Below are 121,384 nucleotides of genomic sequence, written 5' to 3'. Positions count from 1 at the left end.
GCTCTGGATGAGCTTTAAGGTCACTTCCACCCAAACCCTTTTAGGATTCTGTGTGGGAAGTGCTCCCTGCAAACCCCAGCTCTCGCTGGGAGCTGATGCTGGAATTTGCTGGGAATTTTTCCTGTGGGGCTGGGGGAAAAAAAAAAAAAAAGAAAAAAAAAAAAGACTTTTTAACACCTCAGGAGCCATTTCAGCAACACCAAACCCGAGAGAGGGGATGGCTTTTTCAGGTGGGGAGCAGCCCCACAGCTGCCTTGGCTCCCGGAAACCAGAGCAAGGAAATCTTTGCAATAAAGAGGGAGAGGCTGCAAAACCTCTGATGCCTGTCCAGAAACTGATTCCAAAGAGAAGGGGCTCCGTGGGTGAGCCTCTGGCTGGGGAGGGCCTGTTTGGCCCTGCTGCTTTTCCATCAGCAGCTTTTGAGGGACTGGGGAGCCCTTGGGATATTTTGGGCAGCCCTGAATCCCAGTTCTGGGATTTTCCTCCCAGTTCAGAAGGTGGGATTTTCCTCCCAGTGAGTGGAATTCCTCACCCTAAACCCCTTTAGGCTGTGCCCCAAATCCTGGCTATCAGCTTCCTCTGTCTGAATCCCAGTCCTGGGATTTTCCTCCCACCTGGGAATGTGGGATTCCTCATCCCAAATCCTGGCAATCTGCTCCCGCTGACTGGGGGCCACCCTGAATCTCCATCCTGGGATTTTCCTCCCAGCTGGATGACGCTGGAAATGTGGAATTCCTCATCCCACTGCACCCCAAATCTCGGTAATCAGCTCCCACTGCCTTGGAGCCAGCCTGAATCCCAATCCAGGATTTTCCTCTCACCTGGAAATGTGGAATTCCTCACCCTAAACCCTTTTAGGCTGCACGCCAAATCCTGGCTATCAGCTCCCTCTGTGTGAATCCCAATCCTGGGACTTTCCTCCCAGTTCAGAATGTGGAATTCCTCACCCTAAACCCCTTCAGGCTGCACCCCAAATCCTGGCAATCTGCTCCTGCTCCTGATGGCCCTGCATCCCCATCCTGGGATTTTCCTGCTATTTGGGAATGTGGGATTCCTCATCCCACTGCACCCCAAAGCCTGGAAATCTGCTCCCACTGCGTTGGAGCCACCCTGAATCCCAATCCAGGATTTTCCTGCCATTTGGGAATGTGGGATTCCTCATCCCACTGCACCCCAAAGCCTGGCAATCAGCTCCCACTGCCTTGGAGCCACCCTGAATTCCAGGTCTGGGATTTTCCTCCCCCCTGGAAATGTGGGATTCCTCACCCTAAACCCCTTCAGGCTGCACCCCAAATCCTGGCAATCTCCTCCCTCTGTCTGAACGCCCATCCTGGGATTTTCCTGCCATTTGGGAATGTGGAATTCCCACCCCAGCCCCTCCAGGGCCCTGCTGTGTTTGTCCATCTCCCACACCACCCTGGAGCTCTTTTCCCCTCTTCCCCCCAACGCTCTGGAGCTGCTTTAATCAGCTCCCAGTTTTCATTTCGTGCCTTTCTCTCTCTCCTTTTTTTTTTTTTTTTTTTTTTGAGGGGGCAGTGAAATTTATACAATATTTAAGCAGCATAGTGGAGTCCTGGAAGATATTATTAATGTAAAAGGGACAGGCTGGAAATGCACTTGAACCTGGTTACAATTAGAGGGTGATTTTTCTAAAGGTCAATGAATTCAGATAATATCCACAGGGGGGAAAAGAAATTTAATACCTTTTTAGTGAATTAATTAATTATAATATTATATCAGCTTGGGGTTCTTTTCCAGAATGATTAAGGGAACGATCTGTCTTAGGAGAGGCTGGGGGGAAGTCAGAGAGAGAAGGAGAGACTGACAGAGGGAAGGGGAGAAGGGGGGCAGACTTTAATGGGAGAATAATGGAGCCTTTTCTTCCCTTTCAAAACTTCCTGGATTTCCAGGCCACATGATCCCACATGCTGGGTGCACACCCCTCCTTTCCAGCCTCTCCAAAGGCTCCTGGAGGGATTGTTCTGAGTTTTCCTCTCCCTTCTGGAGGGATTGTTCTGAGTTTTCCCCTTCCCAAAGCTCCCCTGGGTGCTTCAGCACCTCCAAGGCTGGACGTGGTGCCAACCTCCAGAGCAATTCCACCCCTGGTGCCACCAGCATGGGGTTGTGCCGGCTGGGAGGGCACAGAGCTTTGGAGGGATTGTTCTGAGTTTTCCTCTCCCTTCTGGAGGGATTATTCTGAATTTTTTCTCTCCCTTCTGGAGGGATTATTCTGAATTTTTCTCTCCCTTGTGGAGGGATTATTCTGAGTTTTCCTCTCCCTCCTGGAGGGATTATTGTGAGTTTTCCTCTCCCTTCTGGAGGGATTATTCTGAGCATTATTCTGAGTTTTCCTCTCCCTTCTGGAGGGATTATTCTGAATTTTTCTCTCCCTTGTGGAGGGATTATTCTGAGTTTTCCTCTCCCTCCTGGAGGGATAATTCTGAGTTTTCCTCTCCCTCCTGGAGGGATTATTCTGAGCATTATTCTGAGTTTTCACCTCCCTTCTGGAGGGATTATTCTGAGTTTTCATCTCCCTTCTGGAGGGATTATTGTGAGTTTTCCTTCTGGAGGGATTATTCTGAGTTTTCCTCTCCCTCCTGGAGGGATTATTCTGAGCATTATTCTGAGTTTTCCTCTCCCTTCTGGAGAGATTATTCTGAGTTTTCCCCTTCCCAAAGCTCCCCTGGGTGCTTCAGCACCTCCAAGGCTGGACGTGGTGCCAACCTCCAGAGCAATTCCACCCCTGGTGCCACCAGCCCCATGCCCAGAGGGGGTTGTGGCCGGCTGGGAGGGCACAGAGTCCCCAGGAGCCACCAGAATCCGTGGCTTGGCTTTGCTCCAGCCCGGGGAGCCCTGAGGCCCCAGCCCTCAGCAGTGTTGGTTTATCTGCAGCCCAAGCTGGAGCTGGAATTTACACTCCCTGCTAATCCAGCCAGCCTCAGAAATTAATTACAGCCTTGTACATTAAAAATTAACATAACCTTTCTGGATATATGTTCTTATGGCACAGGAGTGGGCCAGGGTCCCTGGGCTGCCTGCAGTTGGAGCTGCTTTGCTTCTCATGCTTTCCCTGCCCTGTTTTTTTGGGATGTGGACGTTTGAACTCATTTATCACCAGCCCGGTGGCTGGGAAAGTTCAAGGGGTTTGTGGTTGCCTCTGCTGCTGGCAGAGTTTGCAGGGAAGGGGGAGATTGGGGGGGGTCTCCTCTCGCCTCCCTTGGGGGGTTACAGCAGCACCCAAGGGCTGGGATGGGCTGGGCCCCCCAAAAATCACCAGGGCTTGGCTGGAGGAGAGAGGGGCTGGAAAAACCTCTTGCAGGAGCTGTTCTGCCGTTGCAGCAGACACTTTTACACAAAAATAAAAGCAACTTTATTTTATTTTATTTTATTTTATTTTATTTTATTTTATTTTATTTTATTTTATTTTATTTTATTATTTTATTGTATTTTATTGTATTTTAAAATTTATTTTATTTGACTTTTATTTTATTTTATTTTACTTTATTTTATTTTACTTTACTTTACTTTATTATATTTTATTTTTAAATTTTTTAAATTTTATTTTACTTTATTTTATTATTTTATTGTATTTTATTGTATTTTAGAATTTATTTTATTTTACTTTATTTTATTTCACTTTATTTCACTTTATTTTATTGTATTTTATTTTATTTTTATTTTATTTTACTTTATTTTACTTTACTGCCCAGCCTGGGTGATGCTGCTGGGTTGTGGAATTACTGGATTATTTGGATTTTAAGGGATCCCACCCCCCTTCCACAACCCCAGGGTGGGTTTGGACACTCCCAGGGACGGAGCAGCCTCCAGGAAGGGATTTAGAAGGGCCAGGTTGTGGTGCTGTGCTGGTGGCTCAAAACCCTGCTCTGCTCCTCCAGGGAACGTTCCTTCATCCCTGAGCCCTCATCCTTGAGCCTTCATCCCTGAGCCCTCATCCCTCACTCTTCATCCCTGAGCCCTCATCCTTGAGCCTTCATCCCTGAGCCTTCATCCCTGAGCCCTCATCCTTCAGCCTTCCTCCCTCACTCTTCATCCCTGAGCCTTCACCTCTGAGCCTTCATCCCTGAGCCTTCATCCCTCAGTCTTTCTCCCTCAGCCTTCATCCCTGAGCCCTCATCCTTCAGCCTTCATCCCTCACTCTTCATCCCTCACTCTTCATCCCTCCTCCTCCTCCAAGAGGATTAGAGAACTTCCCAGGCCTTTGGGCTCATCTCCTCTCCCCTCCTTCCCCATTTCTCCTCAAATCCCCCCCATTTTTCATAAAACCAAGCCTTTCATCCCCTTTCCCTCCCCCTCCAGCCCCTCCACCTCCCTCCCACCACCTCCACCTCCCTCACTCTTCATCCCTGAGCCTTCATCCCTGAACCTTCATCCCTGAACCTTCATCCTTCATCCCTCAGTCTTCCTCCCTTACTCTTCATCCCTCAGCCTTCATCCCTCACTCTTCATCCCTCCTCCTCCTCCAAGAGGACAGAGAACTTCCCAGGCCTTTGGGAAGGCATCTCCTCTCCCCTCCTTCCCCATCTCTCCTCAAACCACCCCTTTCATCCCCTTTCTCTCCCCCTCCAACCCTCAGCCTTCATCCCTGAGCCTTCATCCCTCGGCCTTCATCCCTCCTCCTCCTCCTCCAGGAGGATTAGAGAACTTCCCTCTGAATCTCTCCTCAAACCCCCCCATTTTTCACCAAACCAACCCTTTCATCCCCCTTCCCTCCCCCTCCAGCCCCTCCACCTCCCTCAGACTGCCGGCAGAGCGCCAGCCCCGCTCCCATTGTGCTATCTTTGGGTCCTAAATTAAAATTTATGACATCTTGAAATGAGCAGTGAGGGTAATTTTGCTTCTGAGCGAAGATGCTAATGAGTCCCCTTAATGGCGTGAATAAGGAGTTGACGGGTCGTGTGTCACTCGTGCTGGTGGTGTAATGGCCGCGGTAAGTGGCTGTAATTACACCCTGTCTCGCTCTATTTTGGCAGCCGTGGTGGGAGAGCAGCGCCTCAGCCGCGGCCAAGGCAGGGGGGAGGGAAAAAGGCAAAACGGGGAATAAAAAAAATCCCGGTTCCTCCTGGGCATCCTCTGTGCTCCTCATCCCAGGCTCCTCATCCCCTCCTGTGAGACTTTGGAGCAGTGGCTTTGCTTGGCTCCTGTAGGATGGGTGATGGTTGAGGATGAGCTGCCACATCCAGAGCAGGAGGGAAAAGGGAAAACGAGGAAAAAAAATCCTGGTTCCTCCTGGGCACCCTCTGTGCTCCTCATCCCAGGCTCCTCATCCCCTCCTGTGAGACTTTGGAGCAGTGCCTTGGCCAGGTTTGGCAGGTGATGGTTGAGGATGAGCTGCCACATCCAGAGCAGGAGGAAAAAGAGAAAATGAGGAAAAAAAATCCTGGTTCCTCCTGGGCACCCTCTGTGCTCCTCATCCCAGGCTCCTCATCCCCTCCTGTGAGACTTTGGAGCAGTGGCTTGGCCAGGTTTGGCAGGTGATGGTTGAGGATGAGCTGCCACATCCAGGGTAGGAGGGAAAAGGGAAAATGAGGAAAATGAGGGGAAAAAAATCCCTCCTGGGTGTCTTCTGTGCTCCTCTGACTCCTCATCCCCTCCTGTGTGACTTTGGAGCAGTGGCTCTGCCAGATTCCAGGTGGGATGGCCCTGACTCTTTGATGCTGAGCTGCTCCATTCCCCAGGGCAGTGGGGAAAAAGGGAAATGGGAACAAAAAACCCCAGCCTCTCCTGTGCACCCTCTGTGCTCCTCATCCCCTCCCGTGTGACTTTGGAGCAGTGGCTTGGCCAGGTTCGCTCCAGTAGGATGCTGGATGTATTGCCTACGTTACAAGGCAATGTATAAATTAACTTTCCAACCCCACAGGCTGATGCCACAGAGTTTATTTTGCTTTTCTTACCTCTCACCTTCACTTCTTCCTACTGCAACATGGATCCTTTTGTCCAATAAAGTCTGGTCACACGCACACACATCTGTCTCTATTATAACATCTAAACTCAGCTTATTCCTCACAATCACATTACTGCACTATAAATGCCTTTAGCATCTTAACTAATGCAGTTTCTTACTCACTTCGGGCATCTTCTTACTTTCAACTATAGAAAGAAAAGTTTATGATTTCTCTGTCATGTCTGTGTGATTTCAATGAAATAATTTCAATGATTTCTCTGTCATGTCTGTGTGATTTCAATGAAATAATTTCAATGATTTCTCTGTCACGTCTGTGTGATTTCAATGAAATAATTTCAGTGATTTCTCTGTCATGTCTGTGTGATTTCAATCCTCACTTACAACTATAGAAACACAAGTTTATGATTTCTCTGTCGTGTCTGTATGGTTTCAATGTCTGTGCACCTTGCTTTCACACCAATCTAAACTTCTTCCAAAGCTGCAAGTCAAACCTTCTCAAGCCTGTGAAGATTTCTGCCTCTCCCATTCCCACAGGATGCTCCACACCCTCCTGGCACATCCCTTGATTTCCCCTTGATTTGCCTTTGATGTTCCCCTTGATTTCCCACTCGGATTTCCCCTTGAATTTCCCCTCAATTTTTCCTTGATTTCCCCTCGATTCTTCCTCGATTTCCCCTTGATATTCCTTTGATTTTCCCTTGATTTTTTCTTTGATTTCCCCCTCGATATCCCTTCAATTTTCCCTCGATTTTCCCTCGGTTTTCCCCTCGATTTTTTTCCCCTCGATTTTCCCGAGGACCCTTCCGTCACCTGGGGACACTGAGATCCCCATCCCAGCTCTGCCACGTCCCCAGGTGCCTGCCCAGGTGTGTGACAGGACACACGTGGCAGCTTTGAAGGGACAATATCAATAAAGTCAGGATTTCTGTTCCCAGGCCCGCCGGGATCGTGACCATTGAAATATTGAAGTACTCGCACATAAACGGCGCTTTCAAGTATTTTTGACAAGGGTACTAATTAAATCTTAATTGACACTGCACTAATTAGCTTCTTAATTACATGGAACCACATAATTAGCAGCACCCTCTGTGCTAATTGTTAATTAGGAAAACCAGGCTTCCCCCCCATCCCTCCCCTCCTGTTGTCGTTTTTAACTAAAGAGGCTCTGGTGGGAGGAGGAGGAGGAAGATGAGGGGGGTTTGTGCTGCCAGCACGTGGCACGGGGGTGGTTTTGGGCTCCAGGTGGGGTTTGGGTTTGGGATGGGGATGGGGTGCAGGCACACCTGTGATGGGGACGGGAGCTCTCCTTGGTGGTGACAAATCCTCCTCTGGAGTCATCCCCGTTCCAGCTCCTTCAGGATGAGCCCAAACCCCCTCAGGCTTTCATTTGGCCGCTTCTCTGCAGGGCTGAGGGTGGATCCCATCACCCCAAAACGGGCACGCTGGGGTGGCTGGGTGCTCTCCCCTGCCTGGCCACGCTGGCTTCGCTCCCGGGGTGGTTTCACCCCTCCATGTGGATCAGCTCTGTGCTGGCCCCGTGTTTGACCTCAAAACCTGGATTTTGGAACAGGAATTACCCAGCTCCAGCTGTGCCACTGCCATGAGGGACTGGGGGTGCTCCATCCCAGTCCCTGCTTCCCCAAAAATCCCACTGGGAATGGCAGCTGTGGGGTGATGCTCTCTTTGTCCACCTTATCCATGTCCCCCATCCCAAAATCTGCTCCACATCTCCCTCCCCACCCCAGCCAGCCCACAGTGCCCATCCTCACAGGGAAACAAGCCTGGACTTTCCCAGCTCTCTCCCTCTCTGTTTCTTTTTAATGTATTTTTTTAATCATTTTTTAATTTGTGCAGCTTTCCAGGGAATTCAAAAAAATAAAAGTGGCCCAACACCTGCTGCAGAGCCTGACTCTCCCAAGAGCCTGGAGGAACGGGATGTGCAGCTGGGATTGCAGCCCCGTGTTTATGGGGAAAGAGGTGGAGGGGGAAAGAAAATATCTGTATTTTCATCGGGGGAAGAGAGGAGGAAAAGAAAAGGGGAGAGGGAAAAAAAAAAAAAAAAGAAGAGGTGAGAAAATTGTGCTCATTTGACAAATCTTTCTAATTAGGGGCCAATTATGTCCTCAGATTCCTAATTGGGATTCCGGCAGGTTTTCAGGCTTGTAGGGTAATTACAGGCTCGTAATTCTATTAAGATGGAAATTTGGGAGAAATACCTTATCATAACATTTAGATTTTGCCATCTGTGTTGATGGGGCTGCAGCTCGGGTGGGAAGGGGCTGCTTCACTCCCAGGGTGAGCCTGATCCTGATCTTTGTCCTGATCCTCATTGTGATCTTCATCCTGATCCTGATCCTTGTCCTGGTCCTGATCCTCGTCTTGATCCTTGTTCTGATCCTCATCCTGATCCTGGTCCTGATCCTCATTGTGATCTTCATCCTGATCCTGATCCTTGTCCTGGTCCTGATCCTCATCGAGATCCTCGTCTTGATCCTTGTTCTGATCCTTATCCCAATCCTCATCCTGGTCTTGATCCTCATCTTGATCCTCATCCTGATCCTGGTCCTGATCCTGGTCCTGATCCTCATCCTGATCCTGATTCTTGTCCTGATGCTCATCATGATCTTCATTCTGATCCTTATCCTGGTCCAGATCCTCATCCTGGTCCCAGTCCTCATCCCAATCTTCATCCTGATCCTAATCCTCATCCTGGTCCTGATTCTCATCCAGATCCTCATCCTGGTCTTGATCCTCATTCTTATCCTCGTCCTGATCCTCATCCTCATCCCAATCCTGATCCTGATCCTTGTCCTCATCCTGACCCTCATCCTCATCCCAATCCTGATCCTGATCCCAGTCCTGATCCTGATCCTCCTCCCAGTCCTCAGCCAGGACAGGAGGGGCATCACCACGGGCAGGAGGGGAAAATGGGGACGTGGGACCTGAGCCTGGTCCCAGATCTGCTGTGTCCTCAGCGTGCTGGGACCCTGCATCCAGGTGGAGATTCCCAGGATTCTGAAGGGTTGGACGTCCCCAGGTCCATCCCTGCCCCATCAATCCCAACTCCAATCCCAATCCCTGTGGTGTTTTCTGCCTGGAATATCCATCAGGGACCTGGAGGAAGAAAAAAATAATAAAAGACAAAAGCTCCCTCATCCTCCTCAGGTTTCCCTTGTCACCTGTGCTTGTCCCATCCCTGGGATGGGTTGGGACACTCCCGTCCCTGTTCCCCCCATGAGCATCTCTACAATTTGGGGTTCCCCAAATCCCTAATGCGAATTTTTATTTTTATTCCTTCACTCTTGGCTAATGAAACCAGCTGTGGGTAATTATTTTAATCTGCATTCCTGGGCGGGAATGCAGCTTCTCCTTCTGGATCTGCAAATTCAGAATTAAAGAAAAAGGGGGGGAAAAGAATTAAAATTAAAAAAAATTAAAAAAAAAAAGGAGCAAACCCTTCTCTCCATGAGAGTCTGGCTGCCTTTGATCTTTTGTGTGAGGCCTCTTATCAGGACCAGAGTGGGTTTACACTGGAAGATACAGGGATAATACTCCACGGAGATAAGCTGCAGCCCCAGCTCTCCTTTGTGTGCCAAACTCGATTGGACTGGCAAAATGTTTACTGGGAGAACCTGGCAGAGAAGGAGTCCCCAGTGCAGCTGAGAGGAAAAGAATAATTTTAAATTTAATATTAAAATAATATTTATTATGAATATTTTAATTTAATATTGTTAATAATAATAATAATTGCTTTTTGCAGGGTAATTAAAGAGTGGGGGCTCAGCCCCATGATGGGGTGGGAGCAAAGGGTTGGTTTGCTGGGATACCCCTTGGATTTTTGGGGTTGGATGGGACTGCCAGGACCCCTCCTGGGGAGATTCCATGATCCAGATGTGTCAGATGTTCAACCACTGGATTATTTTATTGGGATGAGAGTGGAAATGGCAGCATTGAGGTTAAAGGAGTGATCCTGGGGTGCTTTTGTCACAAATTTCAGCTCTTGGAGTGTCACAAATTCCAGCTTTGGGGTGGATCAGGAGCCAGAGCATCCCAGAGACTCAAGAGCATCACTTGGGTGGGAGGGAGAAGATCTGGATGGGGAAAACTGCTGGGAAACCCCTTGGATTTTTGGGGCTGGATGGGGTTGGTCACTGCCACATCCACACAGGAAATTCCGTGACCCAGAGGTGTCAGATGTTCAACCACTGGATTATTTCATTGGGATGAGCCTGGAAATGGCAGCACCGGGGTTAAAGAAGTGACTGTGGGGCACTTCTGGGGTCACAGATCCCAGCTTTGGGGTGGAGCAGGAGCCAGAGCATCCCAGAGGCTCAAGAGCATCGTTTAGAGGGGAGGAAGGAGACCAGGACGGGGAAAACCACTGGGAAAACCCTGCTGGATTTCTCCTTCTGAAGGAGTTCCCCAACTCTTACAGGTGCCAGGAGGAATTTCCCAACTTTTCCAGCATCCCAGACACCCCTTGGCTGCTGGGCAAGGACATTTCTCCCTCGCAGGGCCCATCCCTGGGGTCGCCCCAGGAGCAGCCCCCACCTCTTGCCTCTCTGTAATCTCTTTCCTATTAATCCAGCTTTTTTTATTATTATTATTATTGTTATTATTATTAAACATCTCTCTTCTCCCGAATCATCTCGGAGCCGCGGCGAGGTCCCCAGTAATAGCTCCATAAATTTCAGCCATAAAAAGTAATGGAGGGAGACAAATGAGATAATTAGGAATAAATCTTGGCGAGGTCTCTATTCATCAACATCCCCCAGAACTGGCCAATATTCCAAATCATTAGCAAAGCCCGTAATTAACAAAGAGCCGAGGCTTCCAGCGTTAATAAAGCTCGCTCAAGTCGAGATTATCAGGTAGCAGCTGACGAATCAGCCCTGGTAATATTATGGCCTTTGTTAAGGATCTTCTTGCTTTTTTTTAAAGCTAAAAACCCCGTGTCTTTTTTTATTTTTCTCCCCCTATCTTCTGCTAAATTTTAATTAGATTTTTTTTTTTTTTTGCATCTGTAGAGGGCAAGGGAGGGGACAAAAGGACAAGGGATTTTTTTTTTTCTTTTATACTTTTTATGATGGCAAAAGAAGAACCTGATTTTTTTTTTTTTTAAATTTTCTTTTTCTTTCCCCCATTTCTCACTACTTTTATTCATTCCTCCACATTCCACTGCAGGGAGTTCTCCAGGCTGGTACCAATTAACAGCCAACTTTTATTGATTCTTTCCCCTAAAAACCTCAGGGTTTCTGGAATATTTGAGGTGCCAGCTCAGCTCTGGTGAACCTGCCACCCCCAGCACCTCGTTTGGGCTAAAAGCAGAAGGAATCAGCCAAAATTCAAGTGCAAGGATTATTTTCCTGCTGTGGATTAGGAATTTTGGGGGGGTTTTGGGGGCTTCTGAGGAGTTTTTCTGCCCCCTGCCCACCTGGACAATGTGGGCACCACAAACTCAGCCCCTCATGTCCTCCATCCTCCCCAGCTGGCACAGAGTGTCCAGATAATTAAAATTTAACTCATTTAATTAAAAATTAAGCACTTCAAAATAACTTTTAAATTGTTTTAGAGCTGCAAGGCTGCTCAACCCACTTCAAACCCCAGGGAACCTCATTCTGGGGGTCGCACTGCCCCAATTTCAGCCTCTTTAAACTCTCTTAAAATAATTTATTTGGCTTTTTTTTTTTTTTAAACTAAAATCTGCTTTAAATGAAGCTGGGTGAAATCTTTGCTCATGCCAGGGGTGTCTCCAGAGGAGGTGCAGCCACTTGGCACTTCTGGAATGAAAATGTGACCCTCGTGTCTTCATTTTCCTTGATGATCCCCCTTGATTTCCCCTCGATTTTCCCTCGATTTTCCCTTGATTTTCCCCTCAATTTTCCTCTCAATTTTCCTCTCGGTTTTCCCCTCGAATTTTCCCTCAAATTTTCCCTCAATTTCCCCCAGATTTTTCCTCAATTTCCCCTTGATTTCCCCTTGGGTTTCCCCTCAATTTTCCCTCGATTTCCCCTTGATTTTCCCCTTGATATTCCCTTGATTTGCCTTGACGTTCCCCATGATTTTCCCTTGATTTTTCCTCGATTTTCCCTCGATTTCCCCCTCTATTTCCCCTTGATCTTCCCTTGATTTTCCCCTGATTTTTTTCCTTGATTTTTCCCTCCATTTCCCTCAATTTTCCCTCAATTTCCCCCCGATTTCCCCTCAATTTTCCCCTTGACATTCCCTTCGATTTTCCCTCAATTTTCCCTCGATTTTCCCTCGATTATGCCGTGATTTTCCCCTCGATTTTCCCTCGAGTTCCCCTCGATTTTTCCTTGACTTTTCCTCGATTTTTCCTTGATTTCCCCTTGATTTTCCCCTTGACGTTCCCCTCGATTTTCCCCTCGATTTTTCCTCTATTTCCCCTCGACATTCCCCTCGATTTTTCCTCTATTTCCCCTCGACATTCCCCTTGATTTTTCCTTTGATCTTCCCCTGATTTTCCCCTGATTTTTCTCTTCATTTTCCCTCGATTTTTTTTCCCCCCTTGATTTTCCCCTGATTTTTCCCTCGATTTTTCTTTTCCCCTTGATTTTCCCGAGGACCCTTCCATCACCTGCTCCCAGTCCGCGCGCTCCGGTGGCACTGGTGGGACTGGTCCCGCCTTCACTAGAGGGCAGCATCCAGCCTGGAATGAACCTGGAATAAACCTGGAATTCGGGAATTATTCGGGAATTCGGCCCCGGGAGCATCCCCAGGACTCCGCACCCCCAGGGCTGAGACCCGCGGATGCACCGAGAGCATCGGGTTTGGGATTTGGGGCAGATTTGGGGAGATTTGGGTTCCTGCAGGAGCCGCTTGTTCCCAAAATCTGGGTGGGATTTGGGGAATTTGGGCTCCTGCAGGAATTTGGGTTCCAAAAGTCTGGGTGGGTTTTGGGAGAGATTTGGGGATTTTGGGTTCTTGCAGGAATTTGGGTTCCTGCAGGAATCACTTGTTCCCAAAAATCTGTGTGGGACTGGGGAGAGATTTGGGGATTTTGGGTTCCTGCAGGAATCACTCGTTCCCAAAATCTGGGTGGGATTTGGGGATTTTGGGTTCCTGCAGGAATTTGGGTTCCCAAAATCTGGGTGGGATTTGGGAGCAGCTCCTATTCCCACCTGGCACAGGGCACCACCAGGGAGGTTTGGGAAGCTCTAAGAGGGATAAAAGTGGTTGGGAAGAGCACAAATATAGAATTTTCTATACTCACCTAGTGGTATCTCAAATATAAATATAAATATAAATATAAATATAAATATAAATATAAATATAAATATAAATATAAATATAAATATAAATATATTACATATAATATATACAATATCCATCTAATATATACATATATTAGATGTATCATACATATAATATATATAATATGTATAACATATATAAATATATATGTATATAAATATATAAAAATATGTATATACAGGTATGTGTATATATAAAATATATTTAAAAGATATATAAAATATGTATATATGTGTATAATGTGTGTATATATAATACCACTGGGTGAACATAGAAAAATCTATGTTTGTGCAAAATATATATATATATATGAGCCTATCTATATATAAATGTAAATACATATTTAATTTTTAATATATTATATATGTAAATATTTAATAATGATAATATATTTATAGATCTTCATATTATATTACAATACAATTCTATAATGTATTTTGATATATTTATTTTTATATCTTTTCATATCATATATTTTAGAGAATATATTTCAAGATAATGTTTTATAGAATCTACTTTACCTTACTATTTTTATTATAATTAAATTATAATATAGATATAAATTATTAAAATATTAAATATAAATACATTAAAATATATTTTGCTTTGAAATTGGTGATATTTCAATATCATATTCTGGTATAATGTTTTAATATGATATTTAAATATAATATTTAAATATTACATTTTTAAAAAATAGAATATATATTTTTACCATATCATTTTTCACCCCATAACTCAGTTTAACCCATGTAGGGCTAAATTCAGCACCGAATTTTCCTCTCCCCAAAAAATTCCCCTGAATCCCTCTCAAACATTGGCACCTCCAGCTCTCAGATATTCCTGAATTCCAGCCCCTCTCCGGTTTCCAAAAGAAAACAACCAGGCAGGAAATAATTATTTGGGTTTGGGAGGCTCCTCTTCCTGAGGGGCTGCCTGGAAAAAACCTCTGGAAAAGATGGAAAAGCCTCTGGAAAAGATGGAAAATGTGGAAAAGGCTTTGGGAAAGGTGGAAAGGCTCTGGAAAAGGTGAAAAATGGTTTGGAAAAGCTGGAAAAGGTGGGAAGCCTGTGGAAAAGGTGGAAAATCCTCTGGAATAGGTGGGAAAACCTCTGGAAAAGATGGACAAGGCTCTGGAAAAGGTTGAAAGGCCTTGGAGAAGGTGGGAAACCTCTGGAAAATGTGGAAAGGTTTTGGAAAAGGTGGAAAAGGCTCTGGAGAATGTTTAAAAGCCTCTGGAAAAGGTGGGAAACCTCTGGAAAAACTGGGAAAACGTCTGGAAAAGCTGGGAAAAAGCTCTGGAAAAAGTGGAAAAGCTGGGAAAGGCTCTGGAAAAGCTGGGAAAGGCTCTGGAAAAGGTAGAAAAGGCTTTGGAAGAGCTGGGAAAAGGCTCTGGAATAGGTGGAAAAGCCTCTGGAAAAGCTGGGGAAAGACTGGAAAAGCTGGAAAAGCTCTGGAGAAGGTGGGGAAACACCTGGAAAAGCTGAGGAAATGCTCTGGAAAAGCTGAGGAAAGACTGGAAAACCTGGAAAGGTTCTGGAAAAGATGGAAAGGCTCTGGAGAAGCTGGACAGGTTCTGGAAAAGATTGAAAGGCTTTGGAGAAGCTGGAAAGGTTCTGGAAAAGCTGGAAAGGTTCTGGAAAAGGTAGAAAAGGCTGTGGAAAAGCTGGGAAAGGGTTTGGAAAAGCTGGGAAAGGGTTTGGAAAAGCTGGAAAAGACTGGAAAAGCTGGAAAAGCTCTGGAGAAGGTGGGAAAACACCTGGAAAAGTTGGGAAAAGGCTGCAGAAAAGCTGACGAAGGACTGGAAAAGCTGGGAAAAGGCTCTGGAGAAGCGGGAATGCGTCTGGAAAAGCTGGAAAAGGCTCTGGAGGAGCGGGAATGCGTCTGGAAAAGCCCAGGGTTTTCCATGCAGAGGCCGCTCACGTTCCTGGCAGGTTGGGGAGGGGCCGTGGGACTCGGGCAGTGGGAAAAGTGACGCTGCTGGGGCTGGGGAGGCCGGGAGCAGCCGAGGAGCGGTGGCCCCGAAACGTTAATTCCTTCCAGCTGCTGTCAGGCTGGCAGGTTCTCAAAGGAAGTTTAATAGACTGCAGTCGTCTCCCCTCGGCCCCGTCCCCCCATCCTGCCAGAATCTGGGATTACATGAGCTGCTCTGCCTTCCAAAAAAACCAGGTTTATTTTATTTTGTTTTATTTTATTTTAATTTTTTCTTCCCCCCCCCCCCCTTTTTGGCTCTGGGAGTGTTTTCTTTTCTGTGTGAGTGTGAGCGCACGCACGTGCGCCGTCTTGCAGCTGAACCTGCCCCTTGGATTGTGGGGGTTTTGGGGAATTTTGGGGTGGCACAGTGCAGGAGTGGGGGTTGGAATGAGGAGGAGGAGGGTGAGGAGGAGGAAGAAGAGGAAAAGGCTCCCTGGGCCTCCTTGCTGGAGCGCTCCCCAGCCCGCCGTGTGAACGGGGAGGAAACAGGATGGAGAAAGTATTTGGAGTGGAAAATAAAAATGCTCTCCTGCTTTATTGATCGTGATTGAGGACAGAAATAGCCCAGGCTGCTGACAGCCCTCCCCACCGAGGGAGCAGCCAAATGTGGGGCTCATCCTGAGCTGCTCCAGCCATGGAAAAACCAGGAGGGGTCTGGGGAGCTCAGGGCAGGGGGATGAGGCAGGGCTGGATCCCTGCAGGATTTCCAAACCTCCCCTTGTCCCTCTTGCTCTGCCCTGGCTGCACCCAGGACAGGCTGAGCAGCCCCTGGAATCCATCAGCAATTAAACAACAAGCTCCCATCATTAATATTCCCATTCCCATTCCCTCCAACGTCCCAGGAATAATCAATCCCCAGCAGGGATTGTAGGAAAAGGAAACCCCTGTGCCCAGCTGGCATCGGGCACTGCCCACCCCATGGAGCACTGGGGGCACCCTAAACCAAAATACTGGCTTAGGTGACTTAAAAATTAGGAATTTTAATGGATTTTAGCCAATTTAATTGAATTGTTTCACTTAAAACACCAAACTCGGGGCCAGCCATGCTGGGGAAGGCAGGCAGGGAAGCCCAGGGTGCCCAGGAAAGCCCAGCAGGATCAACATCAGTGTGGGCATGGTGCTCCAACTCTGAGAAAACCATAAAAACCAAGTGCTGGCAGGAGAGTAATTAGTTAAAACCAAGCACATCTGTTGTTAATTAATTCCCAGGCAGGAGGGTTTAACTCTTGCCCTGCCCAGTGTTTTGCAACCTGCACGGCCAGTGCCAACTTGTATCCAGGGGAAGGGTTTAAATCAGCTTTTCAAGCCCTTTCAGGGACTTGAGTTTGCTCTGGTTCGTCATTCCCTGCTCTGGGTCACCAATCCCTGCCCTGATCCATCATTCCCACATCCCAGAACCACCCCTGGGATTTCCAGGAGCTCCTGGGGTGTGAGCAGAGCAGCCAGCACTGCCCAGGGCAGGGAGTGCACTTCAGATTTGGGGTGGGGGCTGAAATAAATTTGTCTTTGCCCCTTCCAACATCCAGCCCTGAGGAGCTGCTGAGGAAGGTGGGAACAGCTCTCTGAGGGGGCGTTTGCAGAGGGCAGAGAACTGGGCAGCCCAGCGCCGATCATTGCTCTTTTATTTGCATTTTCTCAAAGGCAGCTGTCACAGCAGCGTGGACATCACACCCATGGAGGAAAACACACCAGGATGCCCTCCCTGCTCTGGATGGGGACCTGCTCCTTTGGGAGAAGCATTCAAGGGCTGAGGAGGAGCAGGAGGGGGCTGGGGGTGCGTGTGTGACCCCCACCCCACCCAGCCGGCCCTCAGGGCCCTCCTGCACTGGGGGAATCTGTTCCCCATTAAGCGGCTGCGGCTGGTGGGAGCAGCCCTGGCAGCTCCACGCTCCCTAATTAGCAGCAGAAACGAGGCCAGGCCGGGGAAGGCCAGAACCTCCATGCCAAGGATGCAAAGGGTTTGGAGCAGAGCCTGTGGAGCAGCTCTGAGCGACCCTGCCAGTGCCACATGGGGCCCTGAGCCCGCTTGTGCCAGGGTGGGCAGGGATGTGCATCCCACCCCTCCCTCACTGCTTTCCCGAGGGGCCACCCCCAAACCCAGCACCCCCAGCCCTCCCTGCGGGCCGTGGGGTGGAGGAAGGCTGCCCACACCATCCTCTGTGGCTCCTCTGTGCACTTGCACCACGCTGGGCTCTTGCTCACCACTAAAAATAGGATTCCCGGCCGAGCGGCAGCGCCGGAGGGCAGCGAGCCCAGATCCCCAGGCAGCCCCTGTCACTGTGACCAACTGACCCATTTGGCCTCGCTTTTTAAGTGCTTTTCCCTCCTCGCTCAGCTTCAGCCCAGGCAGCAGCTGAGCTGGGCCAGCTGAGCCTTTCCAAGGGCAGCAAGACCCTGGAGTGGGGTCGTGGTGGCACAGGTGGGGGTCCCAACCAGGGGCAGGAGTGGCCAAAACCACCCCAATTCCAAGGGCAGCAAACTCACCAGCCCCAGCCCTTCCATGGGAATTTGCGTAATTTATTTTTTAATTTGGGGAATTTGTGCCCTGGGGCTGGTGAAGCAGGTGACATCCCAGGGACGGTGGGACAAGGAGCCAGGCTTTGTCCCAGTGGACCCCAGGGTTTGTCCTGAGAGCTGGGGCACTCCAGGACCTCAACCTGTTCCCTGGAGCCTCTTGCATTTTCCTTCCCAGCACAAGGAGCAAACAGGAGCACCCTGGGGCTTTCATTGACCTGTCCCATGTCCCCAAAGCCAGCTGGGAGCAGGATGGGCTGCAGGGACTGGGGACACAGAGCCTCTGTCCCCAGGGGGTGCCCTGCAGAGCACGTGCTGGGCCAGCTGCCAGTCAGAAATGAAGAAAGACTTTTATTTACAGTAAAAAGGAACAAAAAAAAAAATTATAAAATACCGTGACACTTCCCTTCCCGTCTGCCCAGCCCGTCAGGGGGTGTCTGCCACCCTCACCCAGCCACCACCTCTGTCCCTGGGGTGGTGGCATGGGGACAGCAATGCTGGGGTCACTTGGCACCAACCCAGCCACCGTGCCCCACATGCCTGGGGACACACGGGGGACACACGGGGGACACAAGGGGGACACAGAGCTTGGTGACAGCTCAACACAGCTGCAGGAAAAGCTCCCTCCAGAAGGGGCTCAGGCTGTGGGTACTGCACTTGGCAGCCAGGCTGGGCACAGAGGACAGGGCCCTGGCAGGACGTGTCCCCCACTTTGGGACACATCAAACCTGGGCACTGGGGACACTGGCAGGACGTGTCCCCCACTTTGGGACCCCACAGTGGTCCCAGTGCCCAGGGGGCACCCAGCCTTGGTGATGTTCCTGCTCTGTGCCAACCCCTGTAACTCCCCTGGAATGCTGTCCTGGCCTGGTGGCAGCAGGATGGGCTGTCCCCAGTGCCAGGCTGTCCCCAAGGCCAGGCCCCAGGGTGGCTCTACAGGACGGGTGTCCCCAGTCCAGGGGTGGCTCTACGGGATGGGCTGTCCCCAAGGCTGGGCCCCAGGGTGGCTCTCTGGGACTGGATGTCCCCAAGGCCAAGCCCTGGGATGGCTGTGTGGGACAGGCTGTCCCCAATGCTGTGATGGCTCTGCGTGACGGGCTGTCCCCAATGCTGGGGTGGCTCTGCAGGACGAGCTGTCCCCAGTGCTGGGCCCCAGGGTGGCTCTAAAGGACAGATGTCCCCAATGCTGGGATGGCTCTGTGTGACAGGCTGTCCCCAGTGCAGGGTTGGCTCTGCAGGGTGGCTGTCCCCAGGGTGGCTCTGCAGGATGGGCTGTCCCCAGTGCTGGGGTGGCTCTGTGTGACAGGCTGTCCCCAGTGCAGGGGTGGCTCTGCAGGGTGGCTGTCCCCAGGGTGGCTCTGCAGGATGGGCTGTCCCCAGTGCTGGGATGGCTCTGTGTGACAGGCTGTCCCCAGTGCAGGGGTGGCTCTGCAGGGTGGCTGTCCCCAGGGTGGCTCTGCAGGGTGGGCTGTCCCCAGTGCTGGGGTGGCTCTGTGTGACGGGCACTCCTGCTCTCGGCTCAGGTGGCAGGAAGCTCCCACTGTCCCCCAGTGCTGGCAGAGGTAGAGCAGGCCAGGACACCACCAGAGCCCCCGTGGCCCCGTGTCACCCTTCCTGGGGCAGGACACGCTCCAAGGACAAGGATTCCAGCGGGGGATTCACTCTCCTCCTCCTCCTCCTCTTCCTCCGCGAGGTCTCCCAGGGGATCAGCCAGAGCCTCCCCGCTGTGGGAGAGCTGGGGGCTCCTGGTGCAGCTCCCCCTGGCCAGAGGGGCCCTCAGGAGGAGAAGCAGAGCCCGCAGCACTCCATGCAGATCTCCAGGCAGTCGGCAGACTCGCAGCAGGCGTCGATGATGCCGCAGTCCATGTCGCAGGGCAGGTCGCAGTCCGCGCACTCGCCCGAGTTGCAGCAGCAGCAGCAGATGCAGGAATCCTCCGAGGTGCAGGAGCCACAGGTGGCACAGTCCAGCACGATGTTGCACAGGGTCAGGAACTCGCAGAAGAGGCAGGAGAGGATGCAGTGGACGCAGCAATCTGGGGAGGGACACGGGGTGAGGCGAGGTCAGGCTAGGGGAGCATCCGAGGGTGGAAATTCTCCCTCGGGAATTCATGGAAGGGAGGGGAAAAGGGGTCAGGAGAGGGTCCCCATCAACACCCAGCCCTCAAGAGAAACCGAAATTGGAGGACAGGAGATGGCCCCACTCAGCATCCACCCTGCAGAGGCTGCCAGGAGGGTCCAGGGGTCCCACTGGGCCTGGAGGGTGTCAACCAAGAGATCCCAAGGGATGAGGGGCCCAGGGCTTGGAGGGTGACACCCAAGAGATCCATAGGGATGATGAGCCCAGGGTTTGGAGAATGCCACCAAGAGATCCCAAGGGATGAGGGGCCCAGGGCTCAGAGGATGCCACCCAAGAGATCCCAAGGGATGATGAGCCCAGGGTTTGGAGAATGCCACCCAAGAGATCCCAAGGGATGAGGGGCCCAGGGCTTGGAGAATGCCACCAAGAGATCCCAAGGGATGACAGGCTTGGAGGGCTCAGAGGATGCCACCCAAGAGATCCCAAGGGACGAGGGGCCCAAGGAGAACAGCTGGAAAGAGACCCCCAGGGTTCAGCAGTACCTTCCTGCGCCTCAATGGGGATGTGGGAAGAGGGTGACTTGGAGCTGCCCTTGCTCTTCTTGCTGCCCTGGCTGTTGATGGAGTGGTGTGGCTGCAGCTTGCGGGGTGGTTTTGGCACAGCCCGGCAGATCCCGTTCCCCGCCTCCCCGTTGGGCAGCAGCTGCGTGCAGGGACCTGGGGACTGCAGGGGTGACCCCACCTGGGGCTGGCCTGGAAGGGAAAAGCAGAGTGTTACCACCCCTGTCCTCTCCACAGGGAGAAATGTGTGCCCAGATCCTGGGGGAAAATGGGAATCGAGTCCCCAGCTGGACACGGGGTGAGCTGGAGGATGGATGGTCCAAGGGGATGGTTGGCACAGATCTATTTTATGAAAAATCCTTTTGCTAGGGTTTTTTCTCCTGAGAAGCTGAGAGGCCTCAGAAACGAGATGTAAACAATGATTATCTGCTGCTGTGGAATGCAACAGGTGGATCTTTGATTAATCTCATGTGGTTGTTTTTAATTAATGGCCAATCACAATCCGGCTGTCTTGGACTCTGGTCAGTCACAAGATGTTATTATCATTCATTCCTTTCTATTCCTTGCTAGCCTTCTGATGAAATCCTCTCTTCTATTCTTTTAGTATAGTTTTAGTATATCATTTTCTTTTGATAGAATATATATCATAAAATCATAAAATAATAAATCAGCCTTCTGAAACATGGAGTCAACATTCTCATCTCTTCCCTCGTCCTGGGACCCCTGTGAGCACCACCACAGATGGTCTCAAGCTACGTCAGGGAAGGTACAGGTTGGATATTAGGAAGAAATTTTTCACCAAAAGAATAATAAAGTACTGGAATGCTCTTCCCAGGGAGGTGGTAGAATCACCACCTCTGGATGTGTTTAAATAAAGACTGGACATGGCAATTGCTGGAGTCTGGTTGAGGCGTGAGGGCACAGGTTGGACTCGATGATCTGAGAGGTCTCTCCCAACCTCATCATTCTGTGATTCTGTGATTCTGTGATTCTGTGATTCTGTGATTCTGTGAGGGAGATGGAACAGGAGGTGTGGAAAAGGCGGCTGGAGGGAAGGAGGCAAAGGCTGCAGAGAGAGAAAGGGATGGAAAACCACCAAAAAATGAAGATTTGTCAGGAAGGATGGGCTGAAACTCATCGGAAGACCTGAAGGAGGAGATGTTCCTGCAGGGCCAGGAGGGATGAAGCCACCAAGGCTGCTGGACAGAGCTGGACAGGGCTCCTGAGTGTCCCCACTGCCCTCTGCAGAGCCACAGGAGATGAGGCATCGCTGCAGAGCAGCCGCTCCTCTCCCCAGCCTGCAGGAACCGGCCACTTCCTTGAGGTCTCTGCAACCTCTGGCTGAACTTCTCTGCAGGAGGAGGAAAATAACTCAGTTCTGTGGCTGTGCCTCCCTCCAGCCTCTCCTGCTGCAGCCCCGTGTCCTGCCAGAGCCCTCGCTCCTGCCTGCTGTCCCCACGCTGCCTCCTCATCCTCACCTGGGAGAGCACTGGGAACCAGCACAAGGTTCCAGCAGCCATCATCCTCCTCAGTAAGGCCACAAATAAAATAAAATAAAATAAAATAAAATAAAATAAAATAAAATAAAAATAATAAAATAATAAAAATAAAATAAAATAAAAATTAAAAAATAAAATAATAAAAATAAAAGAAAATAATAAAAGAAAATAATAAAATAAAGTAAAAAATAAAAATAAAATAAAATAAAAATAAAAAATAACATTAAAAAATAAAATAAAATAAATAAAAATTAAAATAAAATTAAAATAAAATAAAACAAAATAAAATATAATAAAATAAAAAATAAATAAAATAAAATAAAATAAAATAAAATAAAATAAAATAAAATAAAATAAAATAAAATAAAATAAAATAAATAAAACCCTGTCTGGTGGTGCTTCAGCCAAACTTTGCTTTTCCTCTCCCATGGCAGTAAACAAGGGATGATTCAGGGCAGAGGCTCGAGGGCAAAGGCACCTCTTGGCACCAGGGAACAGGAGCTGCTTTCTGTGCAGGGCACAGGCGGCCCCTGTCCTGCATCCACCAAAATAAAACAGACGGAAGGTGAAAATAAAGAGGGTGGAAGGTGAAAATAAAGCAGATTGAAGGTGAAAGACACAAGTGGATGGTGCCAGTGGCTGGTTTGACCAGGCTGAGCTGGGCTTGGGCTGCAGAGGGAGGTTAAAGTGGGAGCTTGGTCTTTGACACCCGCTGGGAACTTAAAATAACCAGAGCTGAGCGGGAAGAGTGGGCTGGGAGCAGGAGAGTGGGGGACTGGGGAGACACAAAACAGGTCTTGGATAAAACTGGGATTGTCTCCCCTTCCTAAAAATCTCATGTGTGACCGTGTTCACAGGGGTCTTATGTTGAGGGAAGAGACGAGGATCTGACTCCATGTTTCAGACGCTTTGATTTATTATTTTATTATATATATTATATTAAAACTACACTAAAAGAACAGAAGAAAAAGTTTCATCAGAAGGCTGGCTAAGAATAGAAAAGAATGATCACAAAGGTTTGTAGCTCGGGCTCTGTGTCCAAGCCAGCCGGGCTGTGATTGGCCATTAATTACAAACAACCCCATGAGCCCAATCCCAGATGCACCTGTTGCATTCCACAGCAGCAGACAATCAATGTTTACATTTTGTTCTTGAAGCCTCTCAGCTTCTCAGGAGGAAAAATCCTAAGGAAAGGATTTTTCACGAAAAGATGCCTGCGACACTCACGGCGTGTTCATTCATTATGTGCCCTCATGCAGTGCCCTCTCCTGCCTTGTGTGTGCCCTGAGGTGCCCAGAGCTGTGCCAGGAAGGGGCTGAGCCTGCAGGGAGCTGGGCAGGGGCTGAGCCAAGAGCAGCAGCAGCAGCAGCCTGGGGCAGCAGCTGGATTGCCTGGGACTGCAGCAGGATGCACTTGGCGCTCCCCATTTCGCTGCATTCCTCAGATTAAACTGTTTGTAAATCAAAATCACGCTCTGGCTCCGGCCAGGGGCAGCCAAAGGCAGCCAGGAATGCCCCCCTCAAAGTTAGGGAAAATAGCTTCCAATTTTTTTAGGACGGCCTTTAAGACACGAGGACAAAGCTTTGCTAAAAGAGGCACCTTCAGCTCCCCAGTAATGCAGGAGTGGGGGGACCAGGCCTGGAAAGGAGGATTTTGGGGAAAACTGCCTGTCTACAGCTCTTTAATAACCAAAAACCTCCTGTATGTCTGTAACCTGTAACCTGAAACCCAAAACTTTGGGTTTCCCATGGAGGTGATGCTCCTGGATCCCCTCAGGCTGTCCCAGGGCAGCATCACCGGGGTCCCCCTGCTCGGACCCTCCCCGAGCCACTGCCAGGGCTTGGAATGTTGTGGCCACCTGGGTCTGCTGCTCCTGCCTGAGGCTCAACACACAGAATGCCAAACCTGCAACGCCAGTGCTCCAAAATGCTGCAAAACTGGATCTGAGCACAGAGCTGAGCTCAGAGGGGCCAATCCTGGCATTGGTGGGCACAGACCTCACCCTGCACCCTCCAGCCTTTTCTGCCTGGTTCCTCCAGAGCCAGGCTGGCACAGCAATGCCCCCATCCCATGGGAGAGCCTAAATGTGTTCCCCAGGGCTTGCCAAAATGGGAATAACCCCCAAAAACCAATGGTGACCCCCCCCCCCAAGAGCAGCGCGGTGAGGAGCGGGGACAGCAGAGGTGAGGCTGCTCACCAGGAGGAGGGTGCCCCAATCCCTCCCAGCCCCGGGGCCCGTGAGGGGCTGGGCTGGGCTGGGGAGGGGGCCGTGCAGGGCTGTGCTGTGACTCAGGCGTGCAGAATGTCTGTGGGCAGCCGGCCCAGCTCGCAGATGCTGCTCGAGGGCTCAGCCGCGGGAATCGAGAGCTCTGCTCTCCCCTCTGAGCTCTGCTCTCCCCTCTGAGCTCTGCTCTCCCTATGAGCTCTGCTCTCCTCACTGAGCTCTGCTCTCCTCGCTGAGCTCTGCTCTCCCTGTGAGCTCTGCTCTCCTCACTGAGCTCTGCTCTCCCCTCTGAGCTCTGCTCTCCTCGCTGAGCTCTGCTCTCCCTGTGAGCTCTGCTCTCCCCTCTGAGCTCTGCTCTCCCTCTGAGCTCTGCTCTCCCTATGAGCTCTGCTCTCCTCACTGAGCTCTGCTCTCCCCTCTGAGCTCTGCTCTCCTCGCTGAGCTCTGCTCTCCTCACTGAGCTCTGCTCTCCTCACTGAGCTCTGCTCTCCCTGTGAGCTCTGCTCTCCTCACTGAGCTCTGCTCTCCTCACTGAGCTCTGCTCTCCTCGCTGAGCTCTGCTCTCCTCACTGAGCTCTGCTCTCCTCGCTGAGCTCTGCTCTCCTCACTGAGCTCTGCTCTCCTCACTGAGCTCTGCTCTCCCCTCACTGAGCTCTGCTCTCCTCGCTGAGCTCTGCTCCCCTCACTGAGCTCTGCTCTCCCCTCTGAGCTCTGCTCTCCCCTCACTGAGCTCTGCTCTCCCCTCACTGAGCTCTGCTCTCCTCACTGAGCTCTGCTCTCCCTGTGAGCTCTGCTCTCCCCTCTGAGCTCTGCTCTCCTCGCTGAGCTCTGCTCTCCTCACTGAGCTCTGCTCTCCTCACTGTGCTCTGCTCTCCCCTCACTGAGCTCTGCTCCCCTCACTGAGCTCTGCTCTCCCCTCTGAGCTCTGCTCTCCCTGTGAGCTCTGCTCTCCTCACTGTGCTCTGCTCTCCTCACTGAGCTCTGCTCTCCTCACTGAGCTCTGCTCCCCTCACTGAGCTCTGCTCTCCTCACTGTGCTCTGCTCTCCCCTCTGAGCTCTGCTCTCCTCACTGAGCTCTGCTCTCCCCTCACTGAGCTCTGCTCTCCCCTCACTGAGCTCTGCTCTCCCCTCTGAGCTCTGCTCTCCCCTCACTGAGCTCTGCTCTCCTCGCTGAGCTCTGCTCTCCCCTCACTGAGCTCTGCTCTCCCTGTGAGCTCTGCTCCCCTCACTGAGCCCTGCTCTCCTCACTGAGCCCTGCTCTCCTCACTGAGCTCTGCTCTCCTCACTGAGCTCTGCTCTCCTCACTGAGCTCTGCTCTCCCTGTGAGCTCTGCTCCCCTCACTGAGCCCTGCTCCCCTCACTGAGCTCTCCTCTTCTCACTGTGCTCTGCTCTCCTCACTGCAGCGCCTGCATTTCCCGTACTCTCCCCTTCCCTGCCTGCTCCCTGGAGGGGCAGCCCCGTTCCCAGCCACCCTCATCCCACTGGGGAGCCTCCATCCACTTTCCCCCCCTTGGACGGGGACTGGGGAGCTTCCATCCACCTTGCAACCCTTGGACGGAAGCTCCCCAGTCCCCTTCCATCCACTTTACACCCCTTGGAAGGGGATTGGGGAGCTTCCATCCACCTAACACCCCTTGTAAAGGGACTGGGGAGCTTCCACCCATTTGGGGTTTTGGGGGATGCTCCTTTCCCAGGCAGGCTCATCCCCCTTCCCACCACACCCCCCCAGAGAACCCCAACCCTTCCCAAGCAGCTCCAGCTGCTCCGGGAGCCACCCCGGGAGCCGCCCTTCCCTTTCACCTCTCCAGGTGACTCAGGCTCGGTTCAGGCTTTGATGTGGGGAGGAACAAAGCGAGGAGGAGCCGCGCTCCCACCTCTGCCCTGCTTTGTGATGAGTCCCGAGGGCAACACTCACATGTCACAGCTTCAGGAGCACCGCAGAGCTCGGCCCGGGGGCTTTTTGTCAGCACTGCCGGGGGTTTGTCACCTTCCAGAGCTTTCTCCTTCTTTGGGGGTTTGTCACCTTCCAGGGCTTTCGGGGATTTGTCACCTTCCAGGGCTTTCGAGGGTTTGTCACCTTCCAGGCGTTTTGGGGATTTGTCACCTTCCAGGCGTTTTGGGGATTTGTCACCTTCCAGGCGTTTCGGGGATTTGTCACCTTCCAGGGGTTTCTCCTTCTTTGGCACCATGGGGCGGGCGAGGGACCGGGGACCCCTCGGGGCAGGGAGGGAGGGCTCAGGCACCTCTGCAAGAGAAAAGGGGTTGGAGCTGAAAATGGGGTTAGAGCTGAGCCCTGGGTCAGCCAAGCTCCCAGCCCTGCCCCAGACACTGCCCATGGCTCGGGGCAGGAGGTTTGGGCTCCCCTGTGTCACACAGCACACAAGGATGTCACCCAAGGGATGTCACCAAGGGATGCACACAAGGGATGAACCCAATGGATGCCACCAAAGGATGAACCTGAGGGATGCCACCAAGGGATGAACCTAAGGGATGAACCTGAGGGATGAACCTGAGGGATGAACCCAAGGGATGCAGCCAAGGGATGAACCTGAGGAATGAACCCAAGGGATGCCACACAAGGGATGAACCCAAGGATGAACCCAAAGATGAACCCAGGGATGAACCCAAGGGATGAACCCAAGGGATGAACCCAAGGGACAAATCCAAGGGACGAATCCAAGGGACGAATCCAAGGGACGAATCCAAGGGACGAACCCAAGGGACGAATCCAAGGGACGAATCCAAGGGGTGAACCCAAGGGATGAACCCAAGGGATGAACCCAAGAGATGCCACCCCAGGGAAGCACCACGTGGCGTTTGGGCAGCCCAGGACGGGCACTGGGGCTGCACCACCCCACAGCTGCTCCCCCCGCTGCAGCACCATCCCAAACAGCCTCCCTGAGCTCTCACATTCCTTCTCCAAAAAGCCAAGGGATCTGGTTACACTCAGCGGCCAGAGCTGGATTTTTCATCCCCCTTCCATGAAAGGGCCACTGTGTGCCCTGCCAGAGCTGGCTGCCACCTCCCTCATCCTCCTGCACTCTGGGGCAGCACCAACCCCTGCAGGAGCCCCCCGTGGGGCAGGAAAATCCTGCAAGGAGCTGAGTTATGCCCCATGGGAGAAATCCTGGTGCCAAACACCCCCTTGCAGAAAGGCAGGAGGAGGCAGGATCACCTTCAAAGCTACTGAATTCCCATGGGGAATTTGGGGTGCCAGGGGTGCCCGGGGGGGGGCTCAGGGCCGTGCCACGCTGCCCCAGCCCTCTGCCCATCCCCCAGAATAGCGAGGTCTTGCACAACAGGGGCTGGAACACGCTTTATATAAAACTAAATTATAGGCTGGGCAGAGGGAGGGAGAGCACAGAGCCATAATTGCCCTGGCTGGAACAGGAGCCCTGCAAGCAGCCAGGGAGGGCAGGGGAGGGGGGGAAAAAGGCCTGGGATGCTTCATTATCCTCCCTAAAACCAGGGTCCCACACAGCAGAGCTGTGGGGAGGTAAGGAGGAGCAATTATGGATAATTAAATATCAATATTATTGAAAGGAGAAAACGAGGGAAGCTGGGGGGTTCCAGCTGCACCCCAGGATCAGCAGGAGCCTGGAAATGCTGCAACCAGCCTGGGGTGATGCTGCTCTGCTCCACAACACCCTCCAAAGTCACCCACGTGCCTTAGTTTCCCCTCTCTGCCCTCCCCAGCATGCAGATCCAGCCTGGGGTGCTGGAGCTCCTGAGACAGGGGGGGTTTTTTTGGGAAGGAAAACTCATCCCAGCACAGAGCCCTGCTCACATAGAGCTCTCACAGCTGAGGAGATTCTGGGGCTCAACCAAGGGAAACCCAGCAGCTCCTGCTGAATTCTGCACAACAGCATTGGCTCCAAATCCCAATGGAGTGTGAGCACCAGATGGGAGAAAAGCCATTCCCATGGCTCTGGAAAGCCCAGAGCAAAATGAGAGGTGAGGAGAGCAGGGGGTGAGTTAAATCCACAGCCTCCGGCATGGCCCAGCCCTGATCCAAAGGCAGAGGTGAAATCCTGATGGATGTGTGTGGGAAATGGATCATGAGGGAAATGGATCAATGGATCATGAGTGTGGGAAATGGATCAATGGATCATGAGTGTGGGAAATGGATCACGAGGAAATGGATCATGAGGGAAATGGATCAATGGATGATGAGGGAAATGGATCAATGGATCAGAGTGGAGGAAATGGATCATGAGGGAAATGGATGATGAGGGAAATGGATGATGAGGGAAATGGATCAATGGATCATGAGTGTGGGAAATGGATCAGGAGGAAATGGATCATGAGGAAATGGATCAGGAGGAAATGGATCAATGGATCAGAGTGTAGGAAATGGATCATGAGGGAAATGGATGATGAGGGAAATGGATCAAGGGATCATGAGGAAATGGATCATGAGGAAATGGATCAATGGATCAAGAGGAAATGGATCAATGGATCATGAGGGAAATGGATCATGAGTGTGGGAAATGGATCAGGAGGAAATGGATCAATGGATCATGAGGAAATGGATCAATGGATCATGAGGGAAATGGATCAATGGATCATGAGTGTGGGAAATGGATCATGAGGATGATTGCCCTGGCCATGAAGGGGCTGGGGGTGCAGGAGTTTTGGGGAAAAGCAAGAGATCTCTCATCCCAAGGATGCCAGAGATGAAGAGCTGTGAGTGGAGGCAGAGGTGAACCCTGAGCTCTGGTTTCTGCTGTGAGATGTCCTGAGTGTGTTCAAGGCTTAAAACCCCTCAGAAAATCACCCCCAGATCCCCTTCCCTGTAGGAAAAAGGGCTGGAAAATCAGGTGCAGTGTCAGGACCCAGGACATCCCTCTGGCTGTCCTGAGCAGCCCAGACCCCTGCCAGGGGGCTCAGAGACCCTGGCACAGAGCCCAAAATGCCCCTGTGGGTTTGATTATGATCCATGGAGCAAATTACCAACCTTAGATGAAGATCAGCAGGCCACAACAGTTTAGGTAGAATATTAGTGAAGTTATCACAGGGTGGAAAAGTAGATTTTGGGGTTTTGGTGTGGGGGTTCAGGGGGCAAGATGGAGGGAACTGGGCATGTCCAGCCTTTCTCCTTCTTCTTCTTGGCCTCCATCTCCTGCTGTGATGGTGGCACTTTTGGATTGGTTTAGAGTAGAAGCTCACTGTCTAACACAGGTGATGGGTATTGTAAAGGAATTGTAAACATTGTACAGGTAGTTTTTAGTATAAAGACATAACCCTGCCCTGGGGGCAGGCAGAGTGCCTGGAACTGTCCTGCTGGATGGACCTGGGCAGGGCAGGAGAAAAATTTTTATAGATAAGGAACAATAAACAACTTTGAGACAGAGAAATGAAGAGCCCTGACTCCTTCTTCAAGCACTGGGCTGGGAAAAGAGACTCAGGAACTTTCCTTGGGGTCACTGTGAGCAGCAAGAGACCCCAACACGTCCCTGCCCCTCTGTGCCCATTCCTGGGGACAGGGACAGGCTGGAGCCCTGGCTGGGTGGATCCACAGGGATACCCAGGCTGTTCTCCAACTGGGATGGAGCCCAGGCTCATCCCTGCTGTGCCCACTTCACACTTGTAATTACCCTGCACAAGGGCTCACACACAACCACAGGCAGGCAGGGAGGAAGGTGGCAATTAAATTAACTCCCCCGGGAACAAGCTGGCCAGGAGAGGGACAGAAATAGCCAGGAATGAAGTTTGGGTGAGCTGATCCTTCCCTGCCTCACACAGCCTCACATCCCACGGGCTGAATGCGGGGATGGGGTGGGGAAGGACCCAGGGAGGGGCTGGGAGAAGCTGGGCAAGTGTGGGGTCAGGACAGACCCCACAGCTCCCTGCCCATCAGGATCCAGGGGGAAATGCAGGGGGAATGTTCAGGGAAATGAAGAGGGAATGCTCTGGGAAGGGCACAGGGAATGGGAAATGCAGGGGGAATGTTCAGGGAAATGAAGAGGGAATGTTCAGGGAAATGAAGAGGGAATGATCAGGGAAATGAAGAGGGAATGCTCTGGGAAATGCAGGGGGAATGTTCAGGGAAATGAAGAGGGAATGTTCAGGGAAAGGCACAGGGAATGGGAAATGCAGGGGGAATGCCCTGAGCAATGCAGAGAGAATGCCCAGGGAAAGGCAGAGGAAATGCCCAGGGAAGGGCACTGGGAAGAGCACAAGGAAAAGGAGGGGGAATATTCAGGAAAATGAGGAGGGAATGCTCTGGGAAGGGCACAGGGAATACCCAGGGAAATGCAGAGGGAATGCCCTGGGACAGGCACAGGGAATGCTTTGGGAAATGCACAGGGAATGCCCTGGGAAAGGCACAGGGAATGCTCTGGGAAAGGCACAGGCAATGCTCTGGGAAAGGCACAGGGAATGCTCTGGGAAATGCACAGGCAATGCTTTGGGAAATGCACAGGGAATGCCCTGGGACAGGCACAGGGAATGCTTTGGGAAAGGCACAGGGAATGCTTTGGGAAAGGCACAGGGAAATGCACAGGCAATGCTTTGGGAAAGGCAGTGGGAATGCTTTGGGAAAGGCAGTGGGAATGCTTTGGGAAAGGCACAGGGAATGCTTTGGGAAAGGCACAGGCAATGCTTTGGGAAATGCACAGGGAAATGCACAGGCAACGCTCTGGGAAATGCACAGGCAACGCTCTGGGAAATGCACAGGCAATGCTTTGGGAAAGGCACAGGGAATGCTTTGGGAAATGCTGGAGCAGCAGCTCCCAAACGCCCCCAGGCAGAGGCAGCAGCTCTGCTGGCACAGGAGGAGCTGAACAGACCCTTCCATCACCAGGCTCATCCCACAGCTCCCTCTCCTTTAAATTCCCCAATCCCTGCCAAGCTGAGCCTCCCCTGGACGCCTCCTCCCTGCTGCCCCCAGAACAGGACCAGGCTTGACCTGAATCCATCAGGTTTAAAACCAACTGGGAGCCTGGGCCGAACCCTGAGGCCAGGCAGCCCTTGGGATGGGACATCTCTGACTTTTCCCCAAAACTCCTGCACTTCAGACCCTTTCTGGCCAGGGCAAATCCTCCTCAGAGCCCGGGATGAGTCCTGCAGGAGCAAAAGGGAGATGTGGGAGAGCAGCTGAGAGCTCTGGATTTTGGGAACAGAGGTAACGAGGCATTCCAAAACCAATAACCTCAATAAATCACAGCACTGCCCCAAGGTACCAGAGATCAGCAAAGTGATAAATGTGGGGCTGCTTTCTCTGGCCAAGCCCAGGACACGCACATGGAGCCGATTTTCTGATTATTGTCCCCAATCCCAGAGTCCAAATCCATCAGTCATGGAAGTCCTGAGACACCAGGGAGCTCCAAAATCCATCAGGGGGGTGAGAGAACAGGACAGGAGAGAGGAGAGATGGAAAGAAACTGGAAGTTCATGGCTGGAACTGCAGAATTCCTGCAAATTCCAAAGTTTCTACATCCCTCTGGGGGATGCAGGAGCTCCTGTGGAAAAGATCTTTGTGCTCCCAGTGGGAATTCCTGAGCTCAGCGTTCCCAAAGAGCTGGACAAACAAAAGGCAGGAGCAGCATCCTGGAGGGAGCACAAACAGGAGCCACAGCACAGCAAAATCTGGGGGTTCCCTTCTCCCTTCCTGCGCTGCCCAGAACCCCAGAGGCAAAGCTGGAGCTGTGGTTTGGGGTCCAAACTCGAATTCAATCCTGGTCTGGGCTTTTTTCCCTGTTGCTTTCCCATTGTTTTCCCCCATTCCCTTTGTGTTTGGGATGGTTTATGTTGGTTTTGGGATGAGGATTGGTGCTGAGGATGAGGATGAGGAAAGGAACCTGCTCTTTCCCAGCTTTGTGTCCTGGGAAGTTTTGTTGTCCCTTTTTTCCACTCCAGGCTTAAAAATTCCCCCTTCCCTTGCAGCTCCACACTGCAATGGTGCCTTAATAGCTATAAAATGTAAATATATTTACATTAAATCAGTTTTTGCTGCGTAAGGAATAATTCCTCCCAAATTGCTGCAGTGCCAGAGGTGCTTCTTGCAGGGAATTCCTGTTTTGTCTTTCCTGAAGCCCCTTGTAGGAGCAATTCTCTCATTAATTTGCTTTGGCAGGAGCTGGTTGGAGCCACGAGCACCTTGCAGGGATGGGATTTGTGGGGACACCCACCTGGAACTGGGGTTTTGTCACCCAGGTCCAACTCCCAGCAGGGATGGACTGGATGGACCCGGCTGGTCCTGGCCTGTCTGGCCCCAAAATCCCTCCCTCCCTTCCCACCCAAACTCTATAAATAACAAATAACAACAACTCCCAGCCTGCTGAGCTGTTTGGGGTTTTTGTGGGTATTTTTTTTTTGTGCTTTGTTTTGCTTTTTGTGCATTTAGGAAGTCACTTTTCATGGAAACCACTTTGTTTTTTGACTGCATTCCTCGCTGTTCCTGTTTATCCAAAGCTTTGCCCAGGTGAGGCCAAAGGTTTTCCAGGTGGGAAGCGAAGCTGGGCTGGATCTTGGGCATCTCCCCTGCAGCAATTTGGGAGAAATTATTCCTTTTGCAGCAAAACCTGATTTAATGTAAATATATTTACATTTTATAGGTATTAAGGCACCATTGCAGTGTGGAGCTGCAGGGGAAGGGGGAATTTTTAAGCCTGGAGTGGAAAAAAGGGACAACAAAACTTCCCAGGACACAAAGCTGGGAAGGAGCAGGTTCCTTTCCTCATCCTCATCTCCCAGCACCAATCCTCATCCCAAATCCAACATAAACCATCCCAAATCCAACATAAACCATCCCAAATCCAACATAAACCATCCCAAACACACTGTGGGGACAGAGAATGGGGGAAAACAATGGGAAAACAACAGGAAAAAGACCCAGACTGGGATTGAATTCGAGTTTGAGGAGCAGCTGGGGCAGGAGAACTCCCCCAAAAAAATGGAAAATCTGGGAAATCATGGGAGGAAGGGCACAGGAGGAAATCCTAGGTGTCCTCAAGGAAAAGCAATTATCCCTGGAGCCTGGAAAGCAGCAGAGGTGAGGCCTATCAGATCCAGGGAGATTCTGGGAATTACAGAGCAGGGAGAAATGATGCAGGGAGTAATTAAGGCCCAAGCCAGGCTGGTAATTGGGAAACCTTGGGGGTTAAACCAGCACAGGTCCTGCCAGGGGGAAAAAGAATTGTGTTTTCCCCACCTAAGTCCTTAAAAATAAAAGTTAATTGAGGAGGGGATCAAGGGGAGCTGCTCAAAAATCTGCATTTTTCCAGCCCCTTTCATCCCAGCACAGATTGAAACCCGGGCCCGTCACACCTTCCCTGAGCTCCATGGAGTTTCCTTAAAAAAATGCCTCAGTTAGTGGGGAAACTGAGGCAGGAAAATGGGATTTTCCCCTCAAAAAATATTCTGTGGAGATGGAGCCCAGAACTCTCTGTAGGCCGGGGTTTCTCCCATGCACAGACCCCAAAAATTCCCCATTTTTTGGGGCACGGGAAGGGATTTTGGGGCTCTCCTGGTGCCCATCCCACAGAGGGGGGAACTCCAGGCATGGAAAAATCCGGGACAAAATCACCAGAACTGCAGCAAATGCCCCGAGGAGGGTTTGGGTTTCTGCAGCTCCCAGGCAGGAGCTTTCCAAGGAAATTCAATCAGGATTTGGAGCAGGAGCAGGGGCAGCACAGCCCCAAGGCCCAGCTTTGTTTTGCTCAAACCCAGAAACTTTGAAAAAAGCCAGAAATCTGCTTTTATTTTTTTTTGCCTTTTTTTTTCTCCTCATGTTTCTTTTCTTTTTCTTGGTAAGTTTTGCATTGCTCAAAGAACAAACACCAGCCAAGCGTTTTCGGGAGCTGACAAGAAAAAAAAAACTTGGAAAGAAAAACCAGAAATGTTGCAAAAAAGGTCTTTCTGTGGGGTAAAAAAAATACATTTTTGTTTCTTTCAGGGCTTTTTTTCGGGAGGGGCTCTTTGCACTTTGAGGATGGCTGCGTGCGATCTGCAATCCTGCATTTAAATCAGGACTGAGACAAGGAAAAAAACCCATTTATTTTGATTTTGGATGGGTTTTTTCTTTGTTCCTACCCCTCTCCCAGAACAGGACAGCCTCAGTAAAAGGTTCCAGAGTGAGGTGGCCTCGATTTTTGCTGAGAATTCCCTGTTTGGGCCACCCCAGGGCTACTTTTGGGGATGAATATTTTGTGTTTGGGGCTGAATATTTCATGTTTGGGGCCGAAGATTTCATGTTTGGGGCTGAATATTTTGTGTTTGGGGCTGAATATTTTGTGTTTGGGGCTGATTATTTCATGTTTGGAGCTGAATATTTTGTGTTTGGGGCTGAATATTTTGTGTTTGGGGCTGAATGTTTGGTGTTTGGGGCTGAATGTTTGGTGTTTGGGGCTGAGTATTTCATGTTTGGGGCTGATTATTTCATGTTTGGGGCTGAATATTTTGGGTTTGGTGCTGAATATTTCGTGTTTGGGGCCGAATATTTCATGTTTGGGGTTGAATATTTCATGTTTGGGGCTGAATATTTCATGTTTGGGGCTGAATGTTTCATGTTTGGGGCTGAATGTTTGGTGTTTGGGGCTGATTATTTCATGCTTGGGGCTGAATATTTCATGTTTGGGGCTGAGTATTTCGTGTTTGGGGCTGAATATTTCATGTTTGGGGCTGAGTATTTCGTGTTTGGGGCTGAATATTTCATGCTTGGGGCTGAGTATTTCGTGTTTGGGGCTGAATGTTTCATGTTTGGGGCCGAATATTTCGTGTTTGGGGCTGAATGTTTCGTGTTTGGGGCTGGGCATGCCTCCTCTTACACCTCAGGGCAAAATCCTTGGGAACAGACAGAAAAAATTAAGGGAATTAAAGGAAATGTGTGTGCCAAGCCCTGAGCTGGGACAGCTGGGACACAGGCAGGGATTGGGGACCTGGATGGGGACACGAGGGTGGCAAATGTCCCCTCTGGGAAGGGAAAAGGGAGGTGGGAATGAGCAGCTCTTGCTCATTTCAAACACAGGTTTTGCTTCTGGAGATGGATTTGTGTCCATCTTCACATGGAGGAGGAGGAGGAGGAGGAGGAGGAGGAGAAGAAGGAGAGGAGGAGGGAGAGGAGGAAGAGGAGGAAGAAGAAGAGGAAGAAGAGGAAGAGGAGGAAGAGGAAAGAGCCTCTCCTGCTTCCCCTGCTCCCCCTCTCTGAAGGAAGAATCATCTCACCAAGCCAAAAAAAAAAAATCCTGTTTTTTCCTCCTGTTTTCTGCTAATTCCTCTAAAAAATAATCGCCAGGACAGACAGACAGACAGACAGACAGACAGACAGGCTCTCCTCTCCCAAACTACCTGTGGCTATTTCAGGCCTTGCTTTGCCATGTCCCCGTCCCTGCTGGGTGGGAGGGGCTGTGGTGGCACCCAGCCCATCTCTGGAGATGCCAGGGAATGAAATTTTGGGGAGGAAAAAAAGCAAAAAAAAAGCAAAAAAAAAGCAAAAAAAGCTCCGTGTCCAGCTGGGGACCTGAGCTGGGCCACCCCCCCCACCTCGTGCCTCAGTTTCCCCATTTATTCCCCAGCCTGGGGTGGGGGGGGGAGGATCCAAATGAGCCAGGCTGGCTTGTAAAACTTGGGAAAGGGAATGGAGAGAGAATTCCCAGGCTCTGAGCTGCGTGACAGAGCTGCTGGCTCCAGCCCAAGCCACCAGGGCTCTGCTCCTGAGTGTCACAGGGACGGACAGACAGACTGACAGACTGACAGACAGACACCCTGTGACACACTCGTCCCCAAAACCACACGGGGAAGGGAGGAGGGAGAGCCAGGGCTTGGGATGGGGAGCACAGAGCTGCTCCTGAGGAGGAGCAGGGCGGGATGAAGGCTCTGGAGGAAGCAGGGGTGGGATGAAGGCTCTGGAGGAGGAGGCAGGGGGGGATGAAGGCTCTGGAGGAGGACAGGGTGGGAGGAAGGCTCTGGAGGAGGAGGCGGGGGGGATGAAGGCTCTGGAGGAGGACAGGGTGGGAGGAAGGCTCTGGAGCAGGAGGCAGGGGGGGAGGAAGGCTCTGGAGGAGGAAGCAGGGGGGGGATGAAGGCTCTGGAGGAGGAGGCAGGGGGGGATGAAGGCTCTGGAGCAGGACAGGGTGGGAGGAAGGCTCTGGAGGAGGAGGCGGGGGGGATGAAGGCTCTGGAGGAGGAGGCAGGGGGGGAGGAAGGCTCTGGAGCAGGGCAGGGGGAGTTGGGAGAGCCCCTCACCCTCCCCACACTGTAAAGGGGGAGGGAAGCCTGGGCCAGCTCTGCTCAGCTCACACTCAGCTCTGGGGGAGGTGAGGAAGAGGAGGGGGCTTTGGGATGGTTTGGGATGGAGGTGAGGCCACTTCAGCCTGGGAAAACTGAACTGACCCCTGATGGACGCTCCTCTAACATGGAAACACCAAACGGGGCACTCAGGGATGGCCCTGAAACATGGGAGAATGGAATTGGGCACTGATGGATGGCCCTGAAATTTGGGAACACCAAACGGGGCACTCAGGGATGGCCCTGAAACATGGGAAAATGGAATTGGGCACTGATGGATGGCCCTGAAATTTGGGAACACCAAACGGGGCACTCATAGCTGCCCTTCCAACAGGGGACAGGGACAACAGGGACACATCAAACTGGGCACTCACGGATGCCCCTCTAAGGTGGGAAAACCGAATTGGGCACTGATGGATGTCCATTAAATTTGGGAACACCAAACTGGGCACTCATGGATGCCCCTCCAAGATGGGAAAACCAAATCTGGCACAGATGGATGCCCCTTAAACTTGGGAACAACAAATTGGGCACAGATGGATGTCCCTCCAACAGGGAACACTGACCTGGGCACTCACAGATGCCCCTTAAATTTGGGAACACCAAACTGGGCACTCAGGGATGCCCCTCCAAGATGGGAAAACCAAATTGGGCACAGATGGATGCCCCTTAAACTTGGGAACAACGAACTGGGCACTCACAGATACCTCTTAAATTTTGGAAGCCCAAACTGGGCATTCGTGGCTGCCCCTCCAACAGGGAACAGGGACAAGAGGTCCCCAACAGGGACACATCAAATTGGGCACTCAGGGATGCCCCTCCAAGATGGGAAAACCAAATTGGGCACTGATGGATGCCCCTCCAAGATGGGAAAACCAAACTGGGCACTCATGGATGCCCCTCCAAGATGGGAAAACCGAATTGGGCACCCTCTGATGCCCCTTAAGCTTGGGAAGACCAAACTGGGCCCTCACAGATGTCCCCAGTCAGGTCCCAGCGCTCCTGCTCAGGCCACCAGCTCACCTGGGAGCTGAACCACGCTCTGCCCACCCACAGCTCTGCTGTGGCCAGAGGAAAGGCAGAAAAGCTCCAAAATAATTCCCCCCAGAGCATTTAACCGATTTTGGAGCCACTTTTTGAAATCCTCCCCCGCAGCTGCTTGTACAGGAGCTCAGCAGAGCTGGGCTGGGGACGAGCCCCTTGCAAAAATCTCTCTGCATTCCCAGCTCATCATTTCCCACCTGGAAAAGGAAGGAAATGCAGGGGAATCAACGCCGGGGCCGATCATCCAGGGAGTGCAGCTGCTGCAGGGGCTCTTTGGGGCTGAGTTTGGAGCAGAGCTCGTCCAGCTGCAGGAGCAGGGGGAAGAGAACAGGAGGATGAATTCTCCAGAGCCAGCAGGGGCCGGTCCAGCTGTGCCGATCCCGCTCTGCTCAGCCTGGCCCCTGAATTTTGGGGAATTCGGGGGTTTTGGGAGCTGCTCCCGGCCTGGATTCACCCCCTTTTGTGTCTGGCCTGACAGAGCACGGTGTGCTCCTGCAGCCTCCTGCTCGGGTGGGTTTTAGTCTCTCCCTGGGGTTTTTAATGCAGTTTTTAATGCAGTTTTCAATGCACGTGAAGCTTGGCAGGGCCAGAGAGGCTCTGGGGGGCTCAGCTGTGAGGATTCCCCCAAATTTCCGCCCATTTCTGATCCGTGCAACGCCCCCAGAGCAGCCCCCATGCCTGGGGGGGTTTAACTCCCACCCCCCTCCCCGGCTGCTCCCTGCATTTGGCACCGGGACAGAAACTGCAGCAGAGTTTGGGACCGAAATCCCGGCGGGTCCCGGCAGCTGCTGAGCTCACACACAAACACAGCACGGGAAACACGGCCAGGGACACAAACACACACTCACATGTTCACAATCACACACAAACACGGCCAGGGGCACAAACACACACTCAAATGTTCACAATCACACACAAACACAGCACAGGAAACATGGCCAGGGGCACAAACACACACTCACATGTTCACAATCACACACAGACACACACAAACACGGCCAGGGGCACAAACACACACTCACATGCTCACAATCACACACAAACACGGCCAGGGGCACAAACACACCTCAAATATTCACAATCACACACAGACACAGCCAAACACAGCCAGGGGCACAAATACACACTCACATGTTCACAATCACACACAAACACAGCACAGGAAACATGGCCAGGGGCACAAACACACACTCACGTGTTCACAATCACACACAGACACACACAAACATGGCCAGGGGCACAAATAGACACTCAAATGTTCACAATCACACACAAACACAGCCAAACACAGCCAGGGGCACAAACACACACTCACATGTTCACAATCACACACAAACACGGCCAGGGGCACAAACACACACTCAAATGTTCACAATCACACACAAACACACCCAAACTCACACCCAAACTCAGCCAGGGGCACCAGCACAGCCTCACATGCTCACAGTAATACCCAAACACTGCCAGGGGCACAAACACACACTCAAACGTTCACAATCGTGCATGAACACACACTCAGATGTTCACAATCACCCCCAGCACAAATACAGACTCAGATGTTCACAATCCTGCAAAAACACACCCAAACTCACACCCAAACATGGCCAGGGGCACACACACACACTCAGATATTGAAACCCTGCACAAACACACACTCAGATGTTCAAACCCTGCACAAACACACACTCAGATATTGAAACCCTGCACAAACACACACTCAGATGTTCAAACCCTGCACAAACACACTCTCAAATGCTCACAATCGCCCCAAACACTGCCAGGGACAGAGCACACACGCTCAGTGCTCACACCCCTCGCACAAGCGCTCTGCCGTCCGTTCTCCCCCTCCCCAAAATCCTCCTGACGCCCCCCCCACGCTGCCCCCTGCCCAGCCCAGCCCCAGCCCCGCACTCCCGCCCCTCCTGCCCTGCCCGTGCCCAGCGATGCATCCCCGCGGCCCCAAACTGCAGCCGGTGCCCCAAAAATGCACCCCGGGAGCCCCGCACGCACCCCACTGTGCACACACCTACCCGGGACCCCGGAACCTTCCCTGGCATCCCAAAACCTTGCGTGCCATCCCGAAATCTTCCCTGGCATCTCAAAACCTTTCATGGGATCCCAAAACCTTCTCCACGATCCCAAAACCTTTCCCGGGATCCCACAGCGTTCCCTGGAATCCCAAAACTTTGCACAGGATCCCAAAACATTGCGTGCGATCCCAAAGCATTCCCTGGGATCCCAAAACCTTCCCTGGGATCCCAAAACTTTCCCTAGGATCCCAAAAGTTTGCATGGGATCTCACAGCCTTCCCCAGGATCCCAAAACTTCGCACAGGATCCCGAAACATTGCATGCGATCTCAAAACCTTGCATGCGAACCCAAAACCTTCCCTGTGATCTCAAAAACTTTCCCGGGGTCCCAGAGCCTTTCCAGTGATCCCAAAACCTTCCCGGTGAGCGCACAGCACTCACCCCCTCCAGCCTCGCTCCCCCCCCCATATTCCCCCCATATCCCCCCCATATCCCCCCGTACCTGGCGGCGGCCCCGGTTCGGTTCGGGGCTGCTCCGGGCGGTTCGGCCGGGGGCTGCCGGGCCGGGACATGGGTGCGGGAGGATTCCCGGGGCTCGGAGCGGGGCCCGGTCCCGTCCCGCTCACCTGGGGCCCCGCGGGGCTCCGCGCCCGCCCCCGCGCCCGCCCCGCATCCCCCGGCCCCGCCGCTGGGCTGGGCTCCGCTCCGGGGCTTTGTCTGCGCCAATCCCTTCCAAAAATAAAAATAAAATTAAAAAAAAAATAAAAGAGAGGAAAAAAAAATCGAATTAAATTAAAAAAAAAAAAGAAAAAAAAAAAGAAAAAAAAAAAGAGGTTGGGAGCGCGAACCCGCGGCCAAGCCGCGCTCCCGGAGCTGCTGCTGGAGGCTGGAGCGGCGCCGGGAGAGGGGAGAGGCGCGGGGCAGGCGGAGGTGGCTCCAGGGCCGGCCTCGGAGCTGGGATTGCGCGGCTGGGCCGAGCTCCCGGCGCGGGGCTGCGTCCCCATGAGGGGAACTGCGGGGGGAGAGCGGGGCTGAGCCGGGCCCGGGGCCCCGGCTCGGGGCTTGGACCCCTCGGGTGGGTGGTGGAGACCCCCGGGTGGGTGTTTGGATCCCTTTGGGTGGGGATTTGGACCCCCTCGGGTGGGTGGTGGAGACCCCCGGATGGGTGTTTGGACCCCTCAGATTGGTGTTGGACCCCCTCGGGTGAGCGTTTGGACCCCTTGGGTGGGTGTAGAACCCCCCGGCTGCAGGTTTGGACCCCTCAGATTGGTGTTGGAGCCCTTGAGTGGGTGTTTGGACCCCTCAGATGGGTGTTGGAGCCCTGGGTGGGTGTTTGAACCCCTTGGGTGGGTGTTGAAGCCCTGGGTGGGTGTTGGAGCCCCCCAGGTGGATGTTTGGACCCCTCAGATTGGTGTTGGAGCCCTTGAGTGGGTGTTTGGACCCCTCAGATTGGTGTTGGAGCCCTTGAGTGGGTGTTTGGACCCCTCAGATGGGTGTTGGAGCCCTGGGTGGGTGTTGGACCCCCCCAGGTGGATGTTTGGACCCCTCAGATGGGTGTTAGAGCCCCTTGGGTGAGTGTTTGGACCCCTCAGATGGGTGTTGGAGCCCTGGGTGGGTGTTGGACCCCCCCAGGTGGGTGTTAGAGCCCCCAGATGAGCGTTAGAGCCCCCCAGTCAGGTGTGTGCTCCATCGTCCCCACTTTCCCCCAGGCACGGAACCCAAGCGGGACCTTTATTCCCTCACTCCTTGCCGTGTCCCGTGAGCTCCTCTACCTCCCCCACCCCTCCCTGCCTCAGTTTCCCCAGCTGGAAAAATGAAGTTGGGCTTCCTGGGGCGATGCTGGGATCAGCGGTGACAGTGTCACAGAGTCACAGAGTCACTGGGAGCACCGAGGAGCCCGGGCTGGGGCAGCAGCGGATCCCAAACCAGCCTGGAATTCACTTCTCGCCCCGGGGCCGTGTCCCCGCAGGGCCCCACGAGGATTTGTCCCCGTGCCGAGCGTCACGAGGAGCCGGTGGGATGTTTGTGGGGCTGTTTTCAATCCCACTGCTGCTTTTTCCTGTGTTTCCCTGGAGCACGGGGCTGTGAGGCACCGCAGGGAGAGGCCACAGCCCAGCAGCAGCAGGGCCTGTCACAGTGTCACTCTGTCACTCTGTCACTCTGTCACTCTGTCACTCTGTCACACTCTCACTCCCTGCCCTTGGGCTCCGGCCCCGCTGGATTTTGCCCTCTGGAGTTTCAGCTCCTGTTCCAGCTGGAGCTGGGGGAAAAGCCCTGGGAGCTCCTCACTGGAGGGGGAGCAGGGTTCAGATTGAAATTCTAACAGGAGAGCTGGTATCAGAGCTGTGGTAAATCAGGCTGGGGAGGTGTTGATGGCCAAATGGGTTCTTTAATAAATGGTTTTACACCGTCTGCTAGGGGCTGTCCAAATGGGGCCAGCAATGGCCTCTCCCTTTATTGGAATAAAGCCAGAAAGGCCTCCTCTGTCTCCTTTTTGGACATAAACCTCTGTGGATTGATTTTCCTAACACCCTGAACCAACAGCTCGGCCTGATAACCTAAAAAAAAAAAATAAAAATTAAAGAGTAGTGGGGAAGCTTAATCACGATTTTGGGGGTCCAGGATCTGTGCAGCCCCAGCTTTGGGTGGAACAGGGCTCCCCAGGCTGGCAGCTCCAGCTGTGCCATGCAGGGAAAGGTTTTACAGGGATTTTGGGGCTGGAGAGCAGCAGGGCTTTACCCACAGCAGCCTGGGGTGCCACTGGGACAGCCTGGAAAACTCCGTGCTGCTGCTTGGCACGGGCAGTGATGGACCAGCCACCAGTGCCCCCCTCCCTGGGGGCTGCAGGGCCCTGGGCAGGGTGGTCTGGGGGGAAATCTGGTCCCATCCTGGCCCTGGAAAGCTGCAGGGATGGAGGAGAGCAGCAAAACACTCGCTGTGTTCAGGGGGTCACACTCAGCGCACTCAAGGGAGTGTGGCCCACAAAAACAAAGAGATTTTTTTCCCCCCAAAATAACAGAGGATGATAGAAAGGAGCAGCCTGAGCAGGGCTTGGGGTGGGGAAGGACCCAAAGTGTCCGAGTGAATCCCTCAATGATCACACCCAGCCTCATCCTGCACTCCCAGTGAATCCCTCAGTGATCACACCCAGCCTTATCCTGGGGTCCCAGTGGATCCCTCAGTGATCACACCCAGCCTCATCCTGCACTCCCAGTGGATCCCTCAATGATCACACCCAGCCTCATCCTGGGGTCCCAGTGGATCCCTCAGTGATCACACCCAGCCTCATCCTGCACTCCCAGTGGATCCCTCAGTGATCACACCCAGCCTCATCCTGCACTCCCCCCGGGCCAGCTGTGCTCCGAGGAAGGCTCTGGCTGTGGGATCTGGCTGGGTTTGGGCAAACAAGGCCGTTCCTGTAGGTGTGTGACTGCACTGACCCACATTCACAAACCCTGGCGCCCTGCACTGCTCCCGGCTCCGCCGCCGCCAAAATAAACCCAAAATAAACCCAGCCCAGCTCTCACAGCTCCCGGCTGCTCCTCGGGGGGAGCAGGGGCTGGGCTCCACCTCCCCTGCAGCTGCACCCCAAAACCCCCAGGTCTGCACCCCAAAACCCCCAGATCTGCACTCCATAATGCCAGAATCTACACCCCAAAACCTCTGGATCTGTGCCCCAAAACTCTCAGATTTTTACCCCAGATCCCCCCAGATCTGCACCTCAAAACCCCTGGATCTACATCCCAAAATCTCTGGATCTGCATCCCCAAACCCCTCTAGAGCTGCGCCCCAAAACTCCCAGATCTGCACCCCAAACCTCCCTGGATCTGCACCCCAAAACCCCTGGATCTGCACCCTCAAATCCCCAAATCTACACCCCAAAACTCCCAGATCTGCATCACATCACCCCCAGATCTGCACCCCATAACTCCTGGATCTGTACCCCAAAACGCCCAGGGCTCAAACCCTCCAGATCTGCACCCTAAACCCCTCCAATCTGCACCCCCAAAAGCCCAAGATGTGCACCCCAAACCCTCCAGATCTGCACCCCAGTCCCCTGATCTACACCCCCAAACCCTCCAGATCTACACCCTAAACCCCCCTGACTTACACTCCCAAAACCCCAAGATCTACATCCCAAAATCCTCAAGATCTACACCCCAAGCCCTCCAGATCTACACTACCAAAACCCCAAGATCTTCACCCCCAAAATCCCAAGATCTGTACCCCAAAAACCCCAAGATCTGCACCCCAAACCCTCCAGATCTGCGCCCTAAACCCCCCCCGATCTTCACCCCCAAAACCCCAAGATCTGCATCCCAAAAACCCCAATATCTGCACTCCAGACTCTCCAGATCTGCGCCCTAAACCCCCCCCCGATCTTCACCCCCAAAACCCCAAGATCTGTACCCCAAAAACCCCAAGATCTGCACCACAACCTCTCCAGACCTGCACCCCAAATCCCCCTGATTTACACCCCCAAAACCCCAGATCTGTACCCCAAAAACCCCAAGATCTGCACCCCAAACCCTGCAGATCTGCACCCCAAATCCCCCTGATTTACACCCCCAAAACCCCAGACCTGCACCCCAAACCCTGTGGGTTCCCCGTGGCTCCCCATGCCCCAGACTGGAGGCGTTGGGAGATTTAAACCTCCCTGACCTTCCCGTCTCCGGCGAGGATTTAGCGCTAAAACCTCGACTCTTCAGTTCAAAGAGGGTTTTGCAACATTCCCGGCATCCATCCCTGGGCAGAGGCTTGGAAAATAAAATAAACAAACAAGAAAAAAAACCCGCGTGTGATCCTGGAAAACAAGGAATGAAAGAGTGTGGTGGGATGGGGCTGGGTCCTGGGACAGAGCTGGGCTGTGCAGCCCCAGCCGTGTTTTTTTGGGGTCTGAGCCATCACCCCCTGATCCGTGGAGCAGAATTTCCCTGTCCCTGTGCACACACAAAGTCTCTAAACAAAATAACCTCCTCAAGGCCCTTCTGCTGGGGGAAGGAGGAGGCTCTGCCTGCCTGGCTGGGTCTGCAGTGAATGACCCCACTGTTTTACACGGGCTGCTGAAAAGATTTTGATGAGTCACGAGCTATTTCTGTGAATAATTAAAAAAAAAAAAAAAAGAAAAAAAAAAGAAAAAGGAAATGGACATTCAATATTAAAAAAAAAAAAAGGGGGCCCCGTGAACATTCATCTTTGGAAGATGGAAAAATGAAAAACTTCCCCAAAACTTCGCTCTGTGCTCCTTCCCTGGTTTCTGCACAGATGGGGACGGGCTGAGGTTTTTGGAGAGGTTGGGGTGGCAGAAGTGGGAGCTGACACCCATCCAGGACCTGCTCCCACCTTTCCTGGGCTTTTCCTTCCCACAATTGTTCTTCTCCCCATTCTTTGAGCCCCCAGAGCAGGGGGGTTCACAGTAATCCCACTGGGATGAGTGGGCTCAGTGTTTTGGGGTCCCTTCAGCCCTGATCCCAGGGGATGCAGCCACAGAGACCCCCAAGACACCCAGGGAAGGCCCAAATCTTGGAGCAGGAACCCTTTGGAAATTTCCCTTCCTGACCCTGATATTCCAATGTCTTAATGCTCATTTAGGTAAAAAACAAATCCAAAACCCCCAAGGTTCTTCCTCTTTTTTTTTGTTCTTTGGAGCTCTTTGGAAGCTTTGCTGGCCCTGGGTTATCCAAGGCAGTGACTTCCCCCAGTTGAGCTTCAGGGGTGAGCAAAAAATGCTCAAAGATTTGGGGTAAAGCATCAGGGTGGGCAAAAATCTAAAAGATTTGGGGCAAAGCATCAGGGTGGGCAAAAATGCTCAAAGATTTGGGGCAAAGCATCAGGGTGGGCAAAAATCCCATGGATTTGGGGTAAAGCATCAGGGTGAGCAAAAATCCTAAAGGTTTGGGGTAAAACATCGGGGTGAGCAAAAATCGCATGGATTTGGGGTAAAGCATCGGGGTGGGCAAAAATCCCAAAGGTTTGGGGTAAAGCATCAGGGTGAGCAAAAATCGCATGGATTTGGGGTAAAGCATCAGGGTGAGCAAAAATCCCAAAGGTTTGGGGTAAAACATCGGGGTGGGCAAAAATCCCAAAGGTTTGGGGTAAAGCATCAGGGTGGGCAAAAATCCCAAAGGTTTGGGGTAAAGCATCAGGGTGGGCAAAAATCGCATGGATTTGGGGTAAAGCATCAGGGTGAGCAAAAATCCCAAAGGTTTGGGGTAAAACATCGGGGTGGGCAAAAATCCCAAAGGTTTGGGGTAAAGCATCAGGGTGGGCAAAAATCCCAAAGGTTTGGGGTAAAGCATCAGGGTGGGCAAAAATCGCATGGATTTGGGGTAAAGCATCAGGGTGAGCAAAAATCCCAAAGGTTTGGGGTAAAACATCGGGGTGGGCAAAAATCCCAAAGGTTTGGGGTAAAGCATCAGGGTGGGCAAAAATCGCATGGATTTGGGGTAAAGCATCAGGGTGAGCAAAAATCCCAAAGGTTTGGGGTAAAGCATCGGGGTGGGCAAAAATCCCAAAGGTTTGGGGTAAAGCATCAGGGTGAGCAAAAATCCCATGGATTTGGGGTAAAGCATCAGGGTGGGCAAAAATCCCAAAGATTTGGGGCAAAGCATCAGGGTGGGCAAAAATCCCATGGGTTTGGGGCCCAGTGGAGAGAAGGGAGGGATCCATGTGGACACAGCTCTGGAGCAGGAGGGGGGTGGGTGCCTCCTGCCAGCGTTTTTTGGGGTGCAGGAAGTTGTGCACCCGGCAGGGGTGACCTGTCCCAGTGTCCCCTCCCATCCACGGACTGGTTTTGCAATCAGACTGGGAGAGCTTTCATGTCTGTGCCAAAGGAAAAAAAAAACAAAAACCAACACCAAAAAACCGACAAAAAAAAAAAAAGGATAAAAAAGTTTCTAGTTTAAAAGTTAAAATCTCCAAGTGTTAAATCCATCAGAGCCAGGGATAATCCCAGGGTGGTTGGGGAGAAGGAGATGGGGACCCAAACCAAACTGGGGAGGGGAAAATGGGAACCCAAACACCCAGAAATGGGGAGGGGGAAATGGGGACCCAAACTGAGCTGGGGAGGGGGAAATGGGGACCCAAACCAAACTGGGAAGGGGGAAATGGGAACCCAAACCCCCAGAAATGGGTGAGGGGAGATGGGAACCCAAATCCCAGCTCACCCCATACTCACCAAGCAGATGAAGCCACTTTTCACCCCTCTCCTTCCTTCCAGGGCTGGCCATTGCTCCTGGAAGGATTTTCTGGGAGAATTTCCTCACTGAAAAGGGAGTCAGGAATTGGGAAGGAGCTGCCCCGAGAGATGGTGGAGTTTCCATCCCTGGAGGTTTTCAAGTTGGGGAATCACAGGCAGATCTCAATAAAATAGTGAATTCTGTAAAAACTTTTGTATCTATTCCTGGAGGTTTTCAAGTTGGGGAATCACAGGCAGATCTCAATAAAATAGTGAATTCTGTAAAAAATTGTGGGTTTTTTTTTTTTGGTTTTTTTTTTTTGTTCAGTTTTTTTTGTTTGTTTGTTTGGTTTTTTTTTGTTTGTTTTAATTTTTGTTCCTTTTTTTTTTTGTTTTGTGTTTTTTTTTTGTTTGTTTGTTTTTTTTGTGTTTTTTTTTTCCCCCCCACAACAACCTTAAGCAAACCAAGGCCAGCAGCACGATAGGTAATTTCTTTTATTGCATTTTATAATGCCATTGTCCATACAGATTACATGCAGCTAGACCTACTGTACAAGGGTTTACCGTCTGCCCACGCAGACACACGGAGAGCTCGGGAGTACAAATACACAGCCAGGATTTTCCTTTATACAGCACGGGGAGCGGAGGGAGGCAGCCGGGGGCGGGCAGGGAGGGAGGCTCGGGGTCGCTTTTTACACATCCGCCCTCCCCTCCGCCCCCTCGGACCTCACCCCACCTCCCCAGCATCACCTTCGCACCCAGCGCCGCGCAGGACGGGGATGAAACGGGGGAAAAACGGGGGAAAAAACGGGGAAAAAAAACCAAACCAAAACAAACAAAAAAAAAAAAAAAAAAGGAAAAAAAAATAAAAACAGGTGGTGGCAATGCTGGCGCTTCCCGGAGGGGGATGTCCCCAAGGGGGGATGTCCCCAATCTGTCGCGGCTCCATCCTCCCAGCCCAGCCCCTGGCTCTGGAATGTCCCGACCTTCCCCAGCGCTCCCAGGACAAAACCCCAGACGCAGGGAGATGCTGCGGGGCAGCGAGGTTGGCCAGGGGTGTAAACAAAGCAAAGAAACCCTTTGGTTTTGGTGCAGGTTCAGCTGCTGCTCCTCTCCAGCAGCTCCTCCTTCCCTCCCAGCACTGGGTTCTGACCCCCCCGCCCCGCCCCTTCCCCAGGTGTGGGGAGAAGAAATCATTGAGGAATTAATAAAATAAAATAAAATAAAATAAAAAATAAACACAAAACCATGGAAAAGTGAGCGATTCCTTCAGTGGGAGATACCAGAAAAATGCCTTTAGGTCCAGGGAGGTGCCCTCAGCTGCCCCCAAGGGTGGAGAGAAACAGAAAATAAATCACAAAAATACAGAATAAACCCCCCCCCCCCATAAAAAAAAGAACAATTTGTGTTGGTAGGTTGACAGCCAGAATATCTCTATCTCAATATATACAGACACACAATTCTGCCACGTGTTTGGTCCTTGATCCTCCCCTCCCCGCGGTTTGAGGTAAAACTCGCAGAATTCCGGAAAATTCCAACCAAGAATGAAGCAGAGGGGTGGGAAGGGAGGAGGCAGCGAGGCAGGAGGGGACACTCAGTACCTGGGCTCAGGTGGGAGCCTGCAGAGGTGGCCAGGCTGGGTGGGGGTAAGAAAAGGAATTCAATTTACCCCTGAGTATCAAACCAGGCACGTTTCCCTTTGGAATCCTGGAATTCCCAGAGAGGGGGGAAAAGAGGCATCACCTGGAGCCACTGGGCTTTTCCAAACCTGTGCATTGTGTTTCAAGGAAAAAAAAAATCCTCTTTTATATTGATATATTTATTTTTATATATATAATATATAGGGAGTGCTCTTGGATGGGGCCAAGGAGCGTCGGGGATTCTTGGAGCGGAGGGGAAGGAGCCCCTGGGTTTGGGGGGGATTTTTGGCAAAATCCATGGGGATCTGCAGGCCTTGGGATGCTTTTTTGGGGGGGGGGGGTTTGTACCTCTGGAAAAATTAAAAAAAAAAAAAATCACACCCCGAGGAGGTGGGAAAAAAAAAAAAAAAGGGAGAGGAGGAAGGTGAAGGAAAAGGGTGAGGAAGGGGAAAAAAGGGGAGCAGCTACCGAACCCCCCAAAAATCAGTGAGGGGGATGAAGAGCTGGCAAAGAGGGGCAATAATTCCCCAAATCCCAAAAGCCTGGATGGGGGCAGAGGTTCCCTGTGGAGGGTGAGGGGTGGCCCAGCATCCCAAAGTCTGGAAGGTCCGGCCCTTCCTGCTCCATCCCGGGAATAAAGCAGCAAAAGGTGATAAAACCCCCATGGCAGCTGTAAACTTGTCCCAACAATGACTTAAATTAAAGAGTGAGGGAACAAAGGGGGGAAAAAATGAAGAAAAATGGGGGAAAAAATTGAAAAAAAGAAAAAAAAAAAAAGGAAAGGAAAGAGGGGAAAGTAGGAAGAAAAATGGAGGGGGAAAGGGGAAAAATAGAGAGAAAGAAAAAAAGAAGAAATAAAGAAGAAAAAAAAAAAAAGAGAAAAGGAAATGGAAAAAGGAAAGATGGGGAAAGGGGAATAAAGAAAAATGAAGGCAAAAATAAAAAAGGAAAATAAGGGGAATAAAGAAAAAATAGAAAAGGAAGAGGACAAAGGGAGAATAAGGGGAATAAAGAAAAAGGAAGAAAAAAGGAGAAGAGGAAAAGGGGGGAAAGGGAGAGAAAAAGAGAGAAAAAAATACAAAAAAAGAACAAACAAAAAAGAGAAAAAGAGGAAAAAATAAAGGAGATGGGGAGAATCCACGGTGCCTCGCAGCTCCTTGGGCAGGAGGGGAGGGGACTGGGATGGACTGGGATGGACTGGGATGGACTGGGATGGACTGGGATGCAGGCAGCAAAAGGGGGGCTCTTTGGTGCAGAGCCCGGGAAGGGGCCGGGCACGGGGAATGGGCTGGGAATGGGCTGGGAATGCTCCGGGAATAAACCGGGAATATTCCAGGAAGGGCTGTCCCGGCGCCCCGGGGATGCTCCGGGAATAAACCGGGAGTGAGCCGGGAATGAGCCGGGAAGGAAGGGCAGTCCCGGCGCCCCGGGAATGAGCCAGGAATGCTCCGGGAATGAGCCAGTAACGTTCCGGGAATGAGCCGGGAATGCTCCGGGAATGAGCCGGGAATGGGCCGGGAATGAGCCAGGAATGCTCCGGGAATGAGCCGGGAATGCTCTGTGAATGCTCCGGGAATGAGCCGGGAACGCTCCGGGAATGGGCCGGGAATGCTCTGTGAATGCTCCGGGAATGAGCCGGGAATGCTCCAGGAATGGGCCGGGAATGAGCCGGGAATGGGCCGTGAACGCTCCGGGAAGGAAGGGCAGTCCCGGCGTCCCGGGAATGCTCCGGGAAGGCTCCGGGAAGGCTCCGGGAAGGAACGAAGGAGGCGCTGTCCCGGCGCTCGCACGGCAGCCGCGGGCACGGGTGACACCTAGAGGGGCGCTGGAGGGGCGGCGGGGGGAGCAGGGAAACGCCGGGATCCGGGCACGGGAGAGACCCCGCGGCAGCCCCGAGAGCCCCGGGAACCGCCCCAGGGAGTGGGTGACCCCCGGGACACGGGGGGACACGGGGGGACACGGGGGGACACGGGGGGACACCCCAGTCCCTGCAGCCAGCTGGGCATGGAGGATGCGCCGGGCAAGGAAAAGGATGAGAGGGAAAGGAAAGGGATGAGGGGGAAAGGAAAAGGCTGAGGGGGAAAGGAAGAGGATGAGGGGAAAAGGATGAGGGGAAAAGGATGAGGGGAAAAGGATGAGGGGAAAAGGAAAAGGATGAGGGGAAAAGGAAAAGGATGAGGTGAAAAGGATGAGGGGAAACGGAAAAGGATGAGGGGAAAAGGATGAGGGAAAAAAGGAAAAGGATGAGGGGAAAAGAATAAGGGGAAAAAGGAAGAGGATGAGGGGAGTCCAAGCTCACCCCACAGCACCAGGAGCCCCTCGGGGGGGAGGTCCTGGTTTGAAAACCAAGTGAGTTTTTTTGGGATGCTGTGCACAGCATTTGGGTGCTGTTTGACCACAGCATCCCAAAACACCTCACTTGCCTTTCAGAGCAGGACAGGAGGTCACAGAGGTGGCACACAGGAACAGGTGACACCTTCCCCTGACCCACGGCTCTGGGTGTGGCATTTCCAGCCCCAAACGCGGCAACCCCCCGGGAATGTCACATCCCAGGAAAACGGGGACAGACAGGGACAGAGGAGACCTCGGGGTCTCACTCTGGAGAGCCCAGAGCTGGCCTTGAAACCCAGAGCAGCTCCAGGTCCACCACAGCAGATCCCTCACGACCTCGCTGGGTGCCAGGACAGCCAGAGCCAGCCTGGCTGTGCCAGGGAAGGGGAGGATTCCAGGGAAGGGAGGATTCCCAGGGGAAGGAGAGGATTCCAGGGAAGGGGATGCTCCTGAGGGAAGGTGATGCTCCCCAAAGCCACCACAGGACACTGGGAATGCCACGCTGCCTCCCAGGAGGAGCCTGGCACTGGGTACCCACGTCACCACCCCAGAAAGAAAGAGCAGGGAGAAGAGGGGTGTTTGGTTGTGTTGTTCTCATTATTATTAATTTTTTTTGTGTGTGTGTGTGGTTTTTTGTTTTTTTTTTTTTTTTTGGCATGAATACCATCTGTTCACCTGAACTACGGACCTTCTGTCTCTAAGAAATCTTTTGGTATCTTCCCATCTGGACGCAAACAAAAGGATGAAGAAAAGAAAAGATGAAAAGCAGAATTTCCTCCCCCCACCACCAGCAGCAGCAGGATTTGGCCACCACAGGGATCCTCCAGGGCCAGCTTTGATGACCCCCAGGTCCCCTGCAGGTGCTCATTTGTGGGGATGTTGCCCCTTTGCTCCACCAAGCCCCTGGCCCAGCTTTGGGGGTGGAATGGGGGGCACAGGGAGCCTTTCCCTGAAGTGACATGGGAGCAGTGGCCATCCCTGCTGGCTGGGAGGTGGCACCTGTGGCTGATGTCCAGCAGGGAGGAGGGAGCTGTGGCCTTGCTGCCAGCACTGATGGGGTGGTCAGTGATGGTCAGCACTGCTGGGGTGGTCAGCATTGCTGGGGATGGTCAGCACTGCTGGGGCCAGCAGCCCCCCACCAGCTGGGGCTCAGGGAGGGTGGCCAAGCTGGCAGGCTGCTCTGCCTGCCAGGCAGAGGTGACAAGGGGACACCGTCCCAGCACCGCGCTGCTTCGTGTCCATCCCAGCTCCGAGCCAAACCCCACACCCTGCACAGGATTCAGCCCCGTTTCTGCTGTTTCTTCCCCCAAAGCTGGGTGGAGGCAGCACATGGGCAGGGTCCACGATCCCTCCGTAGTGCAAAACCCACTGGGGGACGCAGAGGTGACAGCAGGGCCCTGCCATGGCTCCCCAGGGCTCAGGGGACAGAGGTGCCTTCCCTGCAGGAAGGAAGGAGGGACCATTTTGGACAGGAACAACCAACCTACCATCCTTGTCCACCAGTCACTAACCAAGGGAGGAGGGCAGGAAAAGTCCAGCTCTTGGGGCTTTGCTTCCATGTCTTGGTGGGGCCGGTCCGTCCCCAGGCAGTGGCAGCGTGAGGGACACGCCAGCAGCAACAGGTCGGTGTCATTGTCATTGTCATTGTCATCGTCCCAAGGAAAACCCTTTTGCTTTGTGGAAGTGCCTTGAAAGAACCAGGATAACGCCAAGGTCACCTTGGGGAGGTGGGAGCGTGGCTTGGTCTCCGTCCAGGAGGGTGGGAAGGGTTTGCCCCTGGGTAGGGGAGGAGGAAGGAGTCCTTAGGACAAGTCCTCCACCGGCAGCTCCTCCTCCAGGTCCCTGTCGTCGGGGATCGTCACATTCTGGTTGGTGGTGGCCATCAGTGACACGGGTCTGCTGTCGTCCTCTGCCTCAGCCGGCTCCTCCTTCACGTGCACGGGGTGGCTGTGGGGAAGGAGAGCCTTCAGCCTCGAGGAGTGGCTCCCACCACCCAAAACTCCCCAAATTTTCTGGTCCAGAACCCTCCCTCACCCTGGGAGCAGGAGCCAAAACCCCCTTTGCTCTGAGAGCTGCCCTCAAGCAGCTCCTGGTGGCTGTGGGGAAGGAGAGCCTTCAGCCTCAGGGCGTGGGTCCCACCACCCAAACTCCCTGAAATTCTTGGTCCAGAACCTCCCTCACCCTGCGAGCAGGAGCCAAAACCCTCCTAGCTCTGAGGACAGGAGCCAAAACCCCCCTCACACTGGAATAGGAGCCCACAAGCAGCTCCTGCTGGCTGTGGGGAAGGGGAGCCTTCAGCCTCAGGGAGCTGATCCCATCACCCAAAACTCCCTGAATTATTTGGTCCAGAGCCCCCTCACCCTGGGGATGGGAGCCCAAACCCCCTTTGCTCTGAGAGCTGCCCACAAGCAGCTCCTGCTGGCTGTGGGGAAGGGGAGCCTTCAGCCTCGGGGAGCTGATCCCATCACCCAAGACTCCCAGAGGTTTTTCGTCCAGAACCCCCTCACTGGGGATGAGAGCCTACAAGCAGCTCCTGGTGACTGTGGGAAGGCTTCAGCCTCGGGGAGTGGGTCCCACCACCCCAAACTCCCCGAAATCCTTGGTCCAGAACACCCCTCACCCTGGGAGCAGGAGCCAAAACCTCCCTTGCTCTGAGAGCTGCTTGTGGGTGGTGTGTGGCTGTGGGGAAGGAGAGCCTTCAGCCTCAGGGAGTGGGTCCCACCACCCAAAACTCCCTGAAATTCTTGGTCCAGAACCTCCTTACCTTGGGGACAGGAGCCCAAACCCCCTCGCCCTGGTGACGGGACCCCAAACCCCCTCGCCCTGGTGACGGGAGCTGCCAGTGCCCCACGTGCCAGCCTCCCTGAGCAGCCCTGTGCCCTGGCAGGGCCAGGCTGACCTGTACTGCTGTGGGGACAGGCGGGGGCTGTTGCTGCCGTTGCTGTTGACCTGCTCCACGGTGCTGCTGACGTCGTCGTGGCCCACGTGCAGCATGGCACTGGCCGAGCTGGTGTTGATCATGGTGGGGCTGTTGAGCAGGGGGAAGCTGCTCTCTGCCAGTGCAGCCTGTGACAGGGAGCGTGAAGGGATGTGGAATTTAGGTTGGAAGGGCCTTAAATCACATCTCATCCCACCCCCCCCTGTGGTGGGCAGGGACACCTTTCACTATCCCAGGTTGTTCCAAGCCCTGTCCAGCCTGGCCTTGGAGACTCCCAGGGATGGAGTCTGTGCCAGGGCTTCCCCACCCTCACAGGGAATGATCTCTTCCATACATCAAACCTAAATTTCCCCCTCTTTCAACTTGAACCCATCCCCCTTGCCCCTCATTTCCTGACGAGATGCAAGACCCCGGTAGAGAACAGGACTGTGGAGGGTTCAGTGTCCCCATGTCCCTGTCAGTGCCAGGGCTGGGTCCTTACCTGGTAACTTGCATTAAGTGCTCCATAACCGAGTCCTGAAATCATATTTTTGACTAAGGTGGGACTCCTGCAGGAAGAGAGAGAACAGAGGGATGCAAGGCTGAGCATTCCCAGCCTGGGGACCGGGGTTGGTGGCAGCTCTGGGGCTGTGTCCCACAGGGAAGGAGCACCCACCCTGTCATCTTTGGTGGCCTTCTCTTTTGGTACTCGTGCTCGTCCACGGTCCACACGGCGCCCTTGACGTTCTCCACGCGCACGAAGCACTTGTGCAGGCTCAGGTTGTGGCGCACGGCGTTCTGCGGGCACACGGGCCTCAGTGCCACGGCCTTGCCATCCTCCCCCCTGCCCAGCCCCACACCTCCTGGGGGCGTCCTGCCCCCCAAAAAAGCCCCCTGGGTGCTCCCTGACCCCATTGGCACCGAGTGGTCTGGACCTCACTTGGAGCCTGATGCTGAGGAAGGTGGGGACAGGGTGGGACAAGGGACGGCAGCTTCACGGCAGCTCTGGTGATGCTCAGCAAAGCCAGCTCCTCTTTCCCTTCCTTTTTCCCCCCCCCCCCCCACCCCTCCCCTGTCGTTTTGGTCCTTTCCCTCCCTTTCTTCTTTACATCGACCATCTTTACATTTCTAAATGTAAAATAAAGAGACACACACGTAGGCAGACAGCGCAGCCCCGAGAGATACCAGCTCCCTTTTCCCCTTCCAACTCCCTGCCATTTGCTACTGCCCCTATTTCATTACCAATTTTAATTTGCCTCTAATTAAATCCTGTGTATTTTTCCGACTCACTTGCTAATCCATGAGGGAGGCAGGAGGCTGGAGTGGAATCTCTCCGAGCTATAATTACAAAGGGCCTAATCACGCCGGGGCTCTGCCTTTGAATAAATTTCCTTGCATTAAGGTTCTCAGATTCTCTGCCTTGCAAATGAGAATGACCCCAATTTCAGGAAGTTGGCCTCGGAGGGGTTTTTTTTTCTCTCCTTTTTTTTTTTTTTATTTCGAGTCCTGATTCGTGATGAGAGACTAATTCGTTACGCTAAAACATTAACAGCAATTTAAAAGGTCGAACGGGGGCTGTATAAACAAAGGAGCCTGGCCAGCACAACAAGGCAAGAGGAGACACAAGGACTGAGCCCCCCCCGTGCCTTCGAGTGCCAGAGTGCCCAGAACTCAGCAAATGGCACCAGCATCTGGATTGGAATTTGAGGAGAAAAACAAAGCTGGGCTCTCCCCTTGTCATCCATTTGTCCATCCATCTATGGATCCATCCATGGATCCATCCATGGATCCATCCATGGATCCCTCCATCCATCCATGGATCCATCCATCCCTCAATCCATCCATGGATCCATCCATCCCTCAATCCATCCATGGATCCATCCATCTATCCCTCCATCCACCCATGGATCCATCCATGGATCCATCCCTCCATCCATGGATCCCTCCATCCATCCATCCATGGATCCATCCATCCATGGATCCCTCCATCCACCCACCCAGCAGGGACAGGCTCCTGTGACCCCTTGGGGACCCTCTGTGAGCAGCTCCCAGGGTCCCGGGGAGGGAGCCCCAGGCCCAGCCAGGGCTGCCTGGTGGGATTTTGGGGGCACCCCTGGGTCACAGCAGGACTCTGACCCAGCTCCTCGGGGGACAGCTGGTGTGGCTGAAGCCAGGCCCTGTGTCCCAGCCTCGTGTCACTGTCACCCAGAGGGACATGCTCCATTTGGGCCGTGCCCTGGCACTGGGCTGTGGCACCCCTTGGCCCCACACTCTGCTCTGGCAGCACCCAGACAGGGACAGGGAGACATCCCAGGGACCTGGAGTTCCAAGAGGGACCCCAGGGAGCAGGACAAGCCCTTGTCCCCCACTCTGTCCTCACCCCAGGACTGTCCTGTCACTGTCCCTGAGAGCACACACAGGATGTCCCTCCCTGCCAGGCAGGGTCCTGCCCACACTCCCTCCTTCCTTTTCCCCCAACAAAGCCCTGGCTGCAGCCAGGAGTGTGGCAAAGTCAGAACTCCCCCTGCCCAGTGTCCCCTTTTTGCCCTGGTGACATCCCCTGCTCTGAGTCATGGTGAGGATGGGCTTGGGAAGGCTCAGCTGGGGATAAAATAAAATAAAATATAAAATAAAATAAAACAAAATCAAAAACATAAAATAAAATAAAATAAATAAAATAACATAAGATCAAGTAAAATAAAATAAAATAAATAAAATAAAATTTAAAAATAACATAAAATAAAATAAAATAAAATAAAATAAAATAAAATAAAATAAAATAAAATAAAATAAAATAAAATAAAATAAAATAAAATAAAATAAAATAAAATAAAATAAAATAAAATAAAATAATAAACCCTGGCAGTGGGCAGGGTGTGATCCTGCACCCCTGGAGCCTGGCATGCCCCATCCCTGTGCTGCTGCCAGGTCACAGAGGAGGTCCCAGGCCAGCCCCTGTTTGGGGACAGAGGGGACATGTCCCCTGCCTCAGCCTGAGGTGGTTTTGTGTTTCCAGGCAGTGTTTGCTCAGAGCCAGGCCCAGCTGCTCTGTTTGCTTCTCATCTCTCTCCTCTAATGATGTTTGCTCTGCACCCTCCACCCACTCCCTGGGCCCTGCTGGGGTCTCCCTGTGGCTTCCCCACCTTGGTCCCCAGCACTCCTGTCCCATCCCAGGGGGGAGCTACAGGAAAGGAGGGAAACACCCCAGAAAAGTGGTTTTCAAGGAGAGGAAATATGTTATTTTTTACTGTGTATCCCCCTCCAGAAGAAGCCTGGCCTTGGGCACTGCAAGTTGTGAAGGGAGTTATCCTTCCCCCCCTCAAGCTCTTTTTAATCCCTTTTTGGTGGCAGAACAGGAAAAAAAAAAAAAAGAATAAAAAAAAAGGGAAGCAGAAAACTGAGGGATGCCCTTCTCCAAGTCTGCCCTTGCTAACACGGGGTATGTGGAAACTGCAAAAAAACCCCAAAATATTTATTCCTTTCAGCAACAAAAAGGCAGGAAAAAGGAAATTTCACCTCATTGCAGAGGGGGAAACTGAGGCTCTGGGGGCAGTGATGCCACAGAGGGCTCTGCCCCATTGCTGCCACCCTGTCCCCATTCCAGGGGTTTGCCAAAATGCCTGATATCCACCCAAAAGCTTCCCAGGGAAGCAAAGCCAGGATCTGCAGCAGCAACACACGGGGGCCCTGAGCTCCTGGAGAATGGATTCCTCCTTCTCAAGCCTCTCCAAAAGCTCCATCTCACTTGCACCTTGCTGATTTTAATTATTTTTATTTGAACTAGCAGGTTTCCCTCTGCCTCTTCACTCCTTGCTGTCCTGAGCAGGAGGAGAGCTGAAGCTGCCTCTCAGTAAATATGGGCAGCAGGAAACAACAAATAAATAAATCTTTCCTGGTTGAGACAAGAAGTGAATCACAGAATCACAGAACTGCTCCTTCTACACCCCCCCTGCTCCTCTCAGATGGCTTTTCCCATTTTGATTTCTAAAAAAAACCAAGAGGGAGCAGCCCCAGCACTCATGTGCTGCTCCAAAATTCACTCCAGCAGTGAATTCTCCCCAAAATCCAATCCAGTTTTGGGGAGAATTCACCCCCCCGAAATTCATTCTCGCCAGGCTGGCGACAAAACCTCCTCAGTGACAAAAACTTTTGTCTGTGAGAGGGGTGGGGGGGAGCTGATGGGTACAGGCAGCTGTTTGGGGGGTGGCAGAGGGGTTTCCCTGCTGATGGTCCCCCTGCCACCCCCTCTCATCCCTCCCTGCATTCCCAGCCACCAGCAGTGTCACCTGCCCCCAGGTTATCATTAACCTCATTTGCTATTTCCAGTCTCTCTCTCTCTCCTGCCTCTGCCCTTGTTCTCCACAGAAAATCCCTGGATTTTACCACACAGCCCTTTGCTGTATCCCACTGTAGGGATGATGCATCACCACAGCCCAGTGAGGCGTTTTGGGGGGGGGGCAAAAAAAGTGGGATTTGGTCCTAAAATAATTTCTTACAGCATTTTAGAGCTGGGCAATGAATTGGTCCTTGAGCACAGGAGCATCTCCTGCAGCAGCCAGGCCTGGGTGGGATGGGGTGAGGCATGGGGGGAATGGGGTGAGGAAAGGGGGGAATGGGGTGAGCCCAGGGTGGGTTGAGGTGAAGTCTGGGTGGGTTGAGGTGAGCCCAAGATGGGATGGGGTGAGCCTGAGGGAAATGGGGTGAGCCCAGAGAGGGTTGGAGTGAGCCTGGGAGAAATGGGGTGAGCCTGGGAGAAATGGGGTGAGCCCAGGCTGGGCTGGGGAGAGCCTGGGGTGGGTTGAAGTGAGCCCAGGGTGGGTTGAGGTGAGGTCTAGGTGAGCTGGGGTGAGCCCAAGGTGGGATGGGGTGAGCCAGAGTAGGACGGAGTGAGCCTGGGCTGAGATGGGCTGAGCCCAGAGAGGGTTGGGGTGAGCCTGGGGTTAATGGGGTGAGCCTGGGGTTAATGGGGTGAGCCCAGGGTGCCAGGCAGAGCTGCTCTCACCTTCCAGGTGGCCGTGTTCCTCCGGAAGTAGGCGAACATCCGCGTGAACCAGTTATAGATTTCATTCAACGTTAGCTGCCTGTCGGGGGTCTCCAGGATGGCCTGGGCAGCCAGACAGGGGACAAGGCTGTCACTTGTGAGGTTTGACACCCATCCCAAGGGGTTCAGCAGGTGGGAAGGGGGGCTGAGGGAGGGTTTTGGGGTGCAGAGCTGGTCCATGTGGCTCTCACCTGCCGGATGAGCGAGGCGTACGTGAAGGGCGGCCGGACGTCGGCGTTTTTGTAAAACTCGTGATTCTGCGCGAGCTCTGCAGGGACACAACAAACAGAGGGGACAGGGGCTGGAGTGCAAGGACCCTCTGAGCCCCTCAGGAGGGCGCTGAGCCCCAGCCCAGAGCTCACCTGAAGAGATTGGGGTGCAGAACTTGTCCGAGTTCCTCCTGCGGATGGGCCCCACGTTGTGTAAAGTGGAAGAGCTGATGACGGAGGGGCCCTGCCGCAGGGGGGTGATGGGCGCCGTGGCCGAGGTGGGGGGATGAGGTAAACCGTCAGGAAACGTGTCAGAAGTGCTCTTGGAGAGGCTGGCACTGGAGACCAGGTTCAGCTGCACGGACAGGCAGGGAGGGAAGGGGTTGGGAAGGCTGGGAGAGCATCGGGAACGGCGGTGGTGGTGCCAAAGGAGGTGGGGAGGGGATGGCAGGGGAGGGGGCTTGGTGGGCTTGGAAAGGGTGGGATGCAGTCAGGGGGTGGGGATGGACCCAGAGGATGGGAATTAACCCATGGGGTGGTGATGAACCTGTGGGATGGGAATTAACCCATGGGGTGGTGATGAACCTGTGGGATGGGAATTAACCCATGGGATGGGGGTGAATCCATGGGATGGGAATTAACCCATGGGATGGGGGTGAATCCATGGGATGAGGGTGAATCCATGGGATGGTAATTAACCCATGGGATGTGGGTGAATTTGTGGGATGGAGATGAATTCATGGGATGGGGGTGCAAGAGTGGGATGGGGTGAACCTGTGGAATGGGGATGACTCCCTGGGATGGGAATTAACCCATGGGATGGGGATGAACCCATGGGAGAAACCCATGGGATGGGGATGCACCCACTCCATGTCAGAGCTGGTGGAGCAGCTGCATTTGCCAGACGGTGGCCAGGGCACATCCATCCCCCAGAGCCCAGCCAGGTGACCGTGCACAGGGCGGGGAGGGGACAGCAGGCATCAGGGAGGGGACAAAGAGGGCAGGAAGGGACTCACGCTTACAGGCTGGCTGAAAGGCTTTGGCTCTGAAGGCCTCATGTGGAGATGGGCCATCATTGCTTGGAGACGCTCGCTCTCCTTGGCCAGCTGGGGGAGGCAGGAAGCAGGACAGGGATGGTCACACAGTGCCAAAGTCACCATGGAGGTGCCCACGGCCTGGAGGAGCTGCCACGAGCCCCCAAACCTGGTCTGGACAGGCAGCAACCCCCAGGGTGTCCCCCCAGGTGCCACCTCCTGCCTCGTTCCTGAGAACCCCAGTGGGGCTGTGGCCTGTGGGGGCTGCTGCACCCACCATGGAGGAGGGCACAGGGGCCACTCCAGCTCCGTGTGTGCATCGGGAAAGATCCACAGAGCCACTCCCAGAGCCCCCAGGCTGCCCCCCACCAGCAGGGCCACCCACAACAGCCCTGGGTGCTCTTGTCCCCGTGCCCGCTGTCACTGTCCTGTCCCCTCTGCCTCCCCAGCAGCTCCCTGTCCATCGGTCCATCCATCCCCCAGCGCTCCCACATCGCTGTAATTGCTCCCTGCCTGTTTACTCCCTGCACAGAGCAGAGGCTGAAATATTCACTGTGGCACCAGGAAGGATTTTGAGCCCGGCGCAGCCGATGGGATCTGACACCCCACTCCCCTCCCGTCACCTTCCCTTTCCACCGGGACCCCTCAAGCTCGGGGGAGTCCCCACGCTCCAGCCAAGCCCCCTGGCAGGGCTAGGCGAGGAAGGGGTTAAAAGCAGGAGTTTGCAGCAAGTTTGGAGCAGCTCGGTGCTTTCTCTGCCGCGGTGCTCATTAGAGCTGACAGCTCTCCCCTCGTGATGCAGCCGGCACAGCGGGAGCTCCGCGCTCCAAACTTTCTAATTGGTGGCTCCGTGGCAGGTTCCTCTCTGCACACACAGCTCTGCTCTCACCCTTCAGCTCTTTTTTTTTTTTTTTTTTTATTATTATTATTATTTTTTCCCTCCTCTCCTTTTCCTTTCCCTCCCCTCTTTAAGCCCCAGTAATTGCTTTCAAGCTTTGGTGAGGTGTGGGGAGCAGGATGGATGGCAGGGATGGCCTGAGAGGGTGCAGCCTCCACAGCCACCCAGGTCTGGCTGTGTCCCCCCATCCCACAGACCCTGTCAGGACCCTAATTCTGGGTGGGGGAGTCCCAAGGGTGCTGCAGATCGTGTCCTGCTGTGTCGTGTCACCAGTGTGTCCCCTGTGGTGTCACACACACCACGCTGATCCCCTGCCACCCCAAGCATTGTCCCACCATGGGGGTGACCCCCCTGCCCCATCTCATTTTCCAACCCCCCCCCATTTTCTCCCCCCTTTTTCCCCCCCCTCTTTTCTCCATTAACAGAATTATGCAGAGCACGCTGGGGGCTCAGAGAGGCTGGCAAAAGCACTATTTAAAGAACTGCCTGGCCAAAAATAGCACCCCAAAGTTGGGCTCCAAAGACCACGCTCAGCCACCAAAATAAGTGGCCTGGTTTTCAAACAGCCCCGTGGCTCCCAGGGAGGTGGCACAGCCCATGTGGGGACAAACCCTCCCATTTTCCACATCTGTGGCATCTCCTTTTACCCACAGGGACATTTTGGGATGAGAGGGGAATGAGTTTGAGGGCTTGATTTCCACCTGGATGCAGGATTCCTATCTGGGAAATAATGTTTAAAGCAAGCCCCCACTTGGGTGGTTACAGTCCCTAATCCTGTAACCTTCTCCTGAGGGGAGCACAGGGTGACAAAGAGGTGGCTTTTTGTCCCTGTTTCCACGGGGCTGGGGTGGGACACCCACCTGTATCTCCAGCTGCTGTACCACCTGCATCTGGACTCGACACTGGGCTGTGCTCCGGTCATCAAGTGCATGTTCTGTGTTGAGGTGTCTGTGAGGAGAACACGGAGGTTTGGTTAGGCCTGGGCATGCCCAACACTCAGCCCCTCTGCTGGGGCCACACCTGGGATCAGCCCTGACCTGCAAATTGCTCAGGGATGCTCCAGTACCGCTGCCCAAAGCGGGTTGGGCACGAGGGAAACTGAGGCACGGAGGCGACTGAGCAAACCAGGCTGTGGCACCACCCCAAAGCCGGGCTGGAGGACACTCAGCCCTACCCCAGGCAGCCCCAGGGCGTTCAGGAGCAGCCTCTGGCACAGGGAAAGCCCCGTGGAGGTTCCTGGAGCAGGCAGGAGGTGCCAGCAGGACCTGAGGAGCAGGTTCCCAGGACAAAGGCAGCGCCTTCCACGCTCTGAGGAAAGCCCTGAGGGCAGAAGGTGCCATTTCCAGGCTGTTCCCCTCCATTTCCAGGCTGTTCCCCTTCCTGCCTCATGTTTATGAGGTGCTTGCTTTAGGAAGCACCAGGACCTTTGGTCCCTGCTGCCCTCCCTCCTCCTCAGGGAGGGGAAGGGCTCCTGGTGACAGAGCCAGGGACATCCAGCAAAGCACCAGCCTGGGGACACAGCCAGCCCTGAGGATGTCACAAGGCCAGGCCATGTCCTTGCTGGGGTGGGCACGAACCTGGGGCGGCCTCACTGGAGGAGCAGCATGGTTTGGAGAGGGATTCTGGGGAAATGCCACCCTGGGAACAGCCCAAAAGGTGATGCTGGGGGGTCCCAGGGGCTGTGTGCCAGGTGCTCCCCAGGACTAAGGCTGAGACACCCCAGAGAAGGCGCCTCAGCCTCCCCAGGCTGGCTCTGGAGCAGGGCAGGAGTCTCACCCTGCTGCCTGTGAGAGCCTCCCAGCCCCAGCGTGCACAGACACGTCAGGGAGCCAGGCCCTGCTGCCAAACCCATCTGTGAGCAAAGCCCCCAGAGCCCCAGCCCTGCTCCTCTCCCTGCCTGGCACAGCCAGGGCACGGCTGCTTCTCCGGGGGAACAAAGCCAGGTGGGAATGGAGCCATTTCCCACTGACCCCCACCCCAACCCAGCACAGCTCCGAGGCCACGCGGCCCCTGCCAGCCCAGCACAGACCACCCCAGCTGCCCATGGAGGGGATGCCCAGGAGATGCCCAGGGGATGCCCAGGGGAGGCTCCAAGCTGCTGCCCAGACTCAAGGCAGGCTCCAGCTCCAGCTGAGCTTGGCCTTTGGGAGCTGCAAATTTTCTGTCTGTCTGTCCCACACCCCAACATGTGCCCAGGTTGGCAAGGAGGGGACAGAAACCCTTCCCCAGTGCTGCTGAGGGGCTGCCCTCATGCCCAGGTTGGCAAGGAGGGGACAGAAACCCTTCCCCAGTGCTGCTGAGGGGCTGCCCTCGTGCCCAGGGTGGCAAGGAGGGGACAGAAACCCTTCCCCAGTGCTGCTGAGGGGCTGCCCTCGTGCCCAGGTTGGCAAGGAGGGGACCCTGCCTGGCACAGCACAGCTCTGCCAGCCCCATCACCCAGCTCTGGGCATTCCCTGCCAGCTCCAGCTGCAGTTCCCAACCTGGAGCTTGCTCATCTGCCCCGTGCCACTCGGACATGCCCTGCCAGGCAGGAGGAGATGCCTTATCTGGGTTCACCCCATGACTCAGAGGCAGAGGAAGGAGGACACAGGAGGCTGAATCATCCTTCACTCATCCCCGGGCTGCCTTCACACCTCCTCATCCTCCCGGGCAAGGCCTCTAGTGGTTTGGCACAGTCCAAGGGATGTTCCCACCCAGAGCCAACCCTCAGAGGGTGGCAGAGGACAGAGGATGAGTTTGGAACACCCCAAAACCAAAACCTGCCCGCTGCAGAGCGCGGTGCTCGGCGAGCAGACAGCCGGGGAGGCGGGGGAAGGAGCCCCGTCAGCTCCTTCTGATGTCTTTGCTAAAAATCCTGGCTACAAAGAGATCTAATTGCAAATGAACTAATTAAGTAAACCTCTGACGATGCGTGAAAACAATTTGTTTGACCCTGACGCTAGCAGAGGGCTCTCAGACAGCAGAGTTAATCAGTCAGCGCCGGAGCCCACAAGCGGTGTCAGCGGTGCCATCTGCCATCTGCTGCCTCCCCCCCCCGTGTCCCCAGCAGGGCTGCCAGCCCCCCTCGCCTGCTGCCCGGGCTCTGGCCTCCTCCAGATCATTCACTCATCCCATGGCTTGGCTTGGAAGTGCTCATAAAGCTCATCCCATTCCACCTTTGCCACGGGCAGGGTCACCTTCCACTCCAAGCCAGCCCGGCCTTGGACGTTTCCGAGGATGGGACAACACCAGCAGCAACTCCTGCTGGGTTTTCTCCTCCTCCATGTGGTCACCTAGCTCAGGGTACACACTATGGGATGCCTGGTCTCCTGTTTTCTCCTCCATGAGGTCACCTAGCTCAGGGTACACACTTTGGGATGCATGGATCCTGTTTTCTCCTCCTCCATGAGGTCACCTAGCTGAAGGTACACACTTTGGGATGCCTGGACCAACTCCCAAGATCTTCCCCTCCATCAGGTGCATTCTGTCCTTGATGGAATGCAGGGACAGAATCATCCTCTTTGAGATGCCTGGTCTCCTGTTTTCTCCTCCTCCATGAGGTCACCTAGCTCAGGGTACACACTTTGGGATGCCTGGTCTCCTGTTTTCTCCTCCATGAGGTCACCTAGCTCAGGATACACATTTTAGGATGCCTGGTCTCCTGTTTTCTCCTCCATGTGGTCACCTAGCTCAGGGTACACATTTTAGGATGCCTGGTCTCCTGTTTTCTCCTCCATGAGGTCACCTAGCTCAGGGTACACACTTTGGGATGCCTGGACCAACTCTCAAGATCTTCCCCTCCACCAGGTGCATTCTGTCCCAGCTGGGACAGAAAAACCTGCCCCAAAGAGGTGGCACTTACTTGACAAACTGCCCCAAGTCCTCACAGAGGGTTTCGCAGCCAGGCCACTTGCACTCTCCGTGGCCGTAGAGCGGGTGGGAGCCGGGGGTCTCTTCGTGGGAAGAGCTGCACAAGAGGGAAAGGGGCCTTCAGATGGGGCAGCTGGGATGCTCCAGCATTCCCAGGCAAGGGGACAACCCTGGGGCACCCACGGGACCCCCACAGTGACAGCCCCCTGTCCTCTGTGGGTGCAGCAAAACAGTGCCAGGCTTCTTTTATGGGGTGGGCAGAAACCCCCATCCCTCCCAGCCCTGTGGGTGATGGATCCCAGCCCCTTCCACCTCTCCAGGAAGAAAAACACAAAGTGCCAGGGCCCGACCCGGCTCTACCTGTCCCTTCTGGGCGTGTGCATGGTGCTCTGTCCATTGGGCAGAGGGTGGTGGGAAATGGGAGGCGAGACCTTGGCGGCCGAAAACGAGGTAGAGTTGGAGGTGTTGGTGGTGAGGTCAAGACCTTCCTGCTTAATGCTGTCATCCACGGGCTGGGTGGCCGTGACCTCCTTCCAGAGCTGCTGGAGGTCTGAGGGGCAAACAGCTGAGGCACAGGAGAGAGTGAGCAATGTCAGCAGGGACACGAGGCAGCAGCCAGGGCTTCCTCCCTGCTCCCTGACTCCCCAGATCTCACCCAGCACTGGGAGAGCATCACCTGGAGCTGGGCACAGCAAGGAGAGGCTGCGGAAACACAGAGCAAGGCACCTGCAGCACTCACAGAGCTGTTCCCAGAAGGGAGGAGAGCCTGATTTCCCAAATCCTGGCACCCTCCTGCCAGAGGAAGAGGTGCCCCAAATCCTGACCCTCCTCTGCCAGAGCAAGAGGTATCCCAAATCCTGGCACCCCCTTGCCAGGGTACCCCAAATGCTGACACTCCTCTGCTACAGAAGAGTTGTCCCAAATCCTGGCACTCCTCTGCTAGAGGAAGAGGTGCCCCAACCCTGCACCCCTCTGGAACCCAGACCCCAACCCTGCACATCTCCAACTGCTGACACCATCACCCCCCAAACTTTGGGGGCATCACAAAACCCAACACCACAGCCCCTCCCCAGCCCCCCTCACCCAGATCTGGGCAAGCTCCAGCCCAGGACCCCCCCTCCCCAGGCCGTGGTGCTTACCTTGGGGCAGGGTCTGCAGGGGCACCGTGCCCTGCCCCGGCGGGAGGCTCACCAGGCCCTGGCGCTGCAGGTTTAACAGGTGCTGCTGCTGGAGCTGCTGCATCTGCAGGAGCTGCTGCTGGAAGGCCAGCTGCTTGTTCCCCAACGGCTGCTGAGACAAAAGGAGGGACAAATCCGAGCTTTATTCCCGGCCTGGCAGGGCAGGAGGGGGTTGGAGGTGGCGGCGAGGGGCGCTGGCAGCGAGGGGTGGCGGCGCTGGGGACGCCGCGCCCGGCGGTGCCTCCATCCTGCTGCGGGGCCTGCTCGGCTCAGAGGCTTTGATCTATCGGAAGAGGAGGGGAAGGAAAGGGAAAAGGGGAAGGGAAAAATAAAGCGCTGGAAAGAAAAGGGAGAGAGAGGAGCTGGGGGTTTGCTCGGAGGAACACGCAAAGCTCGGCTTGGGGGGGTCCCACGGGGGAGGCTCAGCTGTGGGGTTGGTGTAAAAAAAAGGGGGGGTCCCAGCAGGCAACAGGCACAGAACCCTCCTGTAAGGCAGAAATTTATCCCTGTTTGTCAAAAATGACTGTTAGGAGCCCTTTCTTGGTGAAGGGGTGGAACTGGTGCAGGGAAGGGGGTGCCCCGTGCCAGGGCTGGTGTCCCCACCCCAGCCACAGCCACCCCCCAAGAAAGTGACTCTCCCTCACCCCCTGGAGCTGGCCAGGCTCTGACCAGCATCGCTGGCCCTAAACTAGTTAGGCAGGATGGGGCCCTGGGGAGGCGCCGAGAAATCCATGAGAATTAAGTGAAGGGGAGAGAATTCAATTAGGGCTGGGGACAGGCAGCTGCTAATCCGAGCTGGCCGGGAGAGGGGAGCTGCCCCGGGGCTGCCCGGCCTCATTAGTGGGGCAGGCGGCTCCGTGACCCCGTGAACCCCCCCAAGCCCCCCTGCTTGGGCAGACGGTGCCGGCGGGGAGCCAGGCTGGGGCACATCCCCCCCTCGCTGCACTCTGCAGCCCCCCAAAGGAGAATTTCCATGTTCGTGCTCTGACTGAGCAGCACGAGAGCTCTGCAGGCAGGATGGCCTTGTTTTGTGAGCATCAGGGGAGTCAGGCCCCTCAGGCACTGGGAATTCCAGGGAACTGGTGATCCCTGAGGCTGCATCAACAGGGAGCAGCAGCCAGACTCTCTGTGGCAATCCCCGTCCCTGACTGAGTCTGGGGCCATCCCCGTCCCTGACTGAGTCTGGGGCCATCCCCGTCCCTGACTGAGTCTGGGGCCATCCCCGTCCCTGACGGAGTCTGGGGTCACACCCAGGGTCTCACTGGATTCAGGTGGATCCCTGTGGATGTTGTTGATGCTCAGCCTTGGCTTTGTGAATCAGAGAGTGAGGATGGGCTCCAAACCCCTCTCTGCAACATCAGGCACCACCACGAGTCCTGTCTAGGGTACAGACTGTGTTTAATTCCAGTTTCTCAGCCTCAGGGAGATGTGTGGGCTCTCCCTGTCCTCTCCACCTCTTGGCCACAGTGGAATTGCCTCCCCAGAGTCAGACCTGGATCCTCCCTGGCTCTGTCTCAGCCCTGCACCTCTGAGGCTTAAAGATCAAGGCACAAATCAAAGCAATTCCTGCTCAGTGAAGAGAAATCCCCGACTCCTGAGCCACTTGGGCTCCAGGCCATGGGATCAGCAGGATGGAGGGAAAAGGGCAGGACCAGGCTGCAGCCTGAGAGCTTTAACAGCTTCTCTGTCCCCCAGGGTGTCCCCTCCTGGCGAGGGGAAGCTCTGCCACTGTGTGGGATGGACACACTGTCCTTGCCTTGCTGAAACAGCAGCTGGGATGGGATGGGATGAGATGGGATGAGATGGGAAGGGATGGGATGGGATGGGATGGGATGGGATGGGATGGGATGGGATGGGATGGGATGGGATGGGATGGGATGGGATGGGATGGGATGGGATGGGATGGGATGGGATTCTCCTCCCCTTCCCGGCTCCACCACCGCCCTCCCCCAGGGCCCTGGGGCAGGCCCAAGCTCTGCTCCAGCACAGCCTCATCCACGTCACTTCCAGGCTGAGCTGCTGGGAGTGGGTGAGGTCAGGAGGATCCCTGGGCACGTTGCCTGCATCCCACAGCCCAGCCAGGCTCTCCTGACCTGGCCTGGCTGGATTCAGACCCCCTGACGCTGTTGAACCTGGTGATGTGAAGGTTGAACCTTCACGTGCCTCAAATCCATGTCCCTCCAGCTTCCACAGACCAGGAACAGGAGGAGCAGCCCCAGGAACACAAATCCAAACCAAACCAAGGCTTGACCCAAGGGGAAGCCAATCTGCCACCCCTAGGGAACACCTGTGGCACCACAGACCTCTAAAGCCCTGAGTGGTGGGTGAAGGGATGCAGAGCCATCCACCAGCCCACAGGCTTCAAGCCAAGCTTTCCCTGGAGAAACCAGGCTGGGGAGAGCCTGGATGACAGCTCCAGCTTTCCCAAAAACCTCACAGCCCGCTGATCCTCATGACTCCCATTTCCCCTTGGAAAAGCCACTCCCAGAGGAGCTGGGGCCGAATCCTGGGCTTGGCCCCCCCCAGCTCATTCCCAGCCCATTCCCAGCCCATTGCCAGCACATTTCCAGCTTGGGGCTGCATCCCAGAGGCCTGGCTCCCCCAGCTCATTCCCAGCCCATTGCCAGCCCATTCCCAACACATTCTTGGCTTGGGGCTGGGGGTTTGCAGCATCCCTGAGGCTTGGCTCCCCCAGCTCATCCCCATCTCATTCCCAGCCCATTCCTGGGACTGGGGGATTGCAGCATCCCTGAGGCCTGGCTCTCCCAGCTCATTTCCAGCCCATTCCCAGCGTGGGGCTGGGGGTCTGCAGCATCACCAAGGTTTGGTTCCCCAGCTCATTCCCAGCTCATTCCCAGCTCATTCCCAGCTCATTCCCAGCATAGGGCTGGGGGTCTGCAGCATCACCAAGGTTTGGCTCCCCAAGCCCATTCCCAGCTCATTTCCAGCCCATTCCCAGCCCATTCCCAGCGTGGGGCTGGGGGTCTGCAGCATCCCCGTGCATTAGATGCAGCTGAGTGGGTGCAGCCACCGGGGCAGGAGGCGCCGTCACTTTGATTTATGAGCACATCAGGAGGAGTTTGCGCCGTGACACGCGGGACTGACAGCAGCACTTCATTAAGCTGACACCAGGGTTAGGAGCCAGCAGCTCCCCCTCCCCACCCTGCCTGTCTCAGCACAGGACAACCCCTGCCCTCAGCAGCTCTGGGCACACACTGGGACCTTCCCAGGAGATGTGGGGGGCTCTGCACCCCGTGGCTCCTCCAAGCATCCTGGGAGGAGCAGGATGGGAGACATGAGCACAGCTCCTTGTTTCCCCCACACCCAGGATGCTGCTGGAGGCTGGGGGGTGGCTCTCACACCCCAGCACAGCAAAATGCTCCAGGAATGGCTGGGATGTGCCACAGCTCAGCCCCATCCCGGTGGGATGCATGGATTCATGGATCAGCTGCCTTGCTCTGGCCCTTCCTCATGGCCCCAGAGTGGCACAGCACCCATGGACACAGAGCATCCTTAGGGACAGGATGCTGCTGACAGGCTCTTCACACACATTTCCATCCTCTTGTCTGTCCTTCCCTTCTCTGAGGCATTCCCCATCCCAGGGAGATCAGAGCTGCTCCTCCCAGAGATGCTGGCCCTGCTCCTGGCTCCTTCCTGGTGTCCTTCCCACCTGCAGATCCCACTCCAAGCTGCTGACTCATGGAGAGGAGCCCTTGGAATAAGGCAGAGGGGAAGTAGAAGGTGCTGGGTTTACAAACCCTGCAGCAGGACCGGAATTAAATCTGGCCGTGGGTTTCCAGGAAAGATCCAAGGGCGGCTCTGTGGAGGCATCCCAGACACTCCAGCTCTTCTCTGAGTGTCAGGGAAGCCACAGCATCACCATTCCCAGCAGGCAAACATCAACACAGACTTTAGGAACACCACCCACCCAAATTTTTGGGGTGAAACCAAAGCTTATCCAAGGATTTTGAAGAAGGGAAACACTGACATCCCCTTGCTGAGACCCCCTCAGTGCTTTTCCCAGCAGGAAAGCTGGACACACACCCCTCCAGCAGCATCCAACACCCCTTCCCCCCCCTTGCTACACCCTTTCTTGTTGGATAAATTTCCCATCTCCTCTGTAGCATTTAATTAAAAGTTAACACGAGCTTTTTAAAGCGGAGCCCGCTAAGCAAGCGCTTTGTTAGAGCTTAATTATATCCCTGCTCAGTACTGCAAGAGAACATCACCAGGGCCAGCAGGAAAGTCCTTGAGGAAGCTCACATTTACACCTCCCCCATTTCCCCAAGCGCCAGCAGCTCCTGGAGATGGTTCTGATAACCCTGACCCTGTAAATTCACCCACACCCCACAGTGAGAGCCTGCCTGAGGCTGCAGCAGGTGACCCTGAGCCCCTGCAGCCACCCTGGTCCCCTGATGCCAGTGTGGCTTTGCCAGTTGTGGCACCCCAACACACAGACTGGGCTTAAAATCTTCCCTCCCTGCCAAAAAACTGCTGGACTTTGGGAGGAGTGATGGCCACAAACAGCCCCAGTACCCCAGTATTGCAGGGACGTGGAGGGAGTGGCTCAGGAACAGGTCCCTTGTCACTTGGAGCCCATGGAAGGACACTCAGGGGAGGGGCAGCAATGCCAGACATGAATTCTGCAAAACTGCACAGCAAAAAAAACCCCTGTGAAGCATTTTTTGGCAAGAGAGAGGGGCAAAAATACCCAAGGGAAAGGAAGGGAGCAGTGCTGTCTGCTGGCTGGGCTCTGTCCCCAGCCTCTGCGCGACCAGCACGTCCCCAAAACACAGCCACAGCCCCTTGGGGGGCATCACTGTGCCCTTGGGGGCAAAAACTCCTGTGTAAAGGGGTTCTGCAAGATTGCTGCAACCGCAGGGGCACAAAATGAGTCTCCAGCAGGCACTGCCAGCATGATCCTGGGGCTGAGAGCCCTGCCCACCTCAGAGTCTCCTGTTGGAAGAGCCCTTTCCTAGGATCACTGCTGTTTGCCACATTCCCTGGGCTTTGGAGAGCCACCCTTTTCCTTCCTGGCAGGAAAAGCCCAGCTCTGGTTGCCACTCACCAGGGCACTGCCGTGCCAGCTCAGCCAGGACTGGGCTGCCCAAGCTGAGCCTGGCAGGGCTGGGCTGAGCCTTCTGATCCCACCACGGGGGGATGTGGGGAGCCCTCGCTCTGTGATGGAAGGATGGCACCTGTCCCTGTCACCAGGGAGGGTCCAGTGCCCCTCCAGGGCTGCCCCACACCCCCCACATCTTGTGGATGCACCAGATCACAGAGAGGGAGGAAGAGGAGGAGGAAAATGAGGAAGAACAACAACTCCCAGCGACAGGACTGGTCACCCTGGCACCCTCAGAGCAGGATGTCCCATGTCCCATTGCCGTGGGCTCCCTGGGGGTTGTCCCACACCCTGTTTTGTGCTGGTTCCCCCCCTGGTGCCCTCCAGGTGAGCTCACCTCTTTGGGTTGCTGCTTTCCGGCTTGCTGCTGGGTCAACAGCTGCAGGTGAAGCTGCTCCTGCTGCTTCTTGTAGTATTCCTGCAGCTGGGAAGGGGAGAGAGCAAGGGATCAGCAGTGGAACCACCCCAGTGCCCACCTCACCCACCCCAGTGCCCACCTCACCCACCCCAGTGCCAGGGCTCTGCCACAGCCACTCCAGCTCCTGGCACTGTCCCCAGGCCAGGCTCCCTGTGTCACCTGGAGCAGGGCAGGAGGGAAAGCACCAACCAGAGGAACCCGGGGCATGCATTGCCAAGGGTTCTGGATGCACCTGGCCCTTGGACCCCCCAAACACCCCCCAATGCCCACCCTGATGTTTATTTTAATGCCAGCCTCGACAGAAAAGCAGGCTGGGGTGCTCTGGTACATCACAGAGCACTTCAGGGTGGGGAAACTCCAGTTTTGGCATGGTGGGACCCCAAAACACCCCTGACAAGTGCTGTGAGAACCAGTGGGGTCCCAGCTGGGGAGGACCAGGAGCAGCCACAACCCCTGGCCTGTGAGAGCTGGGGGTTCAGCCCTGCAGTCAAAACAGCCCCTCAAATCAAAGCAGAGGTTTTTAAAAGAGGGATAAACCCCCTGGATCCACAGGGAGCCTCCAGAGAGGGTCCCAGTGCCAACAGGCAGCACTGGGACCTGCCAGCGTCGCCACCAGCTCCCACCCTGGCCCCTAAACAAACTGTGGGTGATGGATTTGCTGCGTGCAGGGAGGGGGAGAAAGGCAGGGGGAGGTCAGTGAGACCCCCCCCAGCCCCCTCACAGGGGCTCAGGAATGTCCCTGGGGATGCTGGGGAGCCTTTATCAGCCCCAGGGCTGCCAGCAGCCAGTGGCTGTTTGTGTCTGAGAACAGGTTTGGAGGGGCTGGGTGTTTACCCCCGAGCCAGCCCGAGCCAGGGAGCTGCAGAGTGGCCGGGCTGGGAGCAGGAACATTGGGTCAGGGGTGAGAGGTGTGATGTTTGGTTTGCTGCCGGTGGAGAATGTGAGCTATTCCGGCCTGGGTTGTTTAATTTGCAGTCAAACGTGTTTCTTTATCCGGCTCCAAAGAGGCTTGTGGAAGGACCCACCCAGGGTAGTGTTTACCCTTTGTTCTTTCCCTGGGGCCAACCTTGAATCCTTATCAGGCTGTTTGGAGTAAACAGGTACTGGAGGCAGGAGGAAGGGTGTGGAGGATGCTTGTGGGGTTTCTCCCTCTCTCCCTCCTTCCCGCTGCCGGGAGCTGTTTACCCAAGCAGACATATTTTGTTTCATAGTGGAAATCTGTTTTTTTTTTTTTTTTTCCTTCCCTCCCCATCTGACTGAAATCTCTGGAAAAGTCGAGCAGGGCCATGAGAAACAAAGCTCAGCTCTGGAGCTGGACACAGGCACCTGCCCAAAGCCCAGCAGTGGCCACGGGGACTCTGCTTGGGGCACATTGAACCAAGGGCATCCACCCTGACCCTGGCTTCTCCCAGGAGCTGGGCAGCCCCAAATCAGCCCTTGAGCGGGAATTTTGCAGGTTTTGAGACTCTGGCTCAGGGTGGCAGCACTGGCAGCACCTGCAGCTCTTTTCCATCCCTGGATGTGCTGGGAATCCCAAAGGAAATATGTGGAAAGCAGAAGGAGGAAAGGACCCCCCATTTCTGTGCCTCCAACAAACCCCAGCATTCCCAGAGCCTGGTGGGAATTGCCTGGCTGGATTCAGCCCCAGTGCAGTGTTACCTGTTGCAGCATTATTGCCTGCTGCTGCTGCAGGAGGGCCTGGAGCTGGGGTGGGGACAGGATCTGCTGCATCTGCTGCGGCGTGATCATCTGTGGGGACATCATGGCCACGGACACGGGGACCTGTGACAGCAAGGACACGTCACCACTCCCAACCCCGACCTCCTCAAACACCAACAGGGCCTCTCCCAGAGCATCCTCCATGTCCCCCACACCTCTTGTCACCTCTGGATGTCCCATAGTGCTGCTGGCACCAGGATGAAGTTCCTGAACCATGAGAGCTCTGAACAAGCTGAGAGCTCTTTAAATGCAATTTAGCTGGGGGAACTGGGCACCAAACCACAGCTCCCTCCCCTGCTGGGAGCATGGGAAGGGTGGAGGGAAACGCCAGGGAAGTGGGAAGATACTGATCACCCAAATAACTCTGCAGAGCAGAGCACTGAGGAAGAGGTTACGGGGTTCTCCAGACACATCAAAGCTTTACCTCCAGCTGACACCAGTAACTCCTGAAATTACTGTGCCAAGAGGAGGGAGGGCCGAGGGAACCTGCCAGCCCCTGCCTTTGGTTATCAAAACACGGGTCCACACCCCGGGCAAAGCTCCTGGGAAGGTGTCAGTGATGGATCCCAGCCCTGCTGGGTCCTGCCCAGGTGGAGCAATGCCCGGATGGAGCCATCAGGAGCTGCCTTGTCCTGGCCTCCCACCAATCCCACCAGCCCAAAGCCCTTCCCAAGGCTCTGGGCAGGGTTAGGGCTTCATTGCAATTTAATGACCCTCCTGGATGCCTCATATTCCTGGGAAAGCAAATAAGAATTGCTGGTCAGGAGCCACCAGCAGCCACGAGCTCTTCCAGGGGATCCCAGGAAGAGGCAGCAGCTCCTTGGCATGTGGGATGGGGCAGAGCACAAGCCAGGACCCAGCTGCACGCCAAGGAGCAGGTCCTGATCCAAACTAAACAGCTCCTCAGCCCCTCAGCCCAGCATCTCAGGAACTCAAAAGAGCAGAGAAACCCAGCAAAGTCCCATGGAGAGCCTGGTTCCTGCCAGCCCTCCCAGTGATGCCCAGACTGCCCAGCCTGGACCCCTCGCAGCCACTCCGGCAGGGATGGCACCACAGGCTGGCCCCGTGCAGTCCCTCCCATCTGTGATGGGTGTCCAGCTGACCTTCAAGGGAGATTGCAAAGCCTTATCTATTTACTCAGGCATTCTGCTGCAGGGAGGCGTCGGGCACGGGGCGAGCTCTGTTTGTCACCAGCGTTTCCCCCTCCAGCCACCTCCGTGGCTGAGCTATCGATTAAACTCCTCTGACTTCCCACCCAAGGGCTGGAGCTCAGGAATGAGCCCCAACACCCTGCAAGGCTGCAGCACCCACCAGAGAGCCCCGAGCACCGGCACCCAGTGCAGAGCTGCTGTTGGGGCACCCAGGTGCTCGCAGCCAGCTGTGCCCTGGGTGAACATCTGGGAAGCTGGCGAGGAGAGCGAGGTGCCCAGGAATGCTGCTAATTTCCCTCTGCCAATTCATCAGCTCCAGCACCCACCAGAGAGCCCCAAGCACCAGCACCCAGTGCAGAGCTGCTGTTTGGGCACCCAGGTGCTCGCAGCCAGCTGTGCCCTGGGTGAACATCTGGGCAGGAGGGAAGCTGGCGAGGAGAGTGAGGGCTGGAGCTCAGGAACGAGCCCCAACACCCTGCAAGGCTGCAGCACCCACCAGAGAGCCCTGAGCACCAGCACCCAGTGCAGAGCTGCTGTTTGGGCACCCAGGTGGTCGCAACCAGCTGTGCCAACCCCTGGGTGAACATCTGGGAAGCTGGCGAGGAGAGCGAGGGCTGGAGCTCAGGAACAAGCCTCAGCACCCTGCAAGGCTCCAGCACCCACCAGAGAGCACCGAGCACCAGCACCCAGTGCAGAGCTGCTGTTTGGGCATCCAGGTGCTCGCAGCCAGCTGTGCCAACCCCTGGGTGAACATCTGGGCAGGAGGGGAAGCTGGCGAGGAGAGCGAGGTGCGCGCCCAGGAGCGCCGCTAATTTCCCTCTGCCAATTCATCAGCCAGCAACGTGCTCGGAATGAGAGCCCCTAATTAATTGCTCCTCCACATCCCCCCCAAGCCTGGGCGGGCTCCCCACCCCCTCCCGCGGCCCCTCGAACACGTTTGCTGGCATTTTCAAATCGGAGGCATCCTAATTACCGGAGAGTTATAACACCTTCCATTTCTCGCCCAGCGGACTGACACCCTGTCAAGAGCAAAGAGAATTGCCAGAGGTTTTGACAACACTAATTGCCCCTATAATCTAAAAACACAAAGGAGAGGCGATTAGTCGAGAGGGCCCCAGCTCTCGATCCGACACGAGGTTTTCACAATGTTACAAGAAAACAAAAGTGACGCTTTTTAGAGTTTGATGGCTGCTAACAAAAGCAGAATTATATTTTCATACAACCTTTGTCTGCATTAAATGGCTTTTTTTTTCTTCCCCCCCCCGCTCGGATGCGAAGCTGACACGGAGAAATGGTGGCGGATCCGTGTGGGGGTGAGGTGGGGATGGGGTGAACTTGAGAGGGGCATCTGAGCTCTGCTGCTTCCTTGGTTCCTGTGAAGAATTTCCCCACAGCGTGGAAAACGTTCCTCTCCCAGTTAAGGTTTCCAGAGAAAGCAGCAACTTTTAGTAAGAGAGGAAATTCCCTTACAGGCGGTTTTGCTCCCATTCATCCCACGCCCCGGTGCTGGGAATGTTCCAGCACTGCCTTGACCCCAGTGTGGGCCAGCAAACCCCAGTGCTGGGGGCTCTCTGTCCCAAGCTCTGGTGACACTGCCAGCTGCCTCTGTTGGGGACAGGGAAAGCTGCTGCTCTGGCAAAATGAGATAGGAATGGAAATGGGGGTGGAAATGTCCATCCCAACCTAGCCAAAAGCCTCATAGGGATGGCCCTGGGACACCCTGCATCCATGGCCCTCAGTGACAAGATTCCCTGTGGCAGGATATGAGGCCAGCCTGGCATCCCTGGATAACAGCAGGATCTGGGCAGCAGCTGCCTCAAAATCTGGGATACATGAGAGCTGAAGGGTGCCAGGCAGAGCAGCACAGGGGCTGTGAGGGCTGAGTGTCACCCAGCTGAGGGCTCAGTGTCACCCAGCTGCCACCACCCCAGGACACCAGAGCAGCACAGGGGCTGTGAGGGGTGAGTGTCACCCAGCTGAGGGCTCAGTGTCACTCAGCTGCCACCACCCCCAGGCACAGGAGCAGCCAGGAAATGTCCCTGCAGCCAGCACATCCCCCGGGAAGCAGGTCCCGGCAGCAGCCCCGGAGCAGCAGCAGTAGTGGCTGGGGACCAGCCCGACGCGTCACGAGCTGGCATCTGCCAGACACCGAGTCAGGAAGGGTTTGACTCACGCCTTGGCCAGCTGCCACCCCGCAGAAAGTGCTTACTAACAGCTCTGGCTGCTCCCAGAAACAGCCGGCGCTGCTCGGGCCGGCCAGCAGCATCTCCAGGGGCTGCTTTTCCAGGCGGGCCCCGCTGGAATCCCCGTGCCAGAGGCAGTGGGTGGAAAAGCAGGCAGGTATTCCAGGGAATATTCCCTCCCTGAGCCAACGCCAGCTGAGGGAAGCAGGACTTGGCTGTGTGGAACGAGGCAGGATGGGGAGCGAGGCTGTTGAGAAATTTTTCCTGGATTTTTTTGGGTTGTTGTTACGGGAAGCGGGTTGAACTCCCAGGCACAAGGCAGAGCGGGGGAAGCCGCAGCCCGGCAGCCTTGGCTTGCAGTGCCACGGTGTTGTCATCAGAGGGACACTGTCCTCCTGACCCTGGGCACAGCTGGCTTGGCACGGCCTGGGGACATCCTCCATCAGCCTCCAAACATCCCTGCTCTGCTGTCACCCGGGCTGGAGGTCACTGCAGGAGCCACCACATCCCCAAGGGCCACACGTCACCGCCACGACGGGAAGGGGCAGCCCCTGCTCCACATCCCAACCACGCAGCCCAGAGCTCGTCCCCCCCATCCCTGCTTGCTCTGGGATCACAGGGATGAGCACCCCTCTCTCTCTCTCTCTCTCTCCAGAGGGTGCTCCTGGTTTTCCACAGAGCTCAGGGATGCACATCCCTGCTCTGATCCTGTCTTGGGGTTTAACTCCCAGTTAGAAACAGCAGGAAACATCTTTGTGCTGTTTTTTCTAATTTTAACCACTCTTTTCAAATCCAAACCAAACAGAAACAAATTGAAGAGACTGGGAACAGAAGGGAGGGAACAACCACCAAAAGCAGCTTCAAGTCGTGCTGTTTTAAGGGCAGAGGATGAGCAAATCCCACCCCAGAGCATCCAATTCTCACAGGACCAGAGCAACCCCAACCTTCCTGGCACATCCTGGCCTCCCTGCACTCAGCATCCCTGGGTGAGCTCCAAGATCCATCTGGCTCAGACAGTGTGGGAGTGCTCCCAGTGCCAGGCAGTGATGCCACTGACACCGAGGTGACCCCAGCCATGGCTTACAAACCCTGAGGGGTGGCACAGGGCCCCCCAAACGCTGCTGTGCCACCTCTAGACCTCACCAGGCTGGGATGAGACAATGCACTGAAATCTGGCCAGGGTCAGAAGAGAAACGAAGCTCAGGCCTATGTGCCAGGCTGGGTTTTGAGGCTGTGGGTGGTTTTAGGAGCAATTTTAGGAACACTCTGAACAGCCCCAGCACCAAGTGAGTGCCCTGGGTGGGGTGGCAGCAGGGTGAGCAGGTGGGGGGACACCAGCGTGGAGGACACCAGGCCCTAATGTTCAGCTTCCTGTGAAGAAAAGGAGGAATCAATCCCCGGCATGTTCAGCCCAATGTGTATCCTCGTTAGAGCATCCTCATTAGCACACCCTCGTTAGCGCAGCCTTCCTGCTGGGGAGGCCCCAGTCACACCTGGCTGGGCTCCAGTCGCTGCTTGGGGACAGTGGCAGCAGAGGTGACAGCACTGAGCCCCCTCCTCAGCCAGCCCCTGTCCCCCAGCACCACCAGGGCAGGGTCCCTACGTCCCCTCCATGAGCACAGGGTGCTGGCACAGCTCTCACACCAATGATTCCACAGGGATTCCAGTGACTTTGCCCCTCTGTGAACCCAAAACACCAATCCCAGAGTGGGATGGTGGCAGTGGCACCGGGCTGGCAGAGCTTGGGGCTTTGGGATGGAGCAGGGACAGACAGGGATGCCCCAAGTTCAAATGGAAAAACCTCAGTGCGAGCCCAGATGGACAGACAGGCTGCTGCTGCTGCTGGATTTTTTTTTTCCCGGAGAGGGAACGCAGAAGGGCTGGTATTGATCTGTCTTCATTACCCATTTCACTCAAGTTTCAAATCAACAAAATACACTTTTCCGCTCTGCTGCCCTCCCTGCTGCAGCAGACAAAAGAAAAGCAATTTCCCGCAGTTTGCTCCAAACTCCTCTCCTCCCTTCCCCGGGTGCCCTCAAGCCCCTCTCCCTTCCCACCACTCGATGCCAGCAGAGGCAGCTCTGAGGGCCCCCAAAGAGGGCACCCTGTCATCCCCAGGTGCCTCCAAGCCAGCACTGACAACTTGGGGTGCTGCTTTTCCAGCACCTCCTCCCCTGGGATTTCCTGGATCCCAGGGGGATCTGCTGCTGCCACCATCCCAGGATGACAACGCCCTGCAACACCAAAAGCTCCCCCCCCCCAAAAAAAGCAACATTTTGTCAGTGCCCACCAAGTTTTCAAGAGTTTTAAAGTTGTAAAGAAATAAACTTATTTTTAAATGTTTCAGAACACCCAAAGATGGGGTTTGGTTTTTTTTTTTTCCCTTTTCTGCAGCTGTAACTGGAGTGGCAACATGAGACTGTCCACACACACCTCCAGGCATCTGTGGGAAGAGGGTCACTACTCCAAAACCAACCCCAACCCAAGATGCTGCTGAGTCCAGCAGCTCCCTGGTTGTTTTTAAGCTCAGGCTGTTGGGAATGTCATTAATCCTGCTGGCTTGGTGCCCCAAAAATGTCCCATCTCCATCAGCGGGGTGACAAGGAGAGTGCATAGTGTGGGCAAGCAGGGGGGGTCTCCTGCTCTCCCTGCCAGCACTGGGACCCTCCTGCTCATTCCCCCAGGAACCATCTGGCACAGAGCTGGGGGTACACAAAATTCCCCATGGATGTGGAGATCCATTCCCAAACTTGGGGGGGGGCTGCACCCCAAGGACACCCAATTCCCAAACATTCCCACCCTGCTGCGCTTCCTGCTGCCTCCAAGCCGAGGAGAGCTGTGCTGGGAGCCAGCCTTCCTCCTCCTCCTCTTGCAGCCGTCCTGGCCAGTCTCATCCACACCACGGTGCCTTAGATAAACTTCCTTTCAAAGGAGTCTGCTTAATCCCCTATCTCCCCTCGGTCAGATCCCGCTCCAGCTGCCGGCGGGGCCGCGGGGGGAGGCACTGCCGGGCGCTGCTGAGTTATGAGCTATTTCTGACTCACGTCTACAACTTTCACAAGTCCTTTTTGCAACACGGAGAGAGAGAAAAAAGGGAGGAGGGGAGCGAGGGAGGGAAGGAGAGAGAGAGAGAGGAAGGAGATCCAGTTCGCTCCGGCAAAAGCCGCTGGCCAGATGGGCAGGCAGGGAGGGGAGGCTGGGGAGCAGCACGGGATGTTCGGCTGCATCCAGCCGGGAATACCAGGGAGAGCAAGGAGGGATAAGGAGCAGCAGCAGCAGGAGGAGGAGGAGTGCAGGGACACACACCCACGGAGGGGAGCAAGGCGCCGGTTACCGGAATCTGACTTCACCCTCGCCGCCTTTGTCCTCTGCAGACATTTTCCATGCAGTGACTGCATTTCCTTCCTGCCGGCACCGCTGGAAAAAGCCGCCTGTTTGTGCCGTAGGAGCCCTGACTAATTCCCACTGCTCCCACCCAGCTGCTGTTTCCCAGCCCGGGGGTTCTGGGCTCTCCTGACCCCTGGCAGTGCTGGGATTTGCTGCTGGATGGCTCAGCCATGCCCTGGCACTCCAAGCCAGGAGAGGATCCCAGGATTGCCCATCCCAGCCTGGCTCCTGCTGCCACCCGGCTCAGCCTGGCACAGGCAGGACCTCCAGCTCCGAGAGCGCTTGTGCTAATTACTTTCCTTTGTTAATTAAACCCACGTGGCTCTAATAAGGTAACCTGCTGTTCTCCGATAAATTTAATTAGCCTGAAGGGAGAGCCCCTCCGCACAGCTATTTAAATTGTCACTTCCCATCGCTTGGGCTTTGCTTCTCCCTGCCTCTCCCTCTCTCCAGATTTCACCCCTCTCCTGCCCATTTTCTGCCCTTTTCCTCTGGCAGAGAAGGGGAGCAAAGGGAGGTGCCCCATCCCTACAGGAGCAGGATGTGCCAACCCAAAATCCATTTTCCTGCCAGTGTCACAAATCCCTATCCCAGCTGGGCCTCTGTCCCATCCTGGAGGACCTGCCCTGGCTCCAGCCCAAAAGATTGTTCCCTTTTCCAGCCCTGCGCCACCCTCACAGCACCCACCATCAATCCTGGGATGCTCCAACCCTGGGAAACCCTGTCTCCAAAACACTGTCCCAAAAAGTGGTGACACACAGTGACCTCCCCTCCCCAACCATTCCCACACCCAAAAAAACCTCCCGAGAAACTTCTGGAGGTTTCCAGAGGATTTAACTCCTGGAGTGCTCCAGCCAGGGAGGTGACAGGGGTTTGTGCTGTCCCCAGCCCTTCCCAGGAGGGGGTGACAGGGGACACTTGGGGCTCACCTGCACCGCTGGCTGCTTGCCCTCGTTGCTGCTGGGGGAGCTGAGCCCCGTGGCCTGCTGCAGCAGGAACTGCCGAGCCACCTGCAGAGCCTGCAAGAGAGACACAGGGGTGGGCATGAGCAAGGCTCCCTCCTCCTCCTCCTCCTCCTCCAGCTCTGGCTCCTTCTCCACGGATTTCCCTCACGGGATGGGTTTGATGCACAGAGAGGGCAGCGCTCCCCGATGCTCCCTCCTGCCCCACCAGTACATCCCATTAGAGACCAGCACTCTGCCAGCCCCCATGGGGACAAACAATCCTGTCCTGTCCAAAAATCCCCACCAGTACATCCCATTAGAGACCAGCACTCTGCCAGCCCCCATGGGGACAAACCTGTCCTCTCCCAAAAATCCCCACCAGTACATCCCATTAGAGACCAGCACTCTGCCAGCCCCCATGGGGACAAACCTGTCCTCTCCCAAAAATCCCCACCAGTACATCCCATTAGAGACCAGCACTCTGCCAGCCCCCATGGGGACAAACCTGTCCTCTCCCAAAAATCCCCACCAGCTCCAGCATTCCCACCTCACAAAGATCATTCCCAAACCCCAGCCCTGGCACAGCCACTCAGAGATCTGTCCCCTGGTTGATTTATTTCAAAGCCACCACCACCACCACCTTCCTGCAGCTGTCCCTTGTTCCCAAAGCCACCGTGGGTATTTAATTTTATTAACTGGATTGTGGCAGAAAGTTCCAGTCCCCAGCCAGGTTTGGGTGAAGCCAAGTGCAGGATTCCAGCCTGAATCAATCCAGGAATGTGTCTGAGTGGATTTGATGGTGATCCAGGAGGTGCTCAGCAACCCACACATGAAACCTGATTGTTTTTAGGGGGGTTTGCCTAGAAAAAGTGATGAGTTCTTCAGGTTTTTTACAGGGAATCCCACAAAAATTCCACTGGGAGTCCCACAAAAATAGGGAAAAAACCAACAGAAATGGATAAAATGCACTTGTGAAAAACACAGGTATAAGAGAGCCATGCCCAGCACTGTGGGCAGCTGGAGAAAAAGGGAAATGAAGGAAAAACCTGTGAAGAGATGAGGAGAGAGGAGCAAGCGTGAGCCGAGAAAAAGAGCTTGGGAGCCAGGAAAAGGAGTAAAGCTCCGAGGAAAACAACCCAGTGCTCCCAGACCTGTTTGCTCCTTATTTCTGCTTTACAAGGATTCTTCTCCTTCCTTCTGGGGTTTTTGGGGCACATTTCTGAAAAATCTCCACCCCCCTTCCCTCCCCAAATCCACTCATAGCTCAGCACATGCCTCACCTGTTGATCCAAACCAAGGAGCACCCACAGAACCCTAACCCAGAGCCTCTCCTCAAATGGAGCACCCATGAAAAGTCATTCCCAGCATTTTAGGTCCCATTTCAGGGACCCATTTCCCTCTGCACAAGGGAACTCTTGGGAAGAGCACAGGATGCCCCAGCTGTGCCACATCTTTGGGGTGGAAAATCCACCTGACCCACTCTGTACAGCTGGACAGGCACTACAAGGACACGTGGAAAACAAGAGGGAATTTCCAGTTGGAAGCTGAGAGCAAAGGGTTTAACACACCCAGCCTTACTTTATAAAAAAATTATAATTTCATAGCATGAGGCCCAAACCAAACAACCCAGACACAGCACTGAGCACCCTTGGCTGTGTTTGTCACCATCCCACGAACCAAAGAGCCCCAAAAAAATCAAAACCTGAGGAATTTTATAAGCAAATGGATCCTAATTTTCAATTGCTGTGGTGAATTACCAGAGTTGTGTCCCAGGATTGTGCACCCAGAGCTGCCCCATGGCCACTGAGCACCCCCAACCAATAACTCCCAAACTTCCTTTATCCAAACAACTCAAAACTCAGATCCTCGAGGACCAACACCACAATTCACTGCTGGGAATCACTGATGGAAAAATCCCATGGTCCTGATCCCGAAGCTGCCTCAGCCCCAATGTTTTCTTTTTTCTTCAGGGCATTTTATTTTCCCTATTATTACCACGGATAGATGTGCATCGGTAATGCGAGCACAAGAACCCTGTGACAGTTATGACAGCTCAAGGTCTGATATTTTAATTACTTTTGGAAATGAAAACAGTAATTCCAGTTAAAAGCCAAGGTGGAGGAATCCACTTGATGGCAGCTCAGGCCCGAGGCTCCCACCAGGATGGGTGCTGGAGCTGCATCCCACATCCCCACAGCAAATCCCTGAGCTTTAGCTGCTTTTCCAAGTGTCTTTTAGCAGAGTTTTCCATGGATTTGGCTTCTCCACATGCAATTCCTGCCATTTTTGCAAGCACCACCTCACAGAGGAGACCCAGCGAGGGCAGGGCCCTGCTCCGGCCTGGCAAAAATCGGCACAGCAAGGGATGGAAAACACAAGGGGGAAAACCCTCAGGAACAGAATTCCAGCACACAAAAAGTGCTGCACAAAACTTCTCCAGCACACAAAAAGTGCTGCACGGGATTTCTCCTGAAATTTGTCTTCCCAAAGTTCAAATTTCTCTTCCCAAGGCCTGGCTGGCCCGGGGTGGCGGCTCGGCCCCACCGCGCCGCCTCTCAGGGGGGAATTTAATTCACTCCCTGCTGGCTCCCTCACTTTGGTGTGCTCTGAAGCACGAAATTACAAAGATTTACAGGGAAAAAAAACCCGACATGGCCTCACAATTGCACACAGGGGCCTCTCTGGCAAACGCCTGGAGCTGCCCCTCCCTCCCTTGCCTCTGTCCCCTCCCCATCCTGAGCTGGGCTCAGCTGCAGACAGGGATGGAAACCTGCTGCAGGTCCTCTAAACAGGAATAGAACCTGCTGCAGGTCCTTTAAACAGGGATGGAAACCTGCTGCAGGTCCTCTAAACAGGAATAGAACCTGCTGCAGGTCCTCTAAACAGGAATAGAACCTGCTGCAGGTCCTCTAAACAGGAATAGAACCTGCTGCAGGTCCCTCAGACAGGGATGGAACCTGCTGCAGGTCCCTCAGACAGGGATGGAACCTGCTGCAGGTCCTTTAAACAGGAATAGAACCTGCTGCAGGTCCTCTAAACAGGAATAGAACCTGCTGCAGGTCCCTCAGACAGCGATGGAATCTGTTGCAGGATCCCTCAAACAGGGATGAAAACCTGGACAGAGCATGTGGAGCACCCAGGATGGAATTTCAGGATGCAGAGCCACCTGTCAGCTGCATTTGTTGCCCAACAAGGCAGGAGGAGCAGCCCAGTGGTGGGGGGGTGAAGATTTCCATCAGTCAGAGCCTCCCCTTGGGGCTGAGGAGGTGGGAAGCAGAAGGAAGAGTTTTCCTGTGAGAGTAGATGGGATTTTAGATGGGATTTTTAGATGGGATTTTACCTCTGTGAACCAGAGGGAAAATTATTTATAAATAAAAATCAACACATACCCCAATGCCTGGTGTTATCCAGGAGTCATCAGCACATCAGCCAGAATTGGGAATGAATTGCTTGTGTCAAACTCCCTCTGATCACCAAATGATCCCAGAAAAAAGTTTGCAGATGATCCCAGAAAAAAGTTTGCAAAAGATCCCAGAAAAAGTTTGCAAAAGATCCCAGAAAAAGTTTGTCTCAGACACAGCCAGGGCTGCTGTGGTTTGGCTCTGCCCTCCCCAAGAGCAGCACATTCCAGGATGAGGAAGAGGATGGGGACCTGCATGTTGCTGGGGGAGGCTCAGAACTTCCTTGGGATGTGGAACACACCTGGGATTGCAGGGAGAGGTGGGAGATGTTGGAAGGTGTCACTGGGATGGGGAAGGGGTCAATGAACAGCGCAGCCATGCTGGGACCAATCCCACCCTGCCAGGACCTGCTCCCACAGCACTGGAGGTTTTCCTGCTCCCAGAATCCCCCCAGGGATGCTCATCCCTCCCCTCAGACCCCAAATCCCCAAATTCTCTGAACCATTCCCAAATCCAGACATCCTCCAGCAGGGGAGCAGCCTCATTTTCCAATTCCCACCCAGCCTACCTGAGGATTATTCTGAATTTTCCCCCTCCACCCCTGGATGTGCTGGATGTTTCTCCAGACCCCAGCAAGGGCAGATTTTGGCTGATTTTTACCTTTTCCATGGTAAACACCACAAACTCCCCTTTCTGCCATGGGGAAACACCAGGAAAAAAACAAACCAAACCAAAAAACAAAAACAAAACAAAAAAATCCCACAAAAAAACAAACAGAAAAAACCAAAAACCCCAACCCCCCAAAAAAACCCACCAAAACCAAAAAACCGAAAAAACCCAAAACAAAACAAAACAAAACAAAAAAAAAAACACCCAAAAAAACCCAAAAAAACCCAAACCTGGCTCCAGCCCTGGAATAGCCCAGGGAGAGCTGCCTCACACCACACCTTGGATTAATGTGGGATTAATCCTCATCCCTGCCTTTTCCTCCTCAAAACCTGCCCCAGAAGAGCCTCTCTGAGGCCTCCTGATTGGGAAGAAATGGGTCAAGAACTCCTAAAAAAAGTTTGGAGAGCATGGAGACATCCATGGGTCATCTGAAAAGGAGGAGTCACAGCCTCCCCCCACAAAAAATCAACACAAAATAATCCCAGGACAAAGGAAAATCTTGCTTGGGGTATCTGAAAGTGCCTCATTTACCAGATATTTCACTTTATGAGGATGGAGTTTTTAATTCCAACAGGGGAGAGCTGCCTAAAATCATCTGAGGGATTTTCCACCTGGATCACAGCTTTATATGGTGTTTTACCTTCCAAAAAGAATAAAAACACCTGAAAATTTCCATTAAAGCAAGAACTTCTGCATGGAAAAAGGGAGGAAGGGAATTTTTATCTTCCCTTTTCCCTCTGATCCATTTGGAGGGTGGAGAGAGGTTGGGAAGGGCTGAAAAAAATGGTAAAAAAGAAAGGGAAGATTTTTTACACTAACCTCATAAAAATGACATCGTCACATTCCAGAATTAGAGCCATTAAAACAACACACAAGGATATTTTTAGCTGGATATTAACAGTAAATGATGCCATATTGAGGAGCACTTCCAGCAGCCCAGCCCTGGCCTCGCTTAACCAGAACCAAATGGCTCCAAGAGATCCAAATGAGCAAAAAAAATGACACAATTCCTCACAGGAAAATGAAAAAAAAAAAAATCCCTTTTTACACCCAGCTCCGTGTCTGTGGCCCAGCCCCAGCTGTTCTGACCCTGCTCCAGTGCTCCTGGATTTTATTCCTCTGCTCCTGACTCCTCAATCCTCACAGGGAAGGGGTTAAACCCAGCCCCAGTAATTAAGAGGACAAGGAACACCCTCCTGACAATCCCATCCCATGGGAAAAAAGGGGAAAAAAAGGGGGAAAAAGGGGGGGAAATGAGGGAAAAGGGGGAGAAGGGGGAAAGGGAAAAAAAGGCAGAAAAAAGGGGAGAAAAAGGGGGGAAAAACAGGACAATATTAGGAAAAAAGGAGGAAAAAAGTGGGGGGAAAGGGAGGGAAAAAAGGGGGGAAAAAAGGAAAAACTGCTCCTGCATTTGTCCTCAGTGAAATATTAAATATGAATCAGGGAAGTGAAGAGAGAGATGAGTTTCACTTAAGTGCTCCAGCCTCGTTTTTATCTTAAATACCCTAATAATAGAGGATTACACAATATATTTGAGATGTGATCACATGTTTTATGGAATGGTATCTCTCCCAGGGCAGCAAAGTGCCTCTCCTCCCCCTCCACACCCTTCCCCAACTCCCAAAAAAGTCCCGTTTGCTCCTTCTCCAAAACAAGTCTTATTTTTGTTTATTCCTCCCTGTTTCTTTGACGTCCGTCTGCAGCACGCCGCAATTTTTTGGGTATTTTTTGCGCCATAAAACAACCCCAAACAACGCCAGAGCAGCTGGATTTTCCAGCTGGCTCCTTTTCCATGGATTTAGAGCTGGAGGGAGCTCCCGTGGGGTGCCAGACTCAGGGATTGTCCCCTTGCTTCTGCCAGGACACTCCTGCTCCACGAGGTTTGCACGGGTTTGGGTTCTCCATGGGGAACTCCTGCTGTGTCTGCAAGGATTTTTTCCCCATCCTTTCCCTCCATTCCCTGCACCCCAAACCTGCAGTGACCCCATCTCTCCGCACCCCATGGGTTCAAACACCAGCTGCTGGCTACAAGTTGGAATCCTTTGCAGCAATTCGGCAAAAAAACCCACCCTGGAAGACCCCAAATTGTGGCTGAGCAGCGCTTCATTCCCACTCCTAAAAATCCAGAGGATCCCCCACCACAGGGATGTGCCATTCCCATCACCCCATGCCTCCTTTCCCCTTTTTCCTTTCCCTTTTCCTCCTCCTCCAGGAATTCCGGGGGGATCCAGCCTGGCAGATCCCTTTGGAGCCCGGCAGTGCCGGAGGTCCCTCCACGTTCCCACAGCAACAGCGGGGACAGGGGAGGGGTCCCGGGCCAGGGGCTGCCCCCGGGCGACCTCTCCCCTCTGCCAGCCCCTGCACAAAGCTGCTGTGAGCTATTGAGGCTTTTCAGCCCCATCCCGAGCATTGAAATGCAGGGATTTAACCCCAGCGCCAGCCCCCGGGGTGGGGAGAGGGAGGGAGAGGAGGAGGAGGAGGGAGGAAGGGGAGGAGGATGCCCTTTCCACCCTGTTCTCCCCTTCCAGGCTGTCTGGGAAGTGGCGTGGATTGGGATGGATGAGGGAATGTTGAGGGACACCCCAAAAAAAGGTCCCTGAGCACCCCACAGCACCCCCATGGCCTCAACATCCCACCCGCCTCGAGGCAGCACCCTTGGAGAGCAGCTTTAACCCAAAAATTCCCTGCCAAGACCTGTCTGGCCTCACACTTGTAAAAACAGGGAGGTCACAGGCACTGGAAAAGGTCAAATCTGGGCACAAATGGAATCTGGGCACAGAAATCCCCACAGGCACAGAGCTTGGGGCACACCAGGATGAAACGTGGGCTCCCACCCCTGCAGGCCTCCCAAGATTTCTTGGGGAGATTTCATAAAGCTCAATGAGAATCAGGATGGAGTGCTGCCATTCCAGGGTGAGGGAGTGAGCACACTGAACAGCCCAGCCATCCAAAAACCCGGGGAGAACGCTGGGTGCTCGCGGGGATGGAGCAAAGCCTCCATCAAGCACCTAATTGTCCAAAACTCCCGCTGTGGGGACATTTATTCCTGACCCCAGCTGGTGCTCAGCCTTGCTCCCTGAAGCAGGAAGATGGATGGATAATCCTCGGGATAAGTTCTCCCCCTTCCCCAGGTGCTGTCGCTGGAGGTGTCACTTGGTGTTTTTGGAAGTTCACCAAATCCTCTGCTTTAATAATCCCACATGGCAGCCAGCTTCCCACCAGGAGAAACGCCACGGGAGTGAAACGAAACAGCAGCATCCACCAGGAGCATCCACAAGGACGAAACTCCCGATTTTCTGGAGGAGATCCCCCATTTCACAGCCACGATTTGCATCTTTTTGGCTGGGGGGGGGGGGGACACGGATCTCCTGTTATCCGCTGGAATTCCAGGCGGGAGAGCAGGGAGCTCCTCAGAGGGGCACTGGCAGCGGCATTACACGCATGATTACCCTTTGGATGCGGGGAACAGGGGCTTAGCGGCGTGCGGAACGCCTGTTATCCAGGTAATGGATTTACAGCACTCCCTACTAAAGTATCAGACACAGCAATTTTTTACAGCTTTCACGCTGGAATTTATGGCTCAGGGAGGCGATCTCCGTACGAGGAGAGGGATCATTGCCTTATTTAGTAGCCGAGCAGGGAAATTGATGTTTTTTTGCCAAAGTTTGTTTGGAAAGGTGAGCTGCAGGCACGTCCCCAGGGCTGAGAGGGGACACGTGTGGCAGGGGCTACCCCAAGGGCACATCCAGAGCTGCTGCACACAATGTCACTGTCACATGTGTCCTGTGGGTGAGGTTTAATCTCCAGGAGTGCTGGAGTGCTCCAGCTCCTGGAAAACCAAAATCCTCTCAGGCAGGACCTGCTCCTGGTGTTACTGCCAAGGGTTTTGGTGTCTCAGCCCTGTGGATTGATGGGGGGCAGAGCAGGCAGGAAAAAACCAGCAGGTTTGGATGGATGGGCTCTGCTTCCCAAGGAATGCAGGACAAGGGACAAACCCCTGATTTTTGGGGCAGCTCAACCACGAATGGCCAAACCTGGTGCAACCCAACCCCAAGCACAAATCCCAGCAAAACCCAATGTTGTCCCCAAACCGCATCCTTGCAGAACCCCGCTGCCTGTGCAAGCCAGGCTTGAAGGAACAGGTTTGGATGGATGGGCTCTGCTTCCCAAGGAATGTAGGACGAGGACAAACCCCCAGTTTTTGGGGCAGCTCAACCATGAATGGCCAAACCTGGTGCAACCCAACCCCAAGCACAAATCACGGCAAAACCCAATGTTGCCCCAAACACCCATCCAGGACCCGCTGCCTGTGCAAGCCAGGCTTGAAGGAACAGGTTTCCCTGAATTACCTGCTGCTGCTGGAAGTGCAGGAGCTCCACGGGGCTCATCTCTCCGTTGGCCTCGGCTCCGGCGGCTCCGTCGCGGCCGCCGCCCCCGGGGCCGCCGCCGCTGCCGCCGCCGCCATCGGGCTGATTGCTCAGGCTGCTCACCCCGTTCTGCGCCGAGGGCGTGGAGCGGATCGTCTCCGAGGCAGATTCAACCATCATGACTCGCTAGCAGGACCTAGAGAGGGGAGAGAAGAGCCTGAGAATGGGGGCTGAGATCCCGGTGGGATGGGGGTCAAACCGCGTTGGGTTTCGGTTGCGTTCGGTTCGCCCCCAAAAAATAAAATGTGGAGCTTCTGCAAACACGGTGCACGTCCCTAGGCAAAGCAAGTGCAACCCAGTCCTTAAGGAAAACCCACAGTTCCAGCTTTCCCTGAGCCTGGTGCAAGACACAGAGCTACAGGAATACAGGAATCCGTTTGTTTTCCCCAAATCCCAAAGTATTTCGTGGTGAGAGCACACCTGAAGCCCCAGCAAGACACAGAGCTCCAGGAATCCGTTTGTTTTCCCCAAATCCCAAAGTATTTCATGGCGAGAGCACACCCGAAGCCCGAGCGGGACGCAGAGAGCCTGCACCTCGGATTCCACCCTGAAAAATCCTAACAAAGTCGAAACATTCCCTCCAAATGCTTCATCTCCCAGCAAACCACCACTTCCCAGCTGGAAAAACCACCTGGCAGAAGGCGCCAGGCTGAGGAAACCCAAAGGAACGGCAGAGCTGGGATGTGGGAATGAGAGCCCAGCGGAACAGAGGTGGGAAAATCTTTCCCTTCTCCCAGTTTTTGCTCAGTGGGCTTGGATGAGTGGCAGGTTGGTGGCTGTGAAGATGAGGGTGCCTTTTTCTGGGAGAAACTCCTGGATTTGGGCTGGCACTGGAGGAAACAGGACCAGCGCACCCCAGCACTGGTCTCTGCCACATCCAGCCCTGAAACAGAAAAGGGGCAGCACGGAATCCACCCAGGAGTGAGGGTCTCTCTCCTCCATGGAAAAGCAGTTTTTATTTCCACACCCCTCCATCCCACCAGCACGGGCTCGGCGCTCACCCACCACCGCTCGCGGAGTTCGTAACAAGACGGGAACAAAACCAGAGGGATGGGATGAAAAAACACCACCCCCCTTTCTCTTTCCACCCTCTTTTCTTCCCTATTTCCCCCCTCCACACCCCAAAAGGCAGCGAGACAAACCAGGAACAACATAATTGCTGAAATGTGGCGTGTAATAATCGCTATTCAGGGGCTGATCATTCATATTAAACAGCGAGCAGTGAGCTGCTCATTTGCATGTTGGAGATTATCTGCATTTCAAAAGTCATTTCCGCAGGGGATATGAGTGACATCCATTCCCAAGGGGAGCTCCTGGCTCCCTCCCACTGTCCCAGGGCTCTGGGGGTGACACACCGGTGGCTGTGGGACAGCTCAAGGTTAAGGGCATTGCTGGGATTTGGGTTTGGTTGGAGCAGCTTCCCAACCATGGGATGCCTACAGGATGCTGCCTTAGCAGCAAAAATCTGGAATAGACCCCTCACTTTTTTCCTTAAAACTACATTATTTCCTTCCCCACTTGGAATCTCAAGGATTTCAAGTTCAGAAATATGAAACTATTGCTGTTCCTATTCCCGCTTTCCCTCTGAAATCCACCAGGCCCCACGGGGAACGCTTCGTGTCCGACACTCCAACGGCATCACCAGGGTCAGAAACTCATCAGGATTCCAGCAGGGCTTTGACTTTTACATGGAGAACAGGAATATCCAGACTTACAACAGGAAGTATTAAAAAAGGCCAAAAAAAAAGAAAAAAAAAAGAAAAAAAGACAGTTTTGGAAAGGATATAAAACTTTCCTGGCTTTGGGCATAAACTGGAGTTTAACTGTTGGGAATTAGGAGGAAATCTCTGCTGGTGGAGGAGCCGTGGGCTCGCTCTGGTGGTTCCAGCCCCTGCCAGAGGCGGGATGCTGGAGCAGATTCCTGCAGCCCGGGTGATTCCCGGAGCTGGGGACACCGGGCCAGCTGAGTTCCCTCTCCAAGTCCTGTAAAACTCCACTTCCCGTTCCCAAACCCCTCTGGGATGCTGGAGTGTCTGGGATCCCAACAACGCTGCGAGGGAAGTCATAAAAGAAAGTCATCATCATAATAATGGAAATATTTCCATTCCTATAAAAAGTTTTTCAAAACCTTAAAGAAAAAAAAAAAAGGGGGGGGGGGATAAAAACGAAACCGGTGTCTGCGAGGTTATAAAGTGGATTTAAATTAGGAACAAGCACTTTTCCAGCCAGGACGGATCTGGGATGAGTGGGAAGAGCAGAGCTGGGCTGAACGATGCCAGAGCACACGTGCAGCCCTGCACAGAGCCGGGAGGGATCCGCAGCATCCCAGCTCCTGCTGCTCATCCCTCGCAGTTCAAACACGAGCAGGGTTCCAGGGATTCTCCTCCACGGCATCCAGAGGGGCTCGGCAGGATCAGACCTTCCCCCAGGCACAGAGGCAGGGACGGAGCCCAGACAGTCAGCGGGAAGATCCAACAACACCCACATCCAGAGGGAAAGGGTGGGTTTGGTTAAAAGGGGAGGGAGGAGCCCCCTCCAACGGCAACAGCAACAGAAGCTGCACAAATGGATCGTTAATTACCATTAATTACCATTTCAGACTCGCTGAACCACCGCTCTGCGTTTTTTGTTCCCCCCTTTTATCCAACCACGCACCTTCCGCAGGACAAAGGGAAGGAAACGGAGAATTACAAACGGAGCAACGAATCCCCCTGCCTTCGGCAGGACCATATGGCAACGAGGGTGTATTAATTACCGCGGCTTTTAATTAACAATTGCTTCATCTGAGCAGTAACATTTCCTTGACATCCCCCGACTCGCCGCTAACCTGCGCGGAGCACGCTCCATCCCAGTCATCAATCCCGCTTTATTGACATCCATCCCTCCCGCAAACAGGCACCATCCCAGGGTTTTCCAATTAACACCTCCGCACTCTCTAATTAGCGCAATTAACAGGCTGATGGATGCCCGGAGCTTCCCTGGGAGGGAGGGGCTGGAGCAGGGGCTGGGGACGCGGCTCCCACCGCGTGTGCCGCGATTCCCGTGGGGACACCGTGCCAGGGAGCCTGGCACTGCCACCGAGCCTTCCAGAAGGGAAGGATGAACACGGAGGTGGCCAAAACCGTGGGCTCAAAGCAATGGATGTGGGATTTTAGGCGCAGCAAGAGCAGATGAAGCAGCGATTTCCCCCCCCAAAAAACTCCCAAGGAATTTCGGGCCATCCAGACCTGTCCGAAGCGATGCCACTGCTCCACCTGATTCCAAGGACAGGAAAATTCAATGGCATTTCCCAGCCCCAGGACCTTGCTGGAACAGCCACAGCCACGCCACGAGCTCCTCAGAAACCACTGCCCCAACACCAATTTCAGCAGCTTTCCCTACTTTTCATTATCCTCGGCAGCTCCGTAATTTTGGGCTGCCCTTCGTGGGCCACGCACGGATCCAGTGTCACCTCCATCCACCCTGCTGTCCCTGTCCTTGAGTCCCCATCCCCAGCCACTGTGGGGTACCCTGCCCTGAGTGTCCCCAGCCACAAACTCCAAGAGCTCCTAAACCATCAGCCAAGAGGGAGGGATGAGGAATAACACTGGGAAACACCCCTGGGAAAACTCTCCACGAGCTGGGACAGCACAGGTGACACACAAACTGACACTGAGACCTTCCAGAGGCTGTTTCCGGCCCTCCCACCACATCCCAGTCCCAAAGCAATATTCCAGAGTCATCCCAATCCCAAAGCACTATTCCAGAGCCTTCCTCCCAGCTCCAGCCTGGCCAGGACATGGAGGGGAGCAGGCCCTGGGTACCAGCGGATCCCAAAGGAGCACAGACCCAGCAAACCCCCCCCAGAGCCCTCAGAAATCTGCAGGATGCTCCTCTGCACAGCTGGAAGGAGAAGAAGACTCAGAAAAGCTGGATCCCAGGCACTGGATCTGCTCCCAGCTACAAAAAGTTGAGCAACCTGCCCATCCTGCTCCAGCACCGCGAGGCTTCAGGAAGCGGCTGCTAATCCCAAAAGGCTTCGCTGGGAGAGAAGCAGCAGCCCAGGACTGCTCCAAGAGTGGCTTTTTACCCTTTAATTAACACATAAACACATGGAAATGTGGAAAGGGGATTAAAATAAAAGTCTGGGGGAGCTGAGAGGAATCCGGAGCATTACTGTAAATTAGAAGATATTTAAGGAACCAGGGACCGGCTAAGCCCAGGCACTGCTTTAATGGGATCTCACCTCTGGGCACTTTCATCTCCCACTTTCATCGCGCTCCCAGCAACTTCTTTGGGAAGAGCCAACCTCTGGTGCTTCACCTTCACCCCCTGGCTCTCCTCACCTGCCTCGGTGTCAGCCCAGCCCAGCCACACTTGTGGGCACCAGGGACTGGCAGGCAGTGAGGAGCCTTTGCTGAGAACCACAGCGAGGTTCTCCTGCCCCCCAAAAAATGGGGGATCCTTGGATCAGCTCACTCAGAGAGCTGGAGAGCACCTGGAAGTGTGAAGACTCCAACATGAGAAGCCCTGGGACGTTTCCTGTGCTCCTGGCAAGCCCCACCTGCATTTCCAAAACCTGTCACCCCCGAAGCATCCCTTGATCTCCAGAGCTGCCCCAACCCCACGGGAGATCCCACACCCACCCCACACGTTCCCAGAGACACCAACACCTGCCTGGCACCTCTCCCATTCCCTTCCAAGCTTCGAGGAATACAAAACCCCTCCCAGAGTGGGTGTGGGACTGGCTGGAGGTGGCCAGGCCGGCGCTGGGACCGCGGGGCTGCTGCTCCATCCTGGAGCACGTGCCCGGCTGCCCCATCCTGCTCCATCCCCGCTTCCCTCGCTGTGCTCTTGAAAAGATTAAAAAAAAAAGGAACCCCACTCCATCTCATTAAGAAAGTAAACACAAGAGCCGTCTAAGTGTCTAATTAAGCTTCTAATTAGTCCCTGCTTGTTACTAATGCAAATTAGATTACGCCGCTTAACTACAGCATGTCCACAACACCCTTGTTAATTGCGGCCTTTTGAAATTAAATTACTCCCTAATTAGCATATCAAAGCCATTGATTCGGAGCCAGGAAAGATGAGGGCAGGAGGAAGCCTAACGCCAAGTTTTGTTAATCAGGGACGTCTAATTAAATAGTGACGTGGAGCACGGGGCTCCCACCTCGCTGCTCCGGAGCCACCACACGTGGGGACCCGGGGGCAGCCCCTCGGTGGGTGCTGGTGGTCTCTGGATCACTGCTGGGGTGATGGAGCAGCCTGTGGGCCAGGATGCAGGTCCAACACCTGTGTCCCATCAGGTGGGGATGCAGGTCTGGTACCTGTGTCCCACTGAGCCAGGATGAAGGTTTGGTACCCATATCCCGTTAGATTGGGATGCAGGTTTGGTATCCATGTCCCAGTGGGTCAGGATGAAGGTTTGGTACCCATATCCCGTTAGACTGGGATGCAGATCTGGTATCCATGTCCCAGTGGGTCAGGATGAAGGTTTGGTACCCATATCCCGTTAGACTGGGATGCAGATCTGGTATCCATGTCCCAGTGGGTCAGGATGAAGGTTTGGTACCCATATCCCACCAAACTGGGATGCAGGTCTGGTCCCAGTGGGTCAGGATGCAGATCCAGCACCTCTGTCCCATCAGGTGGGGATGCAGGTCTGGTACCCGTGTCCCACTGAGCCAGGATGAAGGTTTGGTACCCATATCCCATTAGATTGGGATGCAGGTTTGGTATCCATGTCCCAGTGGGTCAGGATGAAGGTTTGGTACCCATATCCCATTAGACTGGGATGCAGGTTTGGTATCCATGTCCCAGTGGGTCAGGATGAAGGTTTGGTACTCAAGCCCCATCAGGTTGGGATGCAGATCCAGAACTTGTGTCCCAATGGGTCAGGATGCAGGTCTGGTACCAGTGCCCCATCAGGTGGGGCTGCAGATCCAACAATTGTGTCCCATGAGGTTGGGATGCAGATCCAGCACCTGTGTCCCATCAGGTGGGGATGCAGGTCTGGTATCCACGTCCCAATGTGTCAGGATGAAGGTTTGGTATCAAAGCCCCATTAGGCTGGGATGTAGGTCCAGTGCCTGTGTCCCACCAGGTCAGGATGCAGATCCAGAACCTGCTCCCCCATCAGGTAGGGATGCAGGTTTGGTACCCATGTCCTGGTGGGTTGGGATGCAGAACCAGAACCTGTGTCCCAATGGGTCAGGTTTGGTATCTGTGCCCCATCAGGTGTGGTTGAAGGTCCAACACCTGTGTCCCATCAGGCTGGGATGCAGGTCCAGCTCCTGTGCCCCATTAGGTGTGGTGGAAGGTCCCATACCTGTGTTCCATGAGGTTGGGATGCAGTTCCTGTGTCCCAGTGGGACAGGATGAAGGTTTGGCACCTGTGTCCCATCAGTGTGGGATGCAGGACCAGCACCCGTGTCCCATCAGTTTGGGATGCAGGACCAGCACCCGTGTCCCATCATGCTCGGATACAGGTCTGGCACCTCTGCCCCATCAGTCTGGGATGCAGGCCCAGTGCCCAAATCCTGTAGGATTCCCACTGGGAGCAAGGCCAGGGGCACTCCCCAAAATCCAGGAAGCCCCCATGGAGCCACATCAGGCACCACAGTGCCACGTCCAGCCCTGCATCCCCTCATTTCTCATGCCCCTAAAAACTTGGTCTCCTTCAGCCCAACACAATCCAAATGGGAATTCAAAGATCCCAAAACTCCCTTCTGTGCACATGGATCAGGGTCACCCTCTCCCCAGCCCCAAAGTCCTTGGTGACCCTGCAGAGGAGCAGGAGAGGCCCCTCAGTGAGGACAGGAAGGGCTGGGAGAGCCTCTCACCTGCCAGATCCCAAACCCAGCTGGGCACAAGAGGTGAGGGGACAGGGCAGGGCACAGGGGGAGGTGACACCGGGGTCCTGACACCGAATCACCCCTTGGGGCACCGGGCTGGGGGGACACATCCCCTCAGCATCCCTGAGGAGCCCTTGGATGGGACACCCCCACCAAATCCCCATGCCAGATCCCTCCCTCAAAGAAACCCAAAACCACCTCTCTGCTCTCATCTGGGTGATCTCCCAACACCTCCAACCCCAAATTCCCACCTGGACATCAATAACAGAGCCACCAGGGAGGAGACTGGATCCAAAGGCAGAACCACTCCAAGGAGAGTGAAAGTGAAGCCTAATTTTGAAGTTATTTCAATAACTTCCTGAATGACCCAGTTCTTCCCATTTTATAACTTTTCCTGGATTTTTTTTTTTTGGTGGTTTTTTTTTTCTTTTTTTTTTTTTTGTTTAAAGAGGTGGGAAGGGAAAAAAAATAAAGGGACGAAGATTGGAAAAGTTTAATAGAGGGAGAAAAAGTCTATTAAAAAAAAAAAAAATAAGGCAGGCAGCCCGTCTCAGGGGAAGAGCTGAAATATTAAAGAAAGGAAAATCGCTTCTCCGGCTGCCGAGCCAGGGCAGGAGAATGGAGCAGCTGGAAGAGAAGGAACGGGGCACTTTTAATTGAAAAAAAGGAGATTCAAATGAAATATCCAATATCCCCCGTTAAAGAAAGGAAGAAAGACGGACCTTGGCTGCCGAGAAATTGCTAAAAGCCCCAACTTTTCTTTCTCTCCCCCTTTCTCAGAAGTTATAGGAAAGAGGGATGAGAGAAAGGAAGGGAAAAAAGGGTCTTTCATCGGAGAGGAACTCAGGGGGAATGGAGGATGAGGGCGGGGAGACAGAGAGAGAGAGAGCGAGAGCAAGTTTGATTCATTTATTTTATTTTATGAGATGAGTAAAAATAATATATTTAAAATAAAATATAAAAAAAAAAAAGAAAGAAAAGGCCGAGTTTTATAATGTCCCAGTGTTTGGAAGCAGCGGAAGGGAGCGGAGAGGGGGGAAAGCAACTAAGAACAGAAGGGCCGGCTCCAACCACCCGCCGCACGAGCCTCTCTCCCAACGAGATTCAATTAATTGATAACAAGAGGCATCAAATTAATTTTTCAAGGATGTTAGATTTTGATGAAGGAAAAAATCTCTCTGATTTTAATCGGGGCGGCGTTTAAAAGGCATAAATGAATATCCCTTTCTAATCATCTGAGGCGCCGAGGAAGCACCAAGCGGTTAACGTGGAAATTCAAATCGTTTAATTGGGGAGGGGGGGGAAGAGGGGAGGTGGCCGTGGTGGGGGAAGGGGGCCCGGGGTTTTCTTTTTAAAGAGCTTTTATAAAGAAATTATTATTTTTTTTTAAAAATTATATTTCTTTCAAGCTCTCCCCCTCCCCGTCCTTCTCCCAGCCCCGGAACGCAGCCGCACTTGGAAAAACCCATCTCAGAGCTTTTTGCTTTTCAATAGAGACTGTTTCCCAGCACAATCTAATTAACAAAAATGATAATGAAGACGGTGGGGAAAAAATTTCTGAGGGAACAAAATAAAAAAAAAAAAATTAAAAAAAACCCCTCCAAACTCCCAGGGGAAAAAAAAATCCCAAACCCACCGGGTAAAGTGAGATTCCCATCACGCACAACTCCCATCCACCGCTCCGTGCTTCCACACGGGATGAGGGTTTTAGGATTTGGGATGAGGTTTTCAGCACAATTCCCCCAAAATCCCATCAAAATCCCATTAAAATAATTGCCAGCGGCTCCCATTGCTGGTGTGGGATAGAGCAGCAACCAACACAGCATCACCCACACCCGTTTTCCAAAGGTTTTTCCAGCATCTCCCTGTAAATCCCAGCTCGGTTCAAGCCTCTCCCTCATGCCCAGTGCCCAGCTCACACTTTTTTTGACACTCACACACTGGGGACACATCCCCCTGGTGCAAATCCCACCTGGAATTCCTGCTGCAGACACCAGAGCCCTCATCCCACCGGGAGCACATGGAATGCTCCCGCCAAAATCCCCTCTGGTCCCAACCAGGATGGTCCCACACCTGCCTCCCAGAGCCTGGGACACCTGAGGAAGAGGAGGCATCTTCCTCTTGGATGGAGGCTCAAGGACACTGCCCTGTGGCAGGGAGGAAGAGCAGGGACACGGGAAAATGTCCTGACTCGATCCCTGCAATGGCGAAAGCTCCCGGAAAAGGGGAGCGATGGGGGAAGCTCTTAAATCAAAATAAACCCCAAACTCCAGGAGCTCCCCACGCCCCATCCCCTCAGGAGAGGCTGAAAAGGGCAAGGATGGAGCCAGGGAGGAAGAAATGCCCTGGAGCAGGTGAGGGACACTCTGGATGCCAGGGCTCGGGCTCGGGCTCTCATGTCCTACCCCGAGCGCAATTTTCCAGCTGAGTTCGTGGGGAGTCGGACTGGAAGTTACTACAAGTCTCTCCTGGCCTTCAAATAATCCAGAGGGGAAGAAAAAACAGGCATGGTACCTATGGAGCAGGAGGGAGGAACTCGGATGCCACAAGTTTTCCCAGACTCCGTCGCGTCTGTGCAAAAATTCATCCGGAAAAAGCTCTGGTTAATGCACTCCCCGATGCTTTCCATGGCAAATCCCATTTCTATGCAGGAAGAGGCCTGGTTTCCATCCAGAAATTATGCTGCTCATGAGGAGGGAGAAGAAGAAAAGCAGTGGGGGCAAGAACTGTCCTTGGGCATTTTCAAACTCCTGGTCTGAAGTCCATTTTTCTTCGCATCCCGATCGGAGGCAGCGTGACCCGAGGCCGGCTCTGTCTCACAGCCCTGCCAGAGCCTGGTTCCACACTTCCAAGCAGCTTCCCTGATTTTATTCCTGCACAGCCTGGCTTCTCCACGGCCAGCCTCAGCATCTCCTGCTTTCTCTGGGCACCTGCCACCCCCACGGAGCAAACCCAGCCCCGCGGACGAACACGGCTCCCGGCAGCTCGGCTGGGAATAACCCCGGAGATTTCTCCACTAAAATCTGGGAAGCAGCGTGCTCAGCAGGGCTGTGCTGGGATCTGGGAACGCTGCTGGGTGCCCGTGGAGGGGAGTGGATGCTGCATTTCATATTTGAGGCGTTGGGAAGGGAGCAGGAGAGGCAGGAGCATCCCTTGGCTGCGGGAAGCGCTTCCCACCTGTGCTGAAGTCAGAAGGTCACTGGGGTCCCCTTCTTGGTGTCACCTGGATGAGCCATGTCCAGCCACCTGGAATGTCCTCTTCCCAGGAATGTCCTCTTCCCAGGAATGTCCTCTTCCCAGGAATGTCCCCCTCTGTGGCTCTTCATGGGGAATCCAGGAGGTGCCACCCAGCCCAGCGTGGATGGATCCCTCAGGGATGGCAGCAAACCTCAGCCACAGCTCCAGCGTCCCTCTGGATGCCAGCCTGGCACACAGGGAAGGGCTCTGGTCCCACAGCATCGCTCCAGGGTCACACCCAGCATTCCCAGGCCGTGCTGATCCATCCAGGCTCCTGAGCATCCCCAGCTCGGCGACAGCGGCGTCTTCCAAGCCCAGCACATCCTGCTGGACTGGGACAGAGCTGGGCAAGGGGGAATCCATGTCCTGAATCCCTGCTTGTCCTCCTGGGAATGGTGAGGTCCTGAAGCCCAACTTTAGGGTATCCTGGTCCCCAGGTGGCTGCTCCTGCTCCAGCTCAGTGGCCAAGGAAAGCCCAGCACCTTCCCACCGCTGTGGGACACAGAGCACGGTGCAAATCCCAGGGATTATTCCCAGGAATTGGGCTCCCTCCACCCCTCCTAAAAATAACCCTCATCCTTTAAAAATATTAAATAATGATTCACCAACTGCTGTCACCCTCCTGCAGTCCTGGGGTCCTGTGAGCACCTTGGGGTGCTGGGGCAAGGAGGGGTTCAAGGTCCCTGGTGCCCACCTGGCTCCCAACGCGTCCCCTGCCTGAGCAGGACTCACCACCAGACAACTGGAAGCTGCTTTTTTAGGGGAGATCCCAAAAATCCCCAGCTGAGGGCTCTGGCATGGGGTCACAGGTGAGGGGGCCCACCTCGGGCTGGGTGCCCACCCTCTGGGTGTCACCTTTGTCCCCTCTGGGTGTCACAGCAGCCACAGCACAGCCCCGGAGTCGCCGCTCCTCCACAATCCGGTCACATCCTCTGCCCACATCTCCTGTGATGTGGGGCACACAGAACTGTCCCCAAATTGTCCCTGGGTGGGCAGAGAGCACTGAGGTCACCCACTGCAGGACAGGGGGTCACAGGGGCTGCCACAGGCAGGGTACCAAGCCAGGGGATGTCTCCTGTTGTCCCCAAGCCAAAAATCATCACACCGAGGTGAGGGAAGGCAACAACACCAGGATACAGAATCAGACAAACTGTGAAGAGGACACAGCTGGGGACACCAAATCCCTCAGGGACATGAGCCACATCGCTGTGTCCCCCATGTCCTCTCAGCCCCAGCACAGTCCTGCCCACTGCCAGGAGTTTTCTATTATTATTCTATTATTATTCTCAACCTCCAGATAAACCCAGCAATCTGTGCTCATTCCCAGAGCACTTGGGAAGGACCCCAGGCTGCAGTGGAAGGAGCTGTTTGTCCCCTCTGAGGGGACAGGGGTCTGTCCCTCCATCCTTTCCCCAGAGTGATGAGCATAGCTCTGTTTCCATCCCAAATTTACAGCTGGAATTTCAGCAGCAGCAGCAGCAGCAGCAGCAGCGCTCCCGACGCATCTCCTGCTCTGGCATGGTGGGGACACGAGGGACCAGCCAGCACCGACCCTCCCAGAGCCAGCAGCAGCCCCCAAACCACCCCCTCACCTGCCAAACTCCCTCCCTCTGCATTCCCAAAGGGAGCAGACCCTTCCTCAGGGAGGATTTTAAACCCCCAGCCCCACAGAGCAGGGGGATCTCTCCAGCATTCCTGATTCCAAGCAGTGCCGGCGTCAGAGCCACTGGAAAACCTGTGGATGCAGGGATGAGGAGGGGTTTGGTCCATGGGCTGCTCCCACAGCTCCAAAGTCTGACCCAGATTTGGAGCCACGGCTCCACTTCCCAGGGAAAATGGAATTTGTTCAGTGGGAGCCCAGCAGAATCAAGGGAAAGATTTCAAGGGATTTGGGAACGGCCCTGCCCTGTATCCTTTTATGAATAAAACCTGGGTTAAAAGGAGAAGTGGGAATAACCCAGACAGGGCTGTGGGCTGCATCCAGAGGGTCCTGAGCATCCCTCAGGATGCAGAGCCCAGCCCTGAGACCCATCCCATGGGAAAGGGCTGAGCTGGACCCTGCAGCCCCTGGCACCTCTGGGTTTGACTCTGGGAATGTCAAATCCCAGTTCTAGCCCAAATCCCAGTTCTAGCCCAAATCCCACTCCTGTCACTTTGGAAAAAGGGGATGGAGTGAAGGTTGTGCTGAGCCACGGGAGCAGAGCTCAGCCAGAATTCCCTTCCCAGGATGGATTTTTGGACATTTCCCTTCACCTGTTCCACTCAAGAGCACAAGGAGGGAATCTCCCTTCCCCAATATGCACAAAAAGCCATAATTACAGAGATCTGCCCCAATTCTTCCTCTCCTTCACCTCCATGGGGGAACAAGGGCTCTGCTGCCAAACCCAGACCCTCTACGAACCCCGGGTGCCTTGGGGACAGAGGGACAGGAATGGGTCCTGCCAGAGAGGCAGAATTGAGGATGAGAACCCCAGACCACGAGTTCCAAGAGGCTGAGACAAGCTGAGAGCAATGGGATGAGCAAGAGCATCACCCTCCTCCTCCTCACGCCCCAGCCCCAGCTTTACCCACCCAGCAGGTGACAAGGGCCCCTTTTGTTTTCCAAACGAGGGATTCCTGTTGATTTTGAGGGTTTGATTTATTAAATGGGGAAGATCTGTGGCATCCTGGCTCCCCAAACCCTGCTTGGGCTGAGCACGGGGCAGGGCAGCAGGGGATGGGGATGGGAGACCCTGCCCTGCCCACAAACCCAACCCCATCCCAGCAGGACCCTGCTGCAGAAATGTAGGATAAAAATCCATCCAGGAAGCTGCAGGGAAAGCAGGTTGGGGGCGTAAAGGAGAAATGTAAATTTTCGGGAAATAATCCCAGAGAAAGGCAAAGCTGGAGGCTTTATAATCCCACCTGAATCCACCTCGGTAAAAATCCAGGGGTTTGCAGCTCTGCTGGGCCCAGCACATTTCCAAAATTAACATTTCCTGCCTCAAAACTTGCAGGACGCTTCTCCCCATGCCTTTATTTGCTCTTCCTCTGTTTCTAACAGGCCTGGTGATGCCGTGTTTCTCCTCCCCGTCCAAGTTACCCCACGCTCCAGGGAATTTCCCTCCCACTGCCAGCTCTGGCAGCATCCTGGAGGAAGGAGCAGCCTGCTGGGTGCCAGGAACCCTCCTGGGGACACAGAGCTCCCCAGCACCTCCCTCCCTGCTGGGACAAGGCACACACAGCCTGGCAGGTGGCACCAGGAGGGGACACAGGAGAGCTCTTCTCCCCTGCCCAGCACAAGGTCTCTGCCCAATATTCCTGCCCAGATCAGCCCAAAACTCGGGATCCTCAGCGAGGAATTTCAGCTGGGCCAGGTTATTTCCTGCCACAAGTTGTCCCCTCACCCTGGGTGGCTCCTCCAACCTCGCTGTGCCCACCCTGAGCCACAAAAGCTTTTCCTGAGGCTGCAGTGGGGCACAGCTGCCCCATCCTGGGATGATCCCTGCCAGGCATTCCCTTCTCCCAGGAGCTGAGGAAGCCCCAGGTCCCTGCAGGTTGTGGGGTCACCCCTGCTCCAGGAGCACCCTCCCAGCAGCTCCAGGATGGTGTGGGCAAGCTGGGGTGCCCTGTGCTGGAACCCCCATCCCAAGGGATGTGCTGTGATCCTGGCATGGCATGGGAGGCAGCGATGGAGCTGTGAGCCCAGTGCCAGCTCCAGGAGCACCAGCAGAAGGGCACGGGGGGCACATCCCCACTCCCAGGCATGGCAGACACCCAGGAGAGGCAGGAATGTGAACCCAAGGGGCCTCCAGATGGAAGGAACTGCTGGGAATCCGGGATCCCAGCTCATCCCTGGCTCCACTGCACAATCCTGGCCTTGTATTCTGCATTAAGCCTCCGACCTCCAGCCCTCCTCCACTGTTCCCTCTTTTCCAAGGCATCTTTTCCCAATCCACGACAGCTCCTCCAAGGTGGTCCCATCCACACATGCAGCTCCCAGACTCACAACAAACAGCAGAAAGAAAATCACTCACCTAAAATCTACAGGTTGTGGAATAAAGCAGAACTCGGAGAAAGCAAGGGGAGGGTTTGGGATCAGCGCTGACAGATCCCGAGGGAAGCTGGCAGTGGGATGCTCAGCCAGGAACCTGGAATGGCACTGATTTTGTGCCTTTATCAGCCCTGGAGCAGTGAAATCCCCTTGGATAAGCCCAGCTCTGGCCAAGGGCTGTTCCAAGGAGCCGTTCCTGAGCCCCTGCTCCGGGCGAGCGGCTCTTCCTGGCCATGGCTCCATGGCTGTGGGAACAGGAGCAGCACCTCCCCGAGCTGCCAAACACAGCCTGACAGCACCCCCAGCACAAACCCATCCCACTGGGGCTTCCTCCTCTTCCTTTTCCTCCTCCTCCTCCTCCTGCTCCAGCCGGGGCCATCCCGGTGCTCCCCAGCCCCATCTGCCCATTCCAGCTCCGGAGGAGTTTTCCCAATGAGGCAGAAAAAAACCACTTCCAAATCACCTCCAAATCACCCCCCCTCATGGGATTTTTTTCCTCCTCTGTCACCTTAAATTTTTTTGTGCACTTTCCCACAGTTTTGAAAAGAATCTTCCATCAAACCATTTTATTACCCCGACTTCTTCCTCCGACATACCCAGCGCGGAGCCCCGAGCAGAGCAAGGTGAGATTTCCTCCACATCCACCCTCTGCTCCTTTATTCTCCCAGGGAAAAACCCCTGGTTTTGCTGCCAACCTGGCTCCACAATGCAGGAGGAGGGACAGCTTCCACAGGAACACGCTGCCAACAGCTGCTGCCAACTTGCCAGGGCATGGAGGCGCCGGGAAGTGTCACTGGGGCTGGCAACACCACAGTGCTCCACCCCAGAGAGACCTGGGCACAACAGGCTGCAAACACAGCCTGGCTGCTCCTTAAAAATCAAATAAACCCCGGGAGAAAGGATCCAGACTCGTGCCAGGCTCCTTTCCCCTGCACATCCCGGTGCCAACCCCGTGCCTGTGGCGCAGGAATCCCTTAATGACTTCCCTGCAGCTCATCCCTGCTCCAGCAGGATCCCCACGAAATAAATCGTGGCTTTGGATCTCTCCTTGCCTCCTCCTCTGCTTCTCCTGCCTCTCCTTTCTCCCTTTTCCCTGATGCCATTCCACTTCCAAGCACGTTTTTGTCACGGGCAGCCGGATCACCGCAACACGTTTCGTGCTGAGCCACGCCAAGAGCCGTTTAAATTAGGAAAAGTTTGTAAAAAACAAAAACAAACCCTCAAGCGGCATCTTGGCTGGATTTCATCTCCCAAACACTTGGAGGGGGGGGGGGGGAGGAAAAAAAAAGAAAAAAAAAAAAAAGATTAGGAAGTTTTTCAAGCTGTGCCCGGCCCCATCTTGATCTACAAGTTCTGTTTGACTTGAAAAGGTGCAGCACAAGGAGGTTTTGTAAGAGATAAAATGGGTGCAAGTCCTTGCCCTGAGCTGGCCCAGGAGCCAGTGCTGCTGGTCACAGCCCCAGAGCCACTCAGGGGGCTCTGGGGCCACCCCAGGTGTCACCAGCTCCGTGTAGGGGCCACGTCCCAGCCCCTGGGGTTATTTCCGAGCCAGCTGCTCCCCCTGAGTTTCAATCAGGTGCATCCAGGAGTGGCTCACGGAGGATTTTTACACCTTCCGAGGCAAACACACGGAAATTCCAAGCTCTGAGTGGTTTTATTTTCTCTCTTTTTCCTTCCCTCTCCTGCTACCATTGCTCATCCCTCTGCGGGGAGATGCCCACGGAGCAGGAGTGAGCTCCCCACCCTGCAGAATCCCCCTGTCCGTGCTGCAGGAGCTGCAAAGCAGAGGGGAAGGGACAGGGAATTTCAAGTTCCCACTTCCAGAAGTGGCAGGTGACGCTGAGGCGGCAGCGGGGTCATTTTGGGAGCAGAGCAAAAACCCAGGGTGGCCCTGGAGGAGGAGGTGGGATCCCCCCCTACACCCAAAAATGGGGAACAACCCCTGGAGACCCCAAACCCACCTTGCCAGTGCCATCCCAGCACTCTGCTGGGCTTCAAACCCACGGGGACGAAGGGGGGAAAAAAAACCCATCACAGCCCTCTGTTCCCGAAATAAGAGAATTTCCCCAAAGCCTTCAGGCTCCCAAACCCCACAGTGAAGGGAAAGGCAAGGAGCCATAAATGTGTATGAGTTATAAACCCAGGGACCTCCAGGCTTCTCCTCCCGCCTTTCCCCGGTGGGAAGAATGAGCCTGTTCCCGTTGCCCCCCACCTTGCTGCCACAAAGGCAATCCCAACCCCACAACTCTCCCCCTCCGGCCCCGCTCCCCGCCGGACCGACAAGAAAAGAGAAAAAAAGGATGGAAGAAGGGGGGGGTGAAAAAAAAAAATATATATCAAAGGAGAGAAAACCCTGAAAGGCAGAGCCCCCCGGCCCCTCCCCAGCCCCACAGCGAGACACAAACATCAGCAGACTCAAAGCATCCCCCGAGCCAGCGGCGGAAAAGAAAAGCTCCCGGGCTCTCCGGGCAGCAACTTCACAACTGAGTGCACTCGCATTCCTGCCGGGTTATTAGGAGAGAAAGGCCGAGGGCCCGAGGAGATATTTTAGTGTCACTTGGTTTTATACATTGCACTGAATTTTTTTTGTTGTTGTTGTTGTTGGTTTATTTCTTTCTGAATGCTCCCTGCTCTTCCCTTTCCAAAGGGGATGTAAAACCTACGGCTGCCTGGTTTCCAGGCAGGACAGCGGGTCTGGACACGGATTTTACAGACATTTTGGATTTTATCTGCTTCTCCAGCCCCTTCCCCACCTCCCCCAGCAGCAACTTTAATCCGTTTTATTCCACCTCGCTCCGTTTGCTCAGCCTTTCCCCCCTGCCCACCCCTCGCCTCCTCCTTCCCTGACCCTGCTGGGCGACGCATCCCGGGGTGCAGGGGCTGGGGAGGGGGATTTTCCACACTGATCCCGTTCTCCTGCACTTTTCCCCCCCATCAAATCCAACTTTGTGCTGCTCGGTGCTGCCACTTTGGATTTTGTATTTTACCTGCCAGTGATGCTCGATCCGGCCGGGTACGGACGCACCCCATCCCCACACTGAGAATCCCGTTAAAAAGGGGCTTTGGGATGGGGGAGATCCACAGAAAAAAAAAACCAAAACACCCCCAGCAAATAATAAATTAAAATTCCACATGAGAATAAAACGGGGAGCAGCTCAAAGCAGCAGTTCCCAGTGGTATTTCTGGGAGATCCCGGGAGCAGAGGGCTCCGGGATCTTCTCCACAGCCCCCAATCCCACACCACAAAGGGCAGGAGAAGCCGGAGCCTCCCAGGGCTCCACAGCCCTGACAAAGCTCTCTGGTTTGGCACAGGGAATTCTGCCCCTTCTCCCCCACATTTTCCCCTTTTCCAGTTCGATTTAAGCGACCTGAAGGAGAAAAAAAATTAAGTAAAAAAAGGGGAGAGCAGAGTAATTTTTCCAAACCTGATTATTTCCTCCACCCACCCGCTCCTGGAGCTTGTTAGATTTATTTTTGACGGACTTTAAGGTGGGGCGGCAATAAAAAAAAAAAAAAAAAAAAATTAAAAATCCTTAATTTAGAGTGTTAAGATTCTGGAAAACCCTGAGACTTTGCTGTGTTTTAATCGAGGATATGGGGAGGCATGAAAGGGAACACATCCCTGCCGACACCCGGGACCGGGTCACGCCGCCTGCCTGAGACACATGTTGGGTTGATTTAACATCAAATCCCTGCTCTCCACGGAACGTATTCCCCGTGTAAATTTTTAACACACCAGCAGAAATTTGTAAAAGTAAATCCTCCTTCTGGTTTGGGTTAAAAACAACCCAACCTTTTAATACAGAAACTAATAACAATTTTATTGTCTGCCCCACAGCTTTACGACGCCCGCGGAGAAGTGAGGTCTTAATCCGATGGAAGTTGGGGTGGAGGGTGGGAAAAGGAAAATCTTGGGGTATCAAGTGATGGGGAGGGAAGAGCTGCCTGAAGCTGAGGAGTGATCCCAGGCAGGAATTCGGACAGGAATTCCTCCAGGACTACATTAAGAGCAGCAGAAAAGAAAAAAATAATAATCTCAGCGCAAGTTTTCCAAGCGGGCACTTCCCAACCACGACTCCTGGGCAAAGTGGGGCTGGTGAATTATTCCCGCTTTCTCCTCCGCACATTTTTCATTTGTATTAAAAAGTGCACAGGAGGGAGAGAGGGGGAAACACACGGCCCTTGGCTTGGTTGCGTTTTAAACGGGGAAAGAGAAACCAGCATCGCTCCCAAACGGAGAAAAGAAAACCCAATTACGCTCCACTTGTTCTCTCCCATCCACACCTCCGAACGCGCCTGCCAACTCAAACCAGATTTCCTCCACCCAAAGAAACATCCAGAGCCATCCTCGGCACTTCCCGAAGTGCCCTTTCCTCCCGGAGAGGGGGAGAGGGCAGAGCAGACAGAGGCGCGTTTGTTTATCCCACGGAGGAGCGGGGAAGAACAGAAATCCCTGAACTTTGCCAGCGCCGGGAGAGCATCGCAACGACGGCGGACACCGCGGTGGGAAGGGGATGTTGCCGGAGGCTGATCCAGGGTTCCTGGTGAGCCAGCACACGCTGTCTGCCCGGGAATTTCGGAACTCCCAGAAGACGATGCTCCGTAATAAAAACTTCCCGAACACGTTATCACTGTCGGTATCACCGGCAGCGTCCCCGCTGAGCCCCCGCGGCACCGGGCATCGTGTCCTGGCTAGAGAGACCCACCCCAAAATGCTTGGAAAAGCCTCCCCAACCTCTCTCCCCGTCCAAACAAAGGCGCACGGAACCCCCGCAAACTTTACAAGCGGGTGAAACCCAGGCGCGGTGAGCCGCGGGGCAGCCGGCTGCCGTCAGCCCCTCCGGAATCCAAACCTGCGGGGGTTTCTCGGGAATATTCTCCAGCTCCATCCGAAGCCGTGCCTCGTCCTCCTCTCCCTCACCTTGCGGTCTGGGTTAGGGTTTTGGACGCGGCGCTGGATTTTCCCAGGGCGCTGCGGGAGCGACGGCCGGGCAGGCTGCAGGTTGTCGGGGACGGCGGCGGCTGCTGCTGCTTCTCGCAGGAATTGCAAAACTTGGGGCAGACTTACGGATTTCTCTCCAAGGAGGGAATCACACCCCCCGGGCCCAAGCGGCGGCGGGTCGAGGCTGAGTTAAAATGTGATGGAGAAGGGGGGAAAAAAAAAAAAAGGGGGGGGGGGAAACCCACCCGAGCAGCCGGAATTAAACCAAAACTGCCGGAGAGAAAGGAAAAAGATGGGGAGGAAATGGGAAGCACCAACAAAGGGAGCGCTGGGGCGGCTGCAGGGCAGGGGCGGCCGGGCCCCCCCCTACCCCGGTGCGCTGCCCCCTCGGGGGGTGCGGGACCCCCGAAGCGGAGGCGGGTCCGGATCCGGCACCGGCAGCGCGGCTGTGCCGGCGGCAGCGCAACTTTCCCGGGGCCCGACCCCTCCTTCGCCGAGGGGGCTGCGACCCCCCCCCCCCCCTTCCCCGTTACCGGCCGCCCAAAACGCCTCGGGGGCGGCGGCGACCCCCGCGCCCGCCCGGAGCGGGGCAGCCCCGCACAAACCGGGACCCCCGCGCCCGCCCGGAGCGGGGCAGCCCCGCACGCACCGGGACCCCCGCGCTGCTCGGAGCGCACTGGGACCCCCGCGCCCCCCCCGGGGAACGCTCGGTGCCCCCCGCGCCCCGCCGAGCCCCGGCTCCCCCAGCGCCGGCCCCGCTCCCTTTGTCCGGGCGCCGTAACAAAACTTCCGAGCGCGGCGCGGCCGAGCGCGGGGCACGGCCCGCCCGGGGGGCACCGAGGGGACACCGGGGGCGGGGGGGACACCACAGCCCGAGCCCCCCGCACCTGCCGGGGGGATCCCGGCCCGGGGGACACCCGCGGACGGGATGGGATGGGATGGGGTGGGAAGGGATCCCGCGCCGCTCGCACCCACCTGGTCGCGCCGCTCGCCGGGCTCCGGGGCGGGCATGAGCCGCGCCGCTGCTTCCCCCGCCAGCCCAGCGCAGCCCTCCCCACACCGGCACCTTCCCCAAACTTGGACGGGGCGGGCGCGGCGGGGCCGGAGCTCAGAGGCGGCGCGGCATGGCCGGGCCGGGGGGCTCCGTGCCGCGGAGCTCCGTGCGGGGCTGGGCGCGGGCAGCCGGGGCCGGCCGGGCCGTGGCCGCGCTCTCAGGTCCGGCTCGGCGCGGCGGCGGCGCGGGCGCGGCGGCGGCGCGGGGCGGGCGCCGGCCGCCCTACCATAGTTCCTCTAAAGCAGGTGCAGCCGCTTTCCCCGCCCGAACATCCCCCCCCGCGGCCCCCGCTCGATCGCCGGAGTTGTTTTGGGGTTTTTTTTTTTGGGGGGGGGGGGGTCTCCCCTCGCTGGTTGGAGCACCCCGCTGGATGGAGCCTCCTCCCTTCCCCCGTACCCCGCGGTTCTTTGGGCCCCCCTCCCCGCGTTTTGCTCATTAATGCCTGCGCTAATTGGTTTCTGCCGCGTTCAGTCCCCGGAGCGCAGCGAAGCTGCGGGGCTGGGGAAAGGGGGGAGCGGCGGGGAAACTGAGGCACGGCGGGATTGCGGACACGCACAGGGGCGGCCAGGTGGGGAAAGAGCGCTCGGAACATGGAGTTCAACGCGCGGGGCAGAGGCAGGGCAGGCGGGCTGAGCCCCATTTACAGATGGGAACAGCGAGAGGCTGAACTGGTGACCCCAACACCTCCAAATCCGCCCCGTGACACCCCCGTGACACCCCGACATCCCATCCCACAGCAGGGACAGGGTCCCCGGAGCCCCTGGGGGAGCAGAGCTGTGTCAGGGTGCAGCACCCAAACCAGCACCGGGCTGCTGCACCCAAACATCTGCACCCAGATATTGCACCCAAACATCTGCACCCAGATACTGCACCCAAACATCTGCAGAGAGGCCCCAAAACTCCAAGAGGGGGCTGGGCCCAATCCAGCACCCGGGTGCTGCTCCCAAACCCCCTCCCAGCGCTGGGGACCCGGGTCAGGGTGACACCGCTGGAGCAGGGGAGGGAGCAGCGTTCCAGCCTTGTCACTGCCTCTGAGTTTGGGGCTGAACTCCCACCTGCCTCGGGCACCTGCACGGCTGGGGATGGATGATCCCACTCCCACATGCAGAGGTTTTCCAGAGCCAGTTACATCTTGATGGCACCAAAGAATGGCCACTCTGTTCCCTTTTTTAAGAATTCAAAAGTAGCTCTTTTAAAATTTCCGTTTTAAGGATGGCTCAAGTGGCTTTAAGGTGTGATATTGGAATGAAAAGTATTTCAACCCACCTGGATTTTTCTTCCCCCTATAATTTAATTTTTTTACAGGAAGACTGTTTATGGTTGGTTTGTTTTTTGGGTTTTTTTTTTCCTAAATAATCTATTATTGAATGAAAAGTTAGGGAATTTCCGTGAGATGGGGAAGCTGGTTTTCTACAACAACATTCTGATGGCCCTAGGAAATATCCCATTGCTTTTGTCCCCAAAAAAATCTTCAATTCAAGGGGACAAACAAGATGAGGGCCAGCACCAGGCTGAAACTGCGGTCTTAACGCACCCATGTTGGAGTCCTGGGGTTTTCCAGAGGGTTTGGCTTGGTGTCAGAGCCCTCTGGAGCTGCCTCTGCTGCTCCCCCTCCTGCAGAAGCCTCTCCTGGTGGAAGGAGCCCGAGTTCGTGGAAGGGGCGCCCCAGGCCCCGTTTCTCAGAAGCACCAGGGCTCCACTTCCTGCCAGCACCTCCTTCCAGGGCAGGGCAGCGTTCCCTCTCCCTGCCATGGAACACCAGGAGCGCCTCTGCAGCCAGCTCTGGCTTCTGGGTGACCCCTCGGATCCAGGCTGGCCCAGGAGGGCTGGCTCTGCCTCCCATCCCCATCCCATGGATCCCATCCCATCCCATCCTATCCCATCCCATCCCATCCCATCCCATCCCATCCCATCCCATCCCATCCCATCCCATCCCATCCCATGGATCCCATCCCATGGATCCCATCCCATCCCAGGCTGCTCCAGCTCCATCCAGCCTGGCCTTGAGCAGTTCCAGGGATGGAGCAGCCACTTCCTCTCACTCCAGGCCCTTGTCCAAATCCCTTTCCAGCTCTCCTGGAGCACCTTCAGGCCTGAGGAACCTTCACTTCTCCAGGATGAGCATTCCCAGCTCTCCCAGCATGGCAGGGCAGACGCAGCCCTTGCACCAGCCCTTGATGGTTCAATCCACTCCGTGCTCAGGACTCAGAGTTTTGGGACACCCCACCCCATTTTAGGGGGTCCCCATGGGAAGTGCAGCATCTCCAACCCCCCTAGTCCAGCCCAGATCCCTCCTGACACACTCCAAACCCCGGGAGCGCTGGAAGCTCCAAGATCTTTGTGATTTCTCCCCCCAGCCATCAGTGCATGACAAACACAACACCCACTTTTATTCCACCCCAAAGTGGCACTTTTCTGAGTGAAAAACCAGCTCTGAGTGACGAGCCTGGTCCAACCTGTGCTCACCCTCTTTTCCCTGCATCAGAGGAGCCCCTTTGAAGACATCAAACACCATCAGAGGGGGAAGGAGCTGCAGCTTGTGGGCAGCCTTCCACTGAGGGCAGCTTGTGAATCCAGCCTGGCCCCCAGATCCCTCTTTGTTTCAGCCTGGAAATGAGGCAGAGCAGGGAGGAGGGGTCAGGATGAGGAGGCACAGCTGGATCAGGGTCAGGCAGGGCTGGTACAGCTCCTTCCCTGCTGGGGTTGGGTCTCTGAGGCATCACCTCGCTCCTGGGAAAGCAGTGGGGACATCAGGGATGAGAAAATTCCCAGGAAGGAGACCAGCAGTGCTGAGCTCCCAAAAACACAGGGAAGAAGGGAAGGGAAGAAACTTCCTTTTGTTCTGCAGCAGGTAAAGCCTCGGGCGTGGATCACCCCCGGCAGAGGCAGGAGGATTTGGAGCTCTGGGATGAAACATTTTGTGTGGATGCAAAGCCCTGAGCCACGTGGGCAGAGCAGGGTCAGGGATCAGCCCCAAACCCTGAGTCCTTCTGCTCTTCCAGGAAAACTCCACCTTCCGCCTCTTCCCAGCTCATCCTCACTCTCAGCATCTGCAATCCTCTCCCAGACTCCCAGCTGGGGGAAGTTTTTCCTAAAAAAGTTGGGCTTTTTCTCCTCCAGGATTTTGGAAAACCTTTAAAACCTGAAAATTTTTTTGGCCAAAGGATGGTGTTTGTCTGGAATGGGAACAACCCCAGTTTGCTGTGAGGTTGACAGCAAGCTGAAATCTTCCATGGAAAAGGTGAATTTGGGTTTGTCCTGAATCCTACCTAAGGAAAAGCAGCTCTGAATCACCTCACCTGAAGCATCCTCATCCCTCCAGGAAAGTTCTCTCCAAGATAAACCCAAAGCCTGTTTGCCACAGGTTCTGAACTGGCATTTCTGGCACACAGGTGGTGGAGAGCATCTCCTTTGGTTTCCCTTTTTTCTTCTGTGGAAAAGCAACTTCAGAAACAAAACCTGAGTTTTCTGAATGTGCTCACCTGAAAAATCAGTGTTTGGTGATGGGAACAAATCCCCCTGAACTCCTCTGCTTCCTGCCTCATCCTGGATTCTCTCTCTCTCTCTCCTGCTTCCAAGGCAAAATAAAGAAAAAAGCACCTGGAAATATGAAGAAAAAAGAGAATTGGAGATGGGAAAATGGAGAGAATGAGGGAAGAAAGTAATTTTTCCCTTCCAGAGCAGTGTTTTGGGGATGGTGTTGTGCATTGAAACAGCTGAACTCCAATCCCCATCCCTTCCAAGGAGGAAATTTCAATTGATAAGCAGCAAATCTGATTTTCCACCCAAATTACACCATCAATTTTCACCCCAGCACCCCGTGATGCCCAGCAGCCCAGCCCTCTGCCTGCTCCCCCTCCTTCCTGAGCATCCCAGGGCTCATCCCAGGGCTCATCCCAGGGCTCATCCCAGGGCTCATCCCAGGGTTCATCCCAGGGCTCATCCCAGGGTTCATCCCAGGGTTCATCCCAGGGCTCATCCCAGGGCTCATCCCAGGGTTCATCCCAGGGTTCATCCCAGGGCCCATCCTGGGTGTTCATCCCAGGGCTCATCCCAGGGTTCATCCCAGGGCCCATCCTGGGTGTTCATCCCAGGGCTCATCCCAGGGTTCATCCCAGGGCTCATCCCAGGGTTCATCCCAGGGCTCATCCCAGGGCTCATCCCAGGGCTCATCCCAGGGCTCATCCCAGGGCTCATCCCAGGGCCCATCCTGGGGGTTCATCCCAGGGTTCATCCCCAGGGGTTCATTCCAGGGGTTCATCCCCAGGGTTCATCCCAGGGTTCATCCCAGGGCCCATCCTGGGGGTTCATCCCCAGGCCTCATCCCAGGGCTCATCCCAGGGATTCATCCCAGGGATTCATCCCAGGGTTCATCCCAGGGATTCATCCCAGGGCTCATCCCAGGGCTCATCCCAGCCTCTCTAGGGCACCAAGCAAAGCAGGGAGCAGGATCAGCCCTGTCCTGGGAACCCCACGGTTGTGGGGGCTGCACCCCCAGCCAGCCCCGGGCTGGAGAGGCTGGGGGGGGTCCCACAGAGCCCCCCCGAGGGTCGGTGCTGGCAGGGCCGGGCTCCAGGAGCCGAGCACACGGAGCAATGCGGCTCTGCAGCTCTTGGACCCCGCTCGGCTCTTGCGTAAGGGCAGGGGATGATGCACCGAGTTCCTGTAAGTGATGAGAGGCTCCTGGCTGCCCGGGAAAGCCACAGGCTGCTGCCTGTCCCAGGGCTGGCACTGCTCCCCTGCTCCAGCCAGCGGGATCCTGGCACCCTTGGACAAAAACCCCTCAGGGAGGGGATCCCAGCAGTCCTGGAGCTGCACAGAGAGGGGAGAGCAAGGGAATCATCAGCAGCTTGGGCTCAGCTCAGAGCTCAGGGTGAGTTTTGGGGGAGCTTTCACCACCTCCCATCCCTGGCTGGTGGCTGTGCCGTGCCTCAGTTTCCCCCGTTGCATGCTGAGGGTTGGCCTCGGCCGGGTTTTAGGGAGCTGGAGGTGATGGGTAAGGGAGGGAAACCCCCAGTGCCTGGGAGTGCTGCTCCCACCCAGGGCCACGAGGATGTTTGGGCTGTTTGGGGGTCCCCAGACAGTCCCCAGCGTCCCTCTGTGCCTGCAGGGCCCCATTCCAGGAGAGGAAGGAGATGCCAGCAGCGACCGCCCATCCTGGACGGAATCCCCCAAACCCTGCCAGGCCCAGCTGTGCCACCAGCACCTGGGCACGCGGGACAGGAGGCTCCCGGTGCCCAGCAGCACGTGCTGCGCTCTCCCTGCAGGATTTCCCCTCCTCTCCTCCTTTTCTCATCATTTCCCTGCTTTTCCAAGAATGTTACTCATCTGGAGCAGCACTCAGCTCCCTGGTTTGGGTGAGTTGTTCCCTCATGGAGCAGCACTCAGCTCCCTGGTTTGCCTGAGTTCTTCCTTTCTGGAACAGCACTCAGCTCCTGTATTTTCCTGCCTTGTTCCCTCCTGGAGCAGCACTCAGCTCCCTGGTTTTAATGTGTCGTTCCTTTATGGAGCAGCACTCAGCTCCTGGTTTGGGTGAGTTGTTCCCTCATGGAGCAGCACTCAGCTCCTGTATTTTCCCATGTTGTTCCCTCATGGAACAGGACTCAGCTCCCTGGTTTTTCTGTGTTGTTCCTTTATGGAGCAGGACTCAGTTCCTGTATTTTCCCATGTTGTTCCCTCCTGGAGCAGCACTCAGCTCCCTGTATTTTCCCATGTTTTACCCTCCTGGAGCAGCACTCAGCTCCCTGTTTTCCCGGTGTTTTTCCCTCCTGCTCCTTCAGGAGATGCTCACCCACACGTGGTGGCTGCTGTCACGGTGCCGGCCGGGAATTACTCACGGTGTAAGGTTGGAGGAAGGAGGGGGGGAGGCCACATTCGCTGCTTTGTCTGCAGTTGTTCATTTCTCACCCTTTGATAGAATTTTTTTTCCCCTCTTCTCTTTCTTCTCCTGCCAGTGTTCTCTGTCCTGGCTCCCTGAGCTCCCTCCTGCTCTCTCTTACTTGGGGTTGGAGAATCTGCAGCTCTGTGGGGTGTAAAATGTTCTTTGCTGTGCTGTCCCGTGGTCCCCTCACACCTGGCTGGGCATCCCTCCCCTTGGCATCGCCCTCTTCCCACTCTGCCACTTCCACCCTTGCCCATTTCTGCTCATTTTTGGCCCAGCTTTCCCCCATCTCTGTCACAATGTCCCCACACGTCACCAACCAAGCCCATCCCTCATCCCCCCTCAGACCTGGCGTGTGACTCCTCAGGTGGGTTAGAGGAGGGGCAAAAAACACCCAGAAAACCCCAAATCTTCACACCCAGAAAACCCCAAATCTTCACTCCAGAGGGACAGGGGGCTGTGGGAATTCCTGTCCTGCTGCTGTTCCTTGGGAAGACTCAACAGAAAAGCATTCGGGACCCTCGCTCCTTCCCCTTCTCCACGCACACCCCAGCAGATCAATGAATATTTTAACATAGAAATATTTCATTAAAAGAGTTGATTGCTTAATGAACTGTCCCTGTGAGCCATCAGAATGCAATGGGTGTTTTTTTTCCCCTGCCTTTAACGAAGGCAAAGATTCATATCACGAAGAAGTGGCTTATCAAATTACCGTAATAGCCTGAGTAGAGCCAGCCTGGGCAGTGTGAGGGGAGCCCAGGGCTGCTCCCACCACAAATGGGACTCACCAAGCGAGGTGGGACCAGGGTGTCCCTAAAAACGGTGTTTGGGACAGTGGGAAGCAGGTTTTCTTCCCTTTGGGCTGTCAGGGTTTGAAGGGAAAGTGAATTCTCCGTCCCTTTTTATTCCCAAGCCAAGAACGTTGTGATAAAGGGACATAAAAGGGGTTTCTGTCACCTGAGGCCATGGATTGCACCAGGGCTCCATCCTCCTCTGCCTGGCTCTTGGAATCACAAACCAGGGAATGGTTTGGCTTGGAAGGGACCTCAGAGTTGCTCCAGTTCCAAGCTCCTTGGGTGATTAGAACAGAAAAGCACCCAAAAAAAGTAATCACTGTCTCTTATCAACCCTGGGTGCTGCTGGTGTGCTCTAAGGAGCCATCACTGCTGCTGCTGCTGCTTCCCCAGAGCTGCCAGGCGGGACAGGGGCTCGTCCTGCTCACTCTGCCTTTGGGAGTTCAATGAAAATGTCCCTGCTCGTCCCAGGTTTCCTGCAGGCTCCTCCTGCTCCGGGCTGGGCATGGCTGGAGGGATCTGGCCATTAACAGGCGGGAAATGAACAATAACCTGACAAGAAACGACCAATTTTCCATCAATTAGAGCGAAGCCTCTTTTTGTCTTTTAGTAAAATTAAGTTTTGCTGACTGGTGATTACTTTGGTCCGATGACAATTCATTAACGTTTACATGGGGAGGATGCTAATGGCCAGGAGAGGAGAGGAGAGGGGAGGTGCTGCTGCACTTTGGGCAGGAATGTGGGGCTTGGAGAAGCTCTGGAGGTCAGGACAGGCCAGGCAAGGAGGGCAGCAGGAAGCCCTCCCGCCCCTCTCTGCGGGAACACAAAAAGGGCTTTGTCTGGGGCTGGAATTCTGCTCCTTGTGCTGCTTCCCCCAGCCTGGGGCTCTGGGTTGGAGGGCACCGCAGAGTCCCTGGGGCCAGCACCAGGCCAGGGTCCCCCTGAGCCACTCCTGGCAGCGTGGGGACAACGTGGGCAGCGCTGGCTGTGCCCTCAATGGGGGCTCCCAGCCGGGGACAGGGTGGCAGCAGAGCTCTGAACGTGGCGTGAGAGGGAGCAGGGGTGAGCAGCGACAAAACCAGCCAGGGAAGGGACCACCAGCACCTCAGACCACCCAAACCAGGCACAGCCAGCCCAAATTTCTGCTGAGGAGTGAAGGGGGAGTTGGTGCTGGGTGTGAATATTTGTGTGCACACAGACGTGTGTGTGTGCAAGGCACGGGAGCCTCCAAAAATCAAATTATTCCCTGGATCAGAGCTGCCTCTGCTGCTGCATCTCCCTAGGCAAGAATCCATCCCCAAATCAAAGGGCAGAAGTTTCTCAGGTTTCTGCTCCTCTTGCACACTCCTGGGGGTTGGATATCCCCACACCTGAGCAGGTTTGGGGCAAGAAACAGAAACTCTCCTTCCCACAGCAGCCACCTCAACCCTCCTGTCCCCTTAAGAAAAAAAAAAAAAATTCCTGGAGTGTTCCCAACCCCAAAACTTCCACTCTTATTGATGGATTTGCACCAGGTCCCCAGTGGTTCCCAGTCTGGCAGGGGAAGGAGCTGCCTCTGATCCCTTCCCCTGGAATGGGGCAGGGATTCGCTCATCCCCAGGGCGATTGGGAAAGCCCAGGGAGCATTTACTGTAAGAGGCCTTTGATTCTGGCACTGGGATGGGGAATGTGTTGAATCAGAGGCACAGCAGAGCCCTCCAAGCTCCTGGGACATTTCCCCAAATCCCCATCCTGGATTTAGTAGGGGGGAAAAAAATGGTCAGGTTCTCACCAGGTTTTCTGTTTCTTCCACTGAGTTCAGGAAGGGTCAAATTTGGATTTTTTTTTTTTTTTTTTTTTTAACCAGGATGGGTAACACAGGGATTCAGAAATGGTGAAATTTGAATTTTTTAGCAGGATGGGTAACACAGGGATTCAGGAAAGGTGAAATTTGGGTTTTTCACCAGGATGGGTAACACAGGGATTCAGGAAGGGGGAAATTTGGATTTTTTAGCAGGATGGGTAACACAGGGATTCAGAAATGGTGAAATTTGGATTTTTTTCAGCAGGATGGGTAACACAGGGATTCAGGAAAGGTGAAATTTGGATTTTTTTTAGCAGGATGGGTAACACAGGGATTCAGGAAAGGTGAAATTTGGATTTTTCACCAGGATGGGTAACACAGGGATTCAGAAATGGTGAAATTTGAATTTTTTAGCAGGATGGGTAACACAGGGATTCAGAAGTGGTGAAATTTGAATTTTTTAGCAGGATGGGTAACACAGGGATTCAGGAAGGGTGAAGTTTGGATATTTTACACAGGGATGTTGGCTCCCTGAGCTGTTCTGTCACTCCATTTATAACTTTATTTGGGAGGGGATTTCCACAAAACCCCATAAAAACCGGGGTTTCCCATCAAAAAGCTTTTCAAGTTCTTTCATGACCTTTGTTCAACAATGACCTAATTTCACTCCAACTCTGGCACAGCCTATTCCTGAGGTGGGAGGAGAAGTGGCATTCAAAATTGGGTCAGTTTTCATTAAAAACGCTTCCGTTTACTGATAGTTTCTCGTGTGTCAGAAGGACTGGGATGGGCTCCAGACACTGGCTGCCCTTCCTCACTGGAGAAATGGGTTGATCTTCCTGGGAAATCACTGCTCAAGGGCTCCTGGGCTCTCTTTCTCCTCCCAGAAGTTGGGATGGACGCGGTGTTTCCTGAGGCTCCTGGCTGGGTGCTGGGGGTGAGAATTCGGCTGGGATGGGGCTGATTGCAGCTGGGCCACACAGCTGGGTGTGCCCGTGTCACCCGTGTCACCTGTGTCACCTGTGTCACCTGCCCTGGAATCCCAACTCCATCCAGGAGGGAGATGCAGGATGAAAAGATGAGAGCAATGGGGAGGCTGGGAGATGCCATGCCCTGACCTAATTCAGAGCCTAAGCCAAAGCCTGTCCTAATCAGGGGGAACCTGAACCTTCCAGTCTGATCCCCCCAACCCAGGGAAGGGGACGGGAAATGGGCCGGGATCCGGGGCAGCCTCGGAGCCTCCCGGGGATGGAGCGGGGAGTGGGAAGGGATCGGGGATGGAGCGGGGAGTGGGAAGGGATCGGGGATGGAGCAGAGAGTGGGAAGGGATCGGGGATGGAGCAAGGAGTGGGAAGGGACCGGGGATGGAGCAAGGAGTGGGACGGGATCGTGGCCTCGGCTCTGCTCCCACAGTGCTGAGAGCTGCCGAAATCCCCTGTTTGGAGGATGGATCCACTCGGACCCTGTGATTGAACCCCCTGAGAGCCGCGGGATGGGAGAAAAGCGGCGGCAAAACGGGCGGGAGCCGGGCGAGGCGGGCAGGGAGGCGAAGCCAAGAAGCGGCGGCGCTGCTCGGGCCGCTCCGAGCTTCTCAAATGTGCAAATTATGCAGCCATTTCACGGGACACTTAGGAGTCAATTTGCAACGCGGCTCAGGGGGGAAATTGGGCACATAATTCCCCTGAACAATAACCGGAGCGGCCGCTTAATTTAACTCCGCGCCTGGACCTCGTTAACGCGTGCCGAGGGGAGGATGCTGCGGGCGCCGCGGCCACGTGCGCGCATCCCTCCTCATCCTCCTCATCCTCCTCATCATCCTCATCCTCCCGCATCCCTCCTCATCCTCCACATTCTCCACATCCTCCTCATCCTCCCGCATCCCTCCTCATCCTCCCACATCCCTCCTCATCCTCCTCAACCTCCTCATCATCCTCATCCTCCCGCATCCCTCCTCATCCTCCTCATCATCCTCATCCTCCCGCATCCCTCCTCATCGTCCTCATCCTCCTCATCCTCCCGCATCCCTCCTCATCCTCCTCATCCTCCTGCATCCCTCCTGCATCCTCCTCATCCTCCCGCATCCCTCCTCATCCTCCTCATCCTCCTCATCCTCCCGCATCCTCCTCATCCTCCCGCATCCCTCCCATCCTCCCGCATCCCCCGGGCCCGCAGCTTTGCCCGAGGGGGCTCGGGGGCCCGGCAGGTCCCAGCCCGGCTCGCACACGCTCCGGCAGCCCCGGCACAGTGGCAGCAGGCTGTTCTCATTACAGCCCAATGAGGCTGTTTACTCACCCAGCTGGAGACAGTTAGAGAGTGATAAATAATGAAAGAGAAAACATGATTTTCCCCTCTGTGGTTTCTATTTGTGTAACCATATGTCACAGCTCAATACGGCCGCGGGTTTGTTTTTTTTTTTTTGGTTTGGTTTTTTTTTCTGCTTTATTCAGGAAAGAGTTGATTTTTTTCCACAGTACTGCAATTTTTCCCTCCCGACTTCTCTTTTTTCTTTTCTTTTTTTAAATTTTTTTTCCCTTTTCTCTGCAGCAACAGAAGCATTTCTGTTTGTTTTCTCGTGAAACTCGCTCGGACTCCGACTCCCTAAAGTCTGGCTTGTCCCAGGAACCGCGGAGGTTTGATAGGATTGTGCTCAGCTCCTTTTCAAATACCTGTCACGGGGCTGCGGGGAGAAGAACCAGCTGAGAGCAGCGTGGCGAGCCGAGCATCCCCCGGCTGGAGCATTCCTAGGGGAGGATAAAACCCTCTGGAGCTCTCCCTGGCACGGGAAGGGAGTGTTGGCTGAGGGGTGATGGGTTGGTTTTGTATCTTTGAGTGTTTTCTGAAGGTTTGCAGGTGGGGAAACTGAGGCACGGCGCGCTCCAGAGGGCTCATCCAGGCACCTGCGTGCTCCACCCCAGAGCGGGGTTTTAAACGGGGAGAGAAGGATTTGAAGCAGCTGAGAGGAGATACCTGAGCGTGGCTCCTCGCCCCAGCAGCGGCCCTGGCAGCGCCCAGCGCCGGATGGAGCCGGGAGAGCTCCGGGAGCGCATCCCGCCCGTGCCCTGGGGAGGGCAGGTCCCTGCACGGCCCCTCTCCCTCCCCGCCAGGTACCGCACACCTTCCTGCAGCAATTATGCCCCGCTTGGCATCCCCGCTGCCGCCGTCTCTTCTCCTGCCATGCCCCCGCCGCTCCTGGCACGCTCCGGGCGTGAGTTTCCCCTCGCAGGTGGTTTTATTTTCGCCCCGGCAAGTTCGCCGGCTTCACAACATCCTCTTCCCGCAAGATCCATCCTCCTGGGAGGGCAATTATCGCGGTGACCTCATCCGTGTCTGCGGCATGAGGTCACCAACGCTCGGGGAGCCGCGCCAGCCCCATCCGTCCGAGCTCGGGTGTGCCCCGAGCTCAGCTCATCCCCATCCGGCACTGGGCCGCCTCCAGAGCCCCAGCCCAGCTCCCAGGAAACTCGCAATTAATCGTGGCAAAATGCCCAGGGTGGCGCCAGGCCCCAGCATCCTGACCCTGCTGTGGGTTTCAGCCGTGGGGTTCACCCCAGTGTGGAAATCAGCTCCCAACCATCCCACCCTGTCCTTGAGAGCATTGGAAATCAGCTCCCAACCATCCCATCGTGTCCTTGAGAGCGTTGGAAATCAGCTCCCAACCATCCCATCGTGTCCTTGAGAGCGTTGGAAATCAGCTCCCAACCATCCCACCCTGTCCTTGAGAGCGTTGGAAATCAGCTCCCAACCATCCCACCCTGTCTTTGAGAGCATTGGAAATCAGCTCCC

The 121,384-nt window shown here is 54.5% G+C and overlaps 2 protein-coding genes across 2 annotated transcripts; both read right to left on the bottom strand.

The window, feature by feature from the left end:
• Positions 1-19,462: 19,462 nt before the first annotated feature.
• MDFI (MyoD family inhibitor) lies at positions 19,463-39,894 on the bottom strand. Its single transcript, XM_066565487.1, has 4 exons — positions 39,852-39,894; positions 25,963-26,292; positions 20,306-20,515; positions 19,463-19,719 (listed from the first exon to the last, which is right to left on the bottom strand). The coding sequence occupies exons 2-4, from the start codon at positions 26,234-26,236 to the stop codon at positions 19,463-19,465; spliced, it is 741 nt and encodes a 246-aa protein (XP_066421584.1). The 5' UTR covers positions 26,237-26,292; positions 39,852-39,894.
• A 10,548-nt stretch (positions 39,895-50,442) lies between these two features.
• On the bottom strand, positions 50,443-89,164 carry FOXP4 (forkhead box P4). The gene is made up of 16 exons (XM_066565238.1): positions 88,967-89,164; positions 80,533-80,622; positions 72,823-72,945; positions 71,083-71,169; positions 65,585-65,732; positions 64,806-65,010; positions 64,438-64,542; positions 61,457-61,544; positions 59,687-59,770; positions 58,818-59,019; positions 58,647-58,723; positions 58,417-58,518; positions 54,091-54,212; positions 53,917-53,983; positions 53,397-53,563; positions 50,443-52,444 (listed from the first exon to the last, which is right to left on the bottom strand). Exons 1-16 carry the CDS (start codon positions 89,162-89,164, stop codon positions 52,300-52,302), a joined length of 2,010 nt encoding a protein of 669 aa, XP_066421335.1. The 3' UTR covers positions 50,443-52,299.
• Positions 89,165-121,384: the final 32,220 nt, after the last annotated feature.

This window comes from Molothrus aeneus, chromosome 24, assembly GCF_037042795.1.
Source record: "Molothrus aeneus isolate 106 chromosome 24, BPBGC_Maene_1.0, whole genome shotgun sequence".
Classification (NCBI taxonomy): domain Eukaryota; kingdom Metazoa; phylum Chordata; class Aves; order Passeriformes; family Icteridae; genus Molothrus; species Molothrus aeneus.
Note: the sequence above shows the minus strand (reverse complement) of the source record. Positions and strands in the feature narration are given on the sequence as shown.

What these genes read in the sequence shown, in the direction of transcription:
- MDFI (XM_066565487.1), bottom strand. Translation starts at nt 26,236, where the DNA reads ATGGTGCCAAAGAAGGAGAAACCCCTGGAAGGTGACAAATCCCCGAAA. An exon ending in TGCTCCTGAAGCTGTGACAT is followed by an intron (nt 20,516 to 25,962) that starts GTGAGTGTTGCC and finishes TTTCCCTTCCAG; the next exon opens with GCCAGCCCCAGGTGGGGTCA. An exon ending in CCCCATTGAGGCGCAGGAAG is followed by an intron (nt 19,720 to 20,305) that starts GTACTGCTGAAC and finishes GTCCCTCCCCAG; the next exon opens with ATTGCTGCGTCCACTGCATC.
- FOXP4 (XM_066565238.1), bottom strand. Translation starts at nt 89,164, where the DNA reads ATGATGGTTGAATCTGCCTCGGAGACGATCCGCTCCACGCCCTCGGCG. An exon ending in GGAACACGGCCACCTGGAAG is followed by an intron (nt 54,213 to 58,416) that starts GTGAGAGCAGCT and finishes GTGTGCCCGCAG; the next exon opens with AACGCCGTGCGCCACAACCT. An exon ending in AGGCCACCAAAGATGACAGG is followed by an intron (nt 53,984 to 54,090) that starts GTGGGTGCTCCT and finishes CTCTTCCTGCAG; the next exon opens with GAGTCCCACCTTAGTCAAAA.